The sequence below is a fragment of the Vidua macroura genome, chromosome 1 (assembly GCF_024509145.1).
Source record: "Vidua macroura isolate BioBank_ID:100142 chromosome 1, ASM2450914v1, whole genome shotgun sequence".
Taxonomy (NCBI): domain Eukaryota; kingdom Metazoa; phylum Chordata; class Aves; order Passeriformes; family Viduidae; genus Vidua; species Vidua macroura.
Window position 1 is genome coordinate 16330199 of NC_071571.1, and position 121896 is coordinate 16452094.

Consider the following 121896-nt stretch of genomic DNA (forward strand, 5'->3'; position numbering starts at 1 on the left):
ACCTTCTTGCTAATCACAGATCATCTCTTGTGCTTTTAAACCTTAGGAGCTGTCCCTGGGAGTTTAGACTCACACTATAAACTCTAAGTAAAAATCTTGTTGCTTCAGCAGGTCTAGCCAGTTTAATAAAGTGATTATATTTGCTGTAATACAACTTCAGGGAGCAAACTTTAAACAGACTTTTGTCCAAATAACATTTAAGGCAATTTGAATCCTTGTTCATTGACATTATTTGGAACAAGAATTTTTAGCAAAAGAATATTTCACATACACATAAGTCCCATCCTGAAAACTCTTCTCAAACAGATCTCCCTGAAAGCAATGCAAGCACAGCAGCTGTGGTACTGCTTAGAGGGTGGTTTCTTGATTTAGAAGAATATTGCAGCATCAGCAAGTAAGTTACATGTGGATTTAAGCAGTTTCTGAAGAAGCAGATACATTCTGCTGAGTTTGCTCAGTGCCATCCTGGCCACAAATTGGATTCCGCATTGTCACCATAAGCCACATCTAGCCACAGCAGCCACCATAGGAGGTGAAATGACAGGAAAAATTGCCCTGTGCCCATCTGGCCTTGTAACAAAGGGGTTTATCAAATAACAGCTGAGAGGTGAAGAACTGTTAATACATAAATTACAGCAAAAACAGATGAGGAAACAAGCAAAATCCAGTCATCACCACTGTTTCCCATGGCACTTTCAAGATGTAAAGCCAAGAAGATTTACAAGATAAAACAAGGGTTAGATTCCTGGAAGCCTAAGGAATGACTGTCTGTATGCTAACTGGGGCAGGCTTCCACAGCTCATGAAAAACAAAGTTATTTACTTCATGGAGAACTGTATTAGAGTCCCCATGCTAAAAATCTGAAGTTTCAGATTGCAGTAACATATCTACTCAACAAGAAGACAGCTCACACCATGCACATTTTCTGCTGTGTACACAATGTTTTGATATTAAATCTTTCTAATAGTATTTCCATCATATTAGTTTTGTTTGTTCCCAGAAATGATCAGTTCCATCACCTAGTGGCTTTATTACTCAAAAAGCAGAATGACCAGCTTTTTTTCTCTTCAGTTCACCTATGGAAGTAAAGGTACATTATGTCAATATGAAACATTGCATTCTCTGAATTTCTTAATAGTTTTGCAATAAATGGTGTCATGACAAGAAATTGCATTTCTATACAGAAGCCTGTTCTTGCTGTTCTGAGTGTTGAAAAGAAACCCATCAATTGAACAAAATCTTCCTTTGCTCTTACATGAAAGATGTGTGTCTTTCTGAGCCAGTACTACGGCTCAAGCAGTTCCATCAGCTCTCATCTGTGTCACAAGCATGGACAAGGCCACTCATCTGCTGAGGGCTGATACATCTAGACTGGAGTAACACCATTGTGAATTTTGTCTGACATTTTCCATACTCAGCCCCCTGTCCAGTTGCACAGGCTTCTGCCAAACATAGGCCAGAAGGCTACAGATTTTCCATCCATGCTTATGCAAATTGAATTTCTGTGAATATTGAACAAAATCAGTTTGGCTGTCTCCAAGAGTGCACTGTGTGAGCCAACTGCCCTGGATTCCTCCTGCTACGAGTGGTAAAGCAGATATTTTAGAGAGGAGAGTCATTAGGCCTCATTCAAATCTATTGGATGCTTTTATCTTGGAAAAGATTTCTTTTTTCTTTGTGTATGTGTGTATGGAGTGTCTGTGACTAACTTTGCATCAAAGATGTCACTCTGCTAAATCCATCCATGAAAATAAGAGGAGAATGGGTCAACTTCTTTTTTGCAGGGTCACATGCTGTTGTCCATGTAGTCAAAACTAACAGTGCAGCTGAAACAAGCAGCCTGTCTGCTCTGTGAGGTGTGTCACCTATTCTCACCATCGACTAATCAAGAATGATTTGGTCTGACCTGAAGAGTCTAACTGAAGAGGGTCTTTGCATGAAGTGGTAGAAAAGACTGTCTGTTGTAAAATGCGGTGTCCAACCAGCGGGAAGAATGATGTCTGAACTCCAATGATTTCAGAAGGCTAATTAATTACTTTATTATACTATATTACACTATAACTTTATTACACTAACAAGAACTATCACTAACTAACTAACTAGAAAACCCATGACTCTTTCTGCCCTAGTCGCGACACACACGTGGATCCAATTGGTCAATGAATCCAAACACCATCAGCAGAATCCAATCAAGCAATCACCTTGGGTAAACAATCTCCATACCACATTCCACATGGGCACAAACAGGAGCAGCAAATGAGATAAGAATTGTTTTGATTCTCTTTTCTCTGCTTCTCTCACAGCTTCTCTCGGGAGAAATCCTGAGAAAGCGAAGTCTCTCTGTTCAGAGGGCATGTGAATACCACAACTGTCATCTCCTAATGAATTCCAGGTAGCATATAAAGTCATAGGTAATGACAGCATGCATGGAAAGCGTCTTTTGTGTTTTACTGATGCATGGGATTTCCTTTTAAGTTTGCAATAGAAAATGCTTTCTTAAAGGTATAAAAATTATATACTATAGTTACATGTCAAACTGAATATGATGGTCTGATTTTTAACAAAAATACTTCTAAAAATACTCTGGAATTTGTGGAATTGTCTTACTAATACACAAATATCATTAAATTTGTCTCTCTGGGCACTTCTTTCAACAGTGGGGGGTTGGTCTTCCCTGAGAGCATGAAGGGTGGTCAAAAGGGATGTAAAGGGGAAAGAAGGAGATCAGTCACAAGCTTCTGAATTGATTGGGTTTTTTTTCCACAAGGTTCTATTTAATGTGTAGTGTCACACATTACCCAAGATTTGAACTGATGGAGATAATCAAATCCATCTGCCAATGGATTTCACAGAATCACAACAGCTTTGGAGAGATCTCCAGAAGCCGTTTGGACTAACTCCCTGCTCAAGCCAGAACATACAGAACCTGTTGCCAGGACCATGTCTAAAAGGCTTTTGAATAGCTCAAGGATGGAAACTCCATAGCCTCTCCAGGCAATCTGTACCAGTGCTTGGTCATCCTCGCAATAAAAAAGTGTTTTCTGGTGTTCAGAGGGAACTTCTCATGTTTCAGTCTGTGCCTGTTACCTCTGGTCACTGGGCACCAGTGGAGCCTGGCTCTGCCCCCTTTGCACCCTCCCCTCATGAATTTATATACACTAGTAAGATCTCCCCGAGCCTTCTTCTCTCCTGAACAATCGCAGCTGCCTCAGCTTTCCTTATATGTGAAGTGCTCTAGTCCCTTCATCATCCAAACAGCCTCAGGTATCTGAGTAATTTTGCTGTAGCTTTCCAAGGATCTTGCAAAATGTATGTCTTGTTTTGTTATTAATGTCACCATTTCTTATAACTGGCTCTGAGATCACAGGTACAAACACTGAGTAGCAGAGTCAGGATTACATTCCACCAGCACCATAGGAACAGCCTGCTGAGTAAAACATGTCTTAATCTGTTGATTACATTAAGTAAAACATTTACATGGGTCCATTTAGGATACAGCATTTTTGCTTTACAGTGAAAATCAATGTTTGGTGCACTTGTAATGTATGACTGAAAGAAGCCATTATCAGTATCATTCCCACTGTCAACTGAATGCGTACTTCTCTGGAGTGTCATCTGAAGGAGAAAACACATGTTGGCTTCATGAAATCCTGGAGTTTGGCTGCCTGGACCTGGGGCCAAGGCAGATCAGCTGGGACCATGGGGAAGAGGCTCCCAGAGGCACAGTGGGGAGGCCATGGATACAGCCAGCCCTGGTCTTGGGCCCTGGCAGAGCTTTGGCCACCGCTGTATCGTAGTCCTGCCACAGGCTGGTTGTGGCCCTTGATCCAGGTGCAGAACACACCTCGGGTGCAGAACACACCTCGGGGCCAACAGGGATGTTATCAGGTGTTTTATGATCCAGGCAAAACCAGAAACAGACATTGGTTTACTTGCAGGATAATGCATTTATTAGTTCAGCCTGCAAGGTCCTGTTATGCAATAGGAGGATGTTTTGATGAAGTGCCTAAGCAAAAAGTCCATCCATGACCACATTTTCCAAAGAAACATTAGGGCTCTGTGCCATTAATTCTGTATTTATGTTGCTTCTGTTTAGAACATATCTGACTAATTGCATTTATGGTTGTACTCAGAGAAGGGGAGCCAGGTGTTTTAGCAGTTTGTCCAAATGTTATATCACTTCAGGCTCTGCCTGGAAAAATTAATAGTTTTTCAAGTATTGTCCCAGAGTCACATTTATCTGATTACTGAATACGCATCCTGTTAATGGGATCCTTCCTCTAATAACAGTATTGAGAGTTTGGAGACTGAGGGCTCAGAATCATTAAAAAATACCCCTATGTAGTCAACTGTTTGAGATTAATTGCAAACACCAAAGAACACTGTCACTAAAAGCCTTTTGTAAAACACAGATACAGATTTTTTTTTTCACAAGTAATTTATCTAAGTACAATTCAGGTTTTGAGAAGAACATCATTTTTTCAGGAGGAAGTGGCAGCACAGGTCTCTGCAGTCATGTTTGAGAGCTGATGAAGAAAAAAAAAACCTTTTAAATCTATTTAAACTAAACTGGCTGAACGCCAGATCCCAGAGGTGATAATCAGTGTCACAGGGTGTAGCTGGAGGCCTGTCACTAGTGGGGTCCCCCAGGGTTCAATACCAGGCCCACTATTGTTTATCTTATTCATCAATGGCTTGAATGAAGGGGCAGAGGCCTCTTCTGTTCCAGCAAGTTCACAAAGCTGGCAGGAGTGGCCGATACCCCAGAGGGCTGTGCAGCCCTTCAGAGGGCCCTCGACAGGTCGGAGAGATGGACAGAGAAGAACTGTCTGAAATTCAGCAAGGGCAAGTGCAGGGTCCTGCACCAGGGGAGGAATAACACCCTGCACCAGGACAGGCTGGGGGTCAACCTGCTGGAAAGCAGCTCTGTGGAGAAGGACCTGGGGGTTCTGGAGGACAACAAGTTGTCCATGAGACAGCAGCGTGTCCTGGGGTGCAAGAAGGCCGATGGTACCCTGGGCTGTATTAGGAATACATTGCCAACTGCAAAGAGCTGTTAATCTGTTCAATTTATAATGTTTGGTAGGACAGAAGAGGACTCAGGACTTTCTCACTGCTCTTACAGTACTGCAGGTTGTTTCTGGTTTTGCAGTCCATTCTGTTGCTTGTAGATATCTTTGCCTTCTCCTCCAGCTAGTTGCTGCCTTCAGGACATCAAACAAATCTCTGAGCTATTTTGTCATCTGTGTGGATTTTCTGGGCTATTTTTCTAGTCATATGTTCTATGTATTTATCAGGCACAAATGAAAGAGTAGTCAGTACTCTGCTATTGCTGCCTTACCCTGTCTTACAAACTGCTAATTCTAATTGCCCTGCCTGCAGCTGAAAATCCCTTTGCCAGAGCATTTTTTGAGCTTCGGTTTCTCACTGTATTTCTGGAGGCTGGCAATGGTCTTGTTTTTGTTCAAATATTTTGACTTTTGGGACATTTATGGCAGACTCACAGAAGCAGTCAAAAGCAAAACACATAGAAGAGATAAGAGAGGGATTTCACAGTGCTGGCTGTGCAGTGATGGCTTTGATGAGAGAAAACCAAAGAGCTGTAGCCTGCCAAAGTTGGTGCTTCAGAATCAGACCTGTCTGTAAAAAGGCTGAAATCAATAGATTCAGTCACAACTGTGCAATGTGGACATCTATGAGAGATTGTCATACACCTAACATCTGCCTAACATACCTTTATCTACTCCTGCTGTGCAAAGCAGCCCTGTTGGATTACTGCTTTGACCTTGACATCAGTTTTTGCACAGGGAACAGCACAGAAAATGAGTACAAAAAATGTGTGTTTCTATGCTTTGTAATTTGCCTGGCTGTTGGTCAGGTTATGCCACACCAGAACCACTCTGGATTTGAAATCCTCCCTGTGCTTTTCTGCATATGTATATGTATAGAGTTAACTGCTCCTCATTTCATTACCATATTTCCCTCCAAAATGTTTGGGCAAAGTCACAGGGATCTCTGCCCATACAGAACCATAAGCTCAGAATGACTCAGGTAGTAAGGGACATGAACAAAGTGGTTAGGAATAACCATCATGGATTTTCCACAGAGATATGGTGGCTGACTAGCCTGAGAATGAATTAAAACACTGAGGAGAGAGAGATTTTATGCACCTTGATTCCATAAAGACTTTCAGCAGTGTCCTAATGCATCCTTGTAGCCAAACTGATGCTAGATAGATTGAAGATAACTATAAGCTGGATGGAGTGTTCACTGGACTGCCAGGCCTAAAGGGTGATATCAGCTGTGCCAAGTCCATCTGGCAGTGAGTCAATAGCAGCACCCTGCAGGCTCTTTATTAACTGCCTAGCCAACATCAAGTCAGGTAGGAGCATCTGGCAGATTGAAAGGAAAAGCCACTATTCACAAGGACAAACAGCTTTACAGAATCTTCATTATTTCCAACCATAGTGAATGCAAGGCCTTGCTCCTGGGATGGCTTAGCACCCCTGCATCTGTTCCACTCATGAGACAGGAGAAGCACCACAGCATTTCAGTGCAGGAACTGACTGGCTGCAGAGCAGCCTGGATGAAAAGGACTGGGGGGTCCTGATGGGCAGTGGACTGGAGTTCACTGTGCACACTGACAGCAGTGAAAGCCAACAACCAGCTGGGCAGGGAACTCTGCATCACACTGGTGTCCACCAGTACACCACACTTGACTCATTACACCCCATCCTGAACCCTGGTCCAGCTCTGGGCTCTCCACTATGAGAAAGATATAGATGGGCCTAAGCACTTTTGGCATAAAACAGCCAAGATCTTTGGGGCTGGCACATCAGAGCTAAGAGAGACTAAGGGAACTTTTCAGCCTGGAGATCAGATTATTTCAGGGGGACTTCATAGACCATGGATACTCTACACACTGGAAAATAGAACCACATCTGCAAGGGACAACTCATCAGAATTAGGGAGAAAAGGGAGAAATAATACAATACCCTATTCCCATATTAAAAGACTATAAACAAAGTTTTCTTCAGTGTCTTTGTGGAAAAGTCTGTTTTTTCTCACTGGAACAAAAGCAGGGCAGGTATTAGGGTTACAAAAATTTGAAGTAGGAGAGCAGATAAGGGACAAAAAAATCAAATAGGATAAAAATACACTTCAGGAATTTTTTAAAACATTTTATTACTCTTGTTTGTTTGGGCTTTCATAAAAATTTGTTAATTCATAATAAAAATATTTGCTTTTCTGTATGCTTCACAATTGGTAACAATTGGTAAATTGTTAATATTTTTGAAAACATAAGCAAAACACTAGGATTTTGAAATTGACAACATCAAACTTTCAATAATTTATAAATATTTGGTAATATTAAAAAAATAATGATATGTTAACAAGAGAATATGACAAAAATGCTGATAAGCTTATGCAGCCTTATGTGTATATTTACTGTTTAGAGGTGCAAACATACAATTTTCATCAAATCTTGAATACAATTTAAAAAATGCAATGTGCAATAAAATGTGTAGGAAATTACCAACTTACTTCCAGTTAAAACTATTGAAAATTAAGGTAAAAGGTAAAAGACATTGAAAGTAAAAAGTCAAACAATTGACTGAAATTAACACAGCTAGCAGAATAATGGCAGAAGAACCTGGTGTGGGTTTTTCTGAGTCAGTGCAGATGAGTACATTCAGCATCACCAGATGTTCTGCAATTACACATTCTGACATGCTACAAAGGGACTGAGTATTGTCAAAGTTACACAGCTCCTGATTGGGAAGAGTCCTATAGCCAGCTCCCATTTTCTGCACTTTCAACCACAGCATTCTTCTTTTCAACTGTTCCATTTGCATTGCTTGTTTCTTCTAACACTACCACTAAACTTGACAGAGTTGTGTGAGGATCAAGCAGTTTCACAAGGGGTATGTCCACCTTTCGCTCCTGAAAGACACGGTTCTGAATTGTCATAGCTAACATAGAGTCTATGCCCAAAGACGAAAGTGGTGTATTCATGGTAAGTTCATCTGCGTTCACTCCTGTGAGGTCACTCATCAGTGAGGTGATGTAGTCCTCAGATTTGAGAAAGGCAGTCTCTGAGACTTCAGTTTCCTCAGATGTTTCAATCTTGATCTTGAAATCTTCTGACATAAGTGATATGAAGCGATTTTTGAGAGAAGTAATCTGAGTAAAAACATGATGATACAAAGCTTGAAAGTTCAATTTGACCACAGCTTGCTGTGGTTTGTTTATAAGTAAGGTCTTCCTGAGATAGTCATGAATTTCATGCACTTGCAGAATGTCTATGCCCTTGGATCCCAGAATGCTCTGAATGTAGTTTTGGTTGAGCAGAATGCCGAGGTTCAAAGCACCCCAGTTAATGGCCTGGCCTGAAAGCCCACAGTTCCTCCTGTAGAGGCAGAAGACATCCAGGAAGGAGTTTGCAGCTGCATAGTTTGTCTGAGTGGCATTGCCCAGAAAGGAAGTAACGGAGGAGTAGCACACAAAGTAGTCAAGCTCCTGGTCTCTGGTAGCCCAGTGAAGATTTAGGGTCCCTGCTACTTTTGGGCTCAGCACTTTGTGAAAGTCAGCCAGCTTCAGCACTTCAAGATGGCCATCGTGTAAAGCAACAGCACTTTGGAACACCCCTTTGATCGGACTCCCCACAAAGGTGTTGGCAATGGACTGGAAAGCTTTCTCAACATCACTGGTCAAAGCCACATCACACTGCACAGACACTACTTTGCTCCCTTTGTACTGCTGCTGCAAAGCCCTTAACTCTTCTTGCTTCTCACTGCTGGGAATTCTCCTGGAGAGAATTGCAATACACCCTCCTCCGTTCTCGGCTATGAATTTCACCGTTTCAAAGCCAAGTCCAGTGAGCCCCCCAGCTACTACATAAACAGCGTTCTGCTTGAACAGCTGCTTCTGGGGCTCGTACAGTGGGATATCTGAAAGCACACTGATGGCCTTCTGCCTTCTCAGAACAGCAAGGGGGACAGAAGTGCAGGTGAAATAGGACATCACAGAATTTAGCCCTTCAAAGTTCTCAGTCTGCTGAAAAACAGAACCTGAGAGATGTCTAAACTGTTTCATATCCATGGAACTGATCCAGGCATGCACAGTCTTCTGCACTTCCTTTAGAGGTGCTTTCCGGAAAAGGCTGGCAATGGCAAGGATATGAAAGCTGATGTTTTCATGATCAATTTCACTGACATTCTGGATACATTCAGACTGCTGACTGCCACACACGATCACCACATCTTTAAGAAAGCACATGTGGGCCAGATCCTCCTGAGACAGTCTGTTGACTGGAGGAAGAATAACCAGAGCACTGCACAGGTTGATATACTGGAACACATTAGGAGTGGGCTTTGCAAGGACTGTTCTCCAACCCATCTCTTCTGCTGCTGCAGAAAGAATGTAGCACAAAACTGAGGATGGCTCTGTAGTAATAATACCCAATGTTCTGTCATTTTTCCCTTTGGGTAACCTCTGAGTGAAGATTTCCCATGCAATGATGAAGTATGACACACAAGGGACATTCTGGAGGAATGGGAATTTCCTTGCATTGAAACAAACTGTTCCTGGAATCTGAACTCTGGATGATGCAGCAGTGGGATAACATGAAACCACATGATCTCCCACTTTCACTTTTTTCACATCACTGCCTGTTGCAATGACTGTGCCACTGAAATCAAGAGCTAGAAGCCTGTGTTTGTCTCCTGCCTGTGAGTTCCAATACAATGTATTACCAAAGTTGCAGCTAGAAACACTAATGGGAAAATAATCTTCTGAGTGCAGACAAATTTTATCCACTTGAATTTCAACACTCTGTTTGTCAAGCTGAGTAGCAGTGCCGGTGGATAACTCCCCAGACAAGTCTTTTGCTGTGTATGGATCAGAAGTGTACAAAGTGAATGATTGTGATTTCTGGAGAGATCTTACAGGTTGGATGTAATCTGCATCTACAAAAGGTGTGCGTCTGATTTCCGACACATAAAGTCTTCCCTGGCTGATGCAGACTTCTGGATAGTCCCCACCTTTGTACTTGACAAGAACATCTGCTAACACTGAGATGTCCAGGGAAGTGAAGGAGCTGAGGTCAATCAACTGAAATGCGATTTCTGGAACTTCAACAATACAAGTTCTGGTCATGCCATACAATGCAAACCCACAGTTAATGTGGTCCACATATCTCTCTGTTGTTCTGTACGTGATCACTCTGACGGAACAGCGGGATGTCTTCTCTCTTAGTGCCACCACTACCTGGCGATAGGCTTCGCAGCACTTTGCCAACTGATCTACTGCTTTCCTTGGGGAATCTTCATTTAACTTTTGGATTCCCCACAAGAAGAGAATTTCATCATAATCCTTAACCTCTGCTCTCATTTTATTCTGTGTATCGCCTTCCACAAGGCATTCCCAGCCTTCGTACATAATATATCTCGAAGCAGGATGCAAGTATTTTTTGAGCTGCTCAGCTATCCCAAATTTGTCTGCAAACACAAGGACTCTGGGTTTAAACCCCAGATGTCCAATTGTCTGTGAAAGAGAGACTTCTTTCCATTTGTTTTCAAACAGAAACTCATTATCTCGGGAAGATGATTCCTTCATGAAAGTGATGGCAACGCGCTTGAGCTCAGCCAAAACAGAGCCGTGTTTGTCCACAAAGCATCCACAGACCTCAAGGCAGTTCCCAGTGGATTTGCTCATTCTCATGTATATCATCATTTCCTCCTCCAGCGGGTGAAGCACCACAAGGCTGCCTATCCCCGAAGGAAAGCCTGCTCTGGACTGCAGTGTCCTTGAGGTCAGGACAGCGGTCATCTGCAGAAAACAGTCAAGCAGCACTGGGTGGATACAGTAGCTGTACATGTCTCTGGCAATCTCCTCATTCACCTTTATGCTTGTTATAGCTTCCTTTAGCTCCTGGCAATAATGCACATCACTGAGCTGCCTGAATATGGAGCCATACTGAAAGCCAACCTGAGACAGTGCTTCATAAAGCTCCTCTCTGCTAATCACTGACCTGCATCTTCGATAGATGGCTTGGAAGGAGATGCTGCTTTCTTCCACCACACCTTCAAGCCCCTTTGCCACTTGGCCAGCAGCATAAACTGCGTTGGAGGAAGAGAGAACCTCAAAGGTTGTCATGGCTTTTTGCAGACTCAGCTTGATACTCAGCACTTGGGAATTCTGTGTAAGAACACATGGTGCAGAAAAACTGATACTCAGCTGGCAAGTGCTCAGAGGCACTTTAGGTTCTGACCTGCTCATCACAGAGGCCAGACCAAGCTCCACATAGAAAGCACCAGGGACTAAGGCCACCCCATTGTTCTTGTGCTCATATAAGTATGGTGTCGTGTCCTGGGACACCAGGCATCCAAATTCCACGTTGTCACTGTTTATGCAGTAAATCAAAGGATGACTGGCGCTGGCACCTCTTTGGTTTGCTTGGTGATGGATATCCAGGTAGCCCATGAGTTTTTGGCGATCAAATTGATATTGTGGAATGGCCACAGGAACACTTTGATACCCATTATAAAAGTGCTGCCAGTTGGGATTAAATCCCAGTTGAAACAGATTTCCTACCAGGGTGAAGAGTGTCTGATATTCTGCATCTGTTTGCAAAGAGGACAACACCTGTGTGCCTTTCCCTAGCGTTTCTTTTATGCTTCGCTGCAGTGCTCGGTGAGGACTTATTTCCACAAACACCACGTTTTCCCTGCCTCTGGCTGCAGTTTGGATGGCTTGTGTGAAAGCAACAGGCTTGCGAGTATGCTGTGCCCAGAATTTGCCCTGAGCATAGTCATTTTCAGATGCAGCCACCCCAGTCAGTGTTGAAATCACTTCCATTTCCCCCTTCTGCCTTTCTAAAGGCTCTATCTGCTCCTCCAGCTCCTCAAGTATCATATCCATGCTGGGGCTGTGGTACGCAGCTGGAACATTTAAAACATGAAGAAAGATGTTTCTCTGTCTGAAAGCTTCAGCTAACTCTCTCTGGACAGCTTCCACAGCCTCTACACTCCCAGACAAGGTGCAGGAAACAGGGCTGTTGAAAGCAGCAATGCACACCTTTCCTGAGTAGGGATGCAGGCGTGCAGCAATCTCTTCAACAGGGATGTTTCCAACTACCAGCATTCTGCCGCTGGGAGTCTTTGCCTGCAGCCTGCTCCGGTGATAGATCACTTTTACTGCATCTGCCAGGGAAAGGTACCCAGCAATATGTGCAGCAGCAACTTCCCCCACCGAGTGGCCAACAACAGCAACGGGCTTAATACCCCAGTGCTTCAGGAGGGAAGCTACAGCAACCTGCAGGGCAAACAGTAAGGGCTGAGAAAGCTCTGGATTCAACAAGTCCTTTGGGCTATGATTTCTTGCTGGCAGGAGGCTGATGGCAGCGTGCTGCTGAAAAAGGTCTTCTATTTCCTTACACTTGTCTCTGAACACCGGCTCTGAGCTCAGCAGTGCCTCACTGAACTCCTTCAGCGTTACGCCATTGCCACAGAACACGAACACCAGCTGTGGTTCCACTTTGGATATGGCAGGTTCCATGCTCGCTGCCAACTTAAGCTCTTGCTGCAAGTGTTGGAGGGAGTTTGTGACAAACGCCTTTCGGTACCTGTAGCTGGCATGGCTTCTTCTGCAGGCGGACGTATAGGCCAGGCTTGGGAGAGTTACGGAGTTCCTTGTGCTCAGCTGCTCAGCTGTGTCGGCCATTGTCATCTGAAGGGACTTAGGGGATGCTGCTGACAGCAGAACTAATTCCAGGGGCTTCTTAAAGCCAGGAAGAGGCTCTGGCTGCTTCACCTGCCTAACTACAACATGAGCATTGGTTCCTCCAAATCCAAAGCAGTTGATGCCAGCAACTCTTCCATACTCACTGGATTCTTCCCAGGGTTCTACAGCTGTGGCAACAGCAAGGTTTAATTTCTCTGTATCGATGCTGCTCATCTCCTTTGAGTAATGCAAGGATGGAACAATCTTTCCATGATGCATCATCAGGAGCACTTTGATTAATCCAGCTGCTCCAGCAGCTGATTCAGTGTGTCCAATATTTCCTTTCACTGAACCGATTTTCAGAATGGAAACTAGGGAGGACCTGTTTTTGCTAATGACACTGCCCAGGCTCTCAGCTTCAGTAGGATCTCCAGCAGCAGTTCCTGTGCCATGGGCTTCAATGTACTGCACAACTGAGGGATCAACATGACTTTCATAAATGCTGCGCAGTAACTTCTCTTGTTCTATTTGAGATGGTCTCGTGATTGGAGTCGTGGACCTGCCATTCTGATTGACTGCACTGATGTTTATCACACCCCAGATTTTGCTGTAGTCTTCCTTTGCCTATACCATGAAAAGTTAAATTGTTTTTAATAAACTCATGCTTTCTTTGTAAAGAAGACAACAAAAAGACACAATACAGCCAAGAACAACCAGAACATGATGCTAACTTTTAAATGCGAGATCCTTTCCCTATGCTACAGAAAGTGAATAAATTCTAAAGAAATGCTTCATTAATCTTACACTTGGATTGGAAAAACTTCTATGGAATAGTCATTATTAGAGCTGAAGATAAAAAAATTCAGGCAAGCAACCAGCCTTATTTCAGGTTGCTTCACAAGCAATCTTACCTTTTTCAGTGGTTTGAGGAAAACAACACCGCAGCCTTCTCCCCTTCCATAGCCATCTGCTTTTTTGGAGAAGGGTTTGCTTATGCCCTCCGGAGAGATCATTTTGGCTTTACTGAGAGATACAAAGGTGCGGGGATCAATGATGCAGTTCACCCCACCACAGATTGCTGCCTCACAGTCTCCTGGAGTCAAACAGAAACATATTCATGTTGAGATGGCCCTGGTGATAGACAGAAATAGTAAGCAATCATGATTTCATTGTCTAGCACCTCATTGCCTCATTACCTGATTTAATGGCTCGCAAGGCATAGTGCAGAGCAAAAAGAAAAGACGAACACGCAGTGTCAACAGTCAGAGACGGCCCAGTCAGATTAAATGTGAAAGAGATCCTGTTGGCTGCAATGCTCATTGCTGTTCCAGTACCATCATAATGATTTATTTCACTCACAGTTCTGCTGGTTATGATTTCATAGTCTCGATTCATGAGACCTGGAAAACATCAGATACATGTCCAGTTAACCCAAGCCAAAATAGGCATGTACAGCTCAAAACCTGATGGTGTGGTTTGGTTTTCAGTGTTAAGATGAAACCATATGGCACCAGGGCTCCTGTCATGAAGCTTTGCTCCAACACAAGTCAAAGGCAGAAGTCACAGCAATTTCCCCTGGACCCAACTTACACACACATACCTAACACTGGAAATTCCTACCTGCCCAGGAAATGGCCTTTCCTGATGGCTTAGCTCACTGTATGATGCAGCTAAGATCTCCGTAGTCTGCTTAGACCACTGTATCTCACTTTGAGTCTGAGATACAGTTTTGGGACTCAGGTTGTTTTAGTTTAGCTATGAGAACATTTATCAACAAGTTACAAGGAGGGTAGTTCAGACATAAATGTACAAGACATTAGCTTCCTCAGATGTACCAAGTTAAAGGTCACAGCACAAACTACATCCAATATTCTGTATTTATCTTTTTTTTCACACTTGCAACCAGTAAGAAATAGTAAAGAAGAGCAGGGCCTGTGAGAGCAGGCCTTTCTGGGAACACTTCACTTGAAATATGGTGGATCCCCAAGTCCATGAGCATGTGTGGAAAGTGCAGTAGCTCTATTCAGAGAGCAAGGAATAGCGCCCTCAGTGGAAGAAGAGCATCTCTCAGACTAAAAGGTAATCTAAAGCATTTCCCCTACAGGTACATCAGCCAAACACCCCTAGAAAACTTTTTTTTAAAGATACATAGATTGCACCAGCAATAATGTGCTGTTACTCTACTATTGTCTTTTAAATATCTTTCAACAGCATCTGATGCCATCTCCTCCGTAACTTTTTGGGTACTGACAAAGGCAGTTGGACAAGTGCACCTTGGTACCATTCTAATGGCCACAGGTGGATTTCTGCTGCTTTAAAAGGATATTAATCCCCAGAATACTTTAACCAAAGTAATACTGGAAAACAGAATATTGGGGGAAAAGTGTAGGTCTGTGTAGAAGCCCAGAAGATAAAGGGCTAATGTGTACGTGTCAAACACCGATTGCCAGAGAGCCAGGGAGCCAACCAGCCAACCAAGGATTGTCAGTAATAAGCAAAAATTGTTAAAAAAGCCAAAATGAGGCGGGACCATGAGGAGGTAGGGCAGCACTTCTCTGGGATAAACATCCTTGTTCTGCTCCACAGAGACACAATCACAAAATCACAGAATCAGTTAGATTGGGAAAGACCACTGAGATCATTGAGTCTACCCTGTGCCAGAATACCACATTGTTCACGACACAATGGCATGAACTGCCACATCCAGTCTTTTCTCAAACATCTCCAGGGATGATAACTCTATCAGCTCTCTGGGCAACTGATTCTCATATCCAATCACCCCTTTCTGTGAAGAATTTCTCCCTAATGTTCAACCAGAAACTCCCCTGGCACAGCCTGAGGCCATGTCCCTTCATCCTGTCTCCAGTTGCCTGTGAAAGATGTTGATGCCCACATCACTACACCCTCCTTTCAGGTAGTTGTAGATAGCAATAAAATCACCCCTGAGCCTCCTCTTCTCAGGCTATAAACCCCCAGCTCCCTCATCTGTTCCTCACAGGACTTGTGCTCCAGAACCTTCCCCAGCACTGTTGCCTTTCTCCAGCACTTGCTGGACTTACTCCAGCACCTCAATGTCCTTCCTCAATTGAGAGGCCCAGAAGTGGACACAGGACTCGACTTGTGGCCTCAGCAGTGCCATATCCGTTGGAAGAATCACTGCTCTGCTCCTGTGGTGACACTATTGCTGATACAGGCCAGGCTGCCACTGGCCTTCTTGGCCACCTGAGCGCAGACTGGCCCATGTTCAGCTACTGACCACCAGCACCACCAGGTCCTTTTCCACTGGGCCACTTTCAAACCACTCTGACCCCATCAATCAACAAAAGACAGCACCAGCACAGAAACAAGAATGAAATATTGACCCAAGTTCAGTCTGGGGACGGAGGGGATGAAGACCACCCAAGAACCCCAGTCTTTGATGCATTTCCAAAATGGTCTGAAAGAAGGGACTGGACATGATAATTTGCATAGAAAGAGAGCAACCTGTCTTCAGGGCAGGGAAACCTATTTATAAAAAGGTACCCCAAACAAACCTGGAGGGTCCTCCAGGACCCTAGACATCCCATTGGCCAGACCAACACTGGAACAAGGACTGGTGATCACTTTTTCCCTCTTTTTCTCTTTCTCCCTCCCCTTCTTTAATTTATCTCTTCCTTTCCCTCTTTTCTTCCACCCTACACCTTTATCCACAACCCACTGCCATGTGCTGATGTAGCAGGTCAACATTCCAATTTCCTTGCCAAGTGTGTAATTTACTAAGAAAATGTTTCCTGCAGACGTGAGAAATTATGCATCTTGGGTGCTCCCTTCTCCTTAAGGGTGGAACATCACAGCCTGGCTTGGGAGTGTCTTTCCTAAGAAGGGTTGGGTTGCACTTGCAGTTCCCTGTTCCCTTCAGTGCCTGAATACAGGAAGAAGAACACCAAAAAGAATACAGGAATTGTACCATGAACTTCTAGAGTAGCCTGGTAATTCTTACCAAAAGCAACCACTAGTGCCATAGCACAGTAGCCTTAGATCTCCAGTCTAGATCCAGCCTAGATCCAGTGCTAGATAACATATTGAAAGGTTATAAAGGATTGCGCCAATCTTTGTGAGGTTCAAACACACTTTCTTTGCCATTAATTTTTCATCTTACCAATGAAAACACCTGTTTTGGTGCCACTGAGAGATTCCACAGGAACTCCTGCATCCTCTAGGGCTTTGTATGTGCACTCTATCAGTAATTTCTGTTGCGGATCCATGCGTTCTGCTTCCATATTATTAATCCCAAACAGGTGGTTGTCAAATGAATTAAATCTGAAATACACAGACCAGAATAAAATATAACATATGTATATAAGATGCATTTACTTCTAGACTCACAGTAAACATTTTCTGCAACTTCATGAAAAGCCGAGCAGTAACTGGTGTTGAGGCCACAGTTCCCATTTATGAAATTCAGAAGAAAATGTTTATAAGCCAAAGATATTTCATGTCCCACTATAAAATATGTCATTTTATCAGTGATTCTGCATTTCAGAGTTAAGAGCCCACTCCTACCCATTTTTATTCTCATGGTTATTGCACTACTACCAACTGGATTCCTCAGACTGTGAAATGTGCAGAATGAGACTTCCTCTGCTATAATGTGGCCATAGCCAGTAAGTTATACACAAATCAGTTTTGTACCTTGTTTTTAGCCAATACAGACCAAGGCTTTACAATTTAAAACCAAAAAGTGGAGGATCAGCTCAGGTGTTTTCAACAGATATCCATGCGTCTCTAACAATACATTCATAAATACTTTGTGTGTATTTATATTTAAAAGCGTCTTCAAAATATGCCCATGCTTACAAAAGACCAAGTCCAACTTTAATCTTGTATCCCAAGATCAGATTTATATGGCCTTCTATCATTTCTTGATTTCAATATCTAACATGGGACTAAGCACTAAAGTAATTCTAGGTCCCATGATTCAACCCTGCCAAGTATAAATTTCAGGAGACAATAAGATTTCTTCTGTGCAAGTCAACTTCTCCCTTGAATGAAGCTCTACAGCCTGAGGATTTTAGGGGAATGTGGAATTCAAATTTTGACCTTACTGCAATTTGCTATTCTTCACCCTATCACAGCCCCTGAGCAGCTGTACCCACAGTCTAAGTACTACAAAAGTCAGTGGTGCAGCAGGGTAACAGACTCACTCATCGAGAAGAGCAGCTCGTGTTGTACATATTTTTCCTGGCTTGTTGCCATCTGCATCATACCACTCCTTGGCATTAAATCTCTCGGGGGGGATTTCTACAGTGCAGTTTTTGCCTTCCTCCAAGACTTTCCAGAAATTGTCAATTCCATCTCCTGTTGTACAAAGTTTTAAAAACAGATTAACTTATGTGCTCCCCATCCCCAGGCAGACTCAGAAATACACAATCAGCAACAAGGACCTCTCACATGTAAATCTAGGCTGCTCAAGCAGACTTGCCACAGAAAGAAGTGATCATTCTTTGGTGAGAGGAAAATGATAAAGCATGACGATCCCCTCACTGCTTGTCTAAAAGCAAAGGAACCCCACAAAATCCTTAACCATCTTCTCTCCCTATTTCCCTACCATCTCACTGTATCTACTCCCCCTACTGTAATAAAGGAAGAAGCTTTCTTTTAGGAAAACCCAACCAGTTTATTTTATGGGCATTGCTGATAAGAATGTCCAGCCCTTTATCTGTCCTGTTCCTATGCATGTAGAGTCCTGTAACAATGCACAATCACCCAGCCAGTGAACACACAGAAAGTTCAAATCATCCCAGACCCATCCAGCTCATTTGTATGAGTTTCATGTGCAGCTCAATGCCCTGCCCACAGCCAGCACTGCAGCTTCTTTTGTCTGTTTGTTTGTCTGTCTGCAGGCAAATTCAAACGAATTTGTTTCCACCACAGCACTACCTTTCAAAAAGATCCCACAAGCAGCAAAGCAACAAATTCAACTAAGGGACAAACCAACAATTGTTGGTTTTCTCCATTTCAACATTAATAAAAGACTCTGCTTTTCAATGTTCACTCACAGCCTGTTTTGCTTTTACCCCAAAGTTACCTCCAGGAAAGTTGCATCCTATTCCAACAATAGCAACTTCATCTGCAGTCTCGATCTCCATCTCCTGGGCTGCACAAGACAGAAGCACTGTCAGTCCAGTCCAACAATTATGCATTTACCATTGAATAAATATTAGGTTAAAAGGTAAACTTCCCACAGACACACAAACTTGTTCAAAACTTAGTTAATCTGAAATCATCTGTTGCTGGTTGTGATGACAAAAGACACTCCCCACAAGTGACCAGTGCTCTCTACTATGTTTTTCCTCTTGTCTCTACTTTCAGAGGGAATTCCCCACTTAATTCCCCAGACTTTCTCATGCACAAAACACTTCCTTTTTACTTTTAACCTCTGCTAACAAATGTTAATCTTTTGATCGCAAAGATAAGAATTCTCTTTGGGGTCAAATCAAATATCCCAGGATAGAATTGACAGATGATTTATTTTTCCTTGATTCTGAGAAAGGAACATGTCAGATGAGAATCAATTCAATTTAACTAATTAGAACTCACTAGGATGCCCAACTCTAAGCCCTGCACTCCTCCTGGACTTCCTTCAACCCACAAAGAGGAGAAGATTCTTCTAGAAAGGTTTTGTGGGGGACTCCTGGCAGTGGGGAGAGTTTCCCATCCCAGGGATAGCACAGCAGGTCCCAAAGAGCCTTTCTCAGTCACTGACTGACAGTAGTGAAGCAGAGATGAGGCTGTTTCACAGCCCCACACATCACTCAGAGTTATCACTTCTTGGAGGTTTGCTTTGAAAGGTGAAATTAGGGAAAACTGCTCAGATTCACACTGAAAAATTTACTTCTAGGTTCCATTAAGAACAGAAAAGTCAGAAAAAGTTAAAAGGCCACCTAGCAAAAATAAGTAGACCAGAACCTGGTTTTCTAGGAGTGAATTCTATTTTACCAGCAATGTCAATTCAAAATTGACACAACAATTCTTTCTATGATTTCTTATTTTAATGTAACTGCTAAACTAAAGCTGCAAAGCCCAACAAAGTATTTTATCACCAAAGTACTTTTAAGTATTTTTCCTAAGTAATTACTTAAATAGTAAGTAATAGAAAATTCAGGACCTTCCAATCATAACATAAAACATATCTTTGGCATCTCTGGAGCTATGTAACTCTTACCTTATATCATCCCAGTGGGGTGGAGCAGTAGGATGTCTGTGGAAGTCGTTTATATAGGATTCTGTGTGGTTTCTTTTTTAAATGGGCATGCTAAAATGTTAACGCCTTTTAAAGGAAAAATGAAAATGAGTCATGTGATTAGTCAGTAAACCCGACTAAAGTTCAAAAGTAATTCCCTGAAGTGGTAAATTCTTGATGTCATAACTTTTCACACCAAAACAGTAGTAAAACCTCTGTCTTATCTTTTTACAGTTATCAAAACAGTTAATTTGAGATATCTTGTCATGAAATAGCTCATAAAATCTTTATGATCCTAAGACTATGATTTAAAAGACTCTGTCTTTAAAGTAATAACTCAGTTTTATATCAATAAATATGAACTAGTGTAAAAGCCCTATCTATTTGTTTGTGGCATAATTTATGAAAATGAAAAATAAACTCTCTAGAAACTTAAAACCTGAGTCTCATGTTTGATTCCACAGCTACTTTCTTTTGCTGAGCACGACCTTTTAAATGTAAAAGCACAAAAGCCTTGTCAGAAGACAAAAAACCCCAAAATATTTCTAAGCCTACCACAATATTAAAGGCAGTATTGAACTTTCTTTCTAAAACCTGCCATCTGCTTGAAAGCCAAACAACACTGGAATATCCAGAAATAAGCTCTGTAGTGATCAAGTCCAGTAGTCACTGCTAGATCCCTTTTTCACTGTCCCTCATCTGAATTTATCCCAACCACCTAAACTCATCTTTCTCTTCTTCTGACTTTGTAATGGAAACACAGGATTGCATTCACTTATGATTTAAGTTTTCCTTGATGGTGGGATTCACCTCTTTCCACAAAGAAAGCAAAAAAGCATTGTGCTGTGAATAAAGAGTTTTTCTGCTTGTAGACAGAATAAACAGCTTATTCTGTTATATTTTGCCACCAAGAAGTTTCATAACCTGCTCTGAAAAGTTTTAAATTTGTCTCTCCATTTTATAGCTGAATATCTCAGTCACTCACCTTTCTCAATTCTGAGACTGTTAGGAGTTATTTAATGATTTTTAACTTAATTAACATACTTCCTCGGTATCATTACGAGGCTTATTAACAAGATGGCTAGTCTGAAAGAGACTTGAGAATCTCCATAGTTTACACATCTCTAAAGAGCACTCTTGTTAGTGCTGGTACCACTAACATTCCCTGGCAGAACAGAATTCATCAAGTGAACTAGGAATGCACTGTGGAACCTCTGTTACAGTTTCACAATCAGCACCTGAAAGCAAAGGTTGCTAAGCCATATTTTGAGGTATTGGTTAGGTACTGATAGAAAATTGAAATGAATCCTGCACACCTGTGGTCATCAATTTCAATGCAAGTTAAACCAATCTGAACCCCAATAATCCAAACACAATATGAACAATGGGAACACTAAGAAAGAGCTGTTCACATAATTGGTTCTGAACATTTTTGTTTATAGTTTAGCAGTGTGTTGCCTGAGTGCTGATGGCTTGCACTAGTCTCATCATAGTTGGAATATATTAATAAACCCAAGTGCTTGCCCAATCCTTTTGAGCAATGACAGAAACAGAAGTAGGAACTAAGTATGGAAGCAAATGTAGCAATAATGGATTGAGTCTGTTACTAACGTAGGCAGTCTATTTAAAACTGAATTACATGTTGGTTTGTCATCAAGATATATGATTGCAAAAACAAGCTTTTTATATGACAGTAAAGGATGCAAAACTGTCTGCATGCATTTGCTGAAAGCCTGAAACAATATCCAAGCCCTCATTCAGACTAGCTGTGGATAGTGTGGTGCCATTGCTAATAGTTTGAGCATGGACAGAAGCAACTACTTTCCTGATGATCAACAAGTAGAAGAGAAGATATGACATCATAGTATGAAGATGTTTGCAACATCTTCCTAAAATTTGAATGATAAGGAAAGGATGGAGCACAAGAGGATTTCTCTTAACTTTCTAGAGGTGGAATCTGGAATCTGCATGCCTTGTGTAAACTCTGAACATTGCTGGGACATGGATAGGGTTCCCCCCATTTAACCTGAGCTGTGCAAATGTTATACACATAGTCTATGGTAACCATCTAGCTTTCTTCTCCAAAGACAACAGAGAAAAACCTGCAGTGGGAAAATCAGATCAATTTAGAGAGTTAAAGTTATATAAAACCACTTTCAATGGCAAATGCAGTAGAACAATAATTTCCCTATACCTATTCAATATTCTTTTTCGTGTATGCAGGGATGACATTAATTTATTTTTCTATACATTTAATCTGAGATGTGAAATAAGATTATTAACTCACAGGACTCCCAGTTTCCTTTTCAGAATTGTAGCTTCTCAGAAGGAAATACCACATCCTGTAAAATCCCCACTTTCTCTATTCCTGACACATGACATTGCATTCAGCTATCTCAGAAAGTTCCCCTGAAAATTTCACTGTTGAGTAACTGCATCTGGTATCGGGGCTTACATTTAGATGTTTAAGATATTATTTTTTTAAAAAGATGGAACATAACTGGTCAGAAATAAGTACATCACCAAAAAAAAATAAAACAAAAACAACAAAAAAACCCACTAAAACTAAAACCAAAAAAAAAAAAACCAAACAAACAAAAAAAACAAACAAACAAACAAACAAAAAAAAAACCACGGGTAGAACTAGCCTTGAGCCATGTGTAGCCTTTATAGTAAATACAAACAATTTTCATAGTATCATAGAATACCAGGTTGGAAGGGACCTCAAGGATCACCTGCTGCAATCTTTTTTAGAAAAAGCACCAGATGGCCAGCACCCTCTCCAGCTGAATCTTAAAAGTGTCAAAACTGGGGAATTCCACTTCCCTGGTGAGATTATTCCAGTGACTTTTTCCTGTTGTGAAAAACGTTCCTCTTCTGTCCAAGTAGAATCTCAATTGCTGTATTTGACCCCTACATAGTCTGGTTTTCCTTATCATACAGCATGACTCATTTTCCTCTTTATCCCTACCTGTCTTTATGAAACAGTCTATTGCCATCCATTGTAATTCTTCAGTCATGTGAGCTGTCCCACCATGGTTCAGTTATTCCCATGATATCATAACTTTCTGACTGATGCATGAAATTCCAGTTCCTCCTGTTTCTTCCTCAGACAGTGTGCATTGATCAACACACACTTGATATGTCAGGTGGCTGTCTTCTGGTTCTATATGGCCAAGCAAATAAGATTTGTCATGACTCTGTTGGTCTGACTTACTCCACAGTTAGTTGCAATGGTGTAAGTGTTGCCACTTTGGATCCCACCCCCAGAGTCCTCCTGTTTAAAGCCAAGCTTACTAAGTTGTCCTGCTACTGAAGATCATCCTTCCGCTTCCAGAGAGTTGGATTCCATCCCTCTTGAACAGACCACTGTCATCAAAGAATATCCTGTTCTCAGGCCCACAGATGGGTGCTTCAATACCCCTTAACAGTGCGTCACCCACTACAAGCACTTATCATTTCCTTCTGTGGCATCCCTTGCCTGCTGCTGGTATAGTTTCTCCTCACAGACCTTGTTCATGGGTGTCTATAGCAGTTAAAACTTCATATCTGGTTTTGATTGCAATGCTGGAGGGTGGGGAATGAAGCAGAGTCAGGTTTTTTTGGGTCATGAGGGCCAAAGATATCACATTCTCTGTGTTTCCTGCTACAGGTGTATGGTTCTGAAACCACTTATCTATCTCCATCTCAGCCTCTCTAGTACTGCACAGCCTTTTAACTGTCTCCTGCAACTCAGCCAGCTGATGCAACACCTTGTGCACATCTTTCGCAGAAAGATTTCTTTTCTCCAGAAGAATGTGGTCACTCATTGCAATCTACTGCTTCTACTGAAATCTCCTTCCCTAACAGTCCCATCTGCAAGGAAGCCTCAAACATCTCAGAGGCTTTCTCTGTAGAATCACTGGATTTATATCTGAGGCATGTGCCCACCATTATGGCAGAGACTTAGAGCACTTCCCTGGACTGTGGGCTCACAGGCAGGGTGCACAGCCTTTCTCACGTGCCCTTCTCTGCTAATGGCTGCACCCTCTCAAGCCCTGTTTGCCCTCTCGATCCCCATCTGCCCATTCTGGTCACATTGCTCCCCAGGGCCATTTCAGTCTCCCACAGTTGCTCCTGGCAAGGCCCTGCCTTGGGTGTCCCTGACAGCAGAAACATCCTGTACCCTTTGATCTAAGCTCAGCCGTGCACCTTACCATTGCCATCCCTGCATGCCTCACTGACTTCCCTTAATATTAAAGAGTGACGCCGTTGAGCAGGACAGGAACAGAGAACTCCAGATCAGAAGGCTAAAAAAATTAACTCTGATTTATTTCAAATGCACCGCTCTATATATAGAGAACATCGAGAAGAGTAATTTCATTGGTCTTAGAGTAAAAACATCCCACACCATTGGTGTGCAGTGAATGACACACAGTGGCAGGACATATCTATAAACAATGTGAATAACAAGATAGATTAGAGAATTATTTACATTCTTTTCCAACTGCTTTCCAGGCTCTCACCTGGTTAGAAAACCTTTCTCTTTCTCTCTGACTGAGCTGAGAATACCCACATTTCCTCCGTTTCATTTACAAAAAGAAAAAAAGAAAAAGAAAAGAAAAGAAAAGAAAAGAAAAGAAAAGAAAAGAAAAGAAAAGAAAAGAAAAGAAAAGAAAAGAAAAGAAAAGAAAAGAAAAGAAAAGAAAAGAAAAGAAAAGAAAAGAAAAGAAAAGAAAAGAAAAGGCGGTGTTTACGCCCTCCTGCAGGGCCCTTGCAGGAAAGAGAACAAACACAGCTCCAGAGCCTTATCAACTCCAATCAATCAAAACCTCAATTTGGATGTTGACTCAGAACGGTCGAAGAGATTCCAAACTCTTATTATAAATTTCAAGAAATCAGTTACCAACTCTAGGATAGTAACAACTCATTGTCTGTCTGCCAAAGGACTGGGAGTCCAACTTGTCAAAACCCATTTCCCAGTGTGAGCAGATGCCCACAAAAGAGCAAATAATTTCTAGTTTTCTCCAGTACTAAATTATTGAACAATTAAGAATTTTAATGCAAAAATAAATTGTGTACATTTTAATCTAGCCTGCAACCAAAACAATTATAAGCAAGGCAGAAGCTCTCTGATAGCTTGACAGCTGATAAATTGCAGCCTGAGGCCCCAAATAACAGCTCAATCAACTCAAAACTGTTCCTTTAAGAAAAGCTGGTTTTCTTCCTGGGCCCTATAAACCTGTTAGCAGCCCTCAACTTGAGAGCATGTATAAGCCTTTGCAGATTGGCAGGCTGTTACAGGATTACAGACAGCAAACATGTTTTCACAGAAATTGCATCTTCTGGCAATTCACAAGGGTCTTATGCAAGTGGTGAAACAACCATAGAACTCTGTTTAAATATACATAGGTATTACTGAAGGGAGCCTCTAGCTGGCCAAATGTACAGGTTGCTTTGTCATTCTTGTAGGCAGCAATAATATATTTAAGTATTTTAATAAACTTCACATACATTGACACACAAGACTTGCATACCTCCCAACACATACCAGGTCATGAAGTGCAAATGGCTAATGTTAGCCAACAGAGTGATAAGTAAAGTCAAATGAATTAAATATTCCTTGCTAAAGACAAAGGAATTTAAAAACCCTTGCAGGATCTCAGATATACAAATTCAACACCTTCATACTCACAGTGAAAAAAAGCAGTCAACATACGCCTGGTCATGCAGATAAGCACTGCACTGTAGAGATACCTCTGGAACTGAGAAGTGAGCAGACTAAGAAACAGCTTCTCATTAACAAAAGTATTCCTAAAATGTAATATGTTGTTGTTACTAGCAAAGTAAACTTAGATCTACCTCAGACATTTGCAGTTCAGACTATAGTTCCAGTATTTATTAACAAGTCTTCACAGCACAGTCACCAACACAAGGGACAACAGGTGAACAACAGCCCAGGAGAAAGATTATTGGTGACTCTTCCATCCACCTGTGTGCTTGCTTCCCTGCAGGATGACTAATTGGCATGCCAATAAAAGTTGTGGCAATGCAAGTTTTCATAGAATCACGGAATGGTTTGTGTTGGAAGGGACCTACAGAGATCATCTGATCCAGCTCCCCTGTTCAAGCAGGAACTTAAAACTTGTCAACAGAGTTCTGTGAAAACTGGAAAGTTGAAATAAGACTCCAAACCACATTATTAATGGAAGTAGAAAAAAATTACCAAATAAGTGAAACTGTGGTGTAGATGCCAGCATGCAATGGTACCATTTATTTTCTGTACTCCATGCTGCACTCCAACAAAGATTATTTTTGTTCTCTGATTTAAAACATCTTACAAAACATGTTCATCTACCACTGTCAACAGGAAGGCAATATGGACTATATCCAAATAAAGATTTCAAGACCTACCTCAGGATTTCAGTGAGTGTTTGAGACTTAACAGACAAATTTAATTAAAAATAAAACCAACCAACAAAAAAATACCCCCAAACTTGCTCACCCAGAAGACCAGAATGTCAGCTGATAAGATATCTCTATCTTCAGCTTAGAAGAACTCTGAACTCCTGTTGTTGCCATCCTGTCCACACCCAATAGCTCTGTGCACTAGAAAAGTAAGCATCCTGTTCTAGCAAGCCTATGAGATTCCAGAGACACACTAGGCAATCCTGTGAATTCAGTCTGGTCTAAAAGGCCCAGTCTGGTCTAAAAGGCCCATCTACACATGTAGATTATTTCAAAACATAGCACTGATGACATTCATTTCATTTAACTTTGTGGACACTGAAAATGGTGACACATTTTCAGCCTTTAGTCAGAGCTAATAAATTGCTCACAATAATGAGGTTCTCTGTCATCTACACACCTAATCACTAGAGAATCACCAGGAAGACTTTGAATGATCTACACTGAATTATTTTGCTAGTGGAGGCAGTAGCTGTTTTAGATAAAAGCCTTCATCTTGATTCAGAAGCAGAATCAGTCATTTTCACCTCCCAAATGAGCACCCTATCTGCTAGGGTGCAGAGCCAAGCTCCATTGTGCTTGCCCTCTTGCCCCCTTTAACATCCTCATGCAGCCACTCAGCTAAAGGCTCAACCCACCTCAACCCTTCCTGGTCAGTGGCTGCAGGCAATAAGAGGCTATTGAAGAAGTTGCCAGCTCTTTACCTGATTGCTATTCACTTATCTTTAACTCCTAGTACACAAAATTACCCATCTGCAGCCTGTAAAACATGGGATGATCAGTGTCACCCAGAGTGGTCATTTCCTTTTTTACTGACAGTAGAGCTTCTTCCACTCCTTAACCTCTGCATTTCTTGTTGTTCTCCCTCCTGAGTCCCCCATTTCCTCATCCGACTGGGGGATAACAGCCACCTGCCTTTGGCTTCTGGATTCACCGTAAAGTCTGTAAGCCTATCAGCTAGGTGAGTGTCCACCATCAAAGTCTTAAAGTCTTACCCACCGAATGAGTTTATCCTTTCTGGCTACAGTATTCCTTATAAATCCACAGTTGATTTCTTCTGAAGACTGTAAAAAAGCTTCAAAGTGTCAAGTGAGATGACATTTGTTGACAACAAGGCTGACAACAACCTATGTCATAGTAAATCAACCTAAAAAGACTCATGAACTAATCTTCATCTTCCACATATTTTCTCAAATGACCAAAAAAAAAAAAAAAAAAAAAAGAAAAAAAAAAAACAACCAAAAAAAAAAAAAAAAAAAACCCAAACAAAAAAAAACCAAACAAAAACAACACAACAAGACAAAAACAAAAGCAATGAACCAAAAGGAAGATCCCAATCAGAGAATTACCCTGCTTATTCCTGAGCAGGGTACTCCCTACCAGGATTATGTTCTCTTGTTCTCTTGTATGACAAGAACTCTGTGAGAGCAATCACAAAACAGAGGAAGGTACACAGGTAAATACTGATATTCAAGGAGTCTTTAGGAGAGGAACAGCAGTGTTCTGCTGTGCCAAAAGAAGTGCTCCTTCAGTCTGCCTCTCTTGCAAGAGGTTCTGTTCCACATCAGCTAACAGTCCTCCCAATAAGGAAGAATGGGTTGGTTTCTTGGTCTTTTGTTTACTGATTTTTTTTTAAACTCAAGCCATTCCCACTAAGCAAGAGATCTCAAAGTAATTTGAAATATAATAGTTGGGGTTAGAAGGAAACTTTAAAGGTCATCTAGTCAAAACCGCCTGCAATGAGATCTCTTCAACTAGACCAGATTGATGAGAGCCCTGTCCAACCTGATCTTGAATGTTTCCAGGGATGGAGCACCTAACACCCTTCTGGGAAACCTGTTCCTGTGTTTCACCACTCTCATTGTAAAATATTTCTTCTTTATATCTACTCTGAATCTATCCTCTTTTATTTTAAAACAATGAGACCTTGTCCTCTTACTTCAGACGCTATTAAAGAAATCTGTCCCAGTCTTGCTTATAAGCTTCCTTTAAGTATTGGAAGGACTTCCTGGAGCCTTTTCTTCCCCAGGCTGAACAACCCCAGCTCTCTCAGAGCTGTTTCATTGCTTTGATCTTTTTTGTGGCCTTCCTCTGTACCCCCTCCAACAGGTCCATGTCTCTCCTGTGCTGAGGACTCCAAAGATCAATGCAGTACTCCAGGACAGTATCACAGATTAAGTGATCCACTTCACCTGTAAGACAGAAGTAGCAATATGTTTATTGATATAAACAAGCAATTTAACAAAGTCTGTTAGTAAATGTGACAGTGGTTTAACAAGATTTAATTCCAGGTACACTTGATTTTTACTGCATAAAGGTCAGAGTCAGACAAAACTGTTGACTCATGAGGTTCAGAAAAAACCCACTGCTTTCTTAACTGCTTTCTGAGGGATGCAGACTTAGTCCCAGACTAGGTCAGTGGTTTATGCCTCAAGGATAATCTGTGCACAATCAATCCTTTATATCACTCAGCTATGATTTCAAAGCTTAGCATGCTATTAATCACTTACCAAGAATCTGTTGCAGTAAGAGGACTCTCAGCCATAAGGAGTAGGCCTGAGAGATGCTCAGGGGGGGATTCTGGCATTCAATTCACTCCCATGCAGGACAGCTCAATGGGCCCAGGCTGTCCACTATTCATGGAATAAGAAGATTGACTTGCAGTCATACTTACACACCAGTTGTATTTTGGGTTGTTGCATGCTCAACTAGCCCTGAGTTGTTGGCAAAACAAACTGCCCTTAGTTGTCGAGCAAGATTTAGGGCCCTTAGCTATTGGGTTGATATCTGTAAGTCAGATACAGCCATCACAACTACCACTGGTGGCTATTAAGCAGAAAAAGGCAGGGCAGGGACCACAGTGTCACAATGGTGTCCCACAAGATGAAAGCAGAGGGGCAGAATCACCTTCCTCGATCTACTGGCCACACATCTTTTGATGCAGCCCAGGATGCAGTTGTCTTTCTGGGCTGCAAGTGCATTGCTGGCTAAGTCCAGCTGCTCATCCACCAGTGTGTCCCCAAGTTGTCTCAGCAGGGCTGCTCTCATTCCCTTCATCCCCCAGCCTGTATTGGTATCAGAGATTGCCCCAACTCAGGTAGAGAACCTTGTACTTGGCCTTGTGGACCCTCATGAGATTCCCATGGACTACTTCTTGATCTTGTCCAGCTCCTTGTGGATGGCATCCTGTCCTTCAGGGCTCTCAACCGCACCACTGAGCTTAGTGTAATCCACAAATTTGCTGAGGGTGCACTCAATCCCACTGTCTATGCCATTGATAAAGGTATTAAATACTACTGATCCCAGTTTGGAAGCCTGATGACACCACTGATCACTAATCTCAAACTGGATATTGAACTATTCAGCACTAGTCTCTGGTTGTGGAAATCTGGCTCTTCCTAAAAATTTGTTTTGGGAACCCTGCAGCTTTAGAATGAGCCAGAAGAAACTGAAGAGCTGATCTTTTGCTTTACTGACAGAAAAGTTCTTAAGAAGACATTATTCTTCTAAATAGACCTCATGGAAATGGCAGACAGGCATGTGAACTGCAGATCTGCATATTAATCTGGCACACATAAATTGAAGCCTCTTGACGTAGAACTAGAACATTCTAGATGGTGGCTGTGTAAGGATCTACTTACATGGGAGATGAGTGTCTAAGAGCCTTTAAGAGTTTATGGCGATCTGGTGTGCTGATTTGGGCTGGGATGGTTAACCATCTTCACAGTGGCTGACATGGGTCTGTGTTTTGGATCTGTGTTGACCAGAGTTGATAATACAGAGATGTTTTTGTTATTGCTGAACAGGGCTTACACAGAGCCAAAGCCTTTTCTGCTTTTTGTACCACCACTCTAGCAAGGAGTGCATGGGAGGTTGGGAGTAGACAGAGCTGGGACAGATGACCCAAACTGACCAAAGGGGTTTTCCATACCATATGACCATATGCTCAGTATATCAAGCTAGGGAGAAAATCAAGGAAGGGGTGGGAGAGACACAATACATTTGGAATGATGGCCTTTGTCTTCCCAAGTAATTGCATATTGCACATGACAGAGCCCTGCTCTCCTGGAGATGGCTGAACACACCTACCTGCCAATGGGAAGCAGTGAATTAATTCCCTTGTTTGCTCTGCTTGTTTGCACAGCTTTTGCTTTTCCTATTAAACTGTCTTTAGCCCATGAGTTTTCTACCTTTTATCCTTCTAATTCTCTTTCCTAATCCTGCAGGTGAGGGAGGGAGTGAATTAGTGTCTGCCTGGGCTTGGCTACTGAGTGGGGTTAAACCGCGATCATCCTTGTTTGGTGCCCAACGTGGTGCTTGAAGGGTTTGAGATAATGACAGATCTGATTGGGATGTGCTAGACTGAATTTATATCTGTCAGTGCTGTTTAGCTGATTGTGAGTGGGCACCTATGCTTGCCATGGGGTTCGCCTTCCTGACTGCATGTTAGAGCCTAGTGCTAGTTAGTGACTGTTTTTTGCTTTTGTTGCTTACTGTTGTGCTCTGCTACTTCTTACCTTATTGAATAGTGCCTGGGAACATCTTGATAACAGCCATGGTGATATTTGCCAGCTTAGGCTGGCAGGTGGCCAGGGTGCTCCTGACGGTTTTGTGCTGCTGCACTAGACAGGCTGGAACATTGGTCTGAACCTGAGCTGAAGTTCAGAGGGAGCAAGCAGCTACGTGGTGCTTGGTTGCTGGCTGGGGTTAAACCATGACATCTGGTCAGTTAAGGCAATGGAGCACTGAAGAGAACTGGCTGTTGGTGGTCACTGCACTCCCATTCCAAGTGGGTGCAATGAACATGAGGAATGGCTGGGAAATGAAGGAAAAAGTCTCTTTCAGTTAGAAGATAATTCCTATCCAAGAAAAGTAAAGGGAAAGGAAGGCAGCCAGTGTTACATTTGTGTTTTACAATTAGTAATCTGAGAGCATTGCTAACTGAACAGGTGTGATTTCTCTGGACCATATTCCAGTAGCTGACCAGTGAAGAAAAAGAAAGGGATGAAGAAAGATAAAGGTACCAGAGGAACACCAAGATGGGATCAGGATGCACTCTGGTTCATTTATGAAAAGTAATATTTAATGTGGCTGTCAATACCTAGGGATCAAAAAAGGTTTTTTTATAAGGATATGACATGTCAGAATTCAAAGAAAAACACTCCCAAGCTGACAGGAATTCAAGAAGCTGAAATTCTCTAGAGGGTTCTTCTATATTGTATGTAAAGCAGGTACTGACATCTCTGCAAATATTCTAGCTTACAAAATGAAGTTTAAAACCACATGTTGATAAAAAAATACAGGCACAGATAGAGCCAGACAAGCAGACTTCCATGTTTGCACCAGCAACAGAAGATATTACCCTGACATGCACACCCATAATAAATAGATAGATGACAGGAGAGATTGGATTAACCTGACAAGGAGAAACCTTCTCTAATAGCCTGTTGGCACAGAAACACTGTGGAGTAGGAGGGCAATGGTTACATTAGTTGTGTGTTTGGCAAAAAAATTTGTTGTCAAGGAAGCATAACATTTCCTTCCGAATGTAAATGAAATTGGAAGGGATTTGAAAGGTCATCCCCTCCACAGATAACAGAATAAATGCTCACATTAGCCCCTGCAATATCTTTGTTGTGTTTCTGCACTCTAATAATTCAGTTCATGTTCAGTATCAGTATTCTCTGATATATAAATAGACAAAATTATAAGGTAGTGTTTAAAATAAAAGCTACCACCAAAAATTTTCAAGCAGACATTGCCTGATCAAAGCAGGAGTAAAAGACAGCACTGTAGTTTTACTCTGTTTTTCTCCATAATAATGTGCACTTACAGTTCTGGAATGACTGACCATTTTATGATGAAACCTATAAATATATATGGAAAAAAAAAAAAAAAGGCAGACTACAAAGATAACACACCCGAATAAAAACAACTGATCAAAGAGGCAAAAAATTTCCAGTTCTCATGGAAGAAAGTTAGGAAACCATTCATGTATATTAAAGAAAGTGAAATTTATAAGGATATACAAGTACAAAAGTTGATTAGGTTCTTTGGTGGAATGATGTTCACATTACATCATACAATTGCCTTCCAGGGTTTTATGCAGTCTTCTTGGGAAACCTCATGATTAAGAAATCACTGTGGAGACAGGAATTTTTCTTTAAATCAACTTGGAAGGAAATATTCCCCAGAATTAAAGTAATAAAACCTGGCAGCATACCTTGCCTTTCTGGTATCCTACACTGATAAACTGAAATTCTGTTCATCATGACAAGGTTCAATTGAAACAGACAGTTTCTATCCACAGTATCACCCAGACAGTTAAAACACTTAGGCACCTTCACTCTTCCCAAAAACAAAAATGAAAATCAAATGAATGCAATTTCATTGTGGCAAGCGCATTTCTCTCTCTCAGGATTTTTCATAAAGGTGCACAGAGAGAAATAAAACAGAAAACAATTTCTATTTCTGCTCCTTGTTTTTCTCTTGTGGAATGTGTTTGGGGAATTGTTTGGGGAATTGTTCTTGGTTGGATCATGGTGGATTGTTTGGGCCTGATGGCAAATCAGATCCGCCTGTGTCTGGACTCTCACGAGAAGGTCACAAGTTGTGTGTTAGTTAGATATGGTAGTTAGAGAAAGTAGCATGTAGTTTTTAGTATCCTTTTTTATATAGTATATTAATGTATTATAGCATAATTATAATAAAGAAATCATTCAGCCTTCTGAACTGGAGTTAGACATCATCATTCTTCCCGTTGGGTTTGCCGGCATCTACAATTTTATCATGCAGCACAGGAGCCACTCATCCTGCCAGCACCCAGCATGTGGCAATTTCACAGTGTCACTGTGTGCTCCCAAAGCAAAGTGGCTCCTCAACACAAATAAACATCTGGTAGCTCTAGGTCCTGGTGCCAGAATAACTTCTGGAGTTTCTTTGGAATCTTATATTTTAGAGAGACAAGCCACCCTAAAAGAAACCAGGAATTCACTTCCCATTCTGCTGTCACCATCACCCAGCCACTCCCACCATTCCTTTGTGGGCATTTTCCTGAAGGCCAAGGAAAATGTGATCCTTTCTTGCATGCTGGCTGGTGAAGGCACAGAGGGCACACATATCCCACTGGCAGCCCCCAGTTTGACAATTAAACTGTTCCCTTTGGACACAGGGCTCTGAGGTGCTGCATTTCCCACATGCATGGAAAGAACAGGATAGCACAGCATAGGATGCAATTTCTCTGTTAGGTTCTGTGGAGGGCACTGTAAAGATCAAGTCGATCAAATTTCCTTTAGAAATGGCACTGGCATAATTATGCTGCATCATGGTGGAAGAAATGGGGTGGAAGACTTCTTGATGTCACTTAGTTTTACCCCAGTGTCCATGTGTCTAACAAAATTTGCAAAGCACTTTCCAAGGGCAGACTGGATGCATTTGGAAATGCCCCTCTGTCCTGGCATTCCAAAGAGAGGGTCAGAAATAAGCCATCTATGCTCTGACTGAGAACTTGGAACTACAAACGTCCATTCCTGATGTAAGAACACAGCTCTGCATTTTGAAATTAAAATACACTGTACTTTCTGAGACTTGGTTGTGTCACACTTCACCACAGTCTGTGATTGAGCTCAAAGACTTTGTGAAAATAGACAAGCAAGACAAATTCAGTCCTTACCTTCTGGAGAGCTGCACTGGTGTTCACAGCTGATTTTACAACTTTTCTAGACTACCTCTATAGTAAGAACCAAACCAAGAACTTTTTACAGTGAGGATTCTCAGGTACTGGAACAGATTACCCAGAGATGTTGAGGAGGATCTACCACTGCAGATGTTCAAAACTGGACTGGACAATGTCCTGAGCAACCTGCTCTAGTTGACCCTTCAGAAGGGCAGGGTAGACTAGATCTCTAGACTGCTTTCCAACTGGAATGATTTGGGGAAATTTATTTTGCTTTACAATTAATTATGATATTTTGATTTCCTATTTTTTCATGAAAGCAGACAGCTAAGAAATGAAAAGTAGCTGAAGGACAATATTAACATAACTGGAAATAAAGCATGGAAAAATTGTCATTTTTCCTGTGTAAACTAAACATTCCAACAATAGAATATACAAGCTAGAATTCCTGACGAGATTTTCAAGAAATTGGGAAAACTTACATGAAATGCTATCTCATGGCATTTTATTTCAAATAACATGATTACAAAAGATCTTTGCAGTATAAGGAAATTACTTTAGGCTAAAGAGATTTATTGAAAGGACAGAAATCACAAAGATATTTTCTACCTGTGAAACACAGAGTAGACAGGGATTTTTATTAATGTATGTTTGGAAATAAATACCCATGGAGCTGAGAAAGTTTGTTGACATCCTTTCCTCCTTATTTCATAAGAATTTACACGTCACAGGTTTATTTTAAGACTATGTTCACCACCCAGACAACTAAGCATGAGTTAACAATGCATGAAGATGAGTCAACAACACGACCTTGTGGTGGCAACAGCCAACCACACTGGGGGCTGCATTAGCAAGAGTGTAGCCAGCACTTTAAAGAAAATAATAATTTTCCTCCATTCAGCACAAGACTTCATCATCACTGCAGTGCACAAGAGACATATCAGCTCACTGGAGTGAGACCAGTGAAGAGGCACCATGATGGTTGGGTCCTGGAGCACCCAAATGTACCAGGGCTCAGGACCTAGATCTCGTCTGAAGATGACCATGGGTAGGGAGCATCCTCTTGCTGTCTTCAGACATACGATGGGAAGGTACAGGGAAGACACAGCCAGGCTGCTCTCAGAGGTATCTTGGGAAAGAACAAGGACCAACTGTCACAAATTGTATCAGAGAAATTTCAGTTAGGTATTGTCACAGGCAAAAACTGTTTCCTCCTTCAGGGAATTTCCATGAAAATAATTTATTTGCCAATTAACAATCTATTAATTACAGATTCTGGTATCAAGGGAGACTGAAAAAAAACAAACAACCCTGAGGAAAAATCCTGCTTTCCTTCATACTTCTTCCTTCCCCCTCAGACCTTTTGCTCCTCAGAGCTCTCACCCCCTGCTCATGCTCAGCTCCTTTGCTGAGGCAGTGGCCAGCGCAGGAGACTGGGACCAGTGCACACGGGGCTGGTTCCTTCACTGGCAGCGGCTTCTCCAGGCTGCACCTTTCAGCTCCTGCTCTGGCAAAACCTTGGACACAGCCCCTGCCCAGGTATGCTCTTCTCTCTTCCCTCCTCCTGCTCCATTGCAGATTTCGTTCCTCCTTTTCCTCCCACCCTGGCCTTGTTTCTCCTTCTGCTTGATGTTTGCCACTGTCACTTTAAGACACTTTTCCAGAGGTGCCACAGACTTCCCTGAGAATGGGCCCAGCGATGCCTTAGGTCGGGTCTGTTTGATCCTGCTGGCATTGACTGTGACCAGCTGAGGGCAGGCCTGGTCTCTCCTCACAGAGGCCACCCCTGCAGGCCCTCCACCAAAACCTTGACATTTATGAGGGGAAAAGTCATGATGAAGTAGTCAAATACTGAGGCAGGTTGCGCAGAGGCTCTGGAATATGTACCCTTGGAGGTAACTCTAAACTCATGTGGGAAAAGCCCTGAGTGACCTGGCCTAGCACCTGCAGCAGCCCTGCTCCGAGCAGGGCACATGTGACATGAGTGCCAAAGGATCCTTCCAACCCCAGTTATTCCATGATTCTACAAAACTGATGGAATCACTTCCAGGCTCAGTAAATGTTTGAAAGATACAAAAATGCAGAGACCAAGCAGCAAATGTTTGTTAGCATTACTGAGGACAGCTTTACCTTCCAAAATAAATACATATTACCACAGAGTTTGAGCAGAGACAACAGGCAGCCATGGGCAGAGCAGGAGACAAGCCCTGCTCCAAGTAGAGGGAAATGGAGGCTGAAGGGGCAGTCTGAAGAAGAGTTTTCAAACAAGAAAAAGGCTGTGAAGCAGGGAGTTTCACCAACCACGCACATGTTGATTTTTAATTTCAAAGGCTGTGCAGAAGGTCACACATGCAAGAAACTGCATTTGCTCCCCCTAACCTGGTGTCTCTTCAGCTAGGAGCTGGCTCAGCCCTGGAGCCATTGTGACATAAGTCATGTCTGCATTTGTGAGCCTGCCTGGGCTGTTTCTGAAAGACACCTGGGCTGAATTATTCTTCTTGCTTCTTGCTTCTGGCAGGGTAAAAATGCCCCAGAGACAGACAGTGGACCCTGTTGTGGAAGAGAGAAGGTTCTGGCACTGCAGTTTCAGAGTGAGGTTGAGCCTGGTTCTCCTGCTCTCCCGAGAAATGATTTGACCTTGAGTGCTGTGCAACAGGGACACAACTCAGCCACCTGAACGGTGAACAATCTGTTTGTTCTTTTGCTTTTCAGGGTTTTCTTATAGCTGCTCTTGACTGGTTTATGTGGACTTCAAGTGGACAATGTCAGGCATATTCTGACACCACCTAGAGATAAGGCCACTAGGGATATTAGAAATTAATTGATTATAAGGCTGGGTCCCCACAGATCTTGAAAAGAGGCAAATACAACCTGCTTAAATGTGGATCACCAGCTATCCCTGTCAGCTCTCTTCTTAGGCATGTCAAGTATCTATCAGCTTGTTTGACCATCCAAATAAAATGTCCCAATAATGGAGGACCCATATTTCTTCACTTGCACCATCACTCAGTGGATTTCTTCCACATGATGATGAACAGTAATCAAAGTCCTTTGTCTTTTCTCTTTCCTGCTTCAATAGGAGTTTTCTCCTCAAGGTGAGATTGATTCCAATAGGAGTAGGCTCTAGATCTTTTATATAATTAAATCATAATGATAAGTGCATAATTAAATCATAACAATAGATAAGATACAACAAGAGCCGAATAATAGAATCACATCTTATAATTTCAACAAAGTTACACACACAAATATAATGGTGATTACTTGAGCCTATCGTAAGGTTGTCTACAAGTACAAAGTCACAATAGGTTCTCATACAGGCACATCCATTCCCTCAGAGTATTCCCTCCCACACTCTGTTCTCCAGGGGGTAGGCTGCAGCTCTGTTGTGATTTAATTCTGACACAATGATTTGGTATACAGTATATACCATACAGCTTTATGCATTGTTAAAACAAAAACTGTGCCTTTATTGTTGGTTGGGTTATAAATGAAATTAACTAGGTAACACCAAGAGTGGAATTCCCTTTTAAATCTACTTGCATTATGTCAAGTTACCTTTTGAATTTCAGTGGGCAAATTGCTTTCATCTCCTTTATAATTTCTGCCACAGTAAACTTCACCCACAACTGAGAAGCATATGTGGTGTAGAATATACTAGAGTTGCCATACTGATTAGCACAAATAAAAGAATTGACAGTGTTGTGTTCCAATGTGGGAAACTGTGACGAGTTCTTTTAAAAATAGATGGTCAGGAACGAAATTAAGCCAAACGAGGCAAACATTGTATCTGAGAACCGTTTGTTGGTAATGAAAGAGAAAAATAAAAAGGAGTTACCTTACTAAGAGGGCTAGAGAAGACAGAGCAGGAGAAAGAAAAATGGGAGAGGGAGAGGAAGGGAGAGGAAGGGAGAGGAAGGGAGAGGAAGAGAGAGAGAGAGAGAGGAGACGCAGGGAAAAAGAGGGCATTACCAGGGGAGGTCAGGGAGTGCCGTCGACAGCCACGAGGCGGGGGCTGTGCACGCTGCCTGCCTGGGGACAGCCCCCGCGGCGATGGGCGACCGGACATGAGGTGCGGGGCGCTCAGGCAGGATGTCCTGAATCCTGGACACGGTCGCGACGAGGATCACGGTGGTGGGCAGGCTCGGAGGCGGGCAGGGCACTCAGGCAGGGAGGCAGAGACGAAGCAGGCAGAGCGTCGGTCAGGGACACAGGGAGGCAGGACAGACACGAGAGAGAGCAAGAGCCAGCGAGGGCAGAAGAGCCAAAAGGCAGGACTCCAGAAGCAAGTTCAAAAAGCCCCCAAAAAGCATCAAAAGCCAAAAGACACAACAGCCCCCAAAGAGTCCCCAAAGCTTGTGATGCAGTTATTTTTATGGCCCTGGCTCCTCCTAAAGACTGCCTGGTAACAGGAGACCACTGGCCCAGTCCAATGTCCCACTGCAGTCCGTTGCTAGAGACCTTTTTCCATCTGACTGGAGAGTGTCTCTGGGGTACAGTATCTTCCGTGTTCCCCTGCTGACTGCCTGTCCCATGTGAGACATAAGATGGCTGCTAGGCAAAGTCACCCCAGAGACAAGGCTTTGCTCCATCTTCTCCTAGCTGCCTCCTGGACATGGCACACATGCACCCTTCCCCCATGTGCCCCTGAGAACTATTGGTGAGACATAACAAAACTGAATTGGCTCCTCACAGAGGGCCTCCACCTTGTGGGTCGAGCTTGTTTATGTGTGAACCAAATTTAGTTCATGCTGGCAATGATTGCTCCTGCAAGAAGGATAAGCAATCCTTTGATGGTTAGCTTGATGTTCAGTGCAGATGCATGGCAACATTCCCAGTATCATTCCTGGGAAGAGAAAACAAGTCCTGGAGGGATCAGTCCAAGCTGTTGAATAGCTCGAGCTAGTGACAAAAGTCCTTTTTCCCACTCAGGATATCTCTGTTCTGTCTCTTTAAATGCAGCTGAGTTGAATAGTAAAGATCTCTTTGGTCTGTCAGGGACAGTTTGGTCTTGACATTCCTCAGGTAGAATCTTAACTTTCAATTCATTAAGTGTTTGCCATACTACTGTTGCTGCTTCCTCCACCTTTTTGATGGATGGCTCCTGCGATTAGAGTTGCCCTCTGTAAAAGTGGGATGCTCTCTGAATTTGCCTTGCCAGTTTTGCAAAATTTAGCACAGCAGTGGTTAAAGGCATGGAATATCAAAACCCAGAATGTTTTCAATATGAATTTTAATTGCAGAGTGAGAAGCCGACATCCACTTCTCCATATCTCCTCCTCTTTTGTTTTTCCCGATGGCGCTCCGCAAGCATTTCCCCCGCCTGCAGCTCACTGTTCCTTTCCCGACCCTGAGCTCCCCCAGCTCGCTGAGCTGCGAGCAGCCCGTGTACCTGCAGCCTCTTGGAGCGCTCCAAGCAACGCGTCCGCCGGCAGCCTCTCTTCCTTTTCCTGACGGCGCTCAGCAGCGAGCAGCCTGCAGCCTAGTCTCCCTTTCACTATCGCACTCGGCAGCAAGCAACACTTGCTACCGAAGCCTATTTCCTCTCTCATTTAACTGATACTGCAGTCCTTTCACCAAACCCTGCTGAGATCAAATCATTTCTCCCCCCTGCCTGTTTGTCGGCATACCTCTCCTTTTGGACAAAAAAATAGCAGATAAAACTGCTTTACTTTCCCCCTTCCATACCTTTTGTTGACTTAACACCACATTTATCCATTTAAGCCCTGCCTCAGGGCTATTCGAATTTGCAAATACTGTGCCTGGGGGAGTTGGGCACACCTTATATTCTTCCCATCACTACTTGTCTGGAATTCATGGGTCATGGAATTCATCCTGTCAGTGATGCCAAAAAAGGGCTGTCACACCCTTAAGGTGAAGGGAGCAGCCAAGATTCGTAAATGCTCCTGGTTGAAAGAAACAACAAAAGTTAGAGGGTTTGCAAAAAATCACAAAGTTTTATTATACACTTGGCATGGAAATTGGAGTGTTAGTCCTTGAGCTACTATACAAGTGGAAGGAAGGAAGGAAGGAAGGAAGGAAGGAAGGAAGGAAGGAAGGAAGGAAGGAAGGAAGGAAGGAAGGAAGGAAGGAAGGAAGGAAGGAAGGAAGGAAGGAAGGAAGGAAGGAAGGAAGGAAGGAAGGAAGGAAGGAAGGAAGGAAGGAAGGAAGGAAGGAAGGAAGGAAGGAAGGAAGGAAGGAAGGAAGGAAGGAAGGAAGGAAGGAAGGAAGGAAGGAAGGAAGGAAGGAAGGAAGGAAGGAAGGAAGGAAGGAAGGAAGGAAGGAAGGAAGGAAGGAAGGAAGGAAGGAAGGAAGGAAGGAAGGAAGGAAGGAAGGAAGGAAGGAAGGAAGGAAGGAAGGAAGGAAGGAAGGAAGGAAGGAAGGAAGGGAGGAAGGAAGGAAGGGAGGAAGGGAGGAAGGGAGGAAGGGAGGGAGGGAGGAAGGAGGGAGGAAGGGAGGGAGGAGGGAGGGAGGGAGGGAGGGAGGGAGGGAGGAGGGGGGGGGGGGAGGGAGGGAGGGAGGGGGGGGAAGGGAAGCCCAAACAGTAAATCACTGGAATCTCATTTTGAAACTTCCAGCAAATGCAACATAACAACAAAGAGAGAGATTGTGCCTTCATCCAAAAAATACCAGAAACCTTGCTGGAAGTCCTATGACCAGTTCCTGGCCCTGCCCCAAGGAGCATATTTTATCTTATTATAACTTAATACAAAGTGCATGAATAGGCCAGGGAACAAGGACAAGCATTTAGATTCTGGGAGAAGATGGGCATGCACTACCTGCTTGAACACCACTCTGAACTGAGAATTGGTGGAGCCATCTTTCCATGCTGTGAGGCAGATTCCCAAGCCTCAGAGTTTACCTAAAGGCACCGGCTAGTGCCCAGTGGGTACCCTGACTGGATAGCTACTGCCACCAGGTCAGTTCCTAGGTTTCAACAAGTTAGGAGCTACAGGAAATAGCTTCTGTCTGACATACCTGTCTCATGGGAAAAGGAACACCTGTGCTTGGAAAAGGGAATTACCAGGATCCAACCTGCTCTAGGTGCTGAGTGCAGCAGGAGATACATAACCTTGCTCAGAGCCTGGCTGGCTCTTTTATACTCACAGGTGCCAAGCCTGTCTTCCCTAGATGGGGAGAAGAAATACCTACAACTTTTCTGCAAGTACTGGCAGGAGAGGAGAGAGTTGCTTTTCTCAAAGGCAAGGAGAAGGCATACTGTCTGGACACCTCCCTAGCACTGTCACATCTGAGCATAATGCTTTCAGCCTAAAACCACTCAAATCACTGTCACCAGGCTGCAGGATAGTTTTTGGACTTGGAAAGACCCTTTCTATCACTGCTACTGCATAAAGCTCTGGCATATCACACCACTGATATTCTGTGACTTGCCAGTTGGAATGGCTACTCCTTGTTTCAAAGTCTTTATTTCTTCCACTGTCACTTTCCCGTTTTCTAAACCAGTACATTGAGAGAGCAAACACTGGAAGATATACATCACCACTGTCTGCGTTTTGCTCTCAGATGGAAGAATAACCCATAGTAGTGAAGTAGCGACTGCAGCCGCTTCGGGGAAAACACTAAAAAAGTCCATGACCTCTAGAGGCTGAAAGAAGGCGCGGGGCTGTGCCGGGAAGCGGCAGGGTCATCACGGAGCCAAAGCCGGGCTCCGGGCAGCGGCTCAGCATGGCGGGCGCTGCAAACGGGCCGGACCCCACGGACCCAGAGCCAAGGGGGAAACGGAATGCAGGGGGGACACGAACGCGAGCCGGCGCGCTACGAGGGGAGCCTCGTCTGCCCGCCCGGCCCCCACCGTCAGTCCCAGAGAGGTGGCGGAAGCCCCGCTGAGTCACGGCGGGGGCGGTTCCGCCCGCTGAAAAATGCGGTCCGAGGTTCTGCCGGGCAGAGGACGGTTGTGAACGCCTTTCCTCTCTTCTCCTCCGGCGCCGGCACAGACCGCACCGTCAGGCCCCGGCGTGGGACGCGCCCGCGGCGAGGAGCTGCGGCCGGCAGCCCGTGCCGGCCTCGCCCATGGCGGAGCCGCGGGACCCCGCGGAGCGCTGCTCCTGCCGCAACACCAACTGCGTGGAGCGACCGCTGCGCCGGCTCTTCGAAGGGCTGGCGAGCGGCGTGGCCGCCTGCCCCTGGCCCTTCGTGCTGGTGCCGCTGCTGCTGTCGGGCGGGCTGGGCGCCGGCTTCCTCTTCCTACCGCAGCGGCAGGCGAACGACATCGAGGGGCAGTTCACGCCGACGTGGGGGCCCGCCAAGGCCGAGCGCGACTTCGTGCGGCGGCACTTCCCCACCAACGACTCGGAGCGCTTCTCCGCCCCGCGGCTGCCCACCGAGGGCGCCTACGCGGCCCTCATCGCCGTGGCGACGAACGGAACCTCGGTCCTGGACCCGGCGGCGTGGGCAGAGGTGCTGCGCCTGAACGCGACCGTGCACGACGCCAAGTACGAGCGGCTCTGCGCCCGCAGCGCCGGCGGCTGTGCCAGCCCCAACCCGCTGCTGTCGCGGTGGGGCGATGCGGGACCGCCCGCCCCGGGGAGCCTCCGCTTCCCCGTCAACGACAGCGTCTTCCTGGGGGCCGCGCTGGGCGGCGTGGAGACGGACGGCGGGCGGGTGCTCAGGGCGCGGGCCCTGAAGCTGGTGTATTACCTGCGGGAGGACGGCCCCGAGGCGCAGGACAGCCGGCAGTGGCTGGAGAGCTTCCTGCAGAACATCTTGTCCAAAGTGGCGGAGTTGCGCCTCGGCTCCATTCAGGTAACGCAGGGGCCGGGTACGGCCGTGCGGAGCCGCCGAGCCTGAAATGTCCGGGCAGCCCCGTCGCGGAAAGGGAAAGGGAAAGGGAAAGGGAAAGGGAAAGGGAAAGGGAAAGGGAAAGGGAAAGGGAAAGGGACGGTGGAGGGAGAAGGCAGGCAAGCTGCGAGGGCTCGGCCAATGCTTCTCTGCCAACTTGGTGTTGGGCCTTGCTTGTGCTTATGCAGAAAGGCCAAGAAGAGGAGAAGTGCTTCAACATTTCTTGTTGTTTTAACGGCAGGTGACTTACTTTACCTCACTGTCCAGACAACAGGAGTTTGAAGGAAATGCCAAGAGTGTGATTCCGCTCTTCTCCGTGACGTATTTCTTAACAATAAGCTTTGCAGTCATCTCTTGCCTAAGGTAAGACGTCTCTAAGCCATGGCTCAATGAGCAGTGATCTCTGCTGTTCTTTACCTCCCCCAGTTCATTTCTGCTCTTGTCAAGTGAAGGCATTCTTGAAGCTGCAGAATATCTCTGACATTTTATAGGCAAAATTTATTTCTTTGCCTTTTACTGTCTATGTATGTGTATCTCCCAGCTGCTTAGATGGCAGATGAAAACTTGAACAAATGTTCAGGTAGATGAGCAGTAGCTTCATTGATTCCTGCAAGTCTGGGTACAGCCTTAGTTGTTTTGCTTGCTAGTAGAGTCAGAGCCTTACCTGCTGTCCACAGAGAACTTAACCTGCCCTTTCTTTGTGCTGATGGAAAGTGAACCCTTGCATAATCAATAGCTGTACAGCAGTGTCTGTGTCCTGTACTTCCAAAAAAATTAGACTTGTAGGGTGAGTGGGCTGGTTTAGTGCTTTCATCAAGCATCATACCTATTATACCACATATACCACATACCTTGTGGAATGCTTAAGCCAGCCCTCTGGGGCATCTTGGCAAAAAGCTGGTAGCCAACCTGCCTGCTGAGAAAGTCTCTACGTGTCACATACTGCCTGAAAGGTGCTTCCACTGATATGCTACAGCAAGAACTTATGTAAAATCAAAGATCTTCTAGAAATTCACAACTTTTTTGGGTCACCCAAAGTCTTGCCTCACTAGTAGAGCTTATGTATCCTTATTTTGCCATCTGTTGTTATTGATGTAAAGATCAGTACATATCCTTACTCTTCTGAATATAGTTGGGTAGTGGTATTAATGTGTATAACACCTCCTAGAGAAGTTAATTTTGTGTAATGCTGACACCTGGGAACTCTCCTAGCAGCTTTCATCAGGAGTTATTCTGAGAGAGGGTATCACTGGTACCTGTGTACTTTTCATGCCAAACACCTTGGTGAAATATTTGACACATAACTGAGATATTCCTTGAAATATTTTCAGACTGAGCTGTATAAGAAATAATATCTGGCTTGCAAGCTGTGGAGTGCTTTCTTCTGGCTTAGCTGTATTAAGCAGCTTTGGATTGATGCTCTTCTGTGGAGTGCCATTTGTGGTCACTGTAGCAAATGCACCATTCCTGATTCTGGGTAAGTAGAAAAAGTGAGTTGTATTCAGATACAAAGACCAGAGTGAAGTTAAAACAACCTAATGGTGTCAGTCTTTTATGATGTGAATGTCAGATAATACAACATTTTGTCCTGAAGTGAGTGTAGGAGATACTCAGAGGTGCAGCCCCCTCAGAGCACCTACAAGTAGGCAAGTCCCTCAGCTCAGCTCAGTGTGCCCACAGTGGGACTGAAGATGGGTTCTGGTCCAAGGGCAGTTTTCCCCAAAAGACAAGGCCTCATCTAGATCCACTGCTACAGCAGGAAGATTGTAAATGAGAGAGTGGTAAGGTTAGCACTTCTGGCATTGTTCTAGTGTCCCTGGAAATGTAGCCAGGATGATTAATCCTCTGCAATATAACATCTATGTACAAACCAGTTGCAGTCGGCTGCACAACTGAAGTGATGCACCATTTGTGCAAGCAGCTCCCTTCAAAATCCCAAGGAAGTTGGTATTGCATCCTTGTTTCACAGACTGCTTAACAGCCAGTGCTGAACATTCCAAATACCGCTAGTGTTGCTGCAATTAGATAATGTTTCCAAGTGCATAATGTTGCTGCAAACAAATTACTGCTTTTAAAATCCTTACTGGTCTCCTATATCATACCTTCTTCTGATGTTTTCTTTGGCTTGGTCTCATGCTGAGGAAAACACATGGAGCTCCCTGGTTGACAGAGGCTGTGCATCATCCTAAGATGTCCAATGCAAATGCTCCTTTGGGCAGGCATTGTTTCTTTGTTTACTGCATAATTCTAATGCATTTTTTAAATTTACTTTTGTTTGCTCATCAATTGCAGTGGCTCTGATTATACCTGGGAAAGGGCTTAAGCCAGTCTCTTCAGATCTTCAGAAAAAACACACAGACTTTTGTCTTCCTTGTGTTAAAGCAAACAACTTCTCAGTACATCAGAGGATTTGCGTTGAAGGCTGCTTGCTTTCCAAAGCAGCCTGTCTCGCTGCCATCCAGTAATACCTTTTGATGTTCTGCTTAATTTATCTTTGCATGTTTACTGGCAATTGCCTGTTCAGGTAGCAGGTAATGATTTCATCTCTTCTGTGCTTGGCTAAATCTCACTCCGCTATTTGCACAGCCTTGCTTTCCCTTTTGTGTGATTAATCTTCAGTGAATAGGAGAGCCCTTGACAACATGGCAAAATACTGAAAGGTGTGAGATAATAATCTGGAGAGTTAGCAGAGGTGAGAGAAGCCCATTGGCTCTTCATTTTTGAACTTCAGCTCACTCACTCTTAGCAAAAACCCGAACCCAGGATCCAGTCTTCCTGGCAGGTTTTCCCAGGGACCTATCAGGTAATATTTATGCGCGCATCAGTATAAAGGTGAACAAAAATGAATAATAAATCATGAATAAGTGCTGGAAAATAAATTGGAGAGAAGTGAAGGGAAAGATCATAAAAAAAAAGTAAGCCACCGGAAAATTGGAATCACTCTTCTTCTGTGTGATAGCAACTGCTCTTCCTGCCTTCTGAAGGCAGAACAAGAAATTATTGGTCTGTGTTGCTGCAGTGCTGAGGAAGAGATTCCAGAAATAATGGGGGATGCTTCCAGTAAGAATAGTTGAGCATCAGAATATGTGATACTTTGAAATCTGTGTCATCTGCATCAGGGGACACGTGGACATCAGCTACAAGACACTTTTCAGAGATGCAGTAGGTGTGTTCAGTCCTTCATCAGGGTTGCTGAGGGATCAACAACACATCACCAGGAGGTGCTAAAAGGTAATACATTCAACTACACACAAAGGATCTGTGTTCCAGATTCTCTTGTAACTTGCATCAGCACTTCAGCAGTGTTAGTAGCCCAACTTCCTTTTTCAGATTTTAGGCAGAATGAAATGTGACTAATGTAGTTTTGTTGGGTGTTGGTGGAAGCTGCCATTGGCAGTGCAGCGTTAACAGTCTCTCCTCTTGCAGGGGTTGGCGTTGATGACATGTTCATCCTGGTTGCTTCCTGGGAACAAAGTTCAAGGAAAAAAGAGAAATCCAGTGTTAAATCTCTGCTGGCTGAGACTTACGCAGAGGCAGCACTTTCTGTGACCATCACCACTCTGACGGATGTTTTGGCCTTCTTCATTGGCACCTGGACTGCTTTTCCCTCCGTGAGGTCTTTTTGCCTCTATACGGGCACAGCTTTTGTCTTCTGCTATGTATATACCATGACCTTCTTTGGGGCAGTTCTGGTATTAAATCACAAAAGGGAACAAGGGAACCGACACTGGCTGACTTGTATGCATGTGGATGTAGGTAAAGATCAGGCTGAGAACTCCTGCTTGTACAATGCTTGCTGTATCGGCAGCTGTTCTAGGCAGCCATCTCAGCCAGAAGGTGAGCATCCAATGAGCACATTCTTTAAAAAGTATTATGGGCCTTTTGTTACAAATAAATGGATCAAGGTGCTCATGGTGTTGCTGTACGGAGCATATTTGGGTGGTGGCATTTATGGGTGTACTCAGATCAGGGAAGGCATCGATCTCCGAAATCTGGCAAATGATGCCTCCTACGTTATTCCATACTATGATGATGATGACAAATACTTCTCCACATATGGACCCAGGGTCATGGTTGTCATTGCTGAGAGTGTAGATTACTGGAATGAGTTGGTGCGTCTTGGCATTGAGAGCTGCGCACAGAATTTAGAGAACATTTCCTATGTAGATAAGAACCACTCAGAGTCATGGCTGAGAGTATACACAGAACTTGCCAAAAGGGGTTTGATAAATATAAACAGTAAGACTGACTTCTTAAATAACTTAAGTGTACTGTTCAGAATTCTTCCCAGTTTTGAGTGGGACATAAACAAGACTCAGGATGAAATAGAGGCTTCACGTTTCTTCATCCAGACAGTGAATGTGACATCAGCTGTGGATGAGAAGAATCTCCTCAATCAGTTAAGAGAGGCAGCCAAGCAGTGCAGCATTCCACTGAAGGTGTATCACCCAGCCTTCATCTACTATGACCAGTACCTGGTAATAGTGCAGAACACTGTTCAGAACGTTGTTGTTGCTGCCGGAGCCATGCTCGTTGTCTCCCTTCTGCTCATTCCCAACCCATTGTGCTGCTTGTGGGTGACTTTTGCTATAGCTTCTGTTATAGTTGGCGTTGCTGGTTTCATGACGTTCTGGAACGTCAACCTCGATTCCATATCCATGATCAACCTGGTCATTTGCATTGGGTTTTCAGTAGATTTTTCTGCTCATATTTCCTATGCCTTTGTTACGAGTGGAGAGTCGTCAGCCAATAAAAGGGCAATTGACGCTCTGTCCCTGCTAGGTTACCCAGTTCTACAGGGTGCAGTTTCTACAATATTAGGCGTAGTTGTCCTGGCTGCAGCAAGCACCTACATCTTTAGGACATTCTTCAAGATCATGTTCCTTGTTATTTTGTTTGGGGCTCTTCATGGTCTTGTTTTTATTCCAGTGTTTTTAACATTTTTTGGAAACTTTGGCAGATCACCCAATACCAAATCTAAAAAAATCGAGCTTGAGAAATTATAAAGGTTGTTTGTGAGTAAGTTTAGTGTGTTATAATTTATATTTATTATATGTAGATTCAGTTGTAATGGCTGTCAGGGAATACAAGACATGAAGAAAATGAAAGACAAAAAAAAATACAACAGGGAAGCCAGGTAAGAAAAATAATAAATTAAAACTTAGACATTGCATTTGCATTTCTTATTTTTGTGTCAACATGTTAATGTTGTTAAAATTATTTTGTGTTTACTGAATGTATTAAAGTTATTATAAACACTGTCCACTGTGTCAGCTTAATGGACTACATTAAATGTTTGTCAGGACATCTTCACAGTGAGAAAGAGCAATTTCATTGGACTGCATTTTCTACCTTGTTTGCCTTGGTGCTGTAACTCATCCCAACACTGAGCTGGAAGACAGTTTTTTGCCCAGGAGGCTCAAATATTGATGTTTTACAGAAAAATTACAAGAGGTCCAAACTCTCTCAGACTGCAATATCTCGTAAGCCTTCAGGAGACAAAATGTGCTTAGGTTTCTAATTCTGATGCAGCACAAGAAAACCTTGGGGGTGACTCACCCCAAGCTGATTCCCATTTTCTATTCAAAGCCTTTTCTTGGTGTCCTGTTTTCTAGCTAAGGTTGAGCATCTGCTACCCTTAAGATGTTTGTGTGTAGCTTCTGTTGGCTGCAGTTTGCAAAAGGATGTGCTGTAGGTTATTGAACTTGCATGGACCTCCTGAGTAACCACCCTGGGAGATGCTGTGCTATGGTATGACAGGGCAAGGATTCTCTAGAGAGAATCACAGCCTGATTCAGGACAAAGTGAAAAGGCAATTCAGGTTTAAACAGATCAGTCCTAAATCTGTAAACCCATAAATTCCATTCTGTTCATCCTGTGATCTGTTGATAGAGCACAGGAGCTTTCACTGAATAAGTGCTAAGAATATACGAGAAGTGGCCTTCTAACTTGTAGGGACAAGACAGTAAATAAAAGTCAATTCATAATTTGTTGCCAATATCATGAATGACCCATTGGAAATAAGTGAATGATGGTAACTGATGTAATTCTGGAAAAATTGGTGTAGAATGTATTAAACCATTCAGTCCAAATCTGCTGCTGTGGAGGGTTTCTTCTGACTGAGCAAGTGGGACAGGGTCTGCCTCTGTTTCCTGTGACTTCTGGCCCATTTCATGACACTCAGTAGACAGGGCAGGATCCTTCTGTTTCCTCCAGAACAGTTTTTAAAATAGTAGTGAAAGACATAAAACTCATATTAATTTTAGAAGAAATCTGCTCCTGAACTCAAAGTCAAAACCCCATGCTGAATCTCAGAATTACAGCTAGCAGCATTAAGTTTCCAGGACAGGGCACTAAACACAAACCTAGATTCAGGAAAAAACAAATGCACTAGAGTGCACAACACCATGCACTAGAGTCCCCACTTCTCCCATTAAATGTTTCATGGTCTGTACTAGTGCTCTAATGGCAAATGTTGCAATCATTTATGCACTGATGATGCTGTGGAAGGAGCAGACGATGCTCTCATGTTGACCAATGCCAAAGGAAGGCCTCTTAATAAACACATGTGAGTGATGGGTTTGGAAAAAGGGAAATCTACTTCTGAGGGAAGTAGAGAGACCAGTCCATTTAAAGCATGTACTCTTACCTCTGATTGTATTGTTTGGCCATGTTTTAGTAGCAAAAATAGTTCTCCTTACTTCTAGCCAAAGTTTCCAAGCAGATCAATAGAGCAGAAAGTTAGGAATGGCTTGATTGCTCTATCTTCATGGCCAGTTTAAAGGATTAAGATTTTCAAAACTCTTCTGACACTTCAGCTGACTTAGGTCATCACAGAGTAAGAAGCAGCCAGAAGGAGCAGGCCACAACTTTCTTTGTGTTAAGCTTGCTGGTAGAATTCTGGCATGCCAGCCTCAGGAATACATAAAATTCAGAATTATGTCCAAGTTTGAATTTCTTATTTTTATGTGCCACCCTGCTTGTGACCACTTCAGAGGTATTTAAAAAGCAGTGTGTATCTAAGCACTTAGTCTGCCCTGTTTTCAACAGCAGGCAGCTGTTCCTACTTAAAGGGACACCTGTCTGATTTCTGGAAGCTGCTTTTGTGGTTGTGATTTTTTGTGGTTGACTCTGGCTGGACAGCAGGAGCCCACCAAAGCCACTCTATCACTCCCCTCCTTAGCTGGACAGGGAAGAGAAAACACAGCAAAAGGCCTGTGGGTTGAAATGAAGGCAGGGAGAGATCACTCACCACTTACAGTCATGGGCAAAACAGTTTTGAGTTGGTAAAATTAGTTTAGTTGCCATTCAAATCAGAAATCAAACCAAATTTTAATACTACCTCTTCCCCTACCCCTCTTCTTTCCAGTTTCCATCTTCACTTCCACTTTTCTCTACCTCCTCCTCCTCAAGCAGTAAGAGCAGGGTGGGGGTGGGACAGGAACTGGGCTTGCAGTCAGTCCATCACAGGTTGCATCTGCCACTCCTCCCTCCTCAGGGTGAGGAGGACTCTCATGCTAACCCTCCTACCTCTCGTTCAGTGACTTTGGTATCTGGAGAGCTGTTTCTCTCACATACTCACTTCTCTTTCTCTGGCAGCAATTGCTCTTGGGCAGAGCTTCTTCCTCTTCTTTAGGAGTGTTATCCCAGAGGCTTTACCACTGGGGCTGATGGGCTCAGCCCATCAGGAGCAGGTCCTCCTAGAGTTGTCTGGCAGTGCTCTACTGCACACAGGGAAGCTTCTGGCATCTTCTCCCAGATGCCACCCATGTAGCCTCCTCACTACAAAAACCCTGCCACACAAACCCAATCCAGTGCTCTATCTCTGCCCAATAATATGAAAGGAGAAATTCCAGCTCCTAGGTGCTCCCAAGAGCACCAGCAATCAAATCCAATGCTTCAACAGACAGTTTTCTTGGAATATGTTACACGTACAAAACCAACTAGGAATGACAGTCAACTCTTCAGTAATACTTGTGCTGTTAAGTTGGCCAGAAAGCAAAGAAACCCTTTACACTTTATGGCTGATGTTATAATAATCTTTCATGACCCAATGATACATCACTTTTTTTTTTTCCCTTTTTGATGCTATCCAATGCATACAGCAAGAAGTTTTTAAATAAGAAAAGTTGGACTTCAAGAACTTACCCCCTAAACAAGATCATTCAATACAGATTTTAGTAACTTCAAACAAGAAAAAGTTTTTTTGCTTCTCTTAAATGCAAATTCACATTATTTAGCTGGGAAAAATCCCTTCCAAGTCCCACTACTGAAGCAGCAATTGAAAAAAGGTGTGAATTTCTAGTGAGAACATTCCCTAGAAATCTCACTTAGAGAGAGTGCAATTTTGCCATAGTTCTTAAATTTATTTACAATTTAAAATGTTTTATACACCTCAATTTACATACTAGGGAACTTGGTATTACATTTTATAGCAATTTACAGTAAATAAGAAGAAAACAAATGTGCATAATTAAAATTAACCTTTATTACTCCAAAAACAGATGTCAAATATGTAGTATATTTCTGTTTCTGTTGGCATATTTCCAAAATACAAGTACAACTGTAACTAGTCAGCCTAGACATTTCCTATACCGTTTTATAATACTTGGAAGCTCTCCCACGCTGAGCAGGATGCCAGTATAGTAAGCTGACAAAAACAGGCAAAAAGAAAGTTGATCTTGTTTTGAAAGGGAAAAAAAAAAAAGGCATGTGCTTTTACTAAAAAAAACTAGGTTATAATCAAGCATTACACTCAGAAAATTCTAAAATACTATGTTACTTCTAGTTTTCGGTGTAGCTACCAGTTTCCATTCACATTTCTTGGCACCAGCCCAACTATTTTAATGTCAAAGTATGGTAATCCTCAACATTAATATGCTAATACATGCCCTCTCTGCAACAGAAGCTTGTAATCCCACAACACTACAACTGATTGTGCAGAAGGATTATGATCAAGATGTGTTATTCCTAAAATCCAGTTCCATGAGATCAGAGGAATGCTGGCATATAATTGCTAGCCATCACTTCCACTTGATTGGAAACTAGCCTTGTTTTCAAAACCTTTTTTGTATTCTCTTAAAATTTCGCAAGGTTTCTGTAAGGGTTGAAAGGAAAGGTTTTATCTGCCTACTTCTACCATAGAACAGAACTGGGAATGTTATTTGAAACAACACATGCTTCAAACATTTTCTGAATTACTCTTCGGTGAGCAACGTTGTCCTCTTTGAAGAGATTATCTGTTGGATTATCAAACGCCGTACATAGTATTAATAGAAACTAGTTCTGTAGACTCTCCAGCAGTGTAAAAGCACGGTCATCAAAGCACTGTCATCTGTCTACTGCAGTAATAAAAATTTTAAGAAACTTATCAGCAGCACATCAGTGGTCACAGGTATTTCTCTTATCCCTGCTATGGTTCTACCCAAAACATAGTCCAAAGAGGCTTAGACACATTTAGCCTGTTGTTTTCACAATTTCTCTCCCAGCCATACATGTGTGTATTTTAACCCCAAGAGTACTGGAAACATGACCACTAACATTTTTGTGTAGCATGGTGCTCCCACAATGCAGCTTGTTCATTCTCTGAGATGTTTTATTACATTTCTAAATAAGAAGTCTTTAATAGTGGTCTCTAACCTCAAACAGAGTTATGAGCAATAGCTACACAACACACTATTGCTTTACATCTCAGTCTGTCACTCTCCGTAACATCCCAGAGCACATATTGTGAGGTATCACTTCAAACACACATGTAGCAGCATGGCCCAGGAAGCTCTGCCAACACACAACAGTGGATCTGCATGTTTTTCTGCTCAGCTTCAACACAATTGATTGAATCAAAATGCTGAATTCAACCCTGAGATTTATCCTTCTGAATAACTTCTTGTGCGAAGAGTATAAGGAGCAGAGGATGAGGAACTTGCTTTATTTTGTGTCTTATTCTGATGAGACACAACAAATAGATGAGTAACAGAAGCTCACAAGAGACAGACTAATATTAAAGTGACACTAATGCCATACACACATCAGGAAGAGAAAAAAAGGCTATGCTGCGTAAGACTACTGCATTGCTAGATGTACATTCTTCAAATATCAGTTACATATCCCAGAAGTTATCATCTTACTTCTAGTTTTTTCCCCTCTAAAACAATTTGGATTTCTTTGGCATCCAAAGTCTCATATTTCAATAAAGCTTCTGCTAAATTCTTGTGTTCTTTTGCATGTGTCTTCAGGATGTTCTTCGCTCGCTCATAGGAATCCTAATTTGAAGAACATGTAGAAAGAGATTTTAAGACTTTACAACAAAAACAACATCAAGATTCCACTTTAAAAATTGTTTCCAGGTAAGTACAACTTGAGACAAACATTTAAAGTCGTGCCTTACATTTCAAAGCTAGGACAGTTCCTGATTCACAAAGCTTTAAAATACAGCTGGCATCATTAATGAAAAGCAACCAAACAATTTATGCCATCTGTGCATTTTGCACAAGTAGGGCTAAAAGCAAAGTCCTGAGACAAACCTTAGTATTGTTACTCATGACTTAGAAAAGACTTACTAGATTTGAAAATTTCCTGACTTTTATAACAGTTTTTTTTGCACTATGAGCAAAGCAACAGCATTCACAGATATTTCCTCAAAGACTAGCATTTAAAAATATTTATAAAACCCAAAACACTATGTAGTTTCCTGAAAGCTACCAGCTACTGCAAGTCATCAGTTGCAGCAAGTAGATGTGCACTGCCAGCACTACCAGCTTCAACTTTTAGTTCTACCCTGGTAGTTCTCACAAGGCCAAGTCAGTTCAAAAACAACTACAGCAAAAGTGTAACTCATTTAAATGTTACGATACAAGTAATTCTCCTGCCTGTACCAAAGTAAGTCAGAATACCAGAACAGTGATCAGGAAGTTCAGTGATTATCAAATGTTACAAATTTCCCTAAGCATCTGACACAGATCACTGTGAGGAACAGGATACTGGAGGCAACACTCTAATCTGATACAGCCATTCCTGTGATTTTATACAAAATTACTTATCTTGGCAGTTATGAAATGTGAAAGTAACATAACACATCCACATCTGTTCTAAAACAATTTGTAGCCATACTTTTCCTGTGAATTGAATAGGAAAAATACAAATCCTGACCAAATATAAGAGAAGTGTTAAGGAATATATTAAAGAGCCCAACACCACCAACTTGATTTACACTACTTGTGCATGACAATCACCAACAAGTTTTGATATGAAGAGACTCAAAGTTGCAGCTACAATAAATATTTGGGAATACTTCCATCCACATGTGTATTTTCACCAGTATACATTACTTAAATGAATTAATCAATCAAGCAGGTGTTCAATTCATCTCAGAAGTATGAGAGTGGAGGGGGAGAGGCTCTTACCCGTAGAAGCGTCCTCACTTCCTGTTCAATTGCAGACTGGGTTTCAGGGCTGACTTTCCCTGTATCAGTGTAGGTCATAACACCAAGCTAAACAACAACAAAAATATCTTTATATTGCTACTGTTGCAGTTATACACATAAAACTCTATCAGTTTCAGCACCTATTGCTTCCGCATGCAAACAAAATCATAAGTCAAATGCCTGCTTAAGTGCTCTACGCAGAAGCAAAACAAGAAGCCTATTCATCAGCTATGTAGTTACTGCAGAATTCTGTTTCAATAGGTCACAGTACAGATGCTAATTAGGTGCTTTCTTACTTAAAAACCAAAACAAAATGCCTAGACTAGTAATACTTGATGGACAATCAACATGACTAAAGAAGCTTCTAAAGAAAGTCTAGAAAACCCACTGTTGTTACCCCCTTTGCCCTCCCAGACTCAGAATTATCCTCAATCCCAAAATGTCTGGCTTTATTATAACGATTTCCTGAAGACATTAGTAACTTTCGAGGCAATTTTGAACTGAGGTGATTTTGTAAACTGTCAAATATACAGTTTTCTAGTTGAGCTCTCCATAGCAGACCAGGTCATAAGGCTTACTCTTTTTGTGATAACGACTTACCCTCATCTCAGAGATCACTGACAGACAAATAGACTTTAGCTAGAGAACAGAACTTGGTTTTGCTCCATATAAATATTAAAGGATTGATAATACTACCTTCTCACTCATTCCAAATCGAGTCACCATCAGTTTTGCAATTTTAGTAGCATTGTCAAAATCACTGGAAGCACCTAGAGAGCAAACAGATCTAAGTTACATTCTGAAACCACACTAAACACGCCAGTCCACATCCTTCATCAAAAACTCTTTCAACTACTAATTAGCCGACCTGTTGTGATATGATCACTTCCAAAAATGAGCTCTTCTGCTACTCTTCCTCCCATACAGACATCCATCTGTGCGAGCAACTGGGATCTGGTTTCACTCCATCTGTCATTTTCTGGGAGCAAAGATACCTGTAAGATACAGATCTGTGGTCAGGTAACAAAAACTGAAGAAGTACTGAAGTAATCTCAAAAATATTCTTGTTTATATCTGAAGCAGATAAGGATTTTGTAACACTTTGTACGCTCTGGCCTGCCTCTAGGATATGCATTCATCAGGATTGCTTGGAGGTGCTCAGTTGAACCACTGACACAGCCTCATCTGACCCTGAGCACCCCATCAATGTGAGCAGACCTAACTCACACCTACTGCTAGAAGAAACAAGAACAAATCAACTTGTCCAGAGGACTCAGACCAATGGTTTCCATTAACTGAACACATTAACTTGAAAAAGTTCAACAGGAAGAGACGTAATAGAAATATTTTTCTGTTCAAATGCTTTTTAGATAAAGGCAAAATAGAAAAACGTATGGATATCTATGCAAAAAACAAGCCAGGTAACCAATGAAACTTAAAAAAGCCAAACTGGACAAAGAACAACCTGATAAAGGATGTCTGTGTTAAAAGTACAGTTGAGCTTCTACCTACCAGTCCTTTAGATGCTCTTCAAAATTTTGCTGTTGGGTGCTATTTCAACTGCAGCAGAATCAAACTTACTTGTATTTCTCTTTCCTTGTACGTATGAACTGTTATACCAGTGCATAATAGTTTATTTAAAAATGAAGGAAGAAAGCTTTTTATCACACAGAAAAGATGACCTTGGGTTTTCCAAGAGACTGCTCATGACTGAATATTTCAACAGACTACAATATTCATTAACATAATCACAGCACATAGCATCATTACAAATTCCTCTACACCACCAAACCAACATAAAAATAAAACTAAAAAAAGAAGTATTAATAAACTAAAGAAAATTTTTAAATACTAAAAAATGGATGAAGAAACACTTACATGTCCCAGTGTTGTTCCTCGTGTCATGATTGTGGCCTTGTTGATCGGCATCGCATCCTTGGTGTAATAGGCAATGATAGCATGTCCAGACTCATGGTAAGCTGTGATGGTTTTGTTCTTCTCATCAATTTCTACACTTCTACGCTCAGGTCCTTAAACAGAGGAACATTAATTTAACCTTTCTGTACAGCTGGCCACCACAATCCACACATTACATAAACTCAAACAGAGCACAAAGCAGCCAAGGAACAGCATGTGACCAAAGGGAACTAACGCTTAAGTGCAAAATGTTTATGAGTCAGATTTTAATGTCTAAAAAATGGGCCCAAACATTCTACAGACAGGCTGCTTTTAAAGTAGTAGATTTAAAATGCAGTCTAAGTATCTGAGAAAACTCCATTTCTTCTCTCAAGCATAAACAGAGCAGATTTATAGTGGTTATGTCTAAAATGTTTAAGATTTGTGCTACCACATGAGAAGTTAAACAAAAGCTCCAGGTTTCTGGTCATAGGTAGGGGAAGGATAAGAAATTAAGCCTGTGTCTCCCTCCAGGCTGAAGTATGACATGCAGCATTTTTAACTTTAAAAATGGTATGAAGTTTTAAATAATGTATTCCACACTAGATTTTATATACTACTCTCTGGTCTCAAAAGGTTCTATTCAGAAATAACTAATAGGAAACTTTATTTGTTAAAAAAAATCCAAACAAACAAAAATTATAAAAAAGCCACTATAAAGAAGCCAAACCAAACAAAACCAAAAACCAACAAAAAAAACCTGACAGTGCAACAATCTGAAAAACAACACCATAAAAACTTCTCTATTCCCTTGTTAAAGTCCTTATCACAGAAGAAAAGCTCTGTGTATTGTAATATACGTTAATGTCTTTCATATAAAATCTTACCCATTAGAATTTTGTCCTTGGAGAATTCTAGTTCTTTCATGGTTACCATATCTTTTCCATCAACAGCTGCCTTTAAGGCAGCTTGATTTACAAGATTTTCAAGCTCTGCTCCAGAAAATCCTACTGTGCCTCGTGCAATTATTTCCGGATCAACAGCTGTAGAGGAAGAAAAAAAACCAAAATAATTTTGTTTATTAGAGTCCATATTGCACCTGAAATTTTAAGCAAGAATCATATTCTATTAAAAATTATGTATTAAACAAAACAAACAAAAAATAAACCAGTTTTAAAAGAAATTAAGCTTAATTCTCAAGACACTATGAACTCTTAGGGACTAGAGAGAATCATGACATACGAGACAATTTTTGTGTTCTTTACTGATGCAGTGAAGCCACAATTGCTGATGGAGCAAAGGACTAACATGAGGGGGCTGATCCAGCATAAAAACTGTTACATAAAAAGATACTACAGTAAAATATTTACTTACATGGGTCATACTTGATTTTATTAAGGTACCACTTCAGAATTTCCGTGCGACCTCTTACATCAGGCTTGGGAACAGTAACTTGCATATCAAAGCGACCAGGACGTATTAGAGCACTAAGGGAAATGACAATTTAGTACATTGACTCAAAAGTGCTGCAGTAAACTTACTAATGTATATCAAGGAACAAAAATCCATTGTTGTTTCTAAAGATATCTACACATATGCAAAGAATATGGTTTTCTTATCTGCTTGTAAAAAGACAGATGAAAGGTATTTATTGACAACTATTTTCAAAGGTTTTTTTGCATTTGAAAAATTTGCATTGTGAACAAGGAATGCAGTATATCAATTTAGCTGAAAAACTTCCAGAAATTTCAAATGTTTGGACACATATTATTTCTCTATATTTAACTCTGCAACCTATTAAATGCTAAAAAACAGTCAATACACATCCTTTTTAAGAGGGAAAACTCCAGCTATGACACTCTAATACTTGAAGATTATCATAAGCAACTTTGGTTTTGTTACTACATGGTCTGTAAAACAAGCAATGGATTATACTCACTTGTCTAATGCTTCAGGGAAGTTTGTTGCACCAATAATAACAACACCTTCATTTGGTTTAAAGCTGTGTGGAAAACAAGGTGTGAATTATTTTTTTTCTGGACACAGAATTTAGTTCTGTCAATAACCACTGCTACTGACCTCACTGGCCAGTAAAAAACATGCTTTCACACTACAACATGAGACCCAAGAATGACCATGGTTAACCCAGCAACTGGTTAAAAACATGGTCTAATCTCAGTGTTGAGCTTCTTTCTTTAAATATATACCCAGAAAACTGGTTATATAAAAAAACCTGAGAAATTATTTAAAATAAACAGCAGCTATTGTGCAAAAGCTTCTATATTCTTTACAGTGAGTCCATTAATGCTACTGTTTGCAGTACAAGAAAATAGCCATAAAAGCATATTAAATATATACCCTTAAAAGCATTACAAAAACTTACAACTTCAAAGCTGTCAAGAAGAAAAAGTTCACCCACATATCCAAAATACCAGTCAGTCAAGCACCTTCTGTGCACTCAGAATTCATATATTTACCCATCCATCTCAGCAAGAAGTTGATTAATGGTCTGTCTTGAATAGGGGTGCATTGGAGATTCAATTCTCTTCCCACCAACAGAGTCCAATTCATCAATGAAAATAACACAAGGTGCATTTGCTTTTGCTTCCCCTGACAAAAGGAAAATAGCAGAAGGAGCCTTGAACCACAAAAAACAACAGACAGTCTATCAGGTAGTTCAGGATTCTACTGTTTCTGTTATTCTTGGATTATAAAGTGTTCTATTAGACATCACAAAAAAAACCTGTCTTGCTTTTAGCCTAAAAAAAAGGAAATAGAATCTTGATTCTCTATCTTGCCATTTCAAAAATATATTTCCTCATCACCTTATATTTATCATGCTACAAGAAATCACTAGTAAAATAAACTATTGTCATATTTTGTATGAATTTCTTACAAGAGTTTATTTTATAGGCTTGGGTAGAGAATATTTCCCTATTAAATAAAAACAATATGAAATGTGATGGGTCTCAACACTAACTTACTTTAATCAAACTTGCTTGTTATTTTACAGTGAAGGGTTCACACTTAAGTTTACAGGTATTAAAACACAAAATAAAAATGCCATAATAAACGTGAAGACCATCAATTGGTACATGCATACCAGGATGCAATTAATCTCACCCCCCCCCCCCGAGACATACCTGTAACATTAATATACCAGTCAGGTATCTACACTTCTGTAGTCAACAGAAGGAAATGCATTTTTAAGGTACTACATGTATTATATTTTGCACCCCATCCATGTAAAGTCACATTTTTTCTACAAATGCAAACTACTTTGTACATTGTACATACTTGAGCCTATCAACCTTCCATTTAAGAGGGAAACTGGATTTTATCCTCCCAAATAATATTTTCACACTTAAAATAGGAAGTCTCTTCTGTGAAAGTTATAAATCTAAACATTAATTTTGAAAGTTTTGTTATCATGCTCTTTATTCTGAGCCTGTTGATGGGTCTGAGAAAGGAAATCTCAGCTTATTACCATGCTATAACGTCATAAAACTTTAATTCAGAGTAAAAAAAAACTAAATATGAGGGCAGCAATTGAGAAGGTTAACACAATTTTTTAATCTTACATTTGCAATTAAAATTTACTACAATTTATGTAGTAAGTTACAATTTCAAATATTCAATTTAGTTTATAGAACACTACATTTCTAATTAAATTACTACTTCTCTCTGGGACCATTGTAAAACCAGTTCTAAGAGTTTAGCTAAAATTTCACATGATGGTTAGGAAGATTCTACAGTTAACTGATGCTCACGGAATTGTGACATTTACCTACACAATTAAAGCTTTATTTATTAGTCTCATACACTACTACTTTCCAGTAACTAGAATTGTACCTAATCAAGTCATGTAAACAACACTGAATACTTAATCTTACATGTGAAATTATTTCAAACACAGGAATATTTAACTTACTGAACAGGCTTCGGATGCGACTGGCTCCCACACCAACAAACATCTCATCAAACTCTGACCCGGACGCGTAATAAAACGGAACATCAGCTTCACCAGCCACAGCCCGTGCAAGAAGCGTCTTGCCAGTACCAGGTGGTCCGACTAACAAAATGCCTAGAAGACAAACAAAACAACCCAACAATACCACCACATCCACACAGTCTGCTTGTATGAGTAGTTTCTTCCATGCATTAGAAGAAATAATGTACACTTGGCTCCCAAAAGCTGTTAAGATCCCATTTCAGGTACTGCTCATTACTGCCAGTCTGAAGGAGCTTCCCGGAACAAATCTAGATACAATCTGATCCACATTTAAACAACAACAAAGACTTTAAGACCATACAAAGTTGAAGCCTGAAGTATTCTGCAGATTTACTCTTGAGTTTATCAGTTGAATCCCTAATAATGTTTGCTTCAAATTGACATTTTCCTGGCTGTTTCTGTGGATTTTTTTTTTTTTAATTAAATCCTTCCAAGTAACTGTCTTTAAACAGTGTAGAGCTATAGAGCACAGTGTAGAGGAAACAGATTTCTCAGGTCTACACATTTCAGATTTATGTGGATTTCCACTATGATCTTAATCATTCTTTTACATGAAAACATTTGTTTCTGAACTATCTAAAGCAGTTAGGAAGATAAAGGTGCTAAAAGCCATAAGGAAGAAATAAAGGCCTTTTAAGAGTTCAGTTAATAAACCCCTGCTTTACAGGACAAAATACTACTGTTTATTAGTTCAATAACTGAAGAAAGCACAGTAAATTTTGTTTAACCCCAAAATTTTAATTTGCGTAACATGAAGAAATAGTAAGAAACTAGGCTGTAAAGTAGTCAGTACAGAACGTGCCTCACAGCTATGGCTACATAGGTTTTTCACTTCTGCTGAGCAATTATTCTTACCTTTTGGAAGTTTACCTCCTAATACAGTAAATTTGTGTGGGTTTTTCAGAAATTCCACAACTTCTTGCAATTCCTGCTTAGCTTCTTCAACCTATACATGAAAAACATGCCACGAATATAACTAAGCATTTATAAAATCCTGCATGTATTTGTACGTAAGTTTTGTATTAGAGATTAAGTCCCTAATTGTGTATTGATCAAAATACCAAGAAAAAGATAAAGTGTACCACAGAATTTGTGTAGATACCAATATTTAATTCAACCTATCCTAAAACTGTTTGCAGGACTAAGTAAACATTAAACTTTGTAACAGTGAAGGAACAACCAAACAGTTCAAGACCAGGTGTGACCAAAGAAATAAATGCAAAATCAAAAATTCTACATCACGATATTAGTCTTATTAGTTAAAAAAAGATTAATTCTATCTATTTGTCCAAGGGGAAGGAAAGATGGAGGTCTGCATTTTGCCACTAACAGTCAAAGAACAGTTGAACAGAAAAAACAGACGTATCCCATCAGCAGTGACATGCCCACTTTCTGGGAATCTCCATGTCTCCTGTCCCAATAACACTGCCTGAAAGAGTTGACACTCAGAGAGAAACAATCAAATGGCAGTATTATCTTCATATACTAATTAACTTCTGCAAAAGGTAGATTAATATTGATATTTATGGCCTGCCATTTGCTATTATAGTCTTTAAAAATGTTATTCAACAAGTAGCGTGCACCTTTTATAAAGTGTTAAATGCCACAAAAACGAAGTAGAAAAAGAGTGGTTAAAACCTTCCTTCACCTTGGAGTAGTCAATGCATATAAAGCTTCACTTCATACAAAGAAATTTCTTGAACACACCAAGACATTCATAATGATTAAACAGACTCAATGATTACTTAAAACAAGAACTTGCACACATTTTATTTTTGATCTTACCCCTTTAACATGTTCGAAGGTGACATTTTTCAACTGGATTGGATCAACTGCTGCATCAAAGATACTTGATGTTCGAAAGCGTACTAAGAGCAAACAGCAGATGACGAACAACAAATTTACACACAAAGTCATTTCATGGCAAGACTGGGTGCTGCACCTGAACACATGCCAGTAAGACACTGACCTTTTGACAGGGCATGTGTTCAATTACAACTGTCCAGCAGGAATAAGATTTACATTTCAAAAAAGTCTTTAAAATATCTACAATTAATTCACTGATACGCTTTTTAGTCACATGTAGTACAGAAAACTCTTCATCCAGAAACATGTACACAAAGCCAGAACTTATCCCTCAATGTTTCTATACGTATCCTAACTTTCTTGAGACCCAGGTGGTATCTTAGCATCAAGTCGAATGTCTTCAGTTACGTTAGCTCAGCCTTTTGATTGTTCCACTATTTCCAACAGGTTTCTCAAGATGCAAATTCAGCAATGCAAGTTCCTAGTTGCCATAAACTAGGCTGCGATTACAGATTGAAAATTCAAACCATCTTGCCTACAACTGATTTAGATAACACATCATCTAAATTGAAAATCAAATATATAACTGATGACTAGTCTGACTTCTCTGGTTCCAAGTAACTGCTTCACCAAAACAAATAAAGTAATTATACTGACACAGAACATTTTTGTCTTCATAAATGTTTTGCCATACTGTCATCTGCAAGGCTGTAGCCAGAAGCAGTAAATAACTCTTAGGATAACTTTTCAGTGTACTAATAAAAACCAATCATAACGTCAAAACATCTTTCATTTATGCTAAACCTGCTGGAAGAAACAACACAAGTGAAACAGTGTGGGGAAAAAAGTTAACTAACCAGCATCAGAAAAGGAACCTTTCCCAGGTAAAAACGACGAATATATAGCAAGATAAAAACAAAGAACGAAGAGAAAGAAAGAAAGCAAACGTGATCTTCTTAAGGAATCTGTAAAAGAAAATAAAAACATATTTAACATGGGCTAAAATAAACTACTTTCTGATTGCAAAGACAAGATAAGTGACTTAAAACAACTTACCAAGTGTTTTTTGCAGGAATACCTGTGCTTTCAAAAAGCCTTCTGCAAAACCAGTTTTAAAAGCATCCTGGTGTGCCTCCGGGATGTTTTTTGTTTTCATTAGTGTGTCTAAGTTTTCAACGTCAATTCGTCGCTTTCTCAGGATAAAACCCTGCAATGTTTTCCAAAGCAGTGTTAGAATACACCAAGTTTTCATAAACAGTTAATTTACCACCTGGCTAACATGGGTGATAGGAAAAAAATAAAATTACAACAGCATATAATTCACGTGCTACTGGGTTAGTTAAAGGCTACAGGCCAGTAACTTGAGTGTGGAATCCCCATGGTTTGAGCACAGGCATTCCCATTTTTGCTGAGCAGATCAGTTTTGGAGCCCTCCTGGATCCCAGTTCCAAAGCGAAAACACAGCCTAAGACAGATCTGTACCCAGCCAGCTTTGTTCACTGTATTCAGTGGGACTTATTAGCTTAAGCTTCTTGCTTTATTTCCAATTGCAAAATACCTTTGCAAGTATCATTTTGATGGAGCTTAAGCAAATACACCTCATATGCCCTGTCAAGTTTCAGAGCAGCACTGCAGAGAGCTAGCTCTGGTTTTATCTTCATCCACAGTACACCTAGTCCACAGATGCAATGAACCACATATGCCTAGAAGAAGGGAAAAGTTCAAAGATAATTTACACACATAATTGTGTGTAAAATGAAAAGCCTTAGTTAGCCTGACTTCTGTACAATCAGCAATTAGAAGCAAAGAGTACCCAGGTTAACTTGGTTTCCTTACTGCTTTGGATAATTACCTGCTGACTTGAAAACACACCTTCTTGTATGTTAAACTAGCTGTATTTCTGCTTAAAGAAATAAATTGTTTGACTTGAAGCTATTTTTAGTTTATAGTCTGTTTTAGAAACAGAAAATAAAGAATTTAATTTCTAGAGTTAAAACCATAGTTATATGCTGAAACTGCTCTCCTAAAAATTCAAATAACCTCATTATTGGTGGCATATGGAACAAATATATTCATTAGTAAGAAAAAACAATACACTGCCATTAGCTCAAGTTTTAGAATTAAGAAATATTTTTATGCTAGTGAAAGAAATCACCCCTGGAAAATTTTGAAGCTTTATTCAAGAGAAAGAAATGGTTTGAGTAAGCCCAAAACAACTTAATGTTCCTTGTATTTACCTTCAAAACTGAAGAAAGTGAACTTTTTGTTTCTGTGAATTGATCAGATGTTGACTGCAGACGCCTCGCTCTTGATCTCAGAGTCTTAAAGTTCCGTGTCTGTATGTAAACTTTACATAATAAGAATAAATAGAAGTTAAAACATAATCATTACTACCACAACAAAAAAAGTCTTAAGAAATTTCCAAAACTATTATATGAAAGAATATGGAATATAATCTTCCCAATATATCCACTGTACTGTAAGTGGATAGTTAGGTGATCACGAACTCTATCTGTCATCTGACCTTGCAAGCAAATTTCTGTTTCACACAAATTTTCATGTTAAAATAATCTGGGTTCATGTCATAAATTATAGCTAATTGGTCAACTCAGGGAAGAGGAGATATTCAGACAATTAAATCCAGGCAGGCTGACAAAGATGAAACATTCAGAAGCAAATCCAGAAGGATGGGAATAGTGTTTTGTGAGCTCTGCTGGTAAGATGCCCTGAGGAGATCTGGAATGGCTTCAGTGTACTGTTAACTTTGTAAGTGACAAAAGAAATGAGACCATTTAATTATAGTGAGCTTATGACACTCTAAGTTCTCTCCTACCACAACAGAAACCTTGTGATGGACATTTTACCACAAGTGAAGAACATTTTTCTTCTTTTATTACTATACTTTAAAATAAACACCAACACCAGTCAATTAGATCGGTTTCACTGAGCTTTTCCTTATTCTAAAACAGCACCAGATAAAAAGAATTTCTGCAGTTGACCCTTAAGCCCTGCTCAAAAAAGGTCTAACATTTGATCAGGTAGTGCTGGACCTTGTCCAGCTCAGTTCTGAAAATCTCCAAGGATTAAGATAACCACACTTCTCCAGACGATCGGTTTCAGAACTTAGCCATTCACATTGTGAAAATTTTCAAACAGGTTTTATTTTATTTGCTTTTACTTGGGATTGTTGTCTCTTCTTTGAGGTGTATGTGAGAAGGGTAACTGATATGGCTCCAGTAGCATCCAGTTGGACCACTCCTTGCCTTTTATTCTATTCTATTTAACTAAAACCTCATAACCTTCAGCTTCCCCCCTATATAAAATCCTTAAAAATATGCACCCTTCCTTGTGACCCATTACTGGGCTATCTCCATGTTGTCAGCATTTCTCTTTGCCACAGGATACAAACACGGATATACCTAGAGGTAGCATCAGAAGAACTGAATTTAGGACAATAAATACCTGAACTATTCATTATGTTTTCACTAATCCCTCCAGTCACCAAACCCTTCCAAAAATTCAACTGGTTGAGTACTGAATTCAACATATTTATTGATGCAAAAATAGTCAGTTCATCTGTGGTCTTTTGAGATTATGATCCACAAATACTGACATCTTGGCACAACATGGTGATTACTAAATTCTGGAAATACATTACTCAAGTCTAAAAAAAAATTTTTACTCAAGTGTAAAAAATAACTTCATGATAAACCAAAGTTTCTCCTGGAAGCTTACTGGTATTTCATGCCTCTACAACAAATCAAAAAATACTTTTCCAGAACAGACAAATTCTGTAGATATTAAAACCAGGGTAGTTTAATGTTTTATACCTGGCCAACACCGAACATCTGAACAGAAATTTTGGAGGGGGTTAGGATGTTGTCCGTACAAACAAGATGAGCGTAAAGCACTGAAAACATCCACAAAACCTGTAAAAAGATAAAACAAAGTGTAAATATATCCTATCTTAAATAGCAACTCAACATTACTTGTGTGGTTTGTTTTAGTTTTTAAAATATTAATTCTATTTTGCTATAGGACTCCAGGCATCTTTAATTAAACAAATTACTAGAACATTATAAAAGCTTTGAAGCATTTCCAAGTATTTATTTGCTTTCAGGCAGCATCACTGAGCTATTTTTTTTTATCTCACAACACAATGCAATTTTAAATCTTTTCTCTAATAGCAGCCCTGCAATATTATTCCTTACACTCCTTCTTTCTAATGCAGTACTATATAGACAGTATCTCAAATGCCAGCTATATACTTCTTTTTCTAATAGATTCTTAAGCATCTGCAACAGTCTTCATTTCAGACTAATTCCAACAAAATACCTGCAAGGAAATACTCTTGTTTATTTCAGCAATGAAATACTCTACATGGAGTGTTAACAGTTTGCTACCTTGAATTCCTTTCTAATTAGTATCTTTGTGTCACATTCCTTCAAGTAAAAAAATTGATAAAATTATCTACAGCACAAGAGATTAGACTAAAGAATAACTGTATTCACCTTTATAATTTAACTCTCACCAACTCTCATAAACACTTCACTCAAACATACCATGCTTATTTTCAAAGAAGGACTGAGCAGAGACATACGACGTGTGCCACTGCGAGGAGACTTTGCTTTCTGTACAGTAGCCAGGAAGTAGTCTGTTCACCAACTCTCTGAACTGGTTAGCTTTCAAATCAGACAATCCCAGATCTCTTAAATTTTTAAATACAGACTGCAAAATAGAAATAAATGTTTAAAATGTATGTAAGATTACCGTAGGGAAAAAATTTCCCAGTAGAAGCAAATACAGACTGAAAAAAACATATCAACCAAAACAAAAAACCCCACAAAAACCCAACAATGGAATCGCAACACAGTCGTGAGCAGTACAACCTATGCTGATTTCCACAGTTCTGCAGTTAGTGAGCGATTCCATGCTTTTTCTCCCAAAAAAGTGCTTAATTACAAAACTTGTAAGAAATGAGTTGAAAGAGAAGTGGCAATATCTAATACCACTTGGCACTGTTTTAATTTTCAATGTAAAAAGCAAGAAATACCCAATGATAATGAAAGATATTTTAAAAGAAAAATAAAACCAAACATGAAACCATGCCACTTAATCTCTCAAAAACCTTCAACACATCTTAAGTTACAGTCCCCATTTTCTCACAAGCAATAATGACACAAACTTTGCTAGAATTCAGAATAAAAAGGTAATATAGGGATTATTAACAGAAAACTTATTGTTACTTTACAGAAAGAACCATTAAAATGGAAATGAGAACAAATCCGTTCCTCATTTGCAAAGTACTACTGAGACAAGTACCAGCTCATTTTTTAAATTAAATACTGTATTTTTGTAGAATCCTTACTGGCAAAACACTGACTGACTGCAGTTCTGCCAAAAGGATACATTCTACGTGTTAACACCCTGTTTTGTTTTGTCATATTACATTATTTTATAGACCAGTCCAATATTACATTCACTTAAACTCATATTACTCAGTTTTAATATCAGTTAAACCATCACTTTTTCAAAAAGTTTTTTGTACCTCACTCTTCTGAGGATCATGCTCTGGGGAGGTGTCCCTCTGGACAGGCTGTATGGATGCTTTGCTGGCAGAAGTTGTGGAGCTTTTTGGTGAATGAAAGGCATTGATAAGGTGACTCAGAGGAACAGTAGCCTGGAAAAAATTAGATAAAGACTTAAGCTTATCTAATTGGCTTATTATTTAAATATACTTCTATTTAAATATACTTCTGTTCCAAACTCTAACTTATAATAGCCTATCTTGTACACTGCCTTTTAACTGAGGGCTTAATTATAAACCACATGATCTTCAACACCACAGTGTTGGCTGATACCTCTTTTTAAAGAGAAAAAAATGAAAGTTTAAGCACTTTAGAAAACTCGTATTTTCATCTCTAAAGCAATACTTTTATAACTTGAATTATCTGTACTTTTTCTTCCATTATTATAAGCCATTCCCAAATGTTGCCTTTATGTTTTCTTCCTTGGGATCACACTTTCAGCTTAAGGATCAAAATGAAACTAGGCAAAGCACACAGTCAAATCTGCCGATCAGCATTCAGCCAACTCCACCTCATGAATCAGTACAGAAGCCCAGGTGCACCACATATCAGGGCTCCTCCTCTTGACAGGACTACATCTCTTGTGAACATATGGGACAAACAACCCAGCAGTTCCAAACCGCCTCAAACTCAGTACACGTCACTAGGAAGGAGCTGGGACACAACCCTGGCTACTGGAATGATCCCTGATTGCAATTCCTGATTGAAGCACAATTGGGTATGTCTATAAATATCTCCTGCAAGGACTACCATCTTTGTGTTGACTAGACAGAAGATCAAAAGAGACAATCCTGTGAGACATAAAAACTGCCTCATAATTAATTGTCCAAAATTGTGATTAGACTCAGAGTTTGTGGTACAACCATAAAGCCTCTAAAGTCAAAGCCAACATCCCAACCACTAATCAAACTTTCTGTCTGCATTTCCCACTCTGGTGAAATGACACCTTCCCAGAAACATACAAATTCTTCCATTTCACTACTCTAATGAAAGCTTTGAACACATTCTCCACATGTGGAAAGAACAATCAAATCCTACTGTGTTAACACACTATCACATACTAATACAACACTTAAAAATAAAACCGAAACCACTGGTTAAGATCAAAGTCCATAAAACTCACCGGTCCAACCAGACTCATTGCCTAATTAAAGGTGCCTTCCCAATTGCGTTCGGACTGTTCTGTGTAACAAATTACCGACGGTTTTCCCTCGACTAAGTCATTTCCTCTTGGCTTTCACAACCCGTTAAATTAACAGCATAGTTTAGCTGTAGTAACACACGTCACCACCCCTTGCTTCTGCTACAAAAACAGACACTAAAAAGCGCCATCTAAGGTTATTTCGTTGTTTCAGAATGCTTTTACTGTACTTTCCTCGCTCCTCCATTTATGTATCTTTTTCTTCGATGCGGACCCCAGACCCCCGTAGTCCCCACCCGCTCCTCTCCCTGCTGCGGCCCCGCTGACGCTCAAAGCGCCGGGAACGTGGCAGGCAGGAACTCGGCTCCTCCCGCTGCTACCCGCAACCCCCGGGCCTTCCGAGCGCCTCCGCCCGGACACGGAGCGAGCCCCCACCGGAGAGCGGGCCCCGGGCGCAGCGAACCGCGCACGGCACCGGGCCGGAGCGCCCCGCCAGTCCCTCACCTGGGGCTGCACGGTGGAGAAGGAAAACATCCTGCCGGCGGGGCCGGCGGCGGCCGCAGGCGCCTCTTCCGCCTCGCAGCCCAGCCGCAGGAGCCCGCCCGCTGTGGCCGCCGGCGGCTGAGGAGACCCCGCGGCTCCGCTGCGGGAAATGTCCGCCCCGCGGCCGCGCCGACCGGGCCGAGCCGCCCCGGAAGGGGCGGCAGCCCAAAGAGCTTCCGGGCCGCCGCCGCTGCCCCGCGCAGCCGCCGCCTCCAGGCGGAGGCGGAAGAGGGGAGCGGATGCAGCCGGAGCCGGAGCCGGGGCCGGGGCCGGGGCCGGGGCCGGGGCCGGGGGGAGGGCAGGGCCCCGCGGGGGACCCGCTCGCAGCCGGCGGTGGTGTAGCTGCCAGAGGGTCCTGCCCCTGGTCGGTGTCATCGCCCCCGGGTGTTGTCCGGAACGCGGGTCGTTAACCGGCGCGCAGCCCCAATTCACACACCCAGGCGAGGTATTTCTAACTTTTGTTCTAGTTTGAGCAAAGTAGGGACATAGTGGTGACCCACGAAAGGCTGGCTTACAAATCATATAACTTGACACTATCCATTTTAACAACGACATCAACATTCATTGGTTACAAATTACATAAGTCTTCTGTTAATTAGACTTCAACCCCGTATTTGCTAGCTATAGATCTCGCTTCTCATGCTAATCAGTGTGTAGGTACAGTTCTTCCTTCCACTTGAGTCTGGGGTCAGTTTCGAGTAGGTGGTCAGGGTGTCCCACTGCCAGAATTACCATTCCCCAGTTGATGCTCAGTCCTGACTCCAATCCTGGTGGGTCTTGTCCAGATAGCCCATTTGTTTTGGGATTGTCTTTCATTTTCCTTAAAACAAGACATTAGCCAAGTGTATGATGTTTCTAAAGCAATGGAGGATAGGGAGGTGATTCGAGACAGCCAGCACAGTTGAACCAAGGGAAAATCCTCTCTGACCAACCTAGTAGCCTTCTAGGATGGAGCAACTGTATCAGTGGATAAGGGAAGGGCTACAGATGTCATTTATCTGGATTTCCATAAAGCCGGTTTTTGTGGGGGTTTATTAGCGTTTTCTTTCTTTCACCCGACCACTGCTCTTCATTGAAAGTGCTTCCCCACACCAACTTACACTGCTCTGGGTGAGCACAGCCCCACTGCTGCCTCCCCCTGCCTTTGTGTACATCTCTTCTGTTTTCCACTAGCACTCTCATGACCAAAGTCATGTAGCTCAGCTTGCTGATTTGGCAGAAACTTCAGCTGACAACAGCAAAAAAATCTAAAAGGTGATGAACATTTACCTAGATCCACTCCATGAAGCAGCTTTCCACTTAGCTATACAATGGCTCATGCTGCCTCGAGGGAAGAGAGAGAGAGAAGGTGTTACCCTCTCTCCAGTCAGCTCAGGCTCAGGTAGTGGAATACACGTTCCTGATGCACTATCATTGCTGGCATACCCTGATGTCTGCCCAGGGTGCCAGCACAAGAAGTAATCCCCCCTTCTCTCAGCTGGATTTTTCCACTGGCATTGCAGCCTTTGAGACACACCTAAACGTTGCAGAGTTAAATAACAAACACAAGCAAGGATAAATTGTATTTAATACCATTACAAAAAAGCTAATTTAAAACACACTTTCTGCATTTGCTTATTAAATTGCATGTATTGCTGGGATCTGTGGGTTAGCAGCTTGCCTTCACAAGTCACAAGCAAGGTCTCTCTGAGTAGGGTCAGGTTGTAAGTGATGGATCTTGGAGCAAAACAAGGGCCTCATAACTACTCTGCTGTGTGAACGGACACCCGCTGTTGTGCACTGACCTCTGCAGCGATAGCTCTTTGCTGATACACAGACTGCAACAGAACAATTATGATCAGTGTGAACTAAACATGAACAGCCATGTACATGTGAAACCAACATAAAATCAGTAAGGCAAGGGTTAAAAAGGTGACCTAGAACACAGCTGAGAGCAGTAAAACTGGTATACACTGAGGGCTGTGCAGTGTAAACAGAACAGAAGGCCTGTGCTCTGGGAACAGGCGGATGGCAGCTAGGTCAGAGTACACTGTAAATGCCATCTCTGACCCTGCTGTCACAAGAGGGAAGCAGAATGTAGCCATGGAGACACCCAAAATAAAGAAACAAATTGTGGAACAACCCTGCCTAAGATAAATAGCAGATGAAGTAATCAAGAACTGTTGGGAAGCAACCGACCACATTAATCTAAGTCCTGATCAGTACAGACCCGCCCAGGGAGCGGTTTGCCATTGCTAGCCCAGAAAATGCAAAGAGACAGCGAGGGATGAACGGCAGTAGTGCCAACTGGACAGGGCGTGTTCTCTGGCAGACAAGCCCTCCTGGCTGTGCCATTTTGGACACAGGAATTGGAGCTATCAAGTATGCAAGTGTCAGAAAATTATAGAGAAAGATAACATCCTTGAGTTGGAAGGGACCCATCTGTCCAACTCCTGTCCTTGCAAAGGACACCTTCAAGCCTCCCACGGGAATGGGGGGATAGTACCTGCTCACAGCAAGTTACAACCTAGAGCCAAGTAGGAAAACCTAGATGCCCACCCAAGCAGCGATCAGCCAGCCCAGAGGGGCGGTTGGTTTGTCACGGACATGTTCTGAGGGCGGCACAGGACGGCAGCGGGCGGCACTCGCTGCCAGCCGCGCCACGCCCGCCACGTCCCGCGGCCACCGCGCCGTCTCGCGAGAGCTCCCGTTGCCGTTGGTGACGGCGCGGGCGGGGCGGGGCCGCTTTGAATCGCGGCGGGCGCGGGGCCGGGCGCGCCATGGCACCCGAGCGGCCCGGGGAGGAGCGGGGCGATGCTGTCAGCCCCAGCGCAGCCACAGCTGCCGGCTCGACGCGCGTCGAGGTCCCCCGACCCCCCTCCATCGAGGAGTTCACCATCGTGAAGCCTATCAGCCGCGGCGCCTTCGGGAAGGTGTACCTGGGCCGCAAGGCGGGCCGGCTCTATGCCGTGAAGGTGAGGCGTCGCCGGGGTCGCGGCGCTGCCGCCTCCGCTGCCGAGCAGCCGTGTGCGGCAGAGGGGCGTCCCGAGGGGACGGGGAGGCCCCGGGCCCTCGGGGAGCGGCCGCTGCTCGGGCGCGCCCGGTGCCCTGGGACGCGCTGTCGCACGGCCGTGCCCTGCTCTCACCTCCCTGAAGTCCTGGAGGGTTTGGTATGGGGACTTCTGATAACGACAGCTGCTTTTAAAAGTACTTTACGTAAGGGGAAATAACGGCAAAAACCTTGCCAAGCGCCAGAGTGCTGTTGGCTTCTCGCTTGTAAACAGTTGCCGTAACTGAGCCCCCTCAGCTGCCGGGGGGCTAAAGCACCGCCTCTGAGAGACAAGACGAGAATAAATTATAAAAAAACGCTCTTGCTGAGTAAGTATTTTAAAAAACCCAGCCAAAACCTGTCGCGTTTTCTGTGTTGTTGCACAAAGGACTAAAATTTAGGCTTGTTTTTTTGTTAGTAAGACCCTTACCAATTATTTGTGCGAACTTGACTTTGTGATTAAAAGGATTATAATAAGCTCTACAGTACACAAAGAATAGAAAACATAAAAATAGTAATAAAAGATAGTCGTTGCTCTGCAGAGCTATATATCTCTATGCAGTTTTATTATGAGCATCTTGAGGTTAAATCATTTGTGTGCTCTGTTTTGTTTTTCAGGTGATGAAAAAAGCAGACATGATCAACAAAAATATGGTTCACCAGGTGCAGGCAGAGCGGGATGCACTGGCTCTCAGTAAAAGTCCTTTCATTGTGCACTTATACTATTCACTTCAGTCAGCAAACAACGTCTATTTAGTGAGTTTAAAAATGGCTGTGGCATTTTATGGTAGTCTTGAAAACTGAGCTTGAACTGTAGTGATATCTCAACGTATTTTTGTAATGGTATTCCTTAGTCACTTTTACATCTTTCTCAGAATGGTTGAACAAGTAAAATATTTCTCTTCCTCTGGTGTCTTTGGGCTCTTTCTGCTCATGTTCCCCACTGTTGCAGGAGAAACTTAGAAATTCCAACAACTGCTCTGTCTTAGAAATATGTAGAGATCTTAGGGAAAACAAGAAATAATTCTATTCAAGCAAAAGCCAAGTGACTGGAAGATGCTCCATAGCTCACTTAAAGGAAATCTATTTTACTTATTGCCAGTGCTCAAGTTTTGTTACAGTTGTTGGCCTACATGACAAGATGATAATTGAGTGGCAGAACTAGATGCTGGTCCACACGGGAGCACTGTGGAGCACGGCAGGACTTGTACATGGGTTTAAATACTGCTTCCACATAAGGATTCAGACTGTCTACAAAGGGTCTGGCACAATTTGTGTGGTTTGTTGTAAGCACACACAGGGAACAGCTTGATGAAATTCTGAGACAAGGTTGCTATGCCCTCCTACAATGCATTTTGAGTGTAAACAAAGGCTTCTTTTTCTGGAGACTGAACTGCTGGATGGAGTAGAGGACTTCAGGGTGAAGGATTTGTAAAGGAGATGCTAGAATCATGTCTGGGTATGTGTGTATATATATGTTTATATATATGTGCATGGAAGAATATTGTGTATTGGAATATAAGTACTGGTGAGATTTCCTGACCAAAACCCCATAAATGCATTATTGACATCAAAGAGTGAGTTTCAGAAGCCCTACTGACTTCTATTTTATTTTAAATATGACATGGGCCATCATAATGTGTCTGCATAATGGTATATTGGGTTTGTGAATTTTTTTTGCACTCTTTTTCAAGTGTGTTAAATGCACAGTAACTCTCACTGTTTGCATTTTTGATAGTTTGCACTTACTTCACAAAGCTCAGGTCTGAATTTAATATTGTGTATAAATGATTGCAAGATAAAGTATTGAGATACTTTGATTGGTATAGAACAGGTGGTCTTTGGCTTCAGGCGTGGAGTTTCACAGGAATGCTTTGCACTTCATTTTCTATACTACGGAAATATACACTATTAAGCTAAATATAGATTAATATATGAATATAAATATAGGTTAAAATACATAATATTCAATATAAAAATGTATAACATTTATAATGTAGAAATTTTTCTGTAGTTAACTCTCAAAAGCTCTAGCCAGCTTTTTAATTAGCTTGTAAAAGTAATTAGGCAAATAAAATAAGCAAATGGTCTACAGAAAGAAAATGTTTAATGTCTGCTGTTACATGACACTTTAATTATTTTATCCAAGTGAAAAGTATTGTGTGGGAAATGAGGTTTGAACAAAGCTACTTCTATCTGCTTCTGCTCCTTGAAATCATATTTTTCTAGGGGTGAAAGTTATTTTGTATTTTACTTGCAAGTTTGAAATGTGTTTTAAATTTAAAATGCTTGGATGGCAGGTGATGGAGTACCTTATTGGTGGAGATGTCAAATCTCTTCTCCATATTTATGGATATTTTGATGAAGAAATGGCTGTTAAATATATTTCTGAAGCAGCATTGGCTCTTGACTATCTTCATAGGCATGGAATAATCCACAGGTGAATTTTTTTTTTCTTACAAATAAATATTTGGTAGTTTGGATTTTTTTATTTTTTCACTCTAACACATAACCATCACTGTTTCATTGTGGCAGCTTCCACAGGCACTTCATTTGCTAGAGCTCCTGGAAGCTCTTTTTGCACGTGTGCACTGCAGCAATGCCATGAAACAATGGCTAAAATAAAATCTGTCTGTGTGTGCTGAGCACACAAACCCGCACTGCTTTTCCCTGCCAGTTCTTTCCCAGTCTAGTGCTGTATTAGCAGCTGTGATGGTTTAGGAACCCTCTGGGTACTGCACACATGGACCTGCCTGTAGGACAAAGGGACACTGGCTACCCTGATGCTCCCCCACAGTGAGAGTTCTTTTTGAATTCAGCAATGGTACAGAGAGCACACATGAAGACTCCTATGGAGGTTTGCTTGTCACCTGTAGGAGCTGCACATGAGTGCATGTGCTACTTGTGAAGGACACTTGTCAAGCCTGCTGAAGCACAAAATATGCAACTCTTGACATGCATGTATGATTTTTACAAAGCCTGAGATGTTTGTGCCATATTTAATGCTAAATATATTTGATTCATTTGATGTTTTACTCAAACTGGAATTGTCTGCTGGCTAGGAGATGTCACTATTAAACAGCTCTAACCAATGTTTTGTATTGAGTGTTTCTGTTCAGTGAACTTCCTTTGTGTTGCTCAGTGCTCTTTTTGCTGATTTCAGCTGTATTCATATTTTCAGAGATTTGAAGCCAGACAATATGCTCATTTCTAATCAGGGACATATAAAGTTGACAGACTTTGGGCTTTCCAGAGTTACTCTGAACAGAGGTAAGAGTTGTTTCTATCCTTTTGGTTGTATTAAAATGTATTTCTGCATCACATTTCCATATTCTTGAATACTTCACATCCCTGTAAAAGGCACCTTTCAATTAAATAAGTGCAAATGTTGCAGTAATACCTGATTTCTCATAGGTAAGTACTGATTACCTACGTGCTAGTAAGGGGTCTGCTCTTAGCATTGCACTTCAGAAGGTAAAATATTTATTCTTTGGGACAAGGGTGTATGAAATATGATCTAGAGCCCTTTCTTTGGAGGGATATGGATTTCAATGGGTGAATGAATAATTCTGGCTTGTTCCTGTTTCTCTGACTACTTCTGGCCTTCAGTTCATGTCTCTCAGTCCTGTATAAATTAATTTCCAATCAATTAACTGGGACATTCCAGACATTAGTTTGAGGGATAAGGGGAAGATCAGCTCAGTGCTTTGGCATGTGAATATTCTCATTTCAAGCAGAAAATACAGCTGAATAGTCATGACTGTCTGGCACAGGCTGCAGATCTTAAGGTGAATAGCCAGTTTCTGAACTGGTTTGTACCTCCTTAGCCAGATCACCCAAACTTATGCTGCACATAAGTTTTTTGAGATGGCTGCTGGAGGGTGCATCCTTTTTATATAGTTAAAGGAATGTAGAAATTCAGAGTTGTCTATGGAGTTTGATTCATGGTTTTAAGAATATAAAGGAAAATCTTAGGTATTATGTATTTTTATGATATTCTGCTTTACCTGATGTTCTAATGCAACAGATTGTTGTGTCTAGTTGAACATTTTATGAGAGCTTTAAAGCTACTTGCTGCTAGTGATCGAAAAAAAAAAGGTATCTAAGGTTGAATTTTCATCTATGAAAAATTCTTGTGCAGCTATTTTGAGATGCCTTTTAGAGTGATGGCAGGTTTGGAATCAAATTTAGTATCCTGTTCCACAAGCCATAAGCTGGAACTGCTGACTAAAAACCAAAGCTGATATAAAATTAGAACATGTAGTGCTTTCTGCATAGTCAGTTGGAAAAGAAATTTGGCTTCTACAGCTTCTGTATGCATAAATGTATGGATGCATAAGAGAAAACACCTTGTGTTAAGTAAGAATGTACAGGTAAGTCTTCAATTGGTCTTGGTGGCTTCATTTGTATATTTGTTGAGTATGTGAATAAATTTTTCTTCATCTTCATGAAACTTAAGTAAATGTCTGCAACTTTGCCTTTGTTTAATATCAAAATGAAAACCTGATCTATTTAATTTTGCTTTTTTTTCCTTCTGTAGAGATAAATATGATAGATATCCTTACTACCCCATCAATGCCAAAGCCAAAACAGGATTACTCACGTACTCCAGGACAATTGCTGTCTCTTATCAGTTCTCTGGGCTTTGTAAGTAATTTTCACTGTCTTTGAAGTACTTAATCTTTTTTAGTTTATTTACTATCTTCAATTCAATAGTTGGCATGCTAAGGCTATTCTTGTATCTCTTCTGCCAGCTGGTAGAATGATTTATGATATGTTTAGAGTACTTTGAAATTCTGATGTGATTATCTTGGACTGTATTTTGAATTGTTGACTTTTTAATGGGAATGGCCAAGCTCCAACACAAACATCATAAACAATGTGTGAAGTTACACTCTCAGTTTTGGATTGAGAATTTGTTCAGACTCCATTAACTTTTAACTGTGCTTCTTTCTGCTTGTTAGTATACACCTCCTGTAGGAATGAAAGTGCCAGGGCACAAATTGAGTCCAACATCTGACAGTCTGCATGGAGCGGTTTCTCCTGTACCTATGGCCCAAAAGGAAAACACCCCTCTTTCAACTAAATTATTCAAAACACGTGAGTATACCAGGCCTTGTGCTGAGGAATCCTCTGGCTGTAAGGTTGTGGTCTTCTAATTTTATGTGAGTAGTTTGACCCACTTCATAAAAGGTGTGATTCTATTGGTGTCTTGCTCTCCACCATTTCTCCAGTACTTTACATATGACATATTTTCACCTACTCTACTTATGTCACCTTCTAAAGTGGTTTTGTTTGATTGGGTTTTTTCAAATCATGACCCCTGAATTCAAAATCACTCTTTAACATTTTATGGAAATAGTGTCAGGTTTTGACATACTTCCAGTGGAAATTGTTAAATATAGCAATGTATGTTTTCATTTAAATTGTCTGATCTTGCTGCTTTCTCATTTCTAACCTGAAACAAGAAAGAAGGCAACTATACTGCTAATGTTTGTACTGCTTTTACATTCTTGGCAAGTTCCTAATTCAAAAAATGCGTAAATTGACTATGCAGGAAAGATGATAAGAGAAATTGTTGTCACACATAGCTTTCCTTAGTTTCCTTTGATGTGAAAGCTTAACATAGCGTGAAGTCGGTCAGTACATGTTGCCTGTTTGTATCAACATTTGAATTTTTTTTTTCTCTTAAGATCTGGATAATTCTCAATTAACACCTGTGATGCCAGCGAGGAGTTTAACTCCTACTCTGCTTCAGTCAAGAAACAGGTTTGGTACCTCCAGTGTCAGTAAGTCTCACACACACATGTCCAGTGTGGAATCAGAAAACTGGAGCAGCCCCAGGTGCAGGAAAGATGTAGAGGTCAGGACTGTTTCATTTTTCCACTCTAAATTAAAATTAGTTTGTACTTGTGTATGCAAATGTCTTCTATTTACTCTACTTGCCTCAGTTATTTCAAGTGTTGAGAAACTTTCCTACAGTAGAAGGAGCAGGGGTTGTAATTTGTGTTGAGTAGGATTTTGGATCAAACTGATATAACCTTTTCCTTCAAATAAATATTAGTCCTTTGCAATATAACAGGAGAAGCAAATGCTATTGAGCCTGCAGCAAAGGAGTGAAAGAGAAGGCTCCACTGACCATCACTGGTTTAGCCCTATGCTGCACAAGGTGGGCACTGCTGGGAGCAGTGGCTTTTTGGAAGCTGACCTTGTCCCTGTAGCTTTATTTGCTCAGCATTGTGGGTGAAAGAATTTCTTTAAAAGACAGAACTTGTGAAAAAGATAAAATCCACTTCAAATTTCTACTAGCTGTTAAACTGAAAAGTTTAAGGCTTTTATTACTGAAGGGTTTTTTTATCAACTAACCTAACACCCATAATTATAGCTGATAATATTTCATCCTAAAATATTTTATCCTATTTAAATGTATTAATGAAATTCTACACAAACCTAAAAGAAAATGCTGCTGTGCTATGTAGATCTTTGTCATGATTCCTATTTAGAGCATACGGAACAACGTACATTTAAAACAATTTATTATTCTGTATTTACCTCTTTCTTAGACCTTGGTTTTGGTATTGTATTATGAAAATATTAGTAATATCAGATTTTCTTTTTGTCATCTCTGAAGTGTAATATACTACAGGGTACTATAATGGGGTTCTTTCCTTTGGACTTTCATGGAAACTAAAGACTTCTGTAGCTTTACTTCTTAAAATAAAATCACAAATACAGCTTCATTTACTCTATTTTTTCATCCTTTGGCATTTTAAAATATGGCATTTTCTATTCTAGCAAGCTCATTTTATGTTCTTAAAAGAAGTCAAATTATCAAGTTATCCTTAATTGGGTTTTGATTTTTTTTTTTGTATTTTGAAGTCTAGTTTTTCACTCGTAGTAGTTAGAATGAGTAAGGCTTGCAAATCTGCATTTCATTATGGAGGTTGTAATAAAGTATTTCAAATTAAACGTTTCTGTAATGCTGTAATAATATTTTTCTTGATAATCAAAACTTAATGTGCTTTTTTGCAGCAAAGTGGAGATGAACCTCGTTCTACAACATGCAAAACCAGTAACAGTGGGTCAGCTCTCCTTTCAAATGCTATGTTGCCAAATAGCAAAGGTATTGAAGCTTTAAAGAAAAAAGAACTCGAGTCTGCCATTTCTCCCATTGCCAGCAATGAGTCTGGCAGTAGGCAGAAGTTGAGAAGTGAACGTTTGGATATAACAGACACTCCCGTGAGCACTCTGGATGGGAAAGGTGTAGTAAGAAAGTGTATTTCTGAAAATAAGATTTGGAAAGAAAAAGTCTTTGTAAATAAAAGAGACATGACTTACGAAACAGCAGAAACTTCCAGACTACAACAGTCACTTTCAAGGCAGAATGAGCCTGTCAAAGAGGAAGTGATGTTTGAAAAGCCAGGTGTAAAAAGAAGCTTTGAATCAGTTGACACTAGTCCTTGCCAGGAACTTAACTATGTTAAAAAAAACAATGCAGAATATAAACGTGGCTGTCAGATCTCAGAATTTCCGGCAAACAAAGGTTCAGGTTTGACAACAGAAATTCAATCCTTAATGCTTTGTAATGATGGATGCCTATGTGACACCTGTGAAAGCAAGGAAGAAGTTAAGAGTTTTATTAGTAACCAGGAAACAGTAGAAAGATCTCTGACTCCAGCTGTAGCTAAAAATCTTATGTGTGATCTGGATGCAGACTGCGGAAAGGATGATGAAAAGGAGTACATGAACTCAAGTTTTTTAGGCACTGATGATGAAAAACCTTTAGATGTCTTCAGTGCAGATTCTGACTTACTTCCTGAAGTGTCTGTTACAGAAAGCCATCTAGAAAAACAGCTTTTAGATTTGGACAGAAGTATTAAAGACCTCTCTTTTGAGGAACCAAAACCTGAAGGTGTGCTAATAACATCACCAGAGTCCCGAGATGCCTCACAGTATGGAGAGGAGGCACATACAGTCCAGGACTGCAAGCCATTACATCAGAAAAAGGATAATGACCAGAAACACGTGGAAGAAACTTACCTTGACACAGTACCTTCTCCTTCAGAAAAGATGATGGAAGCACTGAATCTCTTAAAAAAAAATGCTGTTGTTTTTCGGAGTTACAATAGTCCAATCAATATATCCAATATATCTGAGCCATGTAGCATGGCCTCCCTAGATATAATGGATCTTTCACCTGCTTGCAGTGGCTCTTACCCAACAGCTATCACTCCATTACAGAAAGGAAGACCATATCAGGTCTATCAGGTAGGTAAGGAGGCAGATAGAACTTTGTACATGCATTGGACATTAGGGACCTGAAATTATTTGAGTGGTAAATTTAGGGAAAACTCAAGTAATTTGAGGTAGTCTGTCAAAATTACCTCTGTTGAAAGGGTTTCACTTGCTGCACTTGTGTGGCCAAAATTATAATATCTGTAAGAATTTAGCAGTAGCTTTATGTTCACTGGTTTGCCTTTGGCTTAACATGCATTGACTGTCCATCTCTGAGAAATCTTTGCTGTTTCAGTGAACTGATTAATAAAAGCCTGTGATATTTTGTCTCAACTGCTCCTAGTGCAGTGTCGTATTTTCTGTGAGCAGTTATAGGTTTCCTAAAGTAATTTTTTTTTCTTTTTTGTTATCCTGCACTCTTCCCAAGTGTGAATGCTGTTCAGCTGCTGGTAACTGCCATTGTACCTGCTACTTTCTTTTTTTTTTATCCTGGTAAAAGTTATGGCGCAATGTATTCTGTCAAGTGCCAGTTACAAGCCTATTAAAAAGATTGATGTAAAGAGTGATAGCTGCTGGATGTGACACTGGAGGAAGAACTTAGGGAAAAGTTCCTCAAAGAGTAGGCATCTTTATGCTTCAAGACTGTTGAGATAAAGCAATAGAAGCACATTTCACACATGCTTTTCAGGGACTGTTTTGTGACTTGTTCTTGGCTTGAACTTAAGTATCAATTATTACATCTGTGACTAAACCTGGAGATGGGAGTTTCTGAGGTGGTTTTGTTTGACATCTGAAGTCCTTGTTCCATCTTTTCAGACCCCTTATCGGGGGGATGCTGGCACACCCTACAGGACTCCAAAGAGTGTGCGAAGAGGAGCTGCCCCTGTAGAAGGTGAACGTATCCTGGGGACCCCAGACTACCTGGCACCTGAGCTGCTTTTAACACAGCCTCATGGTAAGGCAAACCAGCCATCTGTCAGTACTTGAAAGGTGGCACCTTTTCATTTCTAAATGTCTGTAGAACTGTAAACACTTCAAGCAATAGGATTCAGAATTCTTCAAAAATAGCTAGTGCTAAGCTTTTGCCATCATGGGTGGCTGTATTTGCTTCAGCTGCTCCTTCCATTCATTTCCTGCTTTCTCATAACCAGAGGTTTTGGTTGTCCATCACAGTCTTGCTTGCTGCCAGTCAGCATTGTAAGCTGCTTTGGCAGCCCGAGACTTGTATGTGGCTTAGGAGTAGCAACTTGGTCATCCTGAATGTCCTTAAAGATTCTTTGGGATGGGAAAGGGGGAATTTAGTGGAATTCTAGAGTGAGAGGCTTAAGCCTCCAATTATTTTTAGAATGTCTTCTGTGTTTATTGATAATTAAGTGTTATTTGAAGCCAGACAATTTTATGAAGTTGCCTTAAAATCAGTTATTGAGTTGAGTGACCTGATGAAACACTCCAGACATCTGATGGGATCTTCTGTATAAGGGTGCAGTAATAGCCATCAAATTTTTGGAGGCTGGTTTTTTGGGTTTGTTTGTTTGTTTTCAAAATACTATACTATACTAAAATAGCACAACTTTGAAGGGCATAAATTTCTTTGTGTCAGATTCTGAGGTCCACTGAGATTAACAAAAAGTCTGAAATAGTTTTCTGCTAACTTGCAAAAAGCACTAACAAAAATTAAATGCAATGTATCTATCTCACAGATGTATCTATCTCATACAGTTGTTGATGTACAATTGTATTTTATTTCCACCCCAAAAGTATACTACTATTTTGTAGAGCTGCAAGTCTTGGGAAGATTACATGAGAGAGAGACCTTAATTGAGAGGCAGTGATTACTATCCTGTGGAGCAGTAAAATTCTAATAGAAATTTACAAAAACTCTATGAAGAGATTTAACAATTTAATGATAAAAACTGAAAATGCTAAACATATGTAGTTGTTGTTTTGCACTTCCATTTAGGATTCCTGGATATCTGGCAGATGTTAAAACTGGATAATATTTTGGAAATGTAATCAGTGCTACTTAGATAATCTGAAACTTGGTCACAGGGTGATTTCTCTGTGGTTACTGGGTTTTCAGGACTTTAGTGAAAACTTGCAGAGTCTGGGGTTTGTGTCAGGAAATTACAAATCTCCCACTACCTTCAGTGAAGCCAGGGTTTTTGGAGCTTCAATTTTTCCCTCACTAAATATTTCATGTGTTGAGCTGCTTGTAAATGTAGTTTTAATCCTAAATTAATCATGTTACAAAACTATTTTATTTTTGTTTCTAACTTAGATTTAACATTGCCATCTTTCCTTACTGTGGAATACTACCTTAAGGAAAAAAATCTTCATTCCTATGTCGTTGGAGAATCATACTTGATATTCAATGTTTGTATTTGTTATGGTTTTTCTTGGCAATAATTGTAATATTTTTACTTCGTTGTCTTTTCATATGCAGGGACTCTGATCTCTGGTGAGTTTTCTATATTCTGTGCAGAACTGAAGTGTTCAGCATAACTGAACAGTCAAAGTATAACCAGATCACAGTTTCTGAGAACATTGTTTGGGTGAACAATGTTTTTATATAGAAAGACGTGTCCAATATGCCTCCACATAAAAATGTGTGATGCTTGCAGAGTAAGGAAACGTCCTATCAGTGTGACTAAGCTATCAGAAGTCACACATGTAAACATGTACTTCAGAAGGAAAGTCAGCGTTCTTAAATTGTTTAACATGAGGTAAAGCCAGAGACACTTTTTCTCATTGCTGCCTTTCACTTTATTACAGTCAGTCTGATTTACTTTACCTACAGGTGAAGAAGGTTCAGGTGCTCAAGACCTGGTGTTACTTCTTCTTGCTTCAAATCACAGAATCATAGAACATCCCAAGTTGGAAGGGACTCACAAGGACCATTGACTCAGCCCCAAGAGTCACAGCATGTCCCTGGGAACACTGTGCAAACCCTTCTTGAACCCTTGCCAGGCATGGTGCTGTGACCACTTCCCTGGGAGCCTGTTCCAGTGCCCAGCCACCCTCTAAGTGGAAAAACTTTTCTTAATATCCCACCTTAACCTCCCCAGCACAGCTTCATGCTGTCCTTGGGTCCTGTTTAGCAGGGATATGATAGAAGTTAATCTAATTTTAGTTAGACTTTGTGTGGGAAAAATTGCTGCTGAAACCTGGTTATTACCCTGTTCAGGTTGTGATCTTATTAGACTTTGACTGGAGCTGGGAGTATTTTACTGAACATCCAAGTGCTCTTAACAACAGTGGATGTGAACTGACTGCTTTGATGTGCTTAGCTTGGTGGGCACTCTTACTGCTGTTAGGAGCTGCTAAAAGTGTACTAGATTACTGGTTAAACACTTTGGTTTTCAGCATTTCTAAACTTCACAGTAGTTTTTGTGAAATGGCTCAAAACATTCATTTTGCTTGGAGGTGTCCTAGGTTTTTTATATGCCAAAAAATCCAAGAGCAATTAGATTTATTATCTTTCAAAGTTTTTTTTTATTTTTTTAATAAAGTTGTGGCATCTGTTCTTTATACGGTGGAGTGGGCATGGCATGAAGATGCAGGAAGCTTAGAATGCATGCAGTGGTGTGTGGGATTGCTTTGCCTGCTGGTTTCAATGTAGATTAACCAGAGAGATTGGCAAAAAGGCAAAACCCTGGAATATGGAAAACCAGAACTATCTAATAACAAAGCAGAGATAGCTAGTAACTACACATTGCCCCAGTCATTTCAGTGTAATGGAAGGTAATGCCAGCTTCATGTGTGCTGGCTCATTTCTGCAATGATTATGATGTTCATCATAATTTAGACAAACAAAAATTAAGTTCAATAGTCTGAGGTTTTTGGAAACTTTTTAAAGAACTCAGAGAAGGACACAGGACACAGATGGCTACCTGGAGCACTCATCAAGGCTCTAGTTATGAGGCATATATTTCTTATCACAAAACAATCTCTTGGAGAAGTTAGCTCCTGGATTCTCTGTGATAGGAGTTGATAATTAGATTGTTACTAAGAGCCCCCTTGGTTTTATCACTAAACCCCAGTGTTACCTGTAATGAATTAAGGAACAGAGTGGCTTTAAAAAACTTTAAAATATATTTTTAATCTGCATGAATATTAAATACAACTTGCCTCTTCATAATTTTCAAGAAACTTGCAGAATTTAAACACTCTTCAGCTTTTGCTAATCTTTAAGTCTTTGCAAGTATCATTTTTGTAAGTGTAATTGTGTGGATTTATTTTACCAGGTTCTGCTGTAGACTGGTGGGCCCTTGGAGTTTGTCTGTTTGAGTTTCTAACTGGAATTCCACCTTTTAATGATGAAACACCAACACAGGTCTTCCAAAATATTTTGAAAAGAGGTAATCTGTTTCAGTAATCATGGTAAGTATGTATTTCCAATATTTGTTTTATAGTTTGAGTTACCAACTCAACTCTGTCTTCGTCTGTAGATATTCCCTGGCCTGAGGGTGAAGAAAAGTTGTCTGATAATGCCCAGAATGCAATAGATCTTCTTCTAACAATTGACACTACTAAGAGAGCTGGACTGAAGGGTTAGTATTGAAATTGTTCTTTGCAACCAATTGCAAATTTTTAAGTGGTGATCTCCTCCTGAAAACCTAGGCTAATAAACTTCAATGCCTCACACAGTTCTGTGTATAGTACTACAGCACTTAACAAGTTGTGGTATTTTCTGTATTTCTTGTGGGGTTTTTCCTTTCTGAATAAGGTAATTCTGGGGCTGGATTGTTATGTTGGTTTTTAATTTTCTCAATTAAACTTCTGCTTTACTGCTGTTCTGCTATGCATTTTTAGTATTGGACATCTAATGCACCAAAGTTCTCTCTTATCTAATGGGTATTTGGAATTTTTAACCTAAATGACGTTGGGAACCTTGATTAAAATATGATAGTTTGAGAGAGAAGCCTCCTGCACCAGTTAATTCAGAGAGAGCAGTTTTTTCTTAGGAATCAGCCTGTCTTAGCTGACTGCATAGGAGAATACAAAGTTGGACAATATATACTGTACAAAGTCTACTTTTTTTTTTCCCTCATAGAAGGGCTTAAACATTTGCTATTGTTAACAGTGACTATGCTTTTTAAAAAAAAAGTTGATAATGGAAAGAAATTTAGTGAGATATTTTGGAAACAGAGAAAGAAATCTTATGAGAACTGTTAAGGAAATCACTAGAGAAGGAAATTACTATGGAAAGGTTTACACAGCCTTACACATAAAGAGACTACATGCTAGAAGCTGAAATCAAGCCAAATTAAAATAGAGAAGGCACGAGATTATGAATGAAGATTATTATGTCAACAGAAAATCCCATGACTTTGATAGTTCCCAAAAAGCAGTCTGGAGGTGTTTTAGTTAAACACAAGTTATTGTCTTTATTTCTGGATTTTAGAGTGAAATCTAAATTGCCTGTCAAGGGCAGAATTTTAAAATAGGTGCCATAATGGTTTCTTCCTATCTGAGCTTCTTAGAAATTAATTTTTTGTCAAGATTTACAACTGTATCTGGCCTCTTTGTCCAATTTATAGTTCACTGAAGTGAAGTTGGATGAGTAGTTTTCAGGACAACCATTAAGTTTTCTTGTTGTATCTAAATTTCCATCATTGTCATTTTCTCTCCCTTCTCCCAAATTTGTGCTCTCCCTTTTATCACTACAGCATGAAGCCTTTTGTACTGGGAAATCCCAGTTACGTTGTTGTAGTGCTGTGCTTCTCTAAATTCAATCTTTCTGGGTAAGAGCAGCTTTGAGGCTGCTTTTGGCTCAGTGGAACTGTGTGGAACAGGTTCCCAGGATGGGGGTGGCAGCTACTTGTTCTGCCAACAGTTTGATCCTACTAAAGTTGGGGGTAATCAAAGCCCAATTGCAATTTGCACTTTTATGAACTTCTAAAAAAGGAATATAGAGCAAATCTACTTACAGTTACAAATGAGGGAACAAAGTGACCATGGGGCTTGGACATAAGGAAGTTTATAATGCTTATGTGAACTTCTGTTTCAGAACTGAAGCATCACCCCCTCTTTCAGGGGGTGGACTGGGATAATCTCCAGAACCAAACAATGCCATTTATACCTCAGCCGGATGATGAGACCGACACCTCTTACTTTGACGCTAGAAACAATGCTCAGCACCTGACTGTGTCTGGATTTAGCTTATAGCATCAAGATAAGTGAACATTCTTCATGGTTTTGCACACTTACAGGTTGTCTTGTAACCTAGTTTGGTCTTGACTAAGTTTCCTTGCTGAATTTAGTGTGTTTCAAGTTACCAGTCTATATTTATTATAGCCTTCTTTATTCTAAAGTGAAACTACTGTATGAAACTGGTATCAAGTGCCTTTGTGCTACTTTTTATCTCACTGCACCTTACTAAGAGGCCAGAGCATTGTGTTTCTTGGACCTAATAACTCTTGGCAATAATGAGACTTTTAATAGTAATGAATTTATTCCAGTTAGGAAGTGTGGCATTGTTTCCTACCTAAACATAATAGGGAAAGCATATAAAGGAATTGTATCTAATTAATAACTTACCTATTGGTGGTTTCAGTGTGGTGGCAAGCTGGTTTGGGAGCAGTCCTGTCTGAGCAGTGTGAATATATATCCACTGTGCAAAAGTGGTCATTTCTATTCAAGGTGGAAAATTGAAATCTTAATGCAGCATTGAAATGTCTTGTCTTGTTTGTCCTATTCCCAAGAAGGGATGGGAAGATACAATGGTGTTCCAAGTTAATTTGGCTACAAGTGGCACATGAGACTGACAGGAGTTCCTCTGGTTATTACCCTGTCCTAGAGAAATGGGGCACGGAGAGGATACTTGGGGCAAGTCTGTTAAACAAATGCTCTGCTTTAGTCGTTGTGTTGTAACCACTTGGGCTGTAGGAAGCTGGACTGAACATACGTTTTAGCAGTTACTGGTTTTATATAGAAAATGCCCAGTGTGTGTGGGCTCCCTTGTGTCAGATGACAAGTGACAGGTGATTTTTTGGATTTCTAACAAGTAGTATTCAAACTGAAGCTGCCAAATATTAAATACTGTAATATATTGTAGGCTAACAGACTGTTCTGTAAACTCACAGCCAGAGCTTGGATTTTGACTAGAATATAAGATAGAAGTGTATATTCTGTATAAACCTAAATTAGGGGGAAGTATATTTAAATTTATCTTTAAATGCAATACGAATCTTGTGTCTGCTAGGTTTTAGAGGTTTATTTGTAGATAATTCTGTTTAAATAGTCTTCAGTATTTTTCTTGCATATGTATCTCTAACTTACAGAAGATTTTAATTTTTCAGGTTAATACATGTTAGATAAAGATCATTTGTGCTAGATGGTGTTACCAGCCAAGGGCCATGTGCCAGAAGCCAGGCATTTTGCCAAGTGCCTTTTGGTTTTCATGAACAATTCTTTTTGTAGCAGTAGGGAGTTGTCCCTTCATCACCCTGCTATCTGGAAGACAAGATTTATTGATGGAATTCTGAGCAAATAGTCTGCCAGGCTTCCTGCTGTCCCCTCAGGTTGCTGGGAAAGGAATGGGAATGAAGAAAAAGGAAGTTTCCTAGAAACACCTAAAGAGAGCTGATTTTCAATAGCTCAGAATGACCAATCCCAGCTCTTGTTGTGTTAACTGAATTTTGTGAAACAGAATCTTGGCAAGTTGCAAAACATACAATGACTCTCACTCCCTTTGCTAAGGACTGCAGTTTCAGAGAACTTTTAAATTTTTCAGTCACACTGCAATTGTTACATGATGGAAAAGGTGCAAACGAATGAATGCACTACTGAAGCAGTATTCATAGACAGCATTCTGTGAAAGTGATGAGAAGTTCTTTAGTGGTTTTCCTATGTACGGTTAGAATATATAAACTGGGGTAGGAGGGCACCTTAATCACTGGTATTTTATGCAATTTATTCTTCCATTTCTAGTAATCTAGTTGAAGGAAGCAAATCTTAAAAGAATTAACTATGATTACATGTCAAAGAAATAAGAAACTGAACACCACAACAGCTCTTTGTCTTCAGTGCTTTACAAATGGTTACACCTGTTCCCATTTGGCAGTATAACACATTCCCATCAAGGTGGAAAAACTTGTTGCACTTGTATAATCTTCTTTAACCCCTTGAAATAGTTCTTAATAATCTACAAGGGCCAAGTAAGCTTCTATAAAAACCTTATCCTAAAAGAAAAGTTGATTAATGCAAAAACATAGAATTAATACAAAACCAGTTGATTAATACAAAAATACAGAATCTTTAGAACAGTAAATTGGCCAATTGACAAATCTGAATGTTTAATGTAAAGTTATCACTAGACTGCTGTCCAAAATGAAAATTTCACACCATTAGCCCTGAAAATATTGCAATATCCTGTTCTCTTCATTATCTTGCATTTATTCTGGTTATAGCAAACATGAAGTTGGATGTCAGATGTTGATAGTTGAGATTTGTGATGTGGTTTTGTTTGTTGTGGGGTGTTTTGGTTGGTGGAGCTTTTGTCTTTTGTAAAAAGGTGAATCCTAGCTTTATTGTTCAACATGGAAGTCCTTGTCAACTCAATCCTACTGGTTTTGTCCCACTTGTTGCTTGACTTGAAATACTACAGGTAAAAGTTTAAAAGGTATAATGTAGTAGCTGGAAGAGACCTAGTTTTTCTTATTAGTAAAGATCTACAAATAATAGTATAGGCTGGCAAAAGTTTCTAATCCTTAGAAGCTGTGGAATACCACTTGGCAAGACCTACAGCTGTTACATGGTGCTTCCTGAAGGCCTAAACTTTATGTACATAACCTACACATAAACTCTGTAGCTTCTAGGTTATCTTGGGAGACAGTTTATCAGCCATTAGCACAGTCCATCTAAAAACTACTGGAGAGATCAGTGTTGTACCTGCTTACACAGAAGCAGCAGTTTTGGACAGTTATTCCTAGCCCTTATGTGCTGTTGGGCTCACCTACCTATGGGGCAGTGTCTGGGGGCCAAGGTGCTGAAGTGCTGCCATTTGTTGAGCTCAGAGATAAGAGTTTCAGCATGATTGGGTTTACCACATGCTTACTCTGGCAATAAAATGCATTCTTTTCCTTTCTACTTCATTCTCCAGAAGTTCACTTTGCACTTACTTCAAAATTCACGCTTCAAAAATTCACTTTACTTTTGTGTAAATATATAAAATAAAATAGTGCAATTATGCTGCTGCTTCTGCATCTTGTTTGTCTTTTATTGTGTTACTTGTGTGTCTGCTGGGAGTGTGGCAGATGGATTTTTACACAAAGAAACCCTGAGTGCTTCCCACTACCTCAGCAAAGGCAGTGATTTTAAGTAAGGAAATACCTATTACTTTCAGTACAGGTCTGTATGTCCTTCAGTTCATAACTTGCTAGCCCCTGCCTGGGAGCTTCAGTACCAGCTACATTTGTGTACTGAAATGGCAGGAGAGCAAAGTCCTGAGCGGTAACTCCTGCAGGGAGCGAGTCTCCTCCTCTGCATAACTCACATGAGCCAAGAAAGGAAGGTGGCTCCATCTATTCAGCACCTGCTGTGCTGCCACAGCACCAGAAGAGAAGCAGCAGAGCCCTGAGGATGGAACAGCTGCACCAGGCACACACTTAGACCTGGCTCTACTTCTGTGCTCTCAGCTGAGCAGCTCTGAGGGGATGGAGTCTCTCATCTGGTTTGATACAGAGCAAGCTTCTGCCTTTCAGGTGAAGCCTGATTTGCTGCAGCAAACCAGACTGATGTTTGCTTCACAAGTGCGGTTTGGGGCTGGGTCTGGCCCTTTCCAGTGCTATGCAGAACTGATTAGGCTCCCAGCCTTCCTGCAGAGAGCACAGGCTTAAGCAATGTATCCCAGGTCTGAGCTCCAGCCATCTGCTTATGCTACTGCCTCCACATCAAAACTGTGTTTCTTTGCACCTGGGCAAATGATAAGAAAACAAAACAACCAATTTTCCTTACCTTTAAGCTGAAATACCTGCCAACCAGAAACCTGTTCAAATTATGGTAAGTTTGAAATAGGCCCAGTTCTGAGTTACAACAAGTGGATTGTTAATCAAGTGATGTTGTTACAACTTTCAGGTTGTGACTGATTCTTCATGATACAGCCAGCAGGCTCCTGTATACACAGCATCTGGTGTACAGCATTTAGGAAATATTAAATTCAAGATAAAATACAAAATATTAAGGGATTGATTTATTGGAATATGAATAAATAACAAGGATAGTACAAGCCTACATTTATTTCAGGGAGAGGTTAACAGTACCTTTGGGAATGTCTGTCCCATCTCTAAGAGCTCGACCCCTACAAGTGACATGGTTCTGAGCTGTGGGAGGCACTCCAGGGTGGTTTGTCCTGGCAGAAGACATGCTGCTTCAGGAGGCTGGGGTTTCATGTGGCCTTCAAGCTCAAGTGTCCTCCTTGTATGATTTCTATCCCTTATGACAAGAAATCAGTCACTTTAGGGATTTTAAGCTCAGGCACAAAGGCTTCAGGTCCCAGCAGAACTTCCAGGATAAGCTTTGTTCAAACCTGAGTTTTCAGTACATCTCATGCCAAAACTCATGTCTGGCACATGAAACCATCTGCTTGTTACAGCAGTCTTCAAAGAGGTTACAGCTATTTTATTTTTTTAATTCAGCTTTACAGTAAGAAAATCAGAAGAGGGGAAATGTAACTAAAAAAAATTTTCACATAACTAAAAAACAAGATTAAAATTACTCTGGTAAAACTGACATTAAATTCTGTGATTACATTTTTATACAGTATAGCTTATATGAAAAATGTTTTCCAAACTATAAAATATTTTCAGAAAGGACCAAAAAAACTTTCCTTAAAAATTATTTGTAGGATGTAGTCCTGGTGGAAAATGAAAGCACATCAATAATGGTGAAATTTTTGAAGACTCAGAGCTTAACCATGGATTATGTTGTGATACAATTCTTCATAGCAAACTGTAAGTTTTCTGTTAAATCTAATTTTAGTGCATTTGCATTTTCCATAGATTTAGATGACTTATATATTAATTTATTTTAAAATTAAGTGTAAAGGATGCTTTTGTCAAGCAAACTTCACAAGGTTGTACCTCTATCTGTATATGGGTTAATAAATATTCTGTGGGGAAAAGAAAAATATCAGCTCCAAAATTAGCTGAAAAGGTTTTTTTCTGAGAGGAAGTAGAAGGATAAGAAAGACATACCAGAATTGATATGTATCATGATGTGACTTGGGGAAAATCCACAATACATTAAATCTTACTTTAATTTAACTGCCAACAGAAAACTTACAGTGCACTGAGCTTTTTAAAAGCTTAAAGCTAGACTTACTGAGCTAGTTTTCATCTCATTTTAAAGCACCTTGTGCCTAAACTATGCATTTCAGTTAAAATAATCTGTTGTCAACAAGAATACAGTTATGAAAGTTAAAAAGATAAGGTGCAGCCTCTTTACAAGGATCCCTTGTACCACATGCTGTTCCCAAACTTGTATTTGACAGTCCCCCTGTTATTAATGGCTTTAACTTTCAGGATATATACAAATTCCCAAATCTTTACAATTTTACAGGATAAGTGAAGGATTCAACTTCATTTCCGACCAGTTTATATGGAAATTGCCCCACACTAGTTTAGCAGCAAAAATAGCAAGTTGAATTCCTCAGAGCTATATTATATTTTTCCAACAGCTTACAGTGTGTTGAATTTATACTTTTTTAGAGCTTTCACCTGGTAATATGTAATGCTGTGGAAAAACAGGCAGGGATCTTGAGACTATAAAAGTATTTCAATGTTAAAGTTACAGTTTTACATATTTTTCATTTATTCTTTTACAGAGATGTTATTCTCTTCATCAACTGACATCAGCAAGGCCAGTAATTACTGAAGGCCCATCCACAAGCACATTCCAAAATAATTACTGTTCATACGGTGTTGAGGATGGAATTATTCAATTAATTTGTTACCTCAGAGCTGTGAATCATTCAAGTTTCAATAATATTAGTCCTTAAACATTTAGCTCAAAGGTAGTACAAAATATTACTGTAACATAAGGAAGATCATCCCAAATTCTGAGATTCTGTGAGAATTCAGACTTCCTTTGCTTTCCAGGGCCATCTTCTCCTAGAAGTCCTTAAACATAGTCATGAATTCTCAGTTCAGTTTTCTAGAAGAGGAAACAAATAAATTAGTTTAATGTACCTTCACATATAAGATGATCTTTTTCATTTGTCTAAACAAACATATCAATTAAGGTTACATGTGAAAGGTTTCCATTCCAATAAAACACAACAGGGCTTTAAGACAGCCAAAAATTTGCCCTCTTACACCAAGGAGTAGAAAATTCACTAAGAATTTGGAACTGCAGATGGAATTCCACAGAAAAATCCCTGACCCTGGTTCAGTGGTGTGCTGGCTCAGGCAGAGCAACACTTAAGAGCTGCTTTCCCCGTGACTCCATAAAACTTAAAATTAGAGGGCTCTAAAATCATGAGCTGAACCTAGACAACTTTTACTATTATGAAAATATATTTCTATCTGTGTTTAAGGCCTTTAGGATTCAAGTTTTCAAGCTGTCTTGGTGAAGGCTCCAGTATGAGTACCCAGATTTTCAGCATTAAGTTCCCCATAAAGGAATAGGGGACAGGTTAAGAGGTGCTGGGATGGAGCTAAGCTACCTCAGCCCAGGGACAAGAGCTAAACACAAAGCTCTTGGTTACAGAAGGCTGTTCCTCCACCAGTTACATGGAATTTGCTACACTGTGCAGAAGAGCTTAGAAGTCAAGGCTCCGCAGCTGCAGCACAGAGAGAACTTCGCATGGTAGCACAGACTCGTGGTTTCTGCTGCAGGGACAGTTCACATAATTTAAAACTAAAACTACACAGACAGGGTCAATGCAGGCACTGTGAACAGCTATTGCCTAAGAACTCACACACCTTGCCTAAGAGCACAAGCTGAAACTGGCCACAGGACAGGAGAAAAGGACTCATTTTGCAATTCCGTTTTCTCACTGAGTGTACTTGATCAGCTTCCTACTCATTGTTAAAGGAGATAGCACTCCAGATAGCAACGTGCTGCAGAAGCACATAGTCCTTAAATTCTGCCTACGAGTAGACTTCAGAAATAGAGAGAAAAGCTCAAAAACACAGAAAACTTTTCAGTTGTTTCTGTTATTGAAGTTCATCTCAAAACAATACATGAAGGAGTAAACAAAACACGGGGCTATGCTATCTCTGTGTTTCACACCGACACTGGTATTACCACAGGTACAAATCCTAGTGTCCAAAACTCAAACAGAAGATTGAAAAACAGAAGCATTTGGCAATGAACCACAAGAATCATTCTAAGACTGGAAAACAATTTTAAAATGAGATTCCAGTTGCTCCAGTTATTTTGTTTAAGCAAGAGATTATGAGATGACCTGGTGACAGCAAAAAAGTAACCACAGAAAATACATTACAGGCTCTTTGTTAACTACATAAAGATACAGGAAAATCCAATGGATGCAAACTGAAGCTGGTCAAATCCAAACTAAAAGCAATGTACCATGTGTTTATTCATCAAAGCACTGAATTACTAGGGCAATATACTAGAAAAATTGCCGGAAAGGGTGTTTTTCTAAAAACTGATTTCTGTCTGAATCTGTGGCTGGGTTGAGGGTGCTACAGAGGTCAGAATAGATGATCAAAAAAGATTTTAAAGAACAGCACACTGTTCAGAGAGAGGGAGAGAACACAGCCATGCAAGAGCAATTAGCAGAACACTGAAGTTCATAGAAGCTTCAAGTAAAATACTTAAATAGTTTTGATTTAAAACACCCCAACTTCGTCCTTGCTGACAAGGAAATTTCCATTTAGCAAAATGTGCATAACTGCCTGAAAGCCTTAGTACTGCAATCTCTGGTTTCATCAGACAGTGCAGCAACACTGATGCTGCTGCTGACAGCTCTGAGCCTGGGAGCTCCCTGGCAGATTTGCAGCCTCTGTGGGTGCTGTATTGTTTACAAAGCCATGGGCTGGACCCAAAAAGCAATGATCAGTGACAGGAGTGTACTTGGGGGCCAGTAATCAGTGGTGAATGCTAGGGGTCGATTCTGGGGCCAATCCTGTTTAACACCTTTAGCAATGGCCTGGATGACAGGCAGAGTGCACCCTCAACAAAACTGCAAATTACACAAAACCGGGAGTGGCTGATATGCCAGAGGGTGGTGCTGCCATCCAGAGGGACTACAGCTGGCTGGAAAGGGCTGACAGGAACCTTATGAAATACAACAGGGGGAAGTGCTTAGTCTGGCACCATTTGGAGAAACTACTCCAGGCATCAGTATGTGCCAGCTGGGAGGCAGCTTGGCAGAAAAGGATCTGGGCATCCTGGTGGACACCACGTTGAACATGAGCCAGCAAAAAAGGCCAGTGGTGTTATAGGCTTCCTTTCCAACATTATCCCTTCCTGCATTATCCCTTCCAACAGGGTGAGTGAGGTGATCCTTTCTCTCTATTCAGCACTGGAGAGGCCACACCAGGAGTGCTCTGTCCACTTCTGGCTACAAGAGAGACATGGACAAACTGGAGAGAGTCCAACAAAGGGCCACGAAGACGTTAAAGGTCTGGAGCATTTCTGAGGAAACACTGGCACAGGTTGCCTAGGGAGGTGGTGGAGTTTCCCTCCTTGGAGATAATCAAAAGCTGCCTGTACACAGTCCTGGACAACCAGCTTCTAAGTGTCCCTGGCTGAGCAAGGATGTTGGACCAGATGATCTGAAGAGCCTTCCTTCAACCTCAGCCACTCTCTGTGATTCACCACAGGAGACAAAACTATACCATGAAAACTAGCAAACTTTAAAAAGCTAGAGCAAATTCAGCTAATTCTCCTAAGATCCACACACATGCAAACTCTCTGCAGTCTGACAGAGGAAAAAGACGTAAAAGTCAAGAGCATACTAACCTAACAGAACCAGGTGCGAGGCTGAAGTAAGCAGACAGTAACTAGAGAACACTCACTTGACCTTCTGATGCTTAGAGATCTGAGAAAAGGCAAGATCAGAGTACAACTACCCTTCAACTGAAGGAAGTCAAGGTAGATGTTACAAAAATATCATAGTAAGGTACTAGTAGATGTAAAATATAGGTGACAGCACTCTACAACAGATATGATAGGAAAAAAAATCTCATGGCACAAGGGGACTAGGAAGCCTAGAAACAGTGAAAATGTCTCAAGAAAATATGAGGACTGGGAGGATCAAAGAATATTATGGAGACACTTCCAAGCTATCCAGCCTCACCCACTTGTGCATGCTCAGAATTATGTATCCTGCATCACATTTCATAGATTTAACATAAATTGCCACATATAAAGCATACTACATATGAAGTCAAATGAACCAGTACTTTCTCATACTGACAAACTTTCAAGGCAAAGAATTTTCTGTTCTGTCTAAATAACATGATAATATTACCTATTGGTTTAAACAGGTGACACACAGTGTATTTGTTCTATTGAATGCACATCTTTACCTTCGCTTTCTTTGGTGATACACATGTACCAACCACTGGGCAATAAATGGCCATACAATAGCAAAAGCTAGAATACCAGGAGAAATTTCAAAGGGCCACCATGATGGTTTCTAAGGAAAAACAGAAAAAAATTCCAGTGAGCAATCTGTGTATTGAATACCACCTGTATACTTCTCATCGCTTCACACGCTACAGTACCAAAGAAAATAATAGTAAGACTGTAAGAAAAGATTAACCTATGAAGTAATTTCCTCAGACAGATTTTTTTTACCTCCTAGTCAAGGAAGAGACAATACAAAAAGCACATACCAAGAGCTAGAGATAAAATATTCAAATTAATCTTTTTTCACAGTTCACACTTTTTACATATCAAAAACCAGTATTTTACCTTGACAGAGGAGGCGTGCTGGTAATTTGACTGTAGTGTTGCAGATTTTGCCTTTAAATACAAAAAAAGGCTTTTAAGTATAAAATAAGGAAACTGCAATTAAAATTTTTCTTCTTCACGAAACAAGAATATGAGGTTTTTCATATTGTGATGCCTTTGCAATCTGTATATATCACAGTTTAATGCACAGAAACCACCCCATGGGACCCCACATAGCTGCTAACTTACCTCTCATGTTTCCACTGCTCGTTATAGTAATTTTATCACTTCTCTGTGTCTTAGAAAATGAATCAGTGTCACTTACTGGACCTCTTTACAGTTTTTGAAGGCTCCCCTGCTCAACTTGTCATTGCAACTTTCTCAGATCTGGTCTAGTCCCAGTTCCAACCCAGAGCAGAAATCACAGCAGCTTAATTTGCCTGCTTGCATGTCTCAACACCAGTCTATACTAAGGTCAAAACCACTGTTTTAGTTTGCCCTGGGCTACAGCTACAGGCATGTCTAACAACATACAGGAAAGAGAATACTCCATTCCATTTCTTCCAGGCAATCCTGAAAATGGAATTATCAGAATCTTTTCAAGACTATTCCCATACACTATTGCGGTGCTTCCACAAAAGCAAAGCAGCTGGTTTTCTAGGTCTTTCTTAATTTAGGTAAACATGAAACAGAAGCTTCTGTTTCTCCTTAGGTAAGCACAGCAAGCACAGCATGAACTGCTGGGGAAGAATCTTTTAATACTTATATTGCTCACGCAAAGATAGAAAATGAATCTGTATTTAACCAAACATTAGATTCTTGAATATCTGTGATGCAGCAAAAGTATGGTTTTAATAAATCCTTTTCTATGGCTGCCTTAGATTTGGAGTATGTGCATCCCATAGGATATTGCTTGTACAGCTTGCTCATTCTCATGCAGATCAAAATATATCAGCAAGTCAAACAAAACCAAACATTTTCAGGTTACTGGTTCACCTATATTCACAAAGTGTTCTACTGAAACAGAAAGAAAAATAAAACAGTGTATCAATAACATCTACACTTGCTTAAGAGTTCTATTGGCTGGAAGAGGATGTGATGTACAATTCCAATAAAGCTGGATTACTTCACGAGGAAAGAAAGCTATGAACAATCAAGTCTTTTGCTATCTGGAAAATGAAATCTGAAGTTCTGCCTGTGAACATTTACCATCTGAAAGATTAAGATAATTTCTTTCTTTGAAAATGCTTTGAATTCTCTGGGATCATGCACTAATAACATTAACTGTGGAGTCTCCATATAACTCAAGTAATGTGTATCAATAACTACGGCCAAGATCAGTTTGATCAGACATCAGTGAAATAACATATGGTTAATTTCTAGGTAAAAAATGCATGTTTTTGCTTACATGTATCAGAGTTATGAATTGTGCTCCTTAGAGTAGGTACCAATAGGAATTTTAAGTTGGACTCAACTACAGAATGTGACTGAAATGTCTTTACAGTTTAAGAAAATATTGTCAAAAATTTTAATCTGAAAAAGCACAAAAATATCCAAGGACATTTAATAAAAGGTGATGAAATAACTCCAAAGAATAGTACCTGTGATGCTGCAACAGCCTCCAGCATATGCAGCCTCTGCAGGACATTCTGCATGTCCTCCTGCAGCCGCATCAGCACCACTGCAATCTGCTCATTGAGGCTTCCCTGGGGGCCTCTGTCGGAGCCCCAGCGCTCACCATCCCCTCCACTGCCCATCTGGCCACCCTGGGAACCATCTCCTAAAGGCTGAAGTCTATGCCCTGTTGTGAGGGAGGAAAAACAGAAACACAAAATGGGCTACAGATCTACTGAAAGTATTTAACAGTTCAGTTTTCTTCCTCAGTTTTCACCCACACCTGTGTACTCCTCGTCACAGGCTATATTCAGACAGTTCAGCAGCACTGTGAGGTCACTGAAATGTCATCTGAGATGTTTCCCTACAGCCTTAGTGTGACAGTATCATTCAAAGTCCTAGAACTGCAAGAACATTTACAAAAAGCTATTAGCACACAACCAGTCAAGTTCAGCAGTAAATTCTGCCCTAGCAAAAAGTAAGATCTGTCTTAGTATGTGTTTTAAAGTTTGGCAAAGTCTCCAGCTAGAAAACAAAGATCACTGGAATACAGTGATGAGAAAAGATAATTATTTGAAATCGACAATACTCCCTTGAACTAGATATGACTACCACTAACTAGCCTGTCATGTTTCTCCTTGTAAGTAGCAAACTTCAGTAAAACAACAGAGAGGAGAAGGGATGGTTAACTATAGTATGTTCTTCATAATAGTTTTCAACATAAATGTTTTATTTGGATTTTCTTTTTAGTTCTTCCATCTGATTACTTATAGGTGCTACATAAAAAAGATGCTATATATAAATAAAACACTTTCTGCCTTTTTTTGGTTTTACAAGAAAAACTGATTTTATCCTTAACTTTACAGATCATACCACTGGAATATGGTAAAACTGATTTTATCCTTAACTTTACAGATCATACCACTGGAATATGGTGTTGCTCGTAGCTGACGCTATTAGAAGTGTTACAGAATTTAAAAGCACAGAGGTCCAACATAAACTGAACATCTGGGCTATTGTGTGATTAAGAACCATTAAGTTTTAAGAATCATAATGGATAGTATCAGAATCACTCAAAGGTGTGGCTAACATTCCAATTACATACAAAACAACATGTCACTGGTATCTTTCCATGGCATTCCATGGTTTCAAATAAACCACCACAGAGATATAAATGCATATGTATTTAACAATAAGTATGTAACTTCTAAAGAAACTCCTCTCAGACACAGATTGGTTTTAAGGATTACATTTCCAAAAACCCAAGTGCCATAAGCAGCAGCTGGAGTATAAGTTACCCACTGTAATAGCCATTTTGTTATCTATTTTTATTGTGATGAGCAGGAGCACTATACACATGACTGTCCCACTGGACAGTGCTGACAGGTGCTTCTCAGACACCAGTAATTTATGGCAGTGAGAAGAGTGGGAAACACAAATCCAGGGTCACAGTACCTCTTCCTCTTCTGACACTGTAGAAATCTGCTTTTTCTCCACCTTTTTTCTCCTTGTGAGGACCCCCATTACTGGCTTTGCCATCTTCTCCTCCACATTTGACTTCACCTTGTTCTTCAGCTACTCCCTCTCCAGTATTTCCAGGTTGGAGATTCCCGTAAGTCATGCAAGTGCGCCTTGGAAAATCCGTATTTTCTAACAGAGGACTGTGATTTACATCCAGGAAATGGGATGAATGCTTTAAAGATCCTTTAGCTGATGTGATGATCTCCAAGGGCTACAAATTAACATGAGCAAGTAAGTAAATTCTGTAAAATATGACAGTTAAACATTAAAAAGGAAAAAAATATCATCTTTACTTTCACATTAAGAAAATACTTTGCCCAGAATTAAGACCTCTTTTAAGGGGAGCAGTTGTTTTCCTGTAGAATATTCTTAGAATTGTCTAAGTGTTATTTCCAGATTGAGAAGGCATTTCAGGCAAATCTCACAATAGTTGATACCACAGGAATTTCTTTAGACATTTCCAACATACACTAATACTCAATAACTACTAAAATAGAACATTAACGTCTAAAACCATTCCATTTTCCCCTGTAAAACTGGCTTTGCTTCCTAGACAGTGAAACAGCCTCTTCCCTTGAATTTGGGAGCCATGTCAGAAGGCCCATGCTGTCAGCAGCCCTGGGCATGCAGTGTTTGCACTCAGAGCAAAGAGAGCACGCAGCTTATCATCGGTCTGCTCCAAACAGCTTGGCTGCACCTGCACTTCACACCAAACAAAGGAAAGGTAGAGTATTCTATCAACTTCTCACACAAAACTGGTGGTACTGCAGGAAGACAGTAAAAAAGGATGACACAGGTGCTCTTCAGGTTTTGCACTGGGGTTGTCTTGGTGGGTGGTTCAAGCAGCCCTTGCCAAAGGGCAAGGACAGGCCTTTGCACAAGGATATGCTGAAGCAGACTGGGGACTTCAGTCAGCCAAAAAAGAACTTCATGGAGAAGTCAAAATAACCAAAAGGAGGGGCAGTGAAATGGAAACTGCTGCCCAAATTTGTAAAACAGCAGTTCTGGATCATCAGAACTGAAGGACAGACTGCTGGCTACATCTTTTCCAAGAAACAGCAGTATTTATTTCTTTAAGTGAACCTCTTCTAGTTTGAACTGATTGACCTGTGGTTCTACCTGTGTATTTCTTTACATATACCTAAACATTTGTTATTTTGTGCAAAACTAGAACTTTTCTCATGTACGTTGGGAAACTCTGACAAATTATCCACCCACTTCAATTAAAGAATCTCAAACAAGCTTGAACAATATACAAGGTTGGGAAATCAGCTAGATAAGACAGCTTGCAGCACTTCCATCAAATTACATTTCCCAACATGCTTCATTACTGCGCAGAATTTTGATTTGTTAAAATGAATTCCCTACATACTCAGGAAAAAGCCAGACAGGAGAATGATGCAATATTTGACTGCTTCTGGCCTTTCTGATTTCAGGCACCATTCACACATTTCTCTCCAGAATCCAGAAATTAGGTTTCTGAGTACAACCTACAAAACCCACACTTAACCTGGGCCTCTGAAGGAGATCTAGGCCAGAAAGCCAACAAAGATTACAGTTATGAGCAGTAATCAGCAGGAGCACAAATCCAGTCAAAACTATGGCACCACAGTTGGTGCTCACCTTTTATAGGGAAGTCAGAGGTGTACATTTTGACTGAAGAGAATACAAGAGAACACAGAAATTCTTGTAATCCCCCACTTCTTTAGACCTAGGCCACTTGCAGGCACTGGCCTACATGCCACCTGCTAACACTTATTCTTTATTTATTCTAAGAAACAAATGCAGAAGTCATCAGGCCAGAAAACAGGCAAGCAAAAAGTGAACTGTTACGAAGATACTTCCCATTTGTTAAAAATAGCTGAATTCTGGTCCCTACATGTTATAAGACCCTACATTAATTTGTGGACACAGACCTTAGTTTCTTTATACTGTTTTTCCTTTTTTGACAATTGTTTCTTTGTACTGTTGTTTTTGAAGCCTTCTCCACACATAAATTCTCTGAGGGCTTCAAGGCTTTTAGTTTAGCAGTAACCAAGTTGTAAAATGCTGGCAATGAAAGGAGCGAACCCCTCTAGTCCAAACAGAAGAACAGCATGCATGAGCCACATCATTCACCTCTGCATATCCATGTTCACTTGATTGAGAGGAACCTATTAAAAAATAAGCAGCATACCAGCTTCAAATACACCCATGAATACTAAACCCCTACCTCTTCTAGTCCAAGCTGCTCCATAGAGTCACAATAAACTTCACTGTCTGAATCACTGGTTAAGTGCTGAGCTGCTGAGATCTCTTCAGTATTCTCTTCACTTGCACCTGCAGGGAAAGAGGGATAGCACACATGGTTTGTAAATGTCAGCCAGTTGAGCCAACCCTGGCAAAGACTAGGGCAATGACTTAAAATGTGTAGGTGAGCATCAATTCATGACCCTTCTATCTACAACTGTCATTCTAAACTTCCGATTCTGAATAAAGATGTTCTGTTAATTTAGGAATTTAGAAAATCTTTACTAGTAGGAAAAGTATACTTCATAATTTTAATTTTGCCTTTTTCATTATGCTCTCCTTCCTAAGCTCAGTATAAAGCAGTTTTGCCTAAAGTTATGTTAGTATTAAAAATATAAATTCAGATCCCAGTTTCAATGAACTGGCATTTATAAAATGTTCAGCTTTTCAGAATGTTAAACCAGATATAGGTGATTTTTGTTTAACTACAAATTCACTTTCAAAGGCAAATAGTATCTGCATAGGTAGCATAATGATATTACAAGAAAACACTTATATTTCTGTGGGTTTAGGCCTCTCTTGTCTCTGAATTCCTTTCTCTTTCTGTAAGAGATACTGAAAGAAAGCCTTATTTTTAACTGGAATTAATTACTTTGTTTTAGTATTCTGTCTTCAGATTTCTGCAACTGAAAGACACTATTGCTAGTCTCTGAATCCTGGGATTAAGCTTTCAAGAAAAGAATATTTTTCATTAAAAACATGTGCAAATGAAAACATGGTCTTGGAAGGACAATACCTTGGTGAGCAGCGTTCTGAGCTATTTCTAGGCTTGGCTCCATTTTATTTGTTTCTTCCTCTGGGTTCAAGCCATTCAAGGCAGATTTGGTCTGGATGCCATTCTGCATATCTGGGATAAATCTGTCTTTGTAACAGCCATTACTAACAATACCTTCCAAATCCTTAGCAGCTGCTGTTTCAGGTTTCACATTCTTATAATCTGTAAAAGAAAAGAAAACTTTGCAAAGAGAAAGCTCTATACCTAATAGCTCCAACCATATTTTTTCAAGCACCTAGCTTACTAATGGACTGTATGTGTAATGTATCTGCAGAACAAAAAATGCTCCTATATTCCCATTTGTCTGGATTGTTCTGTTCTTGTAAAAAGCACAAACAGCAGATACTTAAAACATAAGTAAGTAAATCCTAAGTAGGTGTCTCTTCTAAACTAAATAATAATCCTAATGTCCTTGGAGGACATGTGTATAGAATTCTAAATATGTTATTTCATTTGGGTTTCACTAGATGCTGTTATTTCAGCATCCAGTTCTTTATGGACCCTCTAAATGAATCTTACTTAAAGTTCTGTTTTATTTTCTCTGAAGAAAAAACAGTAATTTTCAATTCTACTCTTACAGGCCACGTAGTCATTCATAGCTCTTACAGAACAGCACTGGCAACAAAACCCAAAACAATGCAGAGTATAGATATTTAGAAAACCTTTTGACAGAACTTGCTAGGCAAGTCAAAAATCATATGGCATAGCTTGCAAATTCGTACTAGTTTTAATTCTTACAGCCTAGGTTGAAACACAGGCATCTTTCACATATACATTCACATGTAATTCCATCTAATTCCCTTGAAAAAGCATTCATGCTACTTTGGTCTTTTCTGCCACTTAGGTGGCTAAGAACAACTCTGGGACACACACTGGTCCAGAAAACTTACCCTTTCCATTTATCTGCACTTCTTTTTCTTCCTCTTCACGAAGCCCTTCTTCTTCTGATTCTGCTCCACTATCACTGCTTTCAGCTTTTCCATTTACAACTTTTATATTTGGAGTGGAATTCATAACATTACTAAGGTCTAAGAAAAAAAGCAAAGATAAAAAGATTTATTTTAAAGGAAACATACACCACCACTACCACCCCCAAAACGATCAGTCACAGTTCCACAAAAGTAGGTCCATATTAGAAGATGTACCAAATAATGGCAGCTTATTTCTGTAAGCTCTTTATTAATTGGTTTAATGTTTCTCTTTTGTGTCCCATCACTGAGTGCCTGAATGCTGGTACAGATATTCTCAATGACTCTGAGGCAGCCCCCAGGGAAGAGACTGCAGCCACTTTCAGAAGGAGTCTCAGACCAAGCCTATTACTGTAATTAGGTTACAGGTGCAGCTGGGACTCATGTGGCATGTTCTCTTAAACCCAGAAATCACTGTTTTAACAGAATTTCCCTTTTGGGCTGAAATGCTTCAAACCTGCTCACGGTCCAGAGGCAAATCTTGAAACATTATATTCAAGTATGTGAACAAGAGAATTCTGAATAAGGTAAATACAATATTCCACACATCTTCTGCTGTAATTTAGGCAGATGCAAAATATGGTAAGATGACGTTTATACAGATCTTTATCTGACAAATGACACATGAAAATAAATTCCCTGATTTCAGTGAAAAAGGTGATGAAATTAATATATACACTGAGCATTTTTTTCATAAATATTTAAAGAAACAAATATTGAAATAGACAAAGTAACTACCAAATCCTTGTTTTCCACATCTTTGATCACTCTAATGATCACAATTTACTGTAACCCTACAAAAAACTGAAAGGTAAAGATTCATTAAAAAGATGAAGTACATAAAAGAAGAATCTACCATCTCCTGTAGAAAAAGTTATGGTCAAATACATCCTAATGCTCATTTAAGCCTCCTATGTTAGGACAGAGTACAAAGGTACAAAGAGGACACAGTTTCTGTGAGACACTTGCACAGATTACATGTTGGCTCCAAGGCTGAAATCTGACTGTTTTAATTGTCACCACAGCATTTCATTTGCATAATTTCTACGTTCCCTTGTCAGAACCTTGAAAGATTTATTCTCACATTTAGGATTAACATTAAACTGCAAAATAATATCCAATTACACTGGAGTTGCCAAACCAGCTTCACTACTTTCTCTGCTACATGGTAATTTAAAGCTAAGGCTTTTTTCTACTTTAATCTTCCAATGAAGAGCCTTCCCACATTTCTCTAGTTTCCAAGCTTATCCACAGCACTTTAAAAAAAGAAAAAAAAAGGTAAAATAACTTATTGTATAGTAACAATGAATATGTTAAATATTAAGTTCACCTTAGTTTTATTACAAGGTAATGTTTCTGTGGGCACCCTGCATCACTGCTTTGGATTGATTTAATCCATCTCTTTATCTGAAGATTAAAAAACCCCTACGTTATTGTAAAATGAGAATTGGAAAAGCAATTGTCTATCTTGTACACCACAAGAATATAAGCACCTGCTCATTTTCTCCTCACAGAAGGTCACTACTTATTTGCATGGAAATTTGCTTCACAAAAGAGAAATCCCAACATAGTCCCATTTTTTTTCTCACAAGTGTGTTTCGTGAATTGTGAATCCCAGTTCTCAAGATGTTTTTCTGAGAAGCAGCAGCACAAGAAGGATAAGGCAGCAGTTATGAGCATTAGGCACAGACACAGCCCCCTTGGCACCGTAAGGCACACGTCACCCTTCCCTTTAACAACACAGGGGTTGGGACACAATCATCCATGTGTCCTACCCTGCCGTGGGAGTAAACAGGAAAGACAAGACCAGGAGGAACATTGAGCTGTGAAGGGGAATTAAAACTGTGAAGCTCCTCACCCTACCAAGATATTGCAAAAAGCCCCAGCTACACCATAAGGCTTTTCCTAAGATTTACTTACTTTCTTTTTGAAAGGAATGTTTCTGAACATTCAAGCATGTTCTTTCTTCACTTACTTGCAGTAAGGAGATTATTCATTTGGGGAAACTTCTAAGTGATCTTACACATATATTTAAATTAAGAGGAGGAACTGAAAGAATGTATCAACAGTTACAGATTTATGGTATCATATCACAGGACACCTGAATAACTGAAATCCATCAGGATCATATTTCTTTCACTAAGTCATTCTTAGCAACAGTGTTCCCAAAGACCATAAAGAGGCATTGCTTTGATGCACACTCTTAAGAACACAACCCTGTACAGAGTTTGGCCACCTGAAATGCCAGGCCTAATTGTGTGCTTTTCCTCAGAACCCTTACACTGCTATCCTCATCAGGTCCATCCCCAGTTGCTTTTACTACAAGGTAAACCCACAGTTGGCTGCCATTCTCGTTGCTCTGAGTATCTGCTAAGGAACCAGACATGATGGTCAATCATCAGCTTAATCCTGAGGATGACAGGTTTAAAGACTAAGCAGAGCCAGCTAGCATCTACATCCCCTGCCAGTAGGTTAATGGCTGTTCCCTGAGGAATGTATATTCTCAGTGCGAATGACACAAGTTAAGCAAGCTTTTAAAACCTTACTTGGTTTGTGCTAATCCCATCCAGCCACCCCTCAACCCTTTATTTCATCTACTCACTTCAACTGCACGGAAAAATGTTAGAAGCTTTTTCTGTTGCCCTACTTTAGATACTGTAGAATTCCTCTTGGTTTATTATTTTCATCTCACTACATACAACATCAAACTGCGAGATTTGTGACAATTTTTTAAATCAAAGCTGTACTGCTTTTTAGCCATAGAAGGAATTCTATTCTGTAAAAGCCTGGGGTGTGAATTTGGGGTTTTTAATGCTAAACAGTAGGAGCTGTATAACAGTAACAACTTAAAATTTTTACAAAGAAAGATTTGACAAAAAAAAAAAAAAAAAAAAAAAAAGCAAGATGGAAAGGATGTGAAGAACAAAGAACAAACATGCAGCTTCTCTACAAGCTTTCACCAGATGTTTATTTTCTCATATCAGCTCTGTTAAGGGATTTTCTACAAGCCATTCTAAATATATTTCTTTAAAGGCATCACTACAATTCTCCTCAATGACCTGCATAATGGGGCTAAGTTTCTCAAAAGTAAGTATGTGATTACATACTTACTTGTATGTATGTGATTTTTAACTCTTCACATATTTTGAGGCCATTTTTTTTACCCAGATGGGAGTTCAGAGCTTAAATGCCTCTGTAGATCTGCCCCAGCTTGAAGGTCATTTGACAAAGAGAACCTTGCCTAGCAGGTTTTTCTCAAATGCCTTGTATTTTTGTTCTATGAACAGCCGTGTAATTCTTATATAAAATTAATATGCACTGCTGGAGCTGTACTGATGGTTAGCCCAGTACACCATAGTATCATCCTCACACAAGTTCCACAGCCTCTCACATGCTTTGAAAATACCAGTGATCAGGAACCAGTCTGCAACAGCACATGAAAGACATGATAAAACATTTAGCTAGCTGTGTATACCCTCACTGTTTAATAAAAATTACATGTTTTCATGAAATACATAACTTTATTATCTGCTCAATAGCAGGAAAATCTTAACCACTAGAAGATTATTTCCATGACCTACACTTGTATCACCTTGTGTAGGGATCTCCCTGCACACGTGTTTATGTTAAGTCTCAAGGAGTCTATATGCTGTACAAAGTTGTTTTCATCATCAGGTAACAGTAATTATTTTCTAGCCATCACCCCTTGATGTCTCATGCTTATTACTGATCCAAGAAGGCTCCCTACTTCAATTCCAAGTTTGTGCAACCATGTTCTGCCATTTCCAATACACCTGGTTACACAAATCCCCACCTAATTTTGAAACTGATGTACCAAATACTGCAAGGAGTGGTGCCTGCATGAGACATGAGGGGTACATGCAAGCATCTGGGAGCAATAAGCTCTTCAGCTAGAACAAGAGTTTCTATTCCCTCATTTTCTTGCATTCTTTTTAATGTAGGACACTATTAAAAAGACATCTATATCACTATACTAAAAAGATATTTTCTTCTTTGCAAAGACAAATTTCTGAGGGCCCAGCCTGCTCTGTAACATCTGTTCTACACTAGTCAAACAAGCAGCTATCACAAATAAGAAGAGATTTTAGAAGAGTCTGTCAGAAATACAGACTGAAAAATCTAAAAGTCTTTACTTTAACTACCATGGTTTTATTTCTTTTAAATTTAAGTGCATTAAGTGCAAGTTCTCTGACAAATGTACACCCTAATTCACACATCGGGGCAGTCACATCTTCCTCTACATAGTTTTCCTTTTTTTTAGTCTGGTTTAGTCCTCCTAAACTTTACTATAACAGAAAAAGCCTCTCCTCATTTTTATTTTTCTTTTAATATACTCCAAAAGACTACAGCCTTGTTTTGCCAGCATTCCTCTCTCTGCTTACGTGCTTTTCAAGCTGTTACACTCCAAGAGATGCTTCTGTATTTAATTTAAAAAAATTAATCAACAATACTCACATCTTTATTTACCATTAATAAACATTAAAACAATAGTCTGTGGATAAGAACAAACACAGAAAACAGCAACTTCTCAGACATTCATATTAACTTGCAAGTACAGTATTTAGGATTACTGACTAGTCATTCCAGACTTTTACACTTTTCCATATCTAAGGAGTTTCTCATCTCCATCCATATTGCCAGTATCTTTTCCCAAGGATTTTCAGAGCATGTGCCATATAAACAAGGATACCAAGTTTTGGGGTTGACTTGGATACATTTCCCTCCTCCCTGATGCTCCTCAGCCTTCTGCAGTAGAGACAACATGCCTGGGATTTCCTGGCAGAGAGAAGCCCAGGCAGAACAGCAGCTGCCCCACAGGCATTCCCAGCACTGGCAGGTAGCTCCACAGAGGCCCCCGGGTGTCCAGGGCCACCAAGCACACACAGCTCGGTTACACGGCACGTGTCCAGCAAGACCAACGGATCCAGGCTTTGCCAGCTTGCTGTCAGCACCTCAGCCAACGTGTGAGAATGAAGGTAAAGAACAGCTGCTTCTTAGATGTTGTAACTTGAAAGCACAGTAACATCATTCCAGGATCCAGGATGTCAGGAAGCCCTGTACTACTTGCCTCTTGGAGGAGCAAAACTTGCTAAGCTCTTTTCTGTGCAGAAAAGATAAAGTCATCATTTGGAACTTTCACTTTGCATGACAGCTAGGAAGGAGCATTATTACACTCTTGAGTTTTGTCCCAGAAAATACAAAATGTGGGCACAGTGAACTCAGAATCCCATAAAGGAAACTGAATTATGCTTGAAAACAACACAAGGCCACATAGCTGAGTTGCACATTGTAGCCTTGAATTGTAGCAATCAAAAATTGTTTTGCCCTGTACCAGAAAAAAAACAAAAATGAAATAACATTAAAGTCATATTCTCCTGCCGTCTGCTCCAAGCCTATCATCTGAACTGCCTTTTACAAAGCCCGTATCAAACACAGCCTCAGAGCTAAAACAAATGACTTTTCTATGCATCTTAAAGGCTACAATTAATTATTTTTGCTACACAAAGTTAAACACGAAACACCAGTCTGTGTCCACTGGGTACTTTTCTGAGAGCAATCAAGATATGACAACTTGTATCTGTCCTTCCCCAGCCTCCCACACCTCCAGCCACTGCTTCTTTGTAGCTTGTCTTTGTAGAACAGAGCTCTGAGAAATACAGATTCCAGTTCTTTCATCACAAGTTCTTAACTACAGTAAGACAGCTAAATAAAAGACACCAGAATTATCTGGCAAGCGGGTACATCTCCTAAATTATGAAACCTTAAGAGCTTTTGCAATTACTTTCCCTTTTGTAGGGAAATCTTGTCTGGCTGGAAGGAAAAAAATCCAAATTCAACAACCAATTATGCACCAAAACTGTTACTGTTGACTCAAACCAGCATGAATCACAATACAGACAGGCTTTTCTTTCCATGGAAGAAAACATCTCATAGCTCCCTCCACTTACAAAGAATCAATTTTTTATTTTACATTTTCCCATTTGGATACTTTGCTGCTCACCCTGTGGCAATATATTTTCTGATCACTCTGTATGACAGGGGAGCTGTTGAAATACTCAGGCTTAGAGCTACACTGATGCTCTGCCCTGTTTCCAGCACTGTTAGACAGCACTGACATAAAGCCATCAGCTTGAAGTAGAGTTCACAAAGGAGGCTGAGATTTGGTGTGCAAAGTGCGAAGCGGGTATAGATTGCAACAGGACAAGCCATGGCTTGTTGAGTCACTGATTCCACATCTCACATCTCACTGAGACTCTCCACTGACTGGCACTTGCCCTTAATCTTCTCTAATAATCCCATTCTGCAGCAAATGCTGAAGAGAATGTTCTAGACAATTCTGAAGGCTGAACTACTGAGATTTTAACAAAAAATGTTTGTATAGTAAGTTTCACGCTAGCCTTTCTGAACATAATTTATAACCTTGATTATACCTGTTAATTTATAACTGGAAAATAGAAGGGGAGAAAAGTTTGAAGGATGGGATTTTAAAAACCTCACTCACCCACACACCCAGCAGCTCCTCCTGCCTCAATACAACTCCTCACTGTGGTGCAGCCACTAACAGAACCTAATAAAGCACTGCAGTTCGGAGTAATACGGATTTTAGCTCTTTTTCCCCTTCTTATGAATGACTAAGATTCACCAACATTGAGTTCTGTAAAAATCCTAGTGAAGAAAGGTGGAAGGAAAGGGAAGGAAATCTGTTAAGCAAGTACCTTTGGAGACAAAGAGCCATGAAAAAGTGAGCTTATGAAACAGAGGGTGTTTCAGAGCAAAGGCTCACACACGAGCAGAAAGAGCCACCAAATGCCCCACTAGAAAGCAAAGATACTGAAAACAACCTGAGAAGGTCTTTGAGAAAACAAAACTATTTGAACAGATAAACTACTCATACTCCATCTAAAGAAACACAGTTGGAAAAGATACTGTATTTTAAGAGCAAGAAAAGTATTTCTACCTGAAAAATAGTAATTAGGAACAGGCTCACTTTTTTCAAAGCTGCTCCTGTACTAACTACTGCCTTTGAAATACAAATGTTTACACGTATTTGCTTGTTCTAAAAGCACACAGACCTCATTGAGTATTGTCTTCTAAACCTAGCTCCCATATCGAATGCAAGAAGACACCAAGCAAATTGTTAAACAGCTGTGTCTACTTGTGAGCTGGGCCAGTTCTGCCATTCACACAAGCAGTGCCCTGCACGGGTTCCTCCTTAACAGCCTGTGCTGCCATCAGCACTGCCCCAAACCAGCATATGCAGCACTACACAGCACCTTGCTTCAGCAGACCTTCATCTGGTGCAACTGCAACACAGCTGGGAGAAAAGCTTTTGGGAGAGAAACGGTCCTTAGGAAGTCAAGGTATAAGAGTATAATGCTGAAACTACCTACAGCCTCTGCAGTACCTAACTTCTTGTTACTGGAGGCAAATTTGGTTTTCACAAAGGTTTACTAACACCATTACTACTCAGCATGCAGGCAAAGGGTCATCTTTATTTGGTAGGATTTTAGAACAGATTAAATGCCATTTCACAAAGCAGAAAGATTATACAGAAAAATCCTACTGAACAACCTGTAAACAATTTCCAGATACTTTGCTTAGTTGTTCAGACTCCTTAACTTACTGTGGGAGTCTGTCAGATAGGGATTTCCTTGCTCCCCTTTTAGATTTACTCTCATTCCGAAAAAGAAAATCCACAAACATTGTCAGGGAAACATTCTGAAGAATGAACTGGTTCTGAAACTCTCAATATTTTCCACCCTCTATCAGATCACTAGGTGCCAATCCTAGCCCACCTTTGGCTTCTTCAGCTATTATAAAACAAGAAAGCTTGAATTCTAAAAAATTCACATTTACTGAGCAATGGTGTTTTGAAGTTTCTTTGCCTTTTTAACACTGACTTAGACATCAGACTTCTTGTGCATTTACTAACAAGTTCAAAAAAGTTAAAATGCTACTCTTCTAAAGCACCTATCCACCTGATGTGTCCCTCTATTCTTCCAGCAGCTACAGACAAGAGTCTTTCTATAATGCTGCAAGAGTTACCTCTTCCCTTCTGCAGTGCTATGTCAGCTAAGAGCCCACTTTCTTTTTTGATGTCCAGTATATCACATACCCAAAAATAATTTGTCAATGACTTTGTCTGTAAAGAAACACTTCATACCTGTCAGACACTACTGACACAGCTTTCCAGAGAAGTCAAGCTTCTCACAAAGCTGCAGGGTGACCTTTCCAAACGCTACCCAGTTCATATGCTTTCAAAATAACTCTTAGATTTGCTCAGCCTATTGGAGTGAATTCTCTATTTTTCTTTCTTTACCATCACATTCAAGTCTGGGTATTTGTAACCCATGGATCCAGTAAGTTTGTCCTTGTTTTCTAGTAGATGTTACAAGTCATTTACTTCAATGCTGGCACGTCAGACTTTTGTGTTCTTTATTAAGGACCCACAGACTTCATTGATTCAGAAAGGCATTTCAATGGTTTGTATTTAACATTTTCAAAGAAACCACAAAGACTAGAAATGCAATTATACTTTTTTTGTTGGGGCCAATCTGCTAGAGACAATACACAAGCCATGACTGATGTACACTGAGTTTACAGACAATTCTCTTCCACTAATTCAAGAAACTGTTAATTTTGGGGCAGTGGCATACAATTCCTAAACAATTAGATAATGATCTGCATACAGATTAAAGTTTGATGGAAGAATGGAAGGCAAACTCAAAACAGAATGGACCAGAAGATGGGGTACAGTATGAAGCCAGGTAGTCAAGAGAAGGGTCCTGGTTTTCAGAACGTATCAATTGCCTGCCCCTGAAAAACATACCTTGCACAACAGAATTTACAGACTGTAGGGGTTTGGGGGTGAGGAAAGAAACAAGACTAGATAAACTCACACAATCAAAACATAACCGTGTGTCAATTTTTAACAGTATTGTTACTAGTGTCTACATCATCTCAGACAAATTTTGGGCCCATTGGTTCTATTCTTTAGTGTGCATCTGAAAGACTGAAGGTAATCATGCTTCTATACTTCTGCAAAATGTTTTGATATCTGTACTGTAAACAACAATAATTATTTCCAGCTTCACTTTTAATCAGGGAAGTGGTAAGAGCACCAAAGAAAGGCTTCAAAACCTTAAATGCAATGGTAAAGTTGTAACATACAAGGGACTTTGTGAAAATCTGTCCTAATTTATTGTGGCATAATCAGATGCTGCACCTGTAAGTGGTATGAATGATGACATAGCACCAGAATTATTGCAACCATGACAGAACAAGGTAAAGCTGAAATTTGCTGTTCTGTTTAACTTACACTGCCTTATACTTAAACTGCCTCTTTAAAAAATAAGCGTGCTAGATTTGTTATGGAAACAGGTACAGTTTAACTTCCATGCTTCTCTGTGTATCTACTCAAGTCATTTTTTAAAGAAGTGGCTTCTGGCACTGTGCCACAGACACCAAGTCCAAGTAAATCCTTATTACACAGATCACTGACCTGAATCTACTGATACTCTTACCCACCCATCAATCCAGCTGTCAGGCAAACCTACTGCATCCCACACATGAAGTATACACAACTTCAGTTGAGAAAAAAGTTACACCCACTTTCAAATGGCCATGTAAAAATTTCTACCACTATTTTTCCCCAAAACAATGGAAAATTATTTCTGTTTCTCTGAGGCTTGATAATAAACCACATTCCTTTAAGGCAGGGGAAAAAAAGCCACATACAAAAGGCAACAACCAGTTGACTCATGCTTCTTAAAAACATTAACCAATTTATTTGTGCAATGGATTTAGTTTTTAAAAGTTTCAAGTTTTGCTCTGCTGCTTTTCAGTTTTTAAATGTCATTTTAAGCCAGATTTAAACAACTGTAAGGCTTTTACAACAGTCTTATGAACACATTATCTGTAACATAATAACTGGTATGATCAAAACATTCTCACAATGGTATTGCTAAATAAAGATCAACACACTGATTTTTATGCAGATGTGATACCACTAGGTTTGCCACCTGTCAGTAATTTAAAATGTTTAAATATTCCCTTCATGAACTTGAGCTTTAGAAAATTTGAGAAGTCATGATTTAAAAAGCTAGATTTGATTGGGAGAGTAGTTTTGTAGTTGTTTTGTTTTAAATACTCTCCTTTCTTCAGGCTTTCTTCAGCAGCTCAAAAAGCCCGTCAACGAGGACTAAACATGCAGCTTCCTGGACCTAATCATCTCAAAGGTAAAATAAATAAAAACCCAGCCTAATGAGGTGGCAAGCCCAGAAGTCACAAGTGTTAGCAGGAAGTTCCTACAGCACCAAAACAATGGAAATGATGGATTTACACATAATTTATTATTCCTACCTTCCAAATACTTAGAGACTTTCTCCATTCGAACTGCCATATAATAAAGAGAATGAACAAAGAGATGCAACATTTAGCTTTTAAATCATTTTACTGAAAACAAGCCCCAAAACCACTGAGTAATGATTATTAGTAGTACAAAGAAAGTTATTTGTCCGAACCTGATGTTAGGTCAGATCCTCTGTTCTTTTTATCTTCTACTATTTCATAGAATGGGCCTATTACTTGTAGTAACTCTTCAACTTTGTCCGTCATTGGCATACTCTCAAGAATCTGCACAAGTTCAAGACATGAAGCATCTTATGAAACAGCATTTCAATCATTCATTCATTTCAACTGATTTTAGAAACTGCTGGTTATTGCAAAACTCAGAAACATTTCACTACGTCACTAAACTTGTTATTCTGATATTTTTTAACTTTTTTTTAATTACAGGGAAATAACATAAAACTAAGTTATTGAATAAGAATCTTATAATTATATTAATTTTTTTTCAGGTGAAGACAAGATGAGAGAGCTAATGCATTTGCCATCACTAAAACACAGCCTTGACACAGTATTTATTAGTAGACCTTGGAATCCATTATTTCTGCAATTTTGAACTAAACCATCTCAAGTTCAACAGGCTGCTGTTAGTAAATATCATTATTTCCATAGAGAAAATAAAACGGAAATACTTTTTTCATCTTAGAGGACTCTTTGTACTGTCAAACGCTGCCACCTTGAATGGAATGTAAAGAGCAGATCAGAAGTGCTCTACTAGATCCTTCTAAGCCCAAACAAAAAATACAGCAAAACAAAGACAGCACAAAGACCCACTTAGAAGAAGAACGAACCAAGTTCTGCTCTTGAAGTAATTTGGAGCATTTCTTAATTTTAAGTTACAAAACAATACATTTGATCATATGATAGGAATGCAAAATCTTAAGTCTAGAATAAATTAAACAGAAGAGATTCAATAGTTGGATACTATTTTTAAAGCACATGGTATTATTGTCCCATTCCAGTTTAAGTCCTTTCAAACAAGCTTTTTGCCAATAGCTTTGTTCCTCTTTCATCCTCCACTGTTTTAGTTACCATATTTTGAAAGTGGCAATAGCTATAGGTAAAAACACAGGCTGAAGCAAACTAACAGCTACAGTGCACCTCCTCCTCCTGAAGGGCACCAAGAAAGCAATAGATGAAGGTACACGCTGCCACAGAACACGCTGCTCAAAGGCACCAAGCATGCCAGCATGCAGCAGGAGCATGCAGAGTTACTGCACAGAGCAGGAGCTCCAGGCTGGCTAACACCTACCAAGTCAGCACTTGCAAACCAGTCAAGGATACCAAGAGACAACAATTCTATCAACCTGCATTTTCACTGCCACTTCTCTGATCTGTTCAGTGTACATAATTCATTCTGTCTTTGTTAGGAGAAATACTCAGATACAAAGAGCTGGATATGAAACAGAGATTGAACAACTTTGTAATTGCTGATTTTTTCACTTCAATAATGTTGAGAGAAACAAGAAGCCTTTTCTAGAATAAGGCTTGTATTTGTTATGTATTTATTACTATAGTCAGCTTTGTAAACTATTTCAAACATGAATTTCTGTGATGTCTGCACATTACTGTTCTTCATGTATTCTAAATGGACCTCAATGTAGTCTGTGCTACTTATAGCAATTCTTATATTTTTTTCTAACTGCTAGCTTTTAGGTGAGCACAAAAAGAAAAAATAATTTCACCAGCAAAAGTAACTGCTTGCTTATTATAGCCACTAGGCTTAATATCTCAAAATTTCAACATGAAAAATAAGTTATTATGTATCCTGATTTACTGTTTTCCTTGGATGCCACACAATTGATATATAGTGATGTTTTAAATTAGAAATACCACATAGTGTTAACACTTCATGCTATCACTTATTTGTAATACATAACAAAACAATATATCTGAAATGTAAACAAATTATTTTAAACAACATTGCAAAATAAATTTCAGAAACACTACCTGAAACAAACTAACCTTGAATCTGAGCTCAGGCGCATTCTGTTTATTTTAACTAAAAATAATACATTTGGTCACCTCTCACCAGCATATCAAAACCTCACCCAGATACATTCCTCAACTGTGATTTTCAAGGCTACCACACTAAGGAGTGAAAAAAAACCTAAAACAAATTTGGAATTTTGTGACAGGGTCATCTGATGCGTGTATAGCTCAAACGCAATGTGCAAATGCCAGGGAATGCCCCAGGGCTGGGGGAATATGGCAGTCTTATACACCCTTAAACACAGTCCTGGGATATCAGCATACAAGTGGGTTTTTGCCCCCTTGGACATGGATACCCACACAGCAACAGCAGACTGCCCACAGTAAGTCCATGAGGATTAGTGCAGTATATGCTGATAGAACAACCCAGTGGATCCATCTGAAATGCACTTCCATTGACATTGCAAGTAGAATCAATTGGGATGGAAAAGCTGGAACTAGTATTCCAAATGTGAGAGCTGAAACAGCACCAAAGCAGGGTAAACAGATTCCCCATTTTCAAAGCTGAGCAAGGCAGGAAGTCATCTGCTCTCCAATCCTTACACATAATCTGCACAGAAGCAGAATATTTGTGGTTCATTAGGGTCAAGGAAGCAGACTTCCTCACAGGAGGCTTACTAGAGTTTTTTTAGAACAAACATTGCAGTTTCACTTGGTTTTAGTGTCCTGACCAAACCAGTTACTGCACTGAAAAAAACCCATAAGGTAATCTACTGAAATATAAACACATATTGAATTCAAGATTTCAAATGAAGCACTAAACCTTGTGGCACACATTCAAAGGAATTGTTACAATTTAGTGGGATTTTTAATCAAACAAACTGTATTTGGCCTTCTGTGTTTTCTGGAGCTGCTTATTTTCCAGTTTAGCGCAGATACAGTAATAGCAGCAGGAACTAAATTGCCAGAACTACAGATAGGAAAAAGAACAGTAAATCACACTCCAGCTCTTTGCTGAGTAAAAATTTTTGTTGTATCACCCATTAAATAAATTCAGAGTTTGATGTCAAGATAGTAGCCTCAGAAAAAAGCAAGTGTATTTGGAGTAGAATTTTTTCCCTTTGACTCAAACCTCATTACAGTAATAGACTACAATTATACTTTTATTCAGATTGACAGCAAATAATCTTTAAACTGGAGAATTAATCTCTAAAAGCTTCAGTGAAAAGACTGCAGTGAAAAGGGTTAGTTAAGAAATGACATGAAACTTTAAACTCGGTTTACTTTAGTTAATGCTACAATTCCCACTTAATATGGTAACTGTGACTGCTTACAAGTTACACATCTGTTTGGAAACAGAGCACATTGCTCAATGCTAATAGTTTCACTGCAACTATAATATTCATGGAATATTTTCGTAACAAGTACAGAAAATTCAGGTTGCTGAGTTTTTCCTGAAAAATAGAAAATTATTAAGTTTACATATTAGAATGTCTCCAGTGATGAGAGTAAGACCTTTTCTCCTAAAGTCCTTCTGGAAAGTTGTTTTAGTCACTTTTCCAGAATAAGGATCACTTACCTCTCTCAGCTCTAAGAACTGAGGCAGTGTGTGGTACAGTTTTTTTTCCATAACGCCCCCTTTACCATTATTCCAGTATTTCACTTTCTTTAGCTCTGTAATTTAAGCTTCATACCAGCTAGAGCTCTCATGTTTCTCTGAAAACAACACAAATTCTGTGTTTTGAAGGAACTTTGCAATTTTCTTCTGCCTACAGGCCAAACAGCATAGTACTGAAATGTAACAGTTCACATAGGGGATAACTCATTTGGAGCTTTGCAAGGAGTAGTCAGCAAGACCCCCCTCTCACATTCCTCTATTTCTGGAACATTTTTTATAGAAAATCCCTTCATCAGTAAACATACCTTTTTCATTTCATCAACATAGGCTATCATGGCTTCTTCTTTGGACATGTTTCCCAAGGCACTCCAAGCATCCCTAGGAAAGGAAGTTGCATACACCTTCAGTATCTTCAGTATCAGATTTTTTTTCAGCTTGGCCTTAAGTAGGTCAGTTATGTAATGTCCAACATTTCTCTGATACAAATAAAATGCAAGAATGATTCACATTATTTTTTATGTACAAATATATAATTTTCTAGGATAATCACACAGTGGAAGAAGAAGCAACAAAGTGAACAGACTGGGGACTGAAGAGTTCCTCACTGACTACCTAGAATTATGTACCCAGTAAGCTGTAAATAAGCCCAGATAAAAGACACACACATTACCCTTCTGACTAAGTTGAGTTTAAGATCCTCTGCCGTATAAAACAAACAGGCCATACTCTTCAGCCAGCACTTACAAACAGCTGTCACTAAGGTAGAATAAGCTACAAGAAAAATCTGTCCTTTTTGAGTTTAGCAACTGGGGAAAGACACATCAGTCTAACAGGCAAATAGTTACCACAGCAGCTATTTATGACCTAAATAAAATCTTCCCCTCTCCAACTCTGCAAGACAGAAAACTCTAACCAAATTTATCAGTATTGCACAAAGTATCAGTCAGAACACAGACTGCAATAAAACAGCTCCTCAGTCTTGCACATTATTTGACATTCCAGAGTATTTGTCCCACTCATAGAAAACCACCAATTCCAGCTACATTCCAGCTACAACCAACCAGGTGGATGAAAGCTCCCAGCCTATCCCCTGCACTCTGGCTTGGAGAGGCTGAGGAGGAAGGAAGGAAGAAAAAAATAAGTCCTAGGAATCATTTCACAGATTCCCAAGACCACCATGACCACAAAGACAGCAATAATATTTGTTCTTCAGGACAAATCATCATTAAAATATTATAAGCAAGACATTCACATTGGCTTTTCAAAGACAACTTAGGAATTTGGTGAATCAGAAGTCTTCCCAGGCCAAGGCAAACACAGATAGTAGGAAGACCTGCCACTGAGCAGACACACCAGAAAGACATAAACCCAACCTCCCCACCAAGAGCTCAAAGCTGTATTAGTGGTTGCCAGTGAGCACTTATTTACTTCAGGCTCACATCACACACGAAAACGCAAGAAGGAAGAGCTCCAGATACTCCTCCACATCATTCTTCAGAGCACCTAAGAATTCATTTTACAACATGGGATAAAAACTGCAGAGATACCATGATGGTGGCTGCCCAAGAAAAACCTGCCCACCTGCATAATCCAAGGGAACATTTCCACCTGCAACTCTGAGAAGTGATCAATTATCTGAGTTAGAAAGTCAGAATATGACAGAAAACTAATTCAAGCATCAAAGGTCATAAATGTTCTTTTTATTTAAAAAAGAAAGATTTGAGAGAGTTTCTTTCTCCAAGTGCTACTCTTCTAAACATTTCCACTCCAAACATAAAAAAAAACATCCCCAAAACAACAAGTCATGAAAAGTTACCATTTGTATCTACCAATTGGATCCCAAAATCCAGGTCGAGGAATGTTACAGGGTCCTTGGGTTGCTTGCTTATAAAAGCTATAGAACTTGAGCATCATTTCATTCGTTGGCTGGAATGAACCTAGTGAAAACATTTTAAAATACAATTAAATTGTCATCAAGAATATTACTGAGTATTTTACAAACCTAATGGTTCTGTGAAAAAACAGCCTGCAGCCTGTTACAGCAGTACAATATAAGCCAACAGAGAACATCTTCACCTCATCGACTGAGAACCAGCACCAATGAAAATATTTACTGTACAAACAGCAAGTTTCAGATGGAGTTTAAAGGACTATAACCTTTCCTACTGCTAAGGTCAAACTCCAATTAGAATAAAAAAAGGTAATAAGTAACATCAAGCCGATGTCCTGTCACTCAGTTTAAAGGGACAGGTTTAGCTCTCAGTAAACGAAGTATCTTGCAAGTCACTTTATTGTTAACAAATAATAACTTACTGCGAGTCTCCAGAACTAAAAAAAAAAAAAAAAAAAAATCAATCTAAACAAACACAATTAACCCAAAACATGGCCTTCTGCAGTGCTTTTCTTTACCTTAGGTATTTGACAACACTTTCAGAAACAGTTTCACCGTACCTCCCGATTTGGTTTTCTCTTCTTCCTTTGTGGAACACACTTTTGTAGAGGTAAAAAATGTAAACATGAAACTCTAACAGCTAGGAGGGAAGATTCATAGCCAATCCATTAAATCAAGTAGCTTGAGGTTGGATTCTAATCATTAGACGTTTACAGCGACGTTTACCTCACAACCTCAAAAACTTCCGATTTTACCAAAATTGATGATGTATGTAATAAACAAATGGTTTAAAAATTATTATAACTCTTATCAAAAAGATACGTTCTGGGTTTTTCTTTTTCCATTTTTTTAACTCTTTCAGCAGAGGGGAACTCACGGTAACAGCTCTGTTAAAGCAACTTCAGGATTTCAGGGAAGCTGAAATCGCGGGGAGCTGACAGATCCCCCGGTCCAGGCGCCCGACTGAGGAGCTCCTGGCAGGGCTCAGAAGGCCCCCGAGCCGGCGCTCCCCCGAGAGGCGGGGAGCAGCACTAATGCCGAGCTTTCCAGCGGTTCTCCAGCCGCTGCCGGGGCAGCCCCGCTGCCCTGACCCCCCCGCGGCCGCGGCCTCGCCCCGCCGGGCCCTGCCCGCTCCCGGTGCCCGCCCGGCACGGATGGCGCCGCTGCCGCGGGAGCTCCCCGCCACACTCACCATTTTTGGGCAGGCTCTGGATCACCTTCACGGCCGCCTCGAACCTGGTGGCGTGCAGAGAGCCGGTCTCGGCCATGGCCCCGGCCACTCACCGCCTCCTGCTCGGCTGCCGGGCCACGTCCGGCGGGGCAGGTTCGGCTCAGCTCAGCGCCCCCGCCGCAGCCACCTGCACGGGAGTGGTGCCGGGAGGAGCCGGGCCGTACCCAGCCCCAGCCCCGTTCCCGGCCTCGGCCCCGGCCCCCGCGCCCTCCCCTCCTCCGGCGGGGCCGGGACAGCCCGCCCAGCACCTCAGACCGGCCTCGCCTGCAACCCCGCCCGGCCCCGCGCTCAGCCCAGCCCGACCTCCGCCCCGGCCTCAGGCGCCCATGTTACGTCTCCCACAGCAGCTCCCTGCCCTTCCCTCCTCCCGCACCGCCCCGAGGCCGCGGGGGCACGCCGGGAAACGTAGTTTCTTTGTCTCTCCTTCCTCTTCCTCCCCTCTCTCCCCTCTGCTTGTATTGCTGCAATACAGGAAAATGAAAATTTCAAAACGTGCCATATTCCACCCGTTTTATCTTCAGGACATCTGCCATCTGGCAGCCTGCTGTGCTGCTGCCTCCCCTCCTCACAGCCATCCTCATACCCGCACCTAGTCACACACAATTCACCTAAATTAGCACTGTAGACACATTTTTTGAAATAGTTTTAATGACTTCTATTTACATTAAAATTTTAGGCATGCCTAGAACCCAGGGAGCAGCTATTTCCATGGTATCCAGAGATGCGGGTGAATACCAGCACAGTGCTACCAGTTAGCTCAGTAGCTAAATAAATGAATGGCCTTATTCAAAAGCGCTGCGCATCCAGCACTCTGCAAAGTCAAACAAAAGTGTGCTAAACCAACTGCTTTTGTAGCAAATGGAATAATTTACCCAGTGAGCAACAGGATGAATTAACAGCCCCATTGAATGGAATTGAGTACAAAAACTTGGCATTCCAGTCAGTTCATTTATCTAGTACACAATATATATTTTAAATTCCTCTGAAGGGAGTTGTGTGCTCACAGTGTATGCCCTCTGGTGGAAAGAAAAGCTCCAGAGAGAGGGAATTAGAGCAGATCAGCTCCAGTTGAGCTGGTACATTCTACAAGGTCAGCAGCCAGCTGCCCTGGGGAGAGCTTTGCTGGAGAGAAGCTGACACTTCCAGAGGTGTTCAGACAGGATTCCCCACACCGGGCAAAAGATGAACCCGTGTTATGAGCACTGCTCCACTCCTGAATGTTAC

General features: G+C 40.6%; 5 protein-coding genes and 1 long non-coding RNA gene across 12 annotated transcripts; 2 read left to right on the forward strand and 4 right to left on the reverse strand.

Moving 5' to 3' along the window:
• Window positions 1–7445: 7445 nt before the first annotated feature.
• Window positions 7446–18905, reverse strand: LOC128820093 (mycocerosic acid synthase-like). Its single transcript, XM_054000615.1, has 6 exons — window positions 18791–18905; window positions 17907–18060; window positions 16862–17022; window positions 13920–14123; window positions 13635–13816; window positions 7446–13347 (listed from the first exon to the last, which is right to left on the reverse strand). Exons 1-6 carry the CDS (start codon window positions 18903–18905, stop codon window positions 7789–7791), a joined length of 6375 nt encoding a protein of 2124 aa, XP_053856590.1. The 3' UTR covers window positions 7446–7788.
• A 22772-nt stretch (window positions 18906–41677) lies between these two features.
• On the forward strand, window positions 41678–48127 carry LOC128820112 (patched domain-containing protein 3). The gene is made up of 4 exons (XM_054000655.1): window positions 41678–42830; window positions 43108–43229; window positions 44198–44343; window positions 46293–48127. Exons 1-4 carry the CDS (start codon window positions 42099–42101, stop codon window positions 47870–47872), a joined length of 2580 nt encoding a protein of 859 aa, XP_053856630.1. The 5' UTR covers window positions 41678–42098; the 3' UTR covers window positions 47873–48127.
• A 3205-nt stretch (window positions 48128–51332) lies between these two features.
• On the reverse strand, window positions 51333–69339 carry YME1L1 (YME1 like 1 ATPase). 2 transcript variants are annotated; one of them, XM_054000670.1, is made up of 20 exons: window positions 69237–69339; window positions 67552–67683; window positions 66566–66731; window positions 65834–65932; window positions 64241–64350; window positions 63060–63210; window positions 62861–62968; window positions 61983–62065; window positions 61053–61143; window positions 60117–60269; window positions 58663–58795; window positions 58125–58187; window positions 57560–57672; window positions 57073–57228; window positions 56168–56319; window positions 55158–55284; window positions 54986–55059; window positions 54269–54355; window positions 52994–53128; window positions 51333–52207 (listed from the first exon to the last, which is right to left on the reverse strand). In XM_054000670.1, the coding sequence occupies exons 1-20, from the start codon at window positions 69264–69266 to the stop codon at window positions 52205–52207; spliced, it is 2166 nt and encodes a 721-aa protein (XP_053856645.1). In that variant the 5' UTR covers window positions 69267–69339; the 3' UTR covers window positions 51333–52204. The 2 variants fall into 2 exon arrangements, with proteins under 2 accessions (XP_053856645.1, XP_053856638.1); XM_054000663.1 differs by having other exon boundaries at window positions 51333–53128.
• Window positions 69340–69384: 45 nt separating this feature from the next.
• MASTL (microtubule associated serine/threonine kinase like) lies at window positions 69385–89744 on the forward strand. 3 transcript variants are annotated; one of them, XM_054000629.1, is made up of 12 exons: window positions 69385–69720; window positions 72922–73059; window positions 74604–74743; window positions 75485–75573; window positions 76844–76950; window positions 77268–77403; window positions 77997–78166; window positions 79336–80571; window positions 81355–81493; window positions 84783–84896; window positions 84987–85088; window positions 86549–89744. In XM_054000629.1, the coding sequence occupies exons 1-12, from the start codon at window positions 69385–69387 to the stop codon at window positions 86704–86706; spliced, it is 2865 nt and encodes a 954-aa protein (XP_053856604.1). In that variant the 3' UTR covers window positions 86707–89744. The 3 variants fall into 3 exon arrangements, with proteins under 3 accessions (XP_053856604.1, XP_053856613.1, XP_053856623.1); XM_054000638.1 differs by having other exon boundaries at window positions 72922–72966; XM_054000648.1 differs by lacking the exon at window positions 69385–69720 and adding an exon at window positions 72030–72229.
• Window positions 70881–71910, reverse strand: LOC128820260 (uncharacterized). Its single transcript, XR_008440867.1, has 2 exons — window positions 71814–71910; window positions 70881–71092 (listed from the first exon to the last, which is right to left on the reverse strand). It is a non-coding gene; the product is annotated as an uncharacterized LOC128820260 (long non-coding RNA).
• Window positions 89745–90708: 964 nt separating the features above from the next.
• On the reverse strand, window positions 90709–121039 carry ACBD5 (acyl-CoA binding domain containing 5). 4 transcript variants are annotated; one of them, XM_054000736.1, is made up of 14 exons: window positions 120976–121039; window positions 120634–120799; window positions 119367–119487; window positions 117856–117928; window positions 114117–114228; window positions 113956–113988; window positions 103495–103632; window positions 102566–102766; window positions 101753–101859; window positions 99475–99751; window positions 98007–98206; window positions 96427–96477; window positions 96039–96148; window positions 90709–92691 (listed from the first exon to the last, which is right to left on the reverse strand). In XM_054000736.1, exons 2-14 carry the CDS (start codon window positions 120707–120709, stop codon window positions 92679–92681), a joined length of 1512 nt encoding a protein of 503 aa, XP_053856711.1. In that variant the 5' UTR covers window positions 120710–120799; window positions 120976–121039; the 3' UTR covers window positions 90709–92678. The 4 variants fall into 4 exon arrangements, with proteins under 4 accessions (XP_053856711.1, XP_053856727.1, XP_053856705.1 ...); XM_054000752.1 differs by lacking the exon at window positions 120976–121039 and having other exon boundaries at window positions 99583–99751; window positions 120634–120925; XM_054000730.1 differs by lacking the exon at window positions 120976–121039 and having other exon boundaries at window positions 120634–120924.
• Window positions 121040–121896: the final 857 nt, after the last annotated feature.

Bases quoted from the DNA above. Each gene is read 5' to 3' on its own strand.
- LOC128820093 (XM_054000615.1), bottom strand. From the start codon at position 18,905: ATGCATAATTGTTGGACTGGACTGACAGTGCTTCTGTCTTGTGCAGCC. The intron at 14,124-16,861 runs GTAAGATGAAAA...GATGTTTTCCAG, and splicing joins CAAAACAGGTGTTTTCATTG to GTCTCATGAATCGAGACTAT. The intron at 13,348-13,634 runs GTAAGATTGCTT...TTCATGGTATAG, and splicing joins TCCTCAAACCACTGAAAAAG to GCAAAGGAAGACTACAGCAA.
- LOC128820112 (XM_054000655.1), top strand. From the start codon at position 42,099: ATGGCGGAGCCGCGGGACCCCGCGGAGCGCTGCTCCTGCCGCAACACC. The intron at 43,230-44,197 runs GTAAGACGTCTC...AAATATTTTCAG, and splicing joins GCAGTCATCTCTTGCCTAAG to ACTGAGCTGTATAAGAAATA. The intron at 44,344-46,292 runs GTAAGTAGAAAA...CTCCTCTTGCAG, and splicing joins TGCACCATTCCTGATTCTGG to GGGTTGGCGTTGATGACATG.
- YME1L1 (XM_054000663.1), bottom strand. From the start codon at position 69,266: ATGTTTTCCTTCTCCACCGTGCAGCCCCAG. The intron at 65,933-66,565 runs GTATGTTTGAGT...ATCTTTTTACAG, and splicing joins CTTCTTTGAAAATAAGCATG to GTTTTGTGGATGTTTTCAGT. The intron at 56,320-57,072 runs GTAAGATTTTAT...CCTCTGTTTAAG, and splicing joins CAAGGACAAAATTCTAATGG to GACCTGAGCGTAGAAGTGTA.
- MASTL (XM_054000629.1), top strand. From the start codon at position 69,385: ATGTCCGCCCCGCGGCCGCGCCGACCGGGCCGAGCCGCCCCGGAAGGG. The intron at 69,721-72,921 runs GTATTTCTAACT...TTTGTTTTTCAG, and splicing joins AATTCACACACCCAGGCGAG to GTGATGAAAAAAGCAGACAT. The intron at 85,089-86,548 runs GTTAGTATTGAA...CTTCTGTTTCAG, and splicing joins TAAGAGAGCTGGACTGAAGG to AACTGAAGCATCACCCCCTC.
- ACBD5 (XM_054000736.1), bottom strand. From the start codon at position 120,709: ATGGCCGAGACCGGCTCTCTGCACGCCACCAGGTTCGAGGCGGCCGTG. The intron at 114,229-117,855 runs GTATGTTTACTG...GAACTTGTGCAG, and splicing joins ATGTTGATGAAATGAAAAAG to ATTCTTGAGAGTATGCCAAT. The intron at 113,989-114,116 runs GTTCGGACAAAT...ATTATATGGCAG, and splicing joins AGGATCTGACCTAACATCAG to TTCGAATGGAGAAAGTCTCT.